Below are 121,896 nucleotides of genomic sequence, written 5' to 3' on the forward strand. Positions count from 1 at the left end.
CTTCTTATCATTAATGTCACAAAGCCCTTATAAACCCTCCTTTTTTTAAACAAAATATCATTCTTGTATGACCAAATAGATCTGAGATAGCTCCCCTAAATGCAACCCACATACTAAGGGATTCATCTTTCATATTATTTAGTCTCCTAAAAAAGCTTTCTTACATCCAATAACATGATGTAAACCCATCCACTTCATAATACCCATAAAAACGCTAGTTGATTCCTATTGCTCATTATTCAACATCAAGGTAGCCATCCTTTTTCTTCAACAAAATCCCTTGAAGCCAATTGCTCTAATTTACATTCATTCCAAACCGATAGACTAGGAAGTCTAGATCCTTACAAGAGCATATGCTAGGATCCCAAACCTAACACCACCTATCCAAGATAGTCATTAACACCTTGAACTTAACAACATTGGACTAATATCTTTTGCAAATGTAGCTACTTGCAACCATATATATTCTTAGAAAGAGGATTATCCCCTCTTCTGTCATCAAATCCCTTCCTCTCAAGCACTACTAATCATGTCCTTCCAAACATAAACTAAATGTTAGGCCATGGTAAATTTCTTGATGGGCAATCTTGATATCTTTGGAGAATAACACATCCTCCCAACCTACACCCAACCAAGAACCACTAAATATTTTGCAATTTGCAACCATTATCTTATCACCCATTGTCTTATCATGCAATGGCTCAAGGCCAAGTCCACCCTAACTCTCAAGAGAAACCACTTGGTCCCATGCAATAGCATGTCACTCTTCTTGTCCACAAATGACCAAATGAAGCTTTGAAAAAATTATTCTATCATAGCCGAATTAAATTTGGAAAAATTAATGTCATAGCAATCAAAATTATCATAAGAATCATTTACAAACTTTACAATCACAACTCTATCTATCAAACCAAGCTAAACAACCTTTACTCTATAGTTTCTCTTGATTATAGATAATAACCATCAATGATCAACTTCATAGTCATACCCGAACCAAGTGAGCAACCTAAATACCTAAATATTGAGCCCTTGCTTATCACTTTATATTTCAAAAATCAATGACAATCAAAAGAATTATCTAAGTCCAACAAAAGGATTTCTATATTCTCCTTAATTACAATTGAGCCATAAACTTCAACATACTTATCGAATACCTTCCAATAAGTTCTACATTAATTCCTCCTCAACCTTAATATATTACAATTACCATCAACAAACATTTGAGTACCAAAGATCTGCTCATCAATGAGAGATAAACTCCTATTAGAGCCTTCCGTCACTCTACAATTAATATGTACACAAGAGGATGGGTGCCAAGAGCAAATAATATAGGTTGTACGCAATTGAGAACAAAGAACCTATCATTTGCAAAATGTATCACCAAAATCACAATATTATGGCACTATAATAATGAAGGCCCAATCAACATTTGATAACAAAGAACCAATCATTTGCAAAATGTATTACTGAGATCACAATATTATAGGACTATAATACTAAATGCCCAATTAGCACAATCTTATCCCTTGACAAGTTCTATGTGTTGGATTAAGGTTGCAAGATTTCATATACATAGCTTGGAGAAGAAGAAGCTTGAGAAGACACAAAACTAAGTGCATTCACAAGTATCAATGTAGAAGATTTATACGACAAAGTATCGATATAGGAGACCTACAAGACTAAGTTTTCCCTAGAATGAATGAGCATGACATACAAATCCAAGAAAAACAGACCTCTTGGTGAGCCCAATGGAGTATAATCAATACACAATAAGGAGTAAACCCAAAGCTTTACAAAAAGCTTCAAGCTTCTCACAAGGCAAAGCCTTTGTGAAAAGATCTACAAGGTTGTTTTGTGTTGGCACATAGGCCATGTTGATCTCTCCTACAAAGAATCTCTTCCTAACATAATGATAATGCACCTCAATTTTCTTAGTGCAAGCATGGAACATTAGGTTCCATACAACTACCAAGTGCTCAGACTGCCAACGGAGACGATCTGTCCAATATCCAAATCAAAAGGAATCTAAGCCAAACACACTTAATCATAGCTATGAAAGCCACCATATCTTTAGCTTCACACCTTTAGGGATCCAAAATAGATTGGTTATTGCTTAACCATGATAAGCATGGGTTTCCAACCATAAGACAAAAAAATTTGTGGATACATAAGTGGCATAAAAACAAGCCCAATCAAGATGGGAAAAAGCACGTAAATCTAGTGGGACCAAGAAAGTGCACAGAAGGGAAAAGCAAGTTACTATAATAACCTACAAATCAGCCCTAAATCCACTACCAAATCAAGCTAAAAATAAGGGGTACTGCCAAAGTAATGAGTTGACAATAAATTGTAGGCAAGAAACTTTCAAATCCAAGTGACCGCACTCAAATAGAATTCGTAGAACTGAAATGACGAGTGCATAATAAATTGCAGCAATATGCAAACAATCAACTATGAGCAACCAAGAAAAGAAAAGCCAAGAACAATCGGCACTGAAGACTATCACAACTGCAGTGGATCAATAGCCATACATGCAATAGGCATAGACATCTTGCACAGGGTGTACCTCAAGGTAAATGAAGAGAACTTCTAAATGCATAACCCACTAAGCAAGACTCAATACATAACCTAGAAGCATATAAATACCATTGACAACACTCTAGCATACATAAGTGCTAGCTCCAAGACAAAAGATCAAATCAACCCTCGATAGGATAAGTGCATCATCCAATGAATATTAAGAGAGCATGTACATGTCACAATGAGTCCTAATGTCTCACTGTAATAAGCTCAAGCTCAACTGCATAAACCAAATGCTTTGTAGTACATCGAAGTTTCAAGTAGTGGCTCCCACACACTGGAACAAAAGTCAAATGCTAGATGAGCAAGGAAAGCTCAAAACCTCATGTGAGTGGCATCCATATATCCAAGACCCAAGTAACAGACATCAGGAGCATCAAACCCAATGTAGTCAGCAAAGCTCTTACTATAGCATCCAATGAGGTAAATGACAAACCAATATTAAAATTTTTCAAGCTCCAAGATAGCTCAAGAGTGCAAGTCAAATGCAAAGCTCAATATCCATCATAACACAACCAAGAATGTAACATCCATAGCAAAATACATCTAACAAATGGCTCATATATCATCCAATGATAAGAGGCATGAAGTGTCTTAAATGAATACTTACTATGAGAAATGACAATCAAAGTCAATGAGATCAAGCTTCAATCTCAGCCCAAGAGCATTTCCCAAGCATATGCAAGTATGTGGCATCAACCATAGACATCAATATAGCATGCCAAGTAGTCGATAAGCATCAGTAAACAATAGGCATGAAGTTTCCCTAACAAAATAGCATTTATCCATGCTTATTACAATACTGAAAATGTCTGTAAAATTGAGCAAATGAGTACTGAAATCGGTTCAATAGCATTCCAAGACATTGACATAGCATCCCTAAGTGATTTGACATTAAATAGACATCCCAGGACGCATAAGTGACCTCTAGACAATGGATAGACAATGACAGAAGTGTTGTCCAAATTTGCATTACATCAAGCTATCATAAACTATGAGCTAATGGTAGCTAAACCCGAAAGCTCTAACTGATGCTCAAAATCATGCCAAAGGTACCAATTACAATGCCAAGCAATTGCCCAAGACCAAGATCAATACCAAAAGCTGGAGATGAGGTGGGATGGATCAAATCTGATCATAAGAAGTGGGACTAACCAGTCAACACAAATTGCACCTATTATCTTAGGATTTTTTCTCTTTGTGCTTATGTCAATGGGGCACAAGGGGAGCTCAGGGGGAGCTCAATGAAGCTCTGGAACATGCCTAGAGAAGCTAGGAAGCAAGAGAACCATAATACATACCACTTCAAGCTAAGTCATGGTTGCCATGAAAACTGTGAACTATAGGTATTCTCCACAAGCTAAAGCAATTTTGGGTCAGGCTCAAGCTCTTGGGGAAGATGGCTTTGATACCAGTTGAAAGGAGTGAGCCTTGAAGTGGAAGCACAAAGCAGAAGCAAGAGCTATGGTGCAAGGAGAAAGAGCAAGAGAGATAGACACACACACGCAAGATGTGGGAACTCCAATGATCATAATGTGTGACTAGCCTTCCCTTATTCAAATGTCACTAAAATAATAAATAATGAAGTGATAGTGATGGGTGCTAGCCACCTACATGATATAGGTGTGCTGGTAACTAGTACACAATGCGGGTACTGTCAGTGTAACTGATACATGGATGGCTAGGCACATGTGCCTTTACCCCTAGCACATCCTAGGATTGACCCTCAAGGTCAACCACCCCGGCACAGTAAATGAAACCACTTCCAAAGAGTCTTGTCCTTCACTCTAGCTCCAATTTCTAACTTTATGTACCTCACAATATCTTGTCTTAGCTAGTGTAAGATCAAGCTTTCTTGTGTTTAGGAGGGCAATGCAATTATAGTAGAAACACAGTATCTAATACAATAAATATTTATCCCTTTCAACTAAGCATAAATAAGCTTTCTTCCTCTCTCATTCTCTCTCTTGATAATTATTTGGGTCTTTCACCTACTATCTTCAAAGTTTTGATGAATAAAGTACTACAATCTTTCTTGTTCGAAACATTCCTAGTCTTCTTTAATGATATACTTATCTATAGTAAGAAAAAGAAAGACCATTTGTAGTATCTTAAATAAGTCTTTGACACATTGCAAAAACACAAGCTCTTTTCCAAAGAAAGTAAGTGCACTTTTGTAGTAAATAAAATGGAGTATTTGGGCCACATACTATTGAAATATCAGAGTGGCAACATGGAAATGTATGCACAAGAGGAGAAGAGAGCTCAAGTACAAGAAAAATATCTTCCTTAGTAAGTTGCTCAAGTACAACTAGAGTACACTCTCTCATCTACATTGAGGTTGACCTTTGGGCTATTTATATAGCCACTGGAAGCTAGGGTTGGGGTTTTCCGTGTCCTCTAGCCCATTCACACCTTACCTTCCCTCATGCACCCTTGCTTACATAGGGTTCCCATGCTATACTTCTAACACCCCCCCCAATGCCAAGGTGGCATTGGATTACATAGCATGTAAATGGTTCCACCCCCCCTCAATGAATCAATGGGATGCCTTTATAAAGTAGGCTACAAGGATGTTTATGGAAAGATTATACAATAGATACTAGAAAAGGTGGTCATCAAATGCTTTGGAGACATAGTTGGCCTCCAATTCTTTTGGTACTTCAGGGGAGTTAGCACATTTACTAGTGATGTGTCATGTTTTTTTACATTTGTTGCACTTCATCTTATTGGGATATTTTTTCCAATAGTTGCTTATAATATGTCCCTTTTTATTGCAAAATGAAAATTTATTAGAAATTGTCTGGACCTAAGAGTTGATCATGAGTTGTTATGGTGGATGCTAAGCCAGTGCTACCTTCCTTTTGATTTCTTTTCTCCTCATCCAGACAAGATTAGGTGATACCTTTAAGTGTAGGATTTGTCACATTTATTAGGGTAGTTACAAGAGTTCAAAAAAAAATTCTTATAGCTTTTAAAAGTACTGCAATGGCATCTTCTTCAGCAACTAGAGCTTGGATTAAAGCTAATTAGGCCATCACTCCTTTCATATGGAAAATGAATTTTCCCAAGTCTTCTCCTTGCTTATATTCCAAGCTAAAGAACTCTATTCTAAGGAATATTTTGGAGTTATTTCCGCTTGCACCATACAATCTCTTGAGCTCATCCCACTTCTCCTTTGTAGTTGTAAGTTGATCAATCTGGTGGATTAAGGATTCATCCAGGTGGAACATTATTATGGCTTGGGATTGTTGGGGGTAAAGGCACCTCCGCCGTGCCGCCCCGTGTATTACTACACTGACAGTACCCGCCACTGCACACTGCAGGTGGCGGGCGCCCGTCACGTCACTTTATTCTTTATTCTTTTAGTGACAGTTTGAATAAAGGAAGGCCCGGTCACACATTGTGACTGTTGGAGTTCCCATTTCTTGTCTCTCTCTTTCTTGCTCTTGCTCTCCCGCCATAGCTCGCGTGCAAGCTTCGATCCTTCTCACCTTTCAACTGGTATCAGAGCTTGGCATTCTCTTGCTCGAGCTCGACTCGGTGCTTCCTGACCTTCGCATCGACTCGCTTCACGCATTGGGTCTCCATCCCAGCAGCCATAGCCGACCTCTTGAGCTCCCGACTCTCCCCGGCTTCCCGAGCTCCATCCTGGCCTTCTTGAGCTTCATCAGGGCCTTGCCCTTGAGGTATTGCTTCAGCATTTGCAGGCATTTGAGTGTATTCTCAGATTGAAACAGGGCAGGAACAAAGGGCAGCCACTCTTCTTGAGCTCCATAGCTCATATCTTCCCTCCCCTTTGCATTGGGCCTTCATGGCTTGGTATGTGCCTACCTTGGGCCATCATTGAGCCCCCCATTACCCCCTTTTCAGCCCATGTGGAGCAGCAGCAAGTTCAGCACCAACAGGGCAGATTGCATCATTTTTTTCAGGTTGTGAGCACTCATCTACTTCAGCTCCACACTTGGCCATTGCTTCTTGCTCTCTACCTTGATCAAGAGGGCTATAGACTTCATGTTTGATGTCATTCAAGCTTTGGGCATTGGTCTTGATCATTCGGGGCTGATCTCTTCAGATTTGGGACTGTCATAAACTGTCATAACAGGCTGAAAACAGGCCAGCACCATTGGCATTAGCATTTGTTTCTTATACTCCATTCCGGTTGTGCTATTTGATGCCCATATGCGGTCTACATGATGCCTAGTGCCTTGGGAATGTATGCACATGATTATGCCATGATTTTGGCTTGAAATATTGGCTGATTTGGGACTGTTATTTACTGTTATACAGTGCTGGAAACAGGGCAGCCACACTTGGCATTGACATTTGATGCTTATACTCTACTTCGGTTACCTTGTTTGATGCACGCATGCGGTCTACTTCCTACCCGGATGTATTGGGGATGTATGCATTTGGTTTGACCATGATTTTGGCTTGAATTCAGGGCTGAAATCTACTGTTTAGAACAGTAAATACATGCTGGAATAATAGTGGGCTGAAGGTACTTTACAGGCTTTGGCACTTACCTACCGATACCGGATGTATGCTTTGAGCTTTGGCATGATGTCTCTGACATTTGGGGACGGCTTGGAGCATATGTATGAGATTATGGGATGCTTTTGAGCTTCGCATTAGCTCCGTCTTCACTGGCATTTGGACCGACTTGGCATGCTCGTGGACCGCCTATGCCTCATGTCTCTGCTTGACAGTTAGGCTTTTGCATTACATGCTTTGGTTCGTGACATATGCTATTTGGTTCGTGTATGCCATACCGACATTTGGAGCTTGGATTTGGATGTATTTGAGCATTCCCGGCTTACTTGATCACTGATCTTGGTTGCTATTTGGATGTCATTGAGTTGACCGAGAGCTTATTTGGGCTTATGTATTGCTTCATGGTTAATACGACCGGTGCTTCATGTATGTCATGCTCTCTTGGATGCGCTTGATGCATTGACATGGTCACTTATCACTGGTGCTTTCTCTTGGGTTGTTTGAGCTTCTGAGCTTGCTTTGTACGCCTTTTGTGCCAGTGGGAGCATTTTACATGCTTGCTTGACCTTTGACAGTTGCATGCTATTGGAGCACTTACATGTATTTGGAGCAGTTTATGTCTTGAGCAGCTACATACGCATTGAGACTTTGGGATCATACTCCGATCTTTATGGATATGCATTGATGTACTCTTGGTTCACAGGATGCTTATGAGCTGAGTCTCATATTTGGATCTTTCTCTTTGAGCAGACACCTATTTGTGTCAGGTTTTGGCAGTTACAGGAACACTTTGCCTAGAGTGTCTGGGGGTGTCCCTTTCATTGGCAGATGTTATTTTGACATGCTTCGGTGTTGAGCTCATGTTCTTTTCACTGTCATTGGCCTTGCTTATGTCCGTTTCATACCGGCTTTGGACCTAGCATTGTTTGCTTGACATTGGATCCTATTTTGGGACAGTTTGCTCTCTAGACTGCATACCTGCAATTTATTACAACAAGCAGTTATTGGTGGACTGAGGTGTACTTTTCATGCTGAAATATCTTGATTTGGTGTACCGCACCTAGTACTAAGTGGGCAGCAACTTTTGGCACACTTTGCTCACCCTTTGGACCCCGTTTTTGGTCATTTTTGGGCAGTTTCTGCAGTAAAACAGCAAGCAGTTTTGGACTGTTTGGGCATTTCCAGCCTGCATAATGGCATCATCTTCGCATGATAGTGCCATCTTTAACATTACAAAGTTGGATGGTACCAACTACTCTTATTGGAAGAGTCAAATTTGGCAGGTCTTGGTGCAGAAATCTCAGATTAAGCCACTTCGGTTGAGTGGGGAGCAGCCTGAAACTATGGACAATGACGACTGGCTTGAACTTGATGAGCTATGCAAGTCCACGATTGTATTGTCTCTCACTGAACAGGTACATTATAATGTATTTGAGGAAGCACAGAGTGCATGGGATCTATGGAATAAGATCAAGAATCTTTATGATAAGAAAAGTCCGGCGAGTCAGATGTACTGGTTGAAGCAGCTTATGGATCTGCGCATGAAGGATAATGCGACTATGTCTGCTCACTTGAGCCAGTTCCATGCTATACTGAAGAACCTGACTTCGCAGGATATCACCTTTGGAGAGGAAGTAACTCCTCTTTTCTTGCTTGGGACTCTGAATGAGTCATGGGATGTTTTCCGTACTGCTCTTTGTGCCTCTAGTGCTACTCTAAAATTGGCAGATGTTGAGAGTGCTCTTCTTCAGGAAGAGGTGAATCGCAAAAACTTGGATGCCTCTCGTGGTAGTCATGCTTTGACAATTAGAGGTAGGAATGATAGGTATGACCGTGGTAATGGCCGAGGCCGTGACTCGCAGAAGGGTCGGTCTAAATCTCGTGGCAAGTCGCGTAGTAAGTCGCGTGGGCGCAATGCAAATGTCACTTGTCATCATTGTGGGAAAAAGGGCCATATTAGACCACAGTGTCATGAGTTGCGCAATGAGAAGCGCAAGGATAAGGGGAAAGATAAAGTGCAGGAGAAGTCCTCTGATCGCAGCATAGTACCTGCGAAGTCCAGCGTCAAGATTGAGGAAATTAATGTCACGCAGACTGAGGAGTCCGATGGTGGTGATGAGTTTATACTTGCAGCTAGTTTTTCTGATGCTTCACACTTGACTGAGACATCTAGTATGTATGCACAGTGCTGGTTATTGGATTCTGGAGCATCCTTCCATGTGACGCCTTACCGTGAGTGGTTCCACTCTTACCGCACTATATCTGGTTCAGTCAGACTTGGAGACGACAGGTCTCTTGACATTGTGGGCATGGGTGATATTCAGTTGCAGTTTTCCACTGGCAGTTCATTTTTGCTTAGGGATGTACGTCATGTACCTACGCTTACGTGCAGTCTTATGTCTGCAGGACAGTTGGATGATGCAGGGTTTCATGTCTGTTTTGGGGATTCTGCCTGGAAGATTACCAAAGGCAGACTTGTGCTTGCTAGAGACGCCAAGGCTGGCAGCCTCTATCCTCTTGTTGTATCTGGGTCTTCTGTAGACCATGTTTTGGCAGTGGGCTCTATCCCACATGTATCACTTTGGCATGCCCGTTTGGGGCATATGTCTTTGAAAGGAATGAAAATGTTATCTGGTTTGCAGTATCTTCCGCCTTTGGACTATGCACGTTTTGACTCGTGTGATCATTGTCTTTATGGTAAGCAGAATAGGTCTACGCATAAGAAATCAGGTAGGCCACGCCTGAGTGAGCCCTTGGCATTGGTGCATTCCGATATTTGTGGGCCTATGCCTTGCATGTCTATGGGTGGCGCGAAGTACTTTGTTACCTTCATTGATGATTTTTCTAGGAAAGTGTGGGCTTATCCCATAAAGCAGAAGTCCGATGTCTTGGCAGTTTTTCAGAGATGGCTTGCTCTTGTTGAGAACCAAACTGGGTATAGGCTGAAATGCCTTAGGACTGACAATGGGGGAGAATATGTCTCACGTGCTTTTGAGCAGTTTTGTGATGATAGGGGTATTAAGCGTCAGTTGACCGCCCCTTACACCCCACCCCAGAATGGTTTGGCTGAGCGCATGAACAGGACTATTCAGGAGCGTGTGTGCTCTATGCTTAGCCATGCAGGCCTACCCCAGAGCTTTTGGGCTGAGGCAGTTAGTACGGCAGTGCATGTCATAAACCGATCGCCTTCTAGTGGATTGGATTTCCAGGTTGCAGAGGAAGTTTGGGCTGGTAAGCTACCCTCTTATGCGCATCTCCGTGTCTTTGGATGTGAGGCATTCTGCCATGTGCCCAAGGACAAGAGGAGTAAATTGGATCCAAAGAGCATTAAATGCATATTCCTTGGCTATGGTGAGTCAGGAGAGATGGGCTATCGCCTATGGGATCCGCAGGCGCGGAAAATAGTACGCAGCCATGATGTCGTCTTCCATGAAGACAAGATGCACAGGCAGCCTGAGAAGGTGGTTGAGATCCGCAGAGTGATCTTTCAGGAGGAGCCTAGAGCTCCAGCACAGCCAGTAGTACAGCCTGCAGCAGTTCCTCCACAGGGCCAGGGTGTTGGACAGGCAGTTAGACAGGCAGCAGAGCCTGCAGTGAGATGGTCTGCTAGAGACAGACGTCCACCTGACAGATTTCAGCCCTCTATGCATTATGTTTTGGTTACAGATGCAGGAGAGCCTTTCACTTATGATGAGGCTATGCGCAGGGGTGACAGTCACTCCTGGGAGAGGGCTATGCAGTCTGAGATAGACTCCCTGCATAAGAATGAGACTTGGGATTTGGTTGCCTTGCCTAAGGGCAAGAAGGCTTTGCCATGCAAGTGGGTGTACAAGCTGAAAAGTACCCCTGGACACCCCAAGCCGGCATACAAGGCTAGATTGGTAGCAAAGGGTTTTAAGCAGGAACATGGTGTGGACTTTGATGAGGTCTTCTCTCCTGTGGTTAAGATGACCACCCTGCGCTTAGTCTTGGCTTTAGTTGCACAGCTTGACTTAGATCTATATCAGATGGATGTCAAGACGGCTTTTCTACGTGGGGACTTGCATGATGAGATCTATATGGATCAGCCTAAGGGCTTTGTAGAACTTGGCAGGGAGCACCTAGTGTGCAAGTTGAAGAAGAGTTTGTATGGCTTGAAGTAGGCACCTAGGGAATGGTATCATAAGTTTGATGCCTTTATGCAGTCACAGGGCTACAGCAGGAGTGCTATGGATCCGTGTCTTTACACGAAGAAAGCCCGTGATGGCAGTTTGCTTATCTTGGTACTCTATGTTGATGATATGATGATAGCAGGGAAAGCTCACGATGAGCTAGATGCTCTTAAATCTCAGCTGAAGAAGAGCTTTGAGATGAAGGATTTGGGACAGGCCTCACATATACTTGGGATGCGCATTAAGCGCGATAGGCATCAGGGGCTTTTGTATCTCTCACAGCGGGAGTACCTTCATAAAGTCCTTGAGCGCTTCCGCATGCAGGACGTAAAGCCTATTGGCTGTCCATTACCTTCTTATGTGAAGGTATCACAGGCCGATTGTCTGCAGACAGATGAGCAGAGGGCCGAGATGGCCAAGATCCCTTATGCTTCAGCCGTGGGCACTTTGATGTATGCCATGATAGCCACTCGTCCAGATATTGCACATGCAGTTGGTGTTGTGGCACGCTATATGGCTACACCTGGCAGCAGACATTGGGATGCCGTGAAGGGTATCATGAGGTACCTGAAGGGCACAGCAGATATGTGTATTTTCTATGGCAGCCAGGATACAGGGGTCGTGGGGTACACTGACTCCGATTATGCAGGACATGCAGATAGTAGGAAGTCCACTTCTGGCTATGTATTCACCTATGCTGGAGGGGCTGTCTCTTGGATGTCCAGGGTTCAGAAGTGTATGGCTTTGTTTACCACTGAGGCCGAGTATGTTGCAACCACTGAGGCTTGCAAGGAGACCATATGGTTAGGCCGTCTAGTTGCTGACCTTGGGATTGATGCTACACCTACACTGCATTCGGATTCTATGAGTGCCATTCAGTTGGCTAAGAATCCGGTCTTCCATGCGAAGACGAAACACATTGAGGTGAGGTATCACTTCATACGTGGTGTCGTGGAGGACAGGTCTGTTGACCTTGTCAAGATCTCCACTGACGAGAATCCTGCAGATCTGCTCACGAAGAGCCTCACTACTGAGCGCTTTGCCTTCCTCAGGAGGTTGATGGGCGTTGGATGAGATGTCGCCTTTCCTCATCCCTTGTACCTATGTACATTTGTACTATCTTTTATTTTTTCTTTTCTCTCTCACTAGGGCAGATTCGCCTTTAAGTGGGAGGTTGTTGGGGGTAAAGGCACCTCCGCCGTGCCGCCCCGTGTATTACTACACTGACAGTACCCGCCACTGCACACTGCAGGTGGCGGGCGCCCGTCACGTCACTTTATTCTTTATTCTTTTAGTGACAGTTTGAATAAAGGAAGGCCCGGTCACACATTGTGACTGTTGGAGTTCCCATTTCTTGTCTCTCTCTTTCTTGCTCTTGCTCTCCCGCCATAGCTCGCGTGTAAGCTTCGATCCTTCTCACCTTTCAGGGATCTTTCATCATCTTCGCGACATCTATAGGGTTGGATGGGTCAACGGCTTTGGTCCCTTTGATGAAGGGCCAATAACCCCTCTCAATCATTTTATATTTCACTAATACCTACCATGGGTGAAAGTCTCTCCCATCAAACTTGTGGATTTGAGGCTTTACATCAACATAAGCCATGATATGAAGGTCTTACCAATTGCACAGGGCAATGGCAGTGTCTAATCCGTTACAAGGCAAGCAATTAAATCAAAATTGATGAAATAATACTTAGATAGTAGGCTAAAATTGATTTAGAATAATTTGATGAATAGATGAAATGGTCTTTGTGTTTATATCTAGCACATAGCCATACAATGATCAAGAGAGAGGTGATGAGACTTAAGCACTTAGTGAATATGCTTAAGGTCTAAACCACCTAATCTCCTCAAAATTGAGATTCAACATAAAATATCTTCCACATGCTAATTGGAAACAAGATCATTACTAATAGATGTAGCATCATTGCTTATTACAAGCACTCATCTCACAGTATATGCCTACAATTCAACTTTTGATTAATTCAAGTGTGTCTAGAACTGAGATGGAACTTCCAAATCTACAATGAGTTCCAAATATAGTTAGTCAATGATTAGAATCATTGTTAATGACTTCTAGTATGATTAAGGTGGAAATGAAGAAAGCTTGAAGCTTCCTAGCTATGGCTGCCAAACAAGTGATAATTAAGTTTTTGCTCGAGATATCAAGCTCAACCCCAATGACACTCACATACTTGAATGACATATTCACATTCACATCACTAGTGTGGTTGGTACTTACATCAACATATGCTTCTAGTGATACTTTATAGCTAGACATTAGTTAGTTTACCTACTCAAGTTATGAGCTATTTATCTAGTCGTCTTTCTAGTTAGCATGTTGATACTATGGACTGTTTGTATATTATGTATGTTGTAGTCTCTCTTTATTCTTGGTAAACTATCATAGTGGAGAAAAAGAAGAACAACAATAATTAGGGTTTTCAACTTCCTATATTGTATACATTCTCTATTTGTTGTGTTTCTTGTAAGAGCTCAATCTCTCTCTCTCTCCCCCTATCTTTTCATATAGTATTAGAGTAACATATAAGCAAGGAGTTGTAAGCTACAAGCACAAGAGTCTACAAGAAAGCCTTGTTGTTGAGCACACTTATGGAAAGCTCTCTCCTGCAATCTTGATTGATGAGCTATTTGAGCTTCTATACTTAGGTTCATGTTTTGAGTGTGTTTTTGGTCTCTATTCAAGAGTTAGAGGCCATTCTTGTGCCAATTTGGTAAGGTTCGTGTGCTAATTTGGTAAGTGTCATTTCACAACCAAGTTATAGGTATTGGGTGTGGTAGATAATATTTATAGATTGTTAGACATTATAGATGTTTCTCAAGGTATTCTTATATACTAAAATAAGTATATATGATAGTTTATTTGAATTATTAGGTTATTGATAATTGTAGATTCTTGGGTTTTACTATAGAAAGTCTAAGGGTTTTAATTAGATTGTCAATTATCATCTTGACAAGCATAACTTCCATGCTTAGAGGTCTAGATTGACTAATTTCCTTATGGATAAAGCTTATTGGGACTACATTGAAGGAGATAATACTAAGGCTCTTGAATTACTAGAGAAAACTGGCACTCATGAGTAGGCCAAGACATTTAAGGGATGGAACCAAGGTGCTCAAAAAGTTATAAATTAGCTTTCCCCATTAGTGTTTCAGACAACATGATTGGGCATATACATGATGTAGATAGTCCTATAGAAGCATGGAATAATCTAGTCAAGTTGTTTGGTAGAAATACCAAAGCTAGAAAGTTACAGTTGAAGTATGAGTTAAATAATGTCAAGCATGGAAATTTTTATTCAATGACTATGCATTGAAGATTACAAGCATTGTTGAAGCTCTTGGATCTATTAAAGTGGAGGTTGATGATGATAATATAGTGACTATATATTTGGATGGTTTGGATGACGAGTACAAGTAGTTCCAAACCACTATCAATACAAGAGACACCATCCTTGATTTTGCAAATCTAATGTATATGTTGATATTAGAAGAGAAAAAATTGGGACTTACCGCATCTTTGTCACAAGGCAAGAATACCTCAAAACAAGTCCTCTACTCTAACGTAAGTAGATGTAAAGGTTGTGGTGGTAGAGGTGATGGTGGTAGCTGTTATGGGAAAAATCAAGGGTAATCTCATTACTCATAGGTGCAATCACATAAAGGTGGTAGAGACTAGTCTCAATGTAAGGGGAACCATAGATGTGGCAAATGATACACAAGTTATGGTTGCACAAAATGATGTAATTATGGTCAAAAAGGTCATATTTCATATGACTATCCAAAAAAGATAAAATGTGAAAATAACAAAAATACGAGAAGACAACATAACAATTATACATCTACTAGTATAATAAATTTGATAATGAGAAGTTGTTTGTTATGTAGCACATGATGAATATAGTGAATACAAATGCATCAACAATGAGTGATCATATATGGTATGTGGATTTAGGCACCTCTAACTAAATGTAATCTCATAGAGAATGGTTTAAAGAAATAAAAAATATTGAAATGTTAGTTCTTGTAAAAATAGGTGACAATACAATGCATCCTATTGCTCATTTTGGGAGTGTCCCATTGTCTAAGTAGAATGAAAAAGTTAAGTATTTGGTTGATGTGCTTCATGTGCCCGATATCGCAAATGGTTAATAATTTAATTTCTATTGGGTAAATGGCTAAGACGGGATTGCAAATAAAGTTTAATCAATATGGTTACTTTGTAGAATATTTCAAGAATGGATGTAAACTGGTTGCAAAAGGCAAGCATTTGGGAAGAATGTTTAGCTTGGATATAAATGTGCCCGAGTTGAAGGCTCATGATGATGTATAATGGTTATGTTTCTTGCCAGTATGCATATATAGAAATTGTTATAGAATGGGTTGAGCCCATTTTTTAGAGGAAGTTATTAGCCATGTGCATTAGGAGAAATCACTGGATGTAGAAATGGTTGCACTGGATGTAAATCAAACTTGAGATCTCACACCATTGCCCAAGGAAAAGAAAGCTATAGGCTGCAAGTGAGTTTACAAAGTAAAATATATAATGCAGATGCAAGTGTGAGCAGGTGTAAAGTAAGTTTGATTGCCAAAGGTTATGTATAGACTTCTCGGATTGATTATGAGGAGACATTTGCTCCATTGACAAAGATGACAATTGTTAGAGCTATCATTATAGTGGCTATCACATGGATCTTACATCAAATGGATGTAAAAATTGCATTCTTGCATGGTGAGTTACAAGAAGAAGTGTATATGGAGCAGCCATATGGTTGTGAGGGCATGATTAACCCTGATTATGTATGTAAGCTATACGAAGACTTGAATGGGATGAAATAGGCACTGAGATCTGGGAGAATTTTGAGTAGGTGTCCTAAAGTTTTACCCCCCTTTTGGAGCCAACAAAACCATCAAATTTGCTATCTGAGCAGCAGAGAAGAAGCTAGTTTTTTGTGTGCATTTTTTTTCTATCAAGGAGCTCCAGGAGATCTAATGCTTGGAGATTGCTTCCAAGTAGTCCTAGACAAGGATTTTGTTTATCTTCTCAGGTTCTATCAGTGCTTGGAGATTGCTTCCAAGTAGTCCTAGACAAGGATTTTGTTTATCTTCTCAGGTTCTATCAATACATAGTGCTTTGATTCATTGTATTTATATTTATCTTGTGCACCTCTTGTCTATTCTTTTTCTTCTCTTCTATCTCCTATTCTCTACTTCCTTCTCTCTCTGATCCCTAGTGGATATGACCTTTCGACTAAAACCCCTCCAACAATGATGTTGGTTTTTGGGTATCCACAAATTCACGAACTTGAGAGTGAGTTATAGAGGATGGTACCTTAGAGTGCTCATGTTGTATAGATGAGTGAAAGAATGTGTGTGTGGAGAGAAAAGAGAGAGCAAGACACAAGTAGATGCAAGGTAGAATGATCTCCATATTGATAGAGTAGAGACTAAGTGCTCTAGTTACAATATGGGATAGAGCCTCTTTTATAAGCATAGACAAATTGCTCTTGTTCACATCATAGGTAACCTCATTGTTACATGGGATTCAAAACAACACCCCATATGGAGGATTCACATGAGCCAATTAGAAGAGGTATATTTTAACACTCCACTAATATATGGAGTGGTAGAGCACCATATTAAAAGTGATAGAGCATTTTAAAGGATTTTCAAATAGTTTTTTACAACTTTTGGGTGGTGGAGCAACATTAGAAAGCTTTCAACTAGTGGAGCACTTGAAAAGTGGTGCTCCACAACTTCACATCAAGTGATGCATGTCGAGAGTAGTTGTTAAGTACTTTAAAGTGTTGTAGCAAAACACTAAATAGTGTTGTTTTCACTCTTCAATCATTAGAATCATTGAAAAGGTGCCTTGAAAAGTGATGCTTCACTGCTTTTAGTGAAAACCTAGAGTGGGTTTTTTTACCACTTTAAGTAATAGAAAAATGTTTAAAAGTGGTGTTTACCATCTAACAGATATTGTATGCACTTTTGAATGATTGTTCTCCACTTTTAGGTAGTGGATCACCACTATAAGGTGAGGTTGTAAAACTAGTAAGTAGTGGACTACCACTCTAAACTGTAGTACACTAATTTTAAGCAGTGGTCCAATGTTAAAGTCCCTCACCACCACTTTAGAGACACTATTCACCATTAAAAGTAAGTTTTTATGTTTTAAGCATGGTTTTACATGTTCTACTAGAAAGTAGTTTAGGATAAGTGGTGGATCACCACTTTCAAGTAATATCACAAAACTTTTGAAAGTATTGGAGCATCGCTTTTAAGTGGTGGGTCAATGTTAAAGTTCCTCATCACTATGTTAGAGTCATTGTTTACCACTTTAGAGTGGTTTTTCATGTTTAGAGTGTGATACCCTCTTTTGCAAAGCATGGATACCAAATGCATAGATGCATGCATGCAACAAACCTACCTTGTGCAACGTTCCTTCTATTTTGAGGCGTACCCTTCATAGAGTTTGACAAAGAACCTTTTTAAGTTGGTTATTCATCCTAAAAATAATTACAAAATACAATATGTACATGATGAATGATGATTCCTATAAGCACCACAAAATAACAATATATGTACAATGAAATAGGGTTGATATAAACAATCACAAAATACAATATCTTGAAAGCATCTATGCATATAGTGACCACATGCACAAGTAAGGCCCAAAACACTCAAGAAATGGAGCAAAAGAGACTACCTTCAGTACAAGTCTTGCACCAATGATAGACATCTCTATTCATGGATGGCCAATACAAACCTACATTTAATAATTTCACATTTGTCTTTTTTGTTTCTGAATGCCCTAAATAAGACTCTTCATGATGAGAAGCCCTTAAATAATTGTATGCTTCTTCTTCATGTATTACTCTTGTCATAATGCCATCAAACCCTTTATGATAGAGATGATTGTCTATTAGCACATACATCATAGCCCTTTTTCTATAGCATACCTATGATTCTTTGCTAGATTTCTTCATTCAAATTGTGTTTGCAAGGGATCCTCTTCTTCTACTAAGATTTATCTTGATGCATACCTTAGTACATAAGATTGACTAGCTCCCACTTATTTTGAAAAACCCAACTCGTGCTAATTTATGAGTCCTCTTATTTCCTTCTTGATATACAAGCCATACCTAATATGATGAAAATCCTTTCAATAAGGACTAACTTGCCCCTTTTTGCATTAGAAAAGTCCCCAAAGCACAATGTCACACACTCAATTTGAAGCAAAAAGGTTCTCCCAACCATGGAATTAAGAGAACTTGCAAAGTATTCAACTTTTCCTTCATAGTCAAAGCAAATAGCAACCTCAACATTCCATTCAAATGGATCTTATAGAATCATATATTATAAAAAAGGCACATATTCAATCAAAATCATAATGGATCTTAATAAATACGTAACCTTTTACAAAAAAACTCATTAGCTCCTTAGTGTTTTAAGGCCTTTCTACTATAAACAATGCTTTGGATCATACCACTTTGGCTTACTTCATGTCCAAGAAAGATGACTTTAGCCCTTTCTAACTTGCCCCACCTTTGAAACACCTCATCTATTTTCTTAACAAGGATCCATCTATCACTATAAACCCTAAAATAATCCATAAAATTTTGAACCAATGAACCAAGAAAAGGTGTCAATACCTTGTCCACCTAGCTTTGAAAACTCACATATGTGTCGAGCAATCCAAATGGTGTAATGATAAGAACAAAAGACACTCCAAGGAGTAATAAAGCTAGTTTTCTTCTAATATTCTAGAGTTATCTTGATTTGGAAGTAGTCGTGAAATCCATCACATACTAAGTATCGGTCATGTCATGCTACTTAGTCCAAGATCCCATCTTGGAATGGCAAGGGATAATGATATTTTTTAGTAACATTTGGAGGGACAAAATCAATACACACTCTCCATTTATTTCCCTTCTTTTGTACCATCACCACTGGTGATAACCATTCAACATTAACTACGAGGTAGATGAAAGCCTAAATCAATTTTTTGACTTTCAACTCCATAAGCTTCTCTTTGAATTCTTCCCAACCCTCTTAAAGTTTGAAATTTTGGGACTTTGTCAATAGGATTAATACCTCTTGTTTGAGTGTATTCTTTTGCAAATAGCTTAGGGACTTTGCAAAATAGGTTAGAGAATTGCTACTTTTCTTCTTCTATTAGGTGTGAGGCTAGCATAATCATAAGCTCCTCTTTTGGTATGTTTGGACAGAGGCTGGCAGTAGAAGACCATAGAAGGAGTAAGAAGGGTAGAGCACTCCTTGAACTCTTTGAACAATCACTTGTAGCACCACCTCTACAGCCTCCTCCAACCCTTCACTTAAGATCATTGCTATGCTAAGAACACATTTTCATATAGATAATGTACCACTCACCAAATGTAAGAACTTTAGGAAAAAGACAAAGGCTACAAATGTAAAAAATAACACCTAACTAGACCAAGTTGATGGAGTATTTCACTATCAAACTCTTATTTTGAATGTCCAATTATGATAATCCATTGATAAATTCCTCCAACCAGAAAGAAAAGGATGAAGAACGTTCAAATTTCTTACAATAGAACATACTACCATAGACACACTTGGATATTCTTAAGAGATTTCACCATCATAACAATCAAACCTTTTTATTAAAAGCACATAGTATGCCTGAAACATGATAGTTCTATGCAAACATGCAAGTGATAATCATTGATACATGCTCCTCTTCTCATACATGAGGATTCAATCTCTGAGAAAAATGAATGGACTAAATTAATTTAAGAAAGTACCAAAAAAGGTAGTAGTAGGCCAATCACTATTTTCTTCAAAATATTACCACTTGTGCTTATCTAAAGTCAACACTAACTTCTTATCGTAAGATAAAAATATCCATATTTAATGGAAAAATCAAGGAAAGAAATTATTAGATAGAGAAAATAACATTAATATGTTTATAATCAACCTACATTATTATATATTGTAGAGCTCTGATGCAATTCCTTTTGATTCAATGAACAAATTATATGATTGACTTATTGTTGTTACTAGAGTGTTACTATGGCTAGTAAAGGCTACTTAGACAAAGATTTTGGATGTGCTTTGAGAATAATTGTGTGTAATCCTTTAATAAGACATGATGCATTGAGGGATACAATAAGGAGAAGAGAGAAAATACTTGAACTATTGCTATATGAAACTTTGCAAGGAACAAGAACTCAATAATTCTCTATTCCAAAGACTCCCCTGATTATAAAGAGGGAACAAAATAGATTGATGAGTAAATGTAAAATTGATCTAATTCAGAAGCAAAAGGATAGAGTAGATACCCAAAACAACTTGGAGTGAGGAGAAGCAAACTCAAGAAACCCTCAACCATGAACAACAACAGTAATATCCCAAGACAAGCAATAGACCTTGATACTCAATATCTCAATTCAATCTTGATGCATCCCAAAGTATAACAAGTGTGTTGTGCCTAAACACAAGAGTGAATGTGTGCAAAAGGGAGCTTGAGAAGATGTAAAGACCTTAATAATTAACCTAAAAAGTTTTAAGAATTCAAATTAGTAATCATTTTGACTATTTGATTCTCTTCTCCTATCCATCATCAAATCATTCCCTTGCATTGAGTGAGCTACCATGAACTAGCAATTGAAACAATAAAATACCATGAGACCATTGCCATCATCAAAGCATAAGTAAGGGCCACCATGCACCATCACAAACATTAGGTGTTTATAACATCGTCTACTATTACCTATCATTGGGATGAACTCATCATCATCTCAAAGAGCCACTCATAGTACTAAGCTTGCTAAAATCAAATCGCTTGCTAAAATCAACTCCAATAGCCATCATGAAGAGCCACCAGTAATATTGAACCTAGTATCATCAACTCTATCAGCCATCTCAAAGAGCCACCAATGATACTGAACTTATTATCATCAACTCTAGCAACCATCATGAAGGAGAGAGAGTACCAAATTAGTTCGACAAAACAAGAGGAAGAAGAGATAATGTTAATCTCAAGAAGGAGATGATTAGGAATCACAACCTTCATAGGTTGTATAATAGCCAACTAGCCAAGCATTGAAGATCAATCATTCATACTTATGCTCCCATAATCTGTGTGTGTGTGTGTGTGTGTGTGTGTGTGTGTGTGTGTGTGTGTGTGTGTGTGTGTGTGTGTGTGTGTGTGTGTGTGTGTGTGTGTGTGTGTGTGTGTGTGTGTGTGTGTGTGTGTGTGTGTGTGTGTGTGTGTGTGTGTGTGTGTGTGTGTGTGTGTGTGTGTGTGTGTGTGTGTGTGTGTGTGTGTGTGTGTGTGTGTGTGTGTGTGTGTGTGTGTGTGTGTGTGTGTGTGTGTGTGTGTGTGTGTGTGTGTGTGTGTGTGTGTGTGTGTGTGTGTGTGTGTGTGTGTGTGTGTGTGTGTGTGTGTGTGTGTGTGTGTGTGTGTGTGTGTGTGTGTGTGTGTGTGTGTGTGTGTGTGTGTGTGTGTGGGTGGGCGTGCGTGTGCGCGTGCGCGTGCGCGTGCGTGCGTGCGTGGGCGTGCGCGTGCACGTGCGCATGTGTGTGTGCATGTAGAGAAGCCAAAGAAGAGAAATTTAAAACAAAGAGTTCATTGTTGTTTGCAATTTCAAGGGGGTTACATCGTATCCTTTCCTACACATCTCCGCCATCCTCATCAAATCTCCTTCCTTTCCACTTACATCTACCATTTCTCTACTCGAATTGATTACCTACTTTGATTGGTTCCTATTTGAGTTCACTATCAACTCCACCCTTGTTAATTTCCTATCCATTTTACCCTCCATCCTCAACCAAGATTCATCAAGCCCTTGTTTATATATCTAGAAATACCCTATTACTTTCTACCAAGCTCTCTCTAGCCATTACTCTCCTTCACCAGCCAAGATATTCTTTTTACTTAGCCAAACTCTATTTTCCCTTGTTCTTTTTGCTTTACCAAACTCTATCTAAAGAACATGAGAGTTTTAGAAGTCACTACAAAGACCCAAGGAAGAACAATGAATGAACAAGGTTCTTGTTGCATCCAAGTACCCATCTTATATTTAGAAATTATATTCTTGATAATAGTAGTCATATTATTAATCATTAATGAGATAGCATGAGGTAATTATTTAAGTCTAGAGGATCCTTGCAATGACCTAAGTAGATGGACAATAAAATAAGTTGCCTAGGAGGGAATTTCCACAAGGGGCATTTCATCTTGTGATGGAACTAAGTAGATGGACAACAAATAAGTTGCCTAGGAGAGAATTTCCACAAGAAGCATCCCCATTTGTGATGGAACTAAGTCCATGTATAGATTGCAATGTGAGAATCAATAAGGTTGTTCTTACTTGCAATGATGGGATGATCCTATACTATTTATAAAAGGAGACTATTGCTAAAGTTGTAATCATAAGAATGTAAGCTTGATACTTGCTCTTTCTCAAAAATGAAGTAAAGAGAATGGATGGGATGTTATGTGCAACCATCTATAGACCCAAGGAAGCCTAGGTCTAAGGAGATGGAATTAACCTTGATGTTGATTACACAATCCATACTTGATGAGATTCTATTCTTTGATATGGTTGATTAGTAAAGTATTGATTTCTCAATTTCTTAACTAGAAAATTATCCTCGCATTGGCTACTAAGATATTGTTCTTGCTACAAATTTTTACCGCATTTAGTTTAAGAGAGGGCTTGGAGCCTATTACTTAAAGAATTTGCTTCTAAGACGCCCTTAAAAAGAAGACTTTTCCATGAACTTAGAAGAAGCCATTGTAATGAGCCCTTCTAAGCCATTGTAATTTAGAAAGAGGTTATGGTTTGAAGGAATTGAGGGAGAAAATGCACATTTGTGGACTCTACACAAATGGGATCAATCTCCTCATTAAGGGGTGTGAAAGGGGCATCAACTAGCCAGATTAGAAGTGGAATAGGGCACTTTTTACACATGAGTAGAGATAATGATGGTGATGATATAGGAAGAGGAAGAGAGGAGAATTTGTAGTGCATTATGAGGTGAATAAAGGAAGATGCTAATATAAAGAGTTACAACAATCAATGCATCCCAACCCCAAAATGGTACGGGGGATATGCACACATAAGTAGAGGGGTAATGGTGGTGACAATGTAAGAATAGAGAGAGGAGAAGGGGGTTGAGAGGATGATGGTTCAAAGAGGTTTGGGGGTAGTGGAATGCAAAGGATGGGGATAATGGAGGGATGAATGATGTGAGAGGATGACGATAAGGATAGAAAAGGGTAATGGTATGATGAAGTGGATGCAAGGAGAGTGATGGAGTTGGGAGATGGATGGAGGAGTGAGAAAGAGGGAGATGGTATGTGTGATGAAGTGGGGAAGGGGAGTGGTGGAGTGGAGAGGGATGGGGGAATAGTGAAGGAGAGGAAGAGAACAAAGGTAGTGAAGATAGTGGTAGAGTGGAGTATGTGTTTCTCCTCCTTGAAAGCCCAAAGGGATCTCCTTTTATAGGCACTCCATTTCTGAATTTTGATGAATCTTGAAAGACTAGTGAATATGTACTAGACCACTAGAGAGCTCATAGCTAGCTATGGCTTAGCTAACTACATCTAAGCCACAACAATCAATGTTCATTTCATGACATGCTCATATCTCATAAAAAAGTACAACCTAGATACCAAGGCCAACAAGTTCTCCTACGCCCTAAACTTTGACCAACAATTTGTAGAGAGGCTAGTCAAGGAGACACTAGGGATAAGCACTAGAACAAAGACATACAATAGAATGCAAAAAACACCTTAGGTCACACAAAGATGGGATGATCTAGTGATAAATAGTGAAGGACTTTATTGAAGGCTATCATTGATGAAGAACTCAAGGTCACACTAGAAAGTGTTCCACACCTACAACGAAGCCACCATCATTCCAAGTAGAGTGTTAAAATGGCTAGTAAAGGATATATATAAGAAGTATACCCAATCGAGACCTCAATTCCTTCCAACTAAAATGTGTGACTAAATCTTGGCAAAGGCACATAAATTTCTCCTAAAGGACCCAACACATAAGCTAAATCACACTGAGGCAAAAAACAGCATCATCAGTATAGCAATGCACTAATCCACGATATAGCTGTTAGTGTGGGAATTCCCCTACAAGAAGTTATGACATCTCAGTACATGACCTGCTTCTACTGCCAAAGCATCAGATTGGAGAAAGAAAAAATTGAGAAAAAAAAGAGGCAAAGAGAAGAGATTGAGAACCCCAATCCCACCGATGAGTCAAATAAATGGAAAAAGAAGCAAATGAAAGAAATAGACGAGCTCATCATCAAAGGATTTTGATGAGGGAGAAACAAAAGAGTGGTGCATGATTATTAGAGCCACTAAAAAGAGATCAAAGAAGAAATGAAAGAAGGTTAAAGCTAGGATGAAGCAAATCCAAGAAGAACAAGTAATAAGTGTCTCCATCAAGAAGTAAATGCATAAAAAATATCAATCCATCATCTCACAAGAAGTGGCTAAGATTCTAGTAAAAAAACTGGAATCTTCTAAGGGGAAGGAAAAAGTAATGGAGAAATCATGATCCTTTGATTTGGCAACACTTTGTGAGTTAATTACAAGGATAGGGAGCATGAAGGCGTAGATTAATGAGCAATGGAGAAATCATGATCCTTTGATTTGGCAACACTTTGTGAGCTAATTACAAAGATAGGGAGCATGAAGGCATAGATTAACGAGCTCAGTAGGGCAAAAGAGACCATGACTATGAACCACAAAAATAGGTTGCACCCTAAGTAATCATCCAGGAGCACACACAAATCTCCCATAAAAGTGAGGACATAACAAGTAGAGTAGAAGGTCTACCATGGGTAAATACCTCAAGTTGAAGGCAAGGAAAGCATTGCTAGGTCTACCAAAATGGTGATACCCCATCTTGGAGAATAACAAGGGCATGGGGCACCTTTTATCATTCACATGAAGAAGAGAGGGCAAATTCACTCTATTGCCCTTATCCAAAGCAGCATGGTAAGGAATATAAAGAAAGTCAACATGATACATACAAAGTTCTTAGGATTCCAAATATAAGAACCAACCATGCTGATAAGACCTACAGGTTCCAACCAATAGACCTAGTACTATCGTTTGATCACTTTGTGAGAGAGTTCACCAACTGCCTTGACCCCTCCTTCATCACAACATGTAACTACCTCAATTTCCTTGTAAAGATGCTCTAGCAACCCATAACACCATATGAGGATGGGCTCCTCTACTCTTTCTAGAGGAAAATGCATGTATTGATTAAGAGGTGATGGTTCCTCTTCACTTAAAAGCTACACAGTTACCCAGATTCTATGTAAAGCTACTAGAAGACATAGTGGATAATAGATTTGTTGTATGTATATATCATTTCTACCTAAATTCCTCATTGTACTTACATGAATCTGTAAGGGAGTATCTTCTCAATAAAGGATGTAGTGAACACTCATGCCACTTTCTAAGTAATATGTCACCTTTTATATGCTCACTTGTATTTTAGTTTCAAAAACAAAAAAAGAAATAGAAAGAGAAAGAGAAAAGCACATCATACTTCACTACATCAAGGGCCCTTCAAGTTAGAAGCATCCCCAATAGCTTTAATTGTACAGCTTTGTCTCTAACGCCCTAGCCCACACCATATCACAATCTTAGGGCACATTAAGGGTAAGACATCCCGAGATCGGATGACTTGTCACCCTAAGATTACCATGGCACAATAACTTCACACCAACTTGGTCCTCGTGTGTAGAACAACATTATAAGTTTACTTGGAATTTGACTTAACTCCCAATTTACACAAGCATGCGCAACACTCACTACAAAAGTAAGGTAAACACCCCTCTTAAGGAGGGCACAAGTAATATATCAGGTACACTGCACCTCCTACTATAAACCCATCAACATCAATGGCCCACATTAACTATGATCCATTATCTACCAAATAACCACCACTCCACCTCTCTTCGATGCAATCGGTCAGAGTATGAGCAACCTTTGACCTTGCTAGCTCAAGTCTCTTTTGCCAAAACTTCAACATCAACCACCATCTCTCCTCTACGAGGACTCTTCACCAAGCATCATAGGATTCCACACCTACAACAGTAAGCTACCTATGGCATAAGTGTCGTGGACTAGCATTGGTCTAGGAGGGGGACATCAAATGTACTACAAAAAGAAAATGCAATGTTTTTGAGAAAAAAATGGTAGGGTGATATTTCATTGAGAGTGGGGATCCCTCTTGAGCAAATTGTACCAACTTAAGGAGTACCATGTGGTCGTAATATACATTAGTTAATTTTTTAGTCACAAAATGGGGCTAGATGCCTAAAGAGGATAGTGAAAACCTAGCCTTAGAACTTATGTATAAAAGAGATTAAAAATAATAGAACAAGCTATTCATATTTGTGTAAACTTTGCCGTCTAGCTTTCTTGCTACTCTATTGTCTTTGAGTGAGAGTGAAGGAGAGAGTGTGTGTGGAGTGAGGAACATGGCAATGAGAAGCTCCTTGCATTCTTTCCCATGTTGGTGATATGTGAATGTAAGCAATAGTGTATGAAGTCGAGAGTGTGAGGGATGTGGTACATGGAGCTCTTTTCTTTTCTTCATCTCCTCAAGCTCATCATTGGAAACTCCTCTTAGTGAAAAAGCTCCTCATTGGAATCTCCCTCTCATTAAACAACAATGAAAGCAAGGTCAAGAGCAAAAAGTGTGCATCTGGACTATGGAATGTGGCTTGTTGATTCAAAGGAATAGATGTGGTAATGAATATATGTCTTTTTTATGAGCTAATAAAATGGCCCATTGTTTCAATCTATCTCTTCTACCTACTTTGACCATACATACTTTCCAAAATAGAAAGTTTTAGCCTACTATAATGTGTGATCTTGCATATTTGTGTACCAATTTCCTTAAATAATTAAATTTCTAATGTACTCCACCTAGGTGGAGATGTCTTATGCCTTATACTCTTAGTATCCCACAATCATTGACATGCCAAAGATTTAACATATGAGGAACTAAAATTCTCAAGGAGGTAGAGCAATCCTACTTCCTTATGAGTGTGACATGCACTATCGTTGTTGTTCTTCAACCAATATATGTCTTTTTCATGATATTGATATTTGTCCAATTAATATTGACAACATTCCTTAGTGTCATTCCACTTCTTATTCCCTTATGTTGTAGCCTCAATGCTATTCATGGGCTAAGCACAGCAAGTGTAGGCATCTTGGCTCAGCCAACTTGACAATTGTAGGCAAAGCATCCACTTGAATATTTGCACTTTTCCATCTACACTTTATCAAAATTTTGCTTCAAGTGTTGACTATCAAGTTGGTAGACTCTAATTGTTGAATTTTGACTTTGTAATGCTTTACCATGATTCTATCTCACCAAGCAATGTCACACCATTTCTAACAAAAGATACAAACAATGTTACTCAAATATTTGAGGAGGACTAGCTTGGGTTAAAAATTTTGTGACTGAATCTTCAGGTCTGAACAAGAGTTTCTTGCACCCTGTCCACCACCTGTAAGTACCATGTTTGACCCTATAAGAATACCGTGAGTGGAAGAAACCCTTGTAAACCACTCTAGCAACTAAAAGAGGGTTATGGGGCACCTGCAGGGTGCAAGAATAACCTATAGATTGGTATATACCTGTTGTTTTATTTGTAAAACTCTGTCCAACACCTATAGGTACCCTGAAAATAGGAAATGCCATGCACCTCTTCCAATGGTCCTTCAACCACTTATGGAACCCTGAATATGGTTGATCAATGCTATACTAGTGCAAAACTATGATATTGGGGAATGTACCTACACCTAAATTTGAAAATTGCATGGGCTTCGAGACAAGAGGGGTGTGCAAAGTTCTACCTCAAGCCGAGTTGTGCACCCCTTTAGGGTCTTCGGGAAGGTTACCTCTCTTTTGTCTTCCCGACTCACTTGGCATCCGCTTTTCCTCAGGGGAACCAACATGGAAAGTACATTCTAATGGCTAATCACACAAGGATGCTATGCATTGACTAAAAAAACCTTTAAATTCTTTAATGAAATGCAAGTGGGTATTGAGAAATGACTGAATTGAAAGGGCTATGGATAGGGCATTACCCTTTTGCAATGACTCACTGCTTTTATAATATTCCCACTTACCATTTTCATCATTATTTCAGTCCTATAGCATCAATGTTCAATCATCCAGCAAAAATCCAAGACAAGTAGGCAGTGAGTAGCATTTATGCAATCAATTGAGCTTCAACATTTGAATGGGCAATAAAGAAACTCATCAAGCAATCATAATCAATCCTGGGTTCAATTCTACATGCCCTTCAATGGGAATTAAGAGATTCTACTACACTCAATCTCTCTTATGAACAATGGGACTGGTTCAACAATTGGATGAAAAGAGAGATTAAGCTGAAAGCAATAGAATTACCTCTTTAATGTTGATGAATAGTAGTAGATGAATCCAACCAATCAACATTCAGCATAAATCACCATCAATAGACCAAGATTTTAGATCATAAGACCAACTTCAAGAAAGCTTTGTCCAATACGATTGCTTCCATATAATCTTCAGCTCTCGATCAATAAGATTGCTCCAATGCAATCAAGAGAAGCCAATGATTTGATAGAAGTCTACAATAGCTTGTTGGAGAAGATCCTTTGAGCTTTGATGAGTGTAAATTCTCATTAGAATCATCGATTCCGTGAATTTTCAGACATTGCCATGTTCAAGAGGCTGAAAACGCTTTCAATCTTGAAGAAATTCTTCAATGTAAGCCCAATCTTTGAGGAATACCTTCAATTGAACCTTCCCAGGGTTCTAGACAACAAAAGCCCCATGAATTGAAGCCTCAATGAAGCAAGATTTGATGAAGATTGATGGCTTCCCTGTTTTCCCCAATCTGAGAAAAAGAAAATGCTTCGATCTTGCTTGGAAGCTCCAATGTTTGCTCAATGTCGGGTCCAATGCTTGATGTAGATGCTTGCGCTTGCTATTAGGAAACTAGAAGAAGCCAAGAAGAGACCAAATCTTCAAGAAATTGGAGGATTCTTCATGCTGTACATTTTCAACCATGGTAGGGTTTGAAGAGAGCTTCAATCTTGAAGGGAAGAGGAGGAAGAATGCCATTGATGCCTTGTACATCACCTTTCTGCTCCAAATAACCCTGTGGAAGAGCTTCTAGCTTCCAACCTTCAAGCGTTTGATGAAATGATAGTTTCAAGCGCTAAAAAATTGGCACAAAATGCTCCCAGCATGCTCCTTCAACCACGTGATGGATACTTCACTAAATCCTAGCAAATAGGTGTTTAATCTCAAGCTAAGGATGCCTACTTTGATTCTATATAGGTTGCATAGATGATAGAAACAATGGGAGAGAGAGATGACTAATTTCCTCCATGGCAACTTGAAGAGAAAGCTTGAGAAAGAGGAAAGAAGCTTGTTCCAAAAAGTAATCTAGGGTTTAACTCCTATAATCCCAGTTTAGACTCCAGTTAAGGTCAAGAACCTTCAAAATGGACCTCCATTTGACCATGTCCTGCTATTTCGGCCAAGAATCTCCATCTTCCTCAAGATCTTCTTCAAGAAACCTCCAAATTTAGACCTGCGACTTGTTGCAGAGAACTTTGACTAGTCACGGTTTGAATTGTACCAAACCCTATGACCAAATCTTGGTACTCCAATTAACTGGTTCCTGTCCCTGTGACTAAATTTTCCAAGAAAATGGCTCTTCCCATGGATCAAAGTCCATGCTCTGATACCAATGTAAAGAAGCTAATTCCCACAGGTAGCCATTAAACTGAAAATACAAGAAATAGACATAAAATGCCAAGAAACCTTTGCCAAGGTGGCTAGGCATGAAATGATATTACCAATGTTGGTTGAGAATCAAATGATGAGTGGCTACACCATGGTATGCACCCCAAGCTATAGTGGCCAAGAGTATTCACCCTCTTAGATGGTGGAAGGTTGAGACCTCAAACATGTAATGTTTGTAAAATGGCAAAAAGATCCTTCACATGTTACATCTCCACCTTTTATACTTAACCCTAGCCTACCCTAAACTAAGGCATTTATGCTTTATTATATACTCACACTTGAGTTGGCTGCTACTTCAACTTCTCCTTGCTCATATTCTTCTTCCCGTTTGGAAGCAAAAGCTAGTCCGATGTAGGTCCGCTAGTAGCTACTGCAGCACCCTTCTCTCTCTCTCTCTCTCTCTCTCTCTCTCTCTCTCTCTCTCTCTCTCTCTCTCTCTCTCTCTCTCTCTCTCTCTCTCTCTCTCTCTCTCTCTCTCTCTCTCTCTCTCTCTCTCTCTCTCTCTCTCTCTCTCTCTCTCTCTCTCTCTCTCTCTCTCTCGCGGTGTTTTTTGAGTGGAAAAGGTGCTGGCATGAGCAGGTCTACAAGCACCCTCAGACCATTTCGGCGCTTGTACTAGCCAAGGTCCTCATCCTTAGAGTCAATAGTCATCAAATCTTGCATTGTCATTAAAAGTGCACATTTTTCTTAGGAAAATAAAGTTCAGAATCAAGCACAATGTAGGTGAAGTAATAAACACAGTGATAGAGGGATATTTGACAAGTTTTTTTGTGAAAGCATTTGAAGCCTATGTGAAAAGGATCATCACCTTGTCCAAGACTCCAGAAACCTACTGTCCTAATACAAGCATCAAAGTGTCACTTATAAATATTCAAACATGGCACTAGTTTGTGGTCGAATTAAGACCTAGATTAAGAGACATTTTCATCTCCATCCCTAAGCACTGCTTGTTGAATATCTTTTGCAAATAAACCACGTTTTCAAACTAGCTTATCATTGGGCTATTTTTCCACTTGCAGTTGATCAGATTCCTCAAAGGTCTCTCTTCTTGATCTAAAAATTTTGCCTTATTTGTCATCGTGCCTATGAAATCTTGGAGGAATCTTGTGGCCTGATCTTTATGTGGAACATTATGTGAAGATGATTGTGAATCTCCAACCCTATCGTGAGATTCTTGATCATGCATGAGGAAACTCTGCTAAGAACTTGAGCTTGAGGCTTGTAATGCAAATTTTGACCTTGGAGATGAAGCTCATCATTGTGGAGAACTCGTAGCTAATGTGGAGCTCTTTGGCCTACAGTTGGGAAAGATGTATTTTGGAGAGAAACTTCAAGCTAAATCAAAGCCTTGTGTATGGTGAGTAGCTACAAGACTAGTTTGTGATGTGGAAGAAGGCTTTGAGCTACCAATTTGTAAGCACCTCTTACTAGTTTCTTTGTCCTTATAATCTCCTTCTTTTGGATCACCAATTGATCTCTAAGCCATATTCTTGTATCAATTAGCATGTCCCATAACTAGTGCATAAATCACAAATTGAACATATGTATTTTATACACGCCACATTATTAAATTCCATAACATATTATTTATCTCAAATTTTCCAAAATGGAAAAATGATCGTATAATGCTTCTCTCTTGTGTCGATGTCTCTCCATTAGCAAGGACAAGACCGATGCAAGTGACAAGTTCCAAAAATCATTACAATAGGGCACACTTACCCAATGATAAAGTTTGGTTTGAGGATATAATATCTCTAAGCATGTCTATATTCCTTGTGATAATATTTGCATCAAGGCACCACCATATCACATGTCATTTGCCTAGAAAAATTTAGAAGCATGAGTCTTCCACAAGAAATTAAAGCTAATGATGCATAGGCAATCTTGCAATTTAGTTTCCAGTCCTCCTTCAACAATTTATAACTAAAAGTTGAATGGTTGACATGCTTGATTATGATCTCATTGTGTAGTACGTGAAGGCTATCCTTACCATAGCTTAAATTTGTATACTTACTAGAGCAACATAGCTTAGGACTATAGGGTCAATTTGCATAGGGTTGTGCAAGCAACAACGATTGACTTGGATAGAAAAAGACTTAGTGATGTAGGGTATTGTATCAAGTGTAACAAGTTCATCTCTAAACATGTACCAATTCAAAGAGGGCAAGAGGGAAAGAAGGCAAGGGTTATTGTGTATGTGTTGAGATGAGAGTCTCATATAAAGAGACACTTGGATGAGAGAAAAGCATAGCCAAGGATGGAGGAGAAGTGTGTATTACGTGAAAGGTGATTGTGGACAATATAACCAACCATTGTGGAGTAGCCTACCATGTGGGTATTTCAATATTTTTTAAAATCTTCCTACAACTTATTCCTATTTTCATTGTTGACATCTTCATGCGAATAATACTATGTGATCTTTTATATTGCGGAATGGATGACTTCCTTTAGGAGATTGAGTGACCTCAATCATGGGGAGGAATCATGTGTGACCCTAGTCAACAAGCTGGTATGGGCTAACTTTCCCATTGGTCATAGTGTGGAGATGATGGAGTCCATGGATTACCTGCTATGGAATCAATTCTTCACTTCTCTCTCAACAAATAAAACAATATCTAGCAATCTATGTATTGTGGAAAAGGGTTGGTTCATGGAGTGGAGATGATGGAGTCCATGGATTACCTACCATGGAATCAATTCTTCACTTCTCTCTCAACAAATAAAACAATATCTGGCAATCTATATATTGTGGAAAAGGGTTGGTTCATCAAATGTAGTCTTGAAAATTATTTACCCATAATGGTAAAGCATGCAAAGAAGAATGGGTTCATTCATTATAGAACATTGACCTTGGTGGTATTGAATTTAGCCTATAGCATGTTGACCTAAAAGCTCGCTTATCTACTTCCATAGATAAAAAGCTCTCTTAAGCAAGCTCGGTAAAAAACACACTCATTTATTCCCAACTATATTTTAAAAGAAATAGCAAAACATGCACACAATTACCTTTCTAAACACGTGCAGTATACCTTCATCATCCATGATGTCTACTATGCCATGATGCATTTTCTAGAGACAAAATCTATCTGCACCTACTCCATACTACTTGTGCTTCCTCTCAATTCCTTAATCTTTTGTAGTAAATTAAGCACGCCCTCATCAACAAGATTAATAAGCAAAGCACTAATGAGACATTGAGCTACACCATTCTCCATATTTGTTATTCTTCAATTATAGTCATGGCCATATTCTTGATACACCTTGATAACACCTTTCAAGTGATGATTAGTTGGGGTGGTCAAACCCCACAAACACAAGCAAAACATACTATTACCCTTTACATATGATAATGATAGTTTCACATTTAATACCACAAAATCTGGTTCCCTCAAGAAGTTTTAGGCTAGATTGGTTGGACACATGGTAGAGCCCTCAAATAAAAAAGCAAAAAGTGAAGTTTGAACCCTCATAATGTGAGGTTTTTTTCTTGAGGCCCTAAACAAGACTATGGATAGGAGACCGACTCATGAATTAGTCACGGTGAGAGGTGATAGATATGTTTTGGTGCCTTTTGATAGATTATAATTGGACAGTTTTAGTAACAACTTTTCTTATGAATTTTTAAGATAGTATTCCAAGGTTTTTTTTCCCATGTTTAACAACATTTTCCTAGAGTTTCAAGTAACTATCTTGGGTCGCTTCCATTTGAGACAATACTATGGTCAATGCATAACTTTGAGCTTCATTATCTTGAGTTCCAGGGCACATGTATCACCATGAAGCTAAATGGGGTAGCATAAGGTCATGATCTAATTGCATATAAAGTCTTTAGGCCATTTGAGGTATGAGACTATGAGTATTCCTCATGATGGATGAGGAAAGCACTAATGCATGTGCTTATGGGATGAGACTAGATGATCATGGGAAGAGTTGCAAGTTTCAAAGCACTAAAAGCTTGAGTGGACAATTATAAACAATGCAAATCGATGTGCACGTGACAAGGGGATAACAGCCTTAGATTCTATTGAGATGGCAAGCTCAACATGTGTGAACATTGATGATAGACCGCCTAGCTAGATGGGTCCGCAAGTCTACACTGAGCACGTCGGTGGTCATTATGATCCTCACACAGCCCTTGACTTATCACTTATTATATTTAGTTTATGGCACCTACCTATAGCCAGCATAGTTATAGCACTAGTCGATTAGTATAGTTTGTTATGCATTGTTTGACTTAGTAGGCCTCCATCTCTCTTCTTGTGTTCTCGAGTGAGATTTGTCTTATGTGTATGGTGTCTGTTTGGCACATCAACTCAAGCAAGTCCCCCCACCATGCGATTCTTGATAGATTTCAAGCTTTTTAATACAATATTTATGGATAAAATATTATGATTTTTGTCATAAAGGTTTTGTAGCTTTCAGACATGATAAGTATAGCCACTTGCAAGGATGGTGATGTTAAAAATTGATGTTGTCGAGTAAGTTTTGGAGGTGTCAAGGTGGCTACTACCAAAAGTTAAGGTGGCTACTACCAAAAGTTAAGGTTTTTAAATGACCTAGGAGCCTATAAAGGTTGACATACTTATTAGAAGCAATGTTGGGAGACAATACAACATAATAATATACCACCATCATTATGGGTGACAAGATCGTGGTACTTGTGGGGAGGTGTCAAGGTGGCTACTACCAAAAGTTAAGGTTTTTAAATGACCTAGGAGCCTATAAGGGTTGAGATACTTATTAGAAGCAATGTTGGGAGACAATGCAACATAATAATATACCACCATCATTACGGGTGACAAGATCGTGGTACTTGTGGGGAGTAGAAGAGGTCTACAATTTCTATTGATTTTGCCACCTTGAAGTTTGAGTTGCTATTCATGATGAAGATCAAGGAGGATAGTGTGTGTTCATGGATGCCATCTTGTTGAAGAAGGTGATGTTGATGATATTGGAGTGTTTATGGAGACATAGGTCTTGATGGCCATGCCTTGCATTGGTAGAAGTTGGAAATTCACTCAACAATGAAAAAGAAGGCACAATTAGTCTAACATTGGCAATGATTTTGTATTTATCATTCCCGATGTGTTGCTTCTACCTAGGAATTATCATCCTAGTGTGATAGTGATTAAGTTCATCAATGAGTAGTTATAAGTGGACATGCCCTTTGTACATTATGTACCACTGAGTATTGGCCATAAATTTTGTGATGTTACACCCTATTTCTTGAGCTATAAGAGATTTTGGGGTTGTATATATCTATTTAGATGTATAAGCACTAACCTTATTCTATATCTCTCTTGATTTGAGGTGATTTGTGTCTTGTAGTGGATTGGAGTTCTTACTGGTGTGTTGATCTAAGCCAATGTTCTATTTTATTTCTTTTTTAAGCCTCGCATATTTCTTGTTCCCCACTGAGGATCTTTCTTACAAGATTTAGGTGTAAGAAGAATGGCCTCAAAGTTCAAGTGATTCTCTAGAAACAAGAACAAGAATATAATCTAGTTTGTTGAAGTTTTTGAAATGGTCGACCAAAGAGTTCAATCGGTTCTCTAGAAACAAGAACAAGGATGTAATCTAATTTGTTGAAGATTTTGAAATGGCATATTTGGTAGGTGATTCAAAGAAGAAAAGTGATTGAAAATCTTAACCAACAACATATGAGGAGTGACTAGAGAATGGCTAGCAAAGTATATAATCCAAGAAGCTGCTAAACAACCACCAACACCTCTGAGCTATGAAAATAGAGAGTTAGTCTTGATTTAGAATTTTATAAAGACAAAGGACACAATCATTGTTTGAAGGGAATTTTTCCATGTAGAGAAGGAGAACCAAAGTGTGGAGCAATTCAATTGAGGGTTTCAAGTCTTATGGAATTGACGGATGAAGGTTGTAGGAGAAGAAATGCCTCTAACTATATTGAAAAGAGATTGATTTATAACAAGTCTACTAACTCCTCTCTATCTTAAGGTGGAATTGAAGAAATGTGAAACTTATGAGGAAGCAATAAAGATCGCTAATGAGAAAGAGCGGAACATGTTTAGATTGGGTTGTTGAATGTGGAACAACCTCCTAAGATCTTATCTATGGTGCAAAATGTGGTTCCTACTAAGGAGTCTAATGTGTAGGTGCCACAAAAGAAGCATCATTCAATGCAGGATAGGATAAAAGCTATCTCTAAGCAATTGCAAGATTCAACTCTTCATATTGTGGGAGAACCTAGAACAAGAGCAAGATGGAGACCTTGGACTTGAAATGATTATGGAGAAAATGGGAGGCAATAGAAGGACGAGAGAAAAGGGCATGCTATAATTGTCAAGATTTGATCATTTGATCCGTAACTATCCTCGTTTACCAAGAAGAGGAGGAGATATGTATCCAATTCCTATGAATGTTTGAAATATGCTATTGACATTAAACAGAAAGTAGGATACTTAGTGGACTAAAAGAAGAAGACAAAGGAAAGAGTGCAGTGAACTTAATAGGCATGGAAGAAGTCATTGTGACTTCAATGAAAAGGCCAAGAATGGAGGAAGAGGGAGCAAAATATTTCATGTATGAAACTAATCTATTACGCAATGAGAATAATGGGTAAAGAAGAGAATAGCTTCTTAGAAGTGTAACAAATCATCCAGCATGGCGTTTGCCTATAGAAGGTTCCAAGCTTATCACTTAACTAAACCCTTTTGTAGTTTTGACAAGCCTCCTTTTCTTAGTTGATAAAGAATACTAACTTGGCAAAAATATTATCAATATGGGTGATAGAACTAGGGGAATTCTTATTCTAATTTCTTGTGGATGAAAATACCAAGTTCACTCTAGTAGACTTGTTTGTATACCAAAAGTAACCCAAGATGATCAAGAGAAGGAGATCTAGAAATCACCACCTGAACTAGCAAACCTAGAAGATGCTTTTGCTCTCTTATTGAAGGGTTGATGATAAAGCTTCGTGAGGGTTGGAATTGTGTGACCCCATAGGGAGGTTAATCAAAAATCCAAATATCCCATGTTGGAGAAAGCTTATTGATTGTGCATGAACTAGGGATTAAGAGATTGAAGGTCAAAGGGGTGCATTGATTGTGCCAAAGCAAGTTTTGGGAGTATGGGAGGCAAAATATATCAAGTTGAAGCAAAGATGTAGCAGGATCAAAAGATTATTGCAAAGACTAGAAGCATAGGGTCTCCAACATAATGAGAGGAAGGAGAATGCAATGGCTCATGAAGCAACTCAAGGATTCATTTTGGTGATGTTTTTGGCTACTACAACTATGACCATGTATCAAGGAAGAGAAGTTTTTGCACTCGAGAAGAATATTTTCTCATTAGATATGCTCAATACCCCACCCTCGAAAGGTGCCATTAATGATCCATGGTGCTTAGAGTTGTAAGGCCCCCATTATGAAGAGAAGCCATGTGTGATCTTGGATATTGATTGGGCCCTAACTTATATGTCAAATGAGATCTATGTGACTAGATAGAAAAAAGGTGACCTTTTTGGATTTAGCCTTTGGGTTAAATTAGTTAAGTTAGTAACAACTCGAGGCATACTACATCGAGTTGTAGGACGTGGGAGTTATTAGGGACCCTTATTTGGGGTCCAAGGGTCTCAAAAGCAACCCCTACCTGACGAGTCTATGGGGGTCTAGGGGAAACACCCCTAGTCTAATGATAAAGAGAATATTTCCTAGAATATATATTGATTGACTAGGGAAGGTTCATAATATGGTAGGTTGGATAAGCCTTCCCAAGGTATAAAAGGAAGACTCCTCCAAATCTATCATCAATCTATCTTTCATCCAATCATAGTTTTCCGGCTAGTCTTAAGCTCTTTACCAATAATCTATCTAGAGTGCCATCTAATCTTCATAATGGAAGAATAGGGATGGACAAAGCCATCTTTATATCAGTTTGTTTAGAATTTAAAAAGTTTTATTATTCTCTTATTTGTTTTATACTCTCTATTCCTTGCTTAAATCTTCTATGATACGATCAATAATTTCTACATGTTATCAGAGCCCAAGGAGTGAAGAGTATGTGAGAGGCAAGGGCTTTAATAGCAAAGAGGAGTGATATCAATATCCGCAAGGTGGCTTTGGCACATCAACTAGCAATTCAAACACTAAGCATTTGTCTACTAACCTTTAGCAAAGACACATTAAATCGTACAAACTACACTTTGTGAAAGTTTTAAATTATAGCTATCCTTGATTCTTTGAGCTTCTGGAGATGATAGTAGGAACTGACCTAGAACCAAAACCCACCCTTGCCCCATCAAATTCAATTATTATGATTCCTCCAAATGTAGACTTTCTACAAGGCTTGAAATATACTAAAAATTTAGTAAGAAACATGAAACCAAATAAGGATTCAAAGCCTTGAGAATCAACTAGCAATAGATAAGTTTGTCAAAGGAGAGATGATTGAAGCATTTATCACTTGGATCAAGAATATGTGCAACTATATGACTGGTGCTGGGATATAAAAGTCTAGTGAGGAGCTAGCCTAGTGGGATATAAAAAAGAGGCATCTTCAGATTTGTCCACCAAAATTTGATGGACTAATAGCTATCCTTAACACTCAAGTGACACCTCAAGCTTTAATATTTGAGGAATTTTGTGCATTATTAATGGAGACGTTACACCTTAAAATCTGAAAGGGAAGTAGCAGTGGAGATGTTGCATTCTCCACCAATGCAAAAGCCAAAGGTGATTCCTCAACCAATGGTAACAAAAAGAAGCAAGGTAGTAAGGAAATATTTCAAGAAGAGCGCTTCTGCTATGAGAAGAAAGAGCATGCAATTGTAGATTGTCATGTTAAGAATGCGAAGAATGGCACCCTAAGAAGTAAAGAAAAGGAGACAAGTAGCACAACTAAAGTAGAGCTGGAGTTATTCATGGTGACCATTGAGGAAGTGTGTTTCTTGATGCAAGACGTATCTACCAACTCAAGGTATTGGATAGTGGTGCCTCCCATCACATGACCACATAAGAAAGGTCTATATTATTCTATGTAGCCTCTATAAGAATCCATCATTGTGATGGTTGGGAATAATATAATATACTCTATTAAGAGTATAGATTCAATTTCCTTTGTTGCTATAAGTAGTGAAGTCAAAAAGTCTCAAATGTATTATATGTTTTGCGGATTAAGATAAAACTTTTATCACTTGCTTCCATAATTGATCTTGGCCATGATGTAAGATTTACCAAGACACGTGCAAAAAATCTTAATGGTGATGGCAAAGTTGTTAGCAAAGGAGAAAGAAGTAACAATTTATATGAGCTAAGTGCTCTTATAGCCACCATTGGAGCATACATAAGTACACTTTGGGCTAAAAGGCTTGGTCACATTGGATTTGTAGTGTTAAAGGAGATACATAAATAAGGTATGGTTGCTAACCTATGTATAGTGATTAAAATAAAGGAACCATGTGAAGCTTGCATGATGGCCAAGAAATAGAGAAAGATATTTTCGTAACAAAGCAAGAACAAATTGAAAGCTCCTCTAGAGTTGGTACATATTGACTTGCATAGTAAGATGCCTACACAAGCCATGGGGAAATCTTCTTATTTTATATTGATAATCAACAACTATAGTAGGAAAATGTGGGTATACTTTCTTTTTGATAAGGCTCAAGCATTTGGTAAGTTTAAAGAATAGCTAAAACTTATTGAGAATGAAACATAAAAAAGTGTGAAGATATTTAGACCAAATGGTAGCAGTGGTGAGTTCAACTCAAACGAGTTTGAAGTCTTTTGCAAGAGCAAAGGGATTAAGCATCAATTGATGACATCTCATAAACCTCAGAAAAATGGCATTATCAAACACCAAAGTTGCATCATTGTGGAAATGGCAAGATGCATACTTAAGAGCAAGGGATTGTCTAACCAATTTTGGCTTGAAGTTGTTAATATTGCAATCTATATTCTCAATTGAAACCACACAATGGCTCTCATTTGTCTTATACTTTAGAACTTTTAGATATGAAGGTTATACACATGTTCCAAAGGTTACAAGGGAGAAGTTAAAACTAAAAAGCACTAAGTGTATCATGTTGGGTTATAGTGATGATTACAAATTGTATGATCAAGAGGCAAAGAGTTATGATGTGGTATTCAAAGAGTAGCAGATATAACATGGGAGGGAAAAGGTAAGTTTTTTCACTTTATCATTAAGCGAAGAAGTAGTCCATTATGAACTCATCGAAAGAGCTATCCCTATCCTTAAGGAGGAGGAAGTATCATATTCAGATGATGAGGGCAAAGCTCATTAGCCTGCCATCGCATCACTAAAAAGCCATTGCCGTGATAGATGAAGCAGCTCTATGCTTGAAATAAACATATGCCTATACCTATGGCTTACATTGAAGCGATCTTAGGCCTTTTCTAAAGCTTGTTGAAACCCCTTAAATATCTTATTAGCTAATACACATTTCATCGTTAACCTTGGGCCAATGGTCTTTAGGTACCAAGGGCAACTTGATCCTACCAAAAAGCCATTCGTTTATTAGTGTCCATATATCCTACTGTACCCGTGCTCTAATCATGTTCCATAATTTTAGAGCTTCTTCGTCCATCTTGCCTTGCTCACCAAAAAGTACTAGCTTACAATCAATTCTATCAAAGAATCCAGTGCTTCACACCCAAGCCTGGACTTGCTTCTAGAGTCCCTAGACCTCTCTAGATTACCAAAGAGATGTCATGTTGTCTCCTTATCATTCTTACAAAAAGCACACCATGGGGGTACTGGTATCAAATTACTTAGCTTGTCCATGGTAGGTAGTTTGTTCATCAATACGCACCACAACATAGAATTCAACTTTCTTGAGGGGGTATCCCTCCACACTTTGCAACATCTCTTGACCTAGGTTTTGTTCCTTGCTTGTGGGTGCTACCTATACCAATAGCCCACAACACAATGAATGTGCAACATGTCTCTCCTTGCATAATTATTTTGCTTCTTACATTTCCAAAGCAGCTTCCCTATTAGGCTAGTCATGAATTTGCTAATGTTTGCATTGCACATCACCTTTGAAGTTTGTTGGGTTGGATTCATCTTCCTTAGGACCTCCTAAATTAGGCTTATTTTAGCCATGGTTAGGTGAGGGTGATCCTTAACTCTTTCTAGTTTCATGAACTCCAAGTAGTGGCTTCCTAGAGGTCTTCCCACATGCATAGACCTTTTTCCATTCACTGCTTTCCCATTAGGTCTTCTCTTGAATGGGTATGTATGAGTATTCATAGGCCTCCTTGAAGGTCCATATGAGCTACTTCCACAATGAGTCTCCCCTCTTGTCTTAGGCCCCCCATCCACTTAGAGCCTTCAAGATTCTTTTTCCATTCTTGTGCCAAGCTTGTGGGCCGCCTGCACGACCAAGTATGGAATTTTGGATGTAGTGCCTACTAGCAATGCATATGTCCAATTCAAATTAGGAAGCCCTAGCTTATTTCTGCCAAGCCAAGCACAAAATCCCTTTCAGTTTTCAAGATGACCAAAATAAGAAAATAATACCTATCAACGAACTTGCATTGTACTAGACACTTATGCCCTATATGTAGCAGCAAACCAACATGCATCTTTCTCTTTTAGGGGAGGCTTCCACATAAAGAAAGATATACAAGCCACACAAAGCATACTCAATGTATTTATGATTGATTGGAGGCAAGGAGAAGGCCACTATAACTTGAAGTACTTGCTTTTTGTCCACTGATGCTTTCTTTCTCTAGTTGAAAGTTTGTTTGTCCTCTTATATCTTTCGCTCCATCTCTACACTATCATCTCTAACAATCACAATCATGGCATAGTCCAGTTCCATGGAGTCATTAGGTTTTTGCATCATAGCTGCACTCACTTGCTTGCCCTTCCCGTTAGAGGGGTGCTTAGTTCCCTGCACAAATGCAAAGGAATTGGCTTACGTGTTAGGGTAGTTAAATGCACCTTTATTAAACCTTACTCCACCTTCAATGATGATTGCCAAATGTCAAGACATCAAGTTCAAGCTCCTCTCTTGCAAGTTTTTTCATTTTTATTTTTGTAATGCATTCTCTGAGTAAAGTAAAAGGGTTACAACATCCATTGGATGCAACAAGGCCTAGGTCTTGATAGATAGTTTTTTATGAAAGAACTCGACCAACCATCCATGTGATTTGAACTTGGACAAAGTAGCCAAGATTTCTTGCCTACGTTGTCATGAGATTTTTTGCCCACGGTCTACACATACAACCTTAATCCTTTACAAATAATACTTAGTTACTTGAAGTCTAGACATACTACATAAAAACTTGCCTAGTGCAATAAATCATGAAAACCTAAGTCCGCCAGCATATGATATAATGTAATAAAGGTGGGGACTCTTTACTTTAAAATGCAATAAATTTATCATGGACCTCGACAAGAAGATTGATCTTGGATACTTACTCTTAACCATCCTTGTATAAAATTGCTACGAGTTTTGCAAAACATGCTGCATATGACATGGTATATGTGAATATGGACAAACATATGGCTTGGATGAGGCCCTGATTACATATGTAAGAGAAGAGGGTATTCTAACAACATGTCTCACAACTTCATTGGAACGAGGAATCACTTAAGTCCGTAGAGTATACTATGTTAATGAGCATATGACATTGTATATGCTTTATATGACTTGTATGAAACAAACGTTGGCAAAAGGGAGTCGTGAACAGGTAAGCCAACGCAATTTTTGGCGCTGAATACGGGTGCAGGCTAGGAGAAGTGAACTACAGGGTTCGAATCATCAATGCTACTCAAAGTGGAGCTTTGCAATGCAACTCAAGCTTGGGGGGTAAAGGAGTGGTGGAACCTTCATCTCTTGACAAATAAGCAATACTTTTAGCAAAGAACAAACAGTTTTGTGGCTGTCTAAACTTTGTATTTAAAGGGCAGCAGCCCATACAAAGGGGAGCTCGATTATGAGTCTTGAGGAAGGTCTAGGCCTGTCCTGTGTATGCTGAATTAGATCTCCCATGTCAAGAGATACATTACATCCACTCTCTTGAGTCTTTTAAGAGCTGAATAGGAACTGTTATTGGCCTTCTAATCCTGAAATTTGTAGGGCTGAAATTCTTCTACTTGCTTTATTGATTTTCATGACCCAAAGGGCTCACCCTTGCTCTTGGTAAGCTTACTGCAAGCTCCTAATGTAGAAGCTTGAAGAGGGGTGAATCAGGAGGGCTTCTTGATTTGTTTTATCAAGCCATTGGGTTGAACTGAAAGGCCCAAAAGTGCTCTCTAATGGGCTGAATTTCTGTTAAACACAGCATCTCATGCATGGTTCAAGAGGTACTTGTTTTTATGAAGTAAATGAGAAGGATACTGACTTATGCACTTATCTCTTAATGTGTTCTCTCCTCTCTACCAAGAGGAGATCTTGGAAAGCATGAAGGCTTTGATTTGGACTGTTATATGCAGCCCATTACTTTCTTTTATGGACTGAATCTCTATTCCATAAGGCACCTCTTGTATGGCTCAAGAGGTACATGTATTTGTGTGGATGACAAGAAGGCCAAATTCTTATGTACCTACTCCTTGATGAAATCTCTCCTCCCTACCAAGAAGAGAGCTTGGTAGACAATAAAACTTTGATTTTAAACTGTCATATTCAGCACACTACAATCTTTGGGCTGATTCTTGTCTCATCAATATTCCAAGTTTTACTCTGATGCTTTATGATGAGATTAATGTCTACTACTCTTGTAAATGCTACATTTAAACACTCTTGCCTTGAAAGGGCATTGAAGACACTCTTTGGTAGATTATGTGTACCATCTTGGTTTATTCTTGGCTGCCCAAAATAGGAAATTAATGGGCCGAAGCTTTACTTATGAATCACTTCCTTAATCTTGGTAGAACGTGGACTGTTCTTGGTTCAATCTAAACCAGGATAATCATGGGCTGAAATCTGTAAACACAAAGTCTACCTCAACTCCAAACATTACAAGTGCAATATTATCTTGCTTCCTTTTCATTCAAGAGAGGGTTTAAAGTGATCTTTCAGAGATTTATTGCCATACTTTGGAATTAATCAACTAAAGCTTTTATGCAGCTACTTAATTCAAGTTACATTGATCTAAGTCATGAAACTCATGAAATTTTTATGAAAATCCGACTACGGTAATTTATTCATAAGCTAAAATAGGCAGATTTCTTCTTGATCCTCTATCTTCATTATCAGTTGAAAAGAGAAAGTGACTTAAAGATCTTCTTTATGCCTAGATTGACATAGGCAGCTATACTCATTGGCAAGGAAGGACAAGACTCAACTTGAATCAATTGACATTGTACTTCTACTTAGCTTCTACGATCAAAAGTTTCAAGCTCTTAACCCATTTATTTGACCATCTTATGTATCAATCTTTCTTTTCCAAGTTAACTCAAAGTAAATGGTGAGCTGAAGGTTGTAAAGCTCCTCTCGAACCTACAAACAATTACTTATAGCCACCGATCTCTTGAAGACACATCTCCAACTATCTTGTCCAATTCTCTTGCCAAACCCATGTGGTGACCTTTAACCTCACGCATTGTGACAACGTTGTCGTAGATTTCGTGTAAGGGCTGCTGAACACGGAGTTCAAGTTGCAACAAGGAAAGAGGCTAACAAGAAGAAATCGAATTTTTGATGCCAAAGTTCACTATATTCCTTGTCAAGTAAATTACATGAGGTCCATGTTCAGAAAAATCTATAGTATCTCATAACCAGTTTTGCATTCACGTGTTTGAAGACAGTTAAGCCATTGGCACATAGGCTTGAAGAGACTTGAAGAGTTCTGCTGGGCAGCAATTCTGAGCCTTTTCTCGATCTAATCATTGAGCAATCAACCCATAAGTCTGCCCAACATTCAGCACCAGTTCAAGGCTGTTCTCAGCATTCAAATTTCAGCAAAGTTTATAATTCCAACTAGATCTTCTAATGGAAGAATCAGCCAACTCTAATATCTTTTGCGTGACCTTGAAATGCTGAAAGTGATACCTATAATCCTTAGCAATGATTCTGTTATTACCATATGCTCATGGGATGACACATGCTTTATGAACTGTAAATGCAAAGTCACTGCCGTGTTTGAGAGCTCCTCAAAACCATCCAAAGTAAGCCAACGTCTAACGCTCTTCCAAGATAGAGCATTCTCTGCAATTTGTAAAGCCTTTACAGCTAGATCAACAGAAATTCAGTGAGGATGATGACGACAACATGGGCACCCCGCAGTAAGGTGCTGATCATATCTGGAATATGCTGAAATGATTACACCTCATGACACTGCATCACAGTTCGGAAGCTGGTCGAAAACGCTGCGTGAATCTTCCAAGCTTCCACACTTAGCATACCTATCAATAAGAACATTACCAACAAGAAGGTCCGATTCAAAGCCACTTATGATAGCATTCCGATGTACTAAGTGACCCTGTCACAGTTCTGGAGTTTGTACAGTTTTTCAAGGTTCCAACAATGTATGCTTTGTTCAGTTTCATGGCAAGTTCCCCCCCTACAATTCTTCAAGCTGCCAGCGATGTCTGTCTCTTCCTTGTCCAGAAGCAATCCATTAAAGGAGATTGAAGCGATTTTCAGCAGTTCTTGTTCAATGATCAAGAGATGAGATTCGTGTGTATCCTCGAGAACAACAATGATGGCCGAGCTCGCAGATCGTTTATGCCAGCAATGCTAAAGCTCGCCGTCTTGCTGTACTCGTCTATTTCCTTTGCACATCCTCCGCAGCTTCCAGTCAAAGCATTTGGCCTTCTTCCTCTCGGCTTCGTCTTCTGCAGCTTTGTCATCACCTTATAGCATCGTCTCCTCGTTTTTCATCGATTATGCCTCCTTGTTTCTCATCTATTCTGCCTCCTATCACGCACAGCAAAGCACCCGAGGGGCGAGTACTCAAAGAAGGTCTTCACAGTCATGGGCTTGGTGGGGATCATCTTCACAAACCCAACATCGCCGTTCTTCAGGAACTTCGACTCCTTCTCGAGCTCCTTGTCAGACCGCCGTCGATCTTGGTCAGGATCTCTGAATTTGACCGCAATGTGCGAGGTATGGCCATCTAGCACAGGAGCGTAGCCATTGCCGATCTTCCCTGGGTGGTTCCATGCGCCCATAGCCCGCCATTCTTAGCCTTTTCAAAAATATCCCCCTTTTCCTAGCTTTTTCCCTCTCCAATCTCAACATAGCATTCGTAAGGCTATTCTGAAAGTACCAAGTTTTTTATCTTTCCCTCCAACTTTCAAAATAGAAAGCCTTCTCTTTTACTACCTCAATGGTTTCTTCCATGAAACCATGGTATCAAATGCACCAATTTATAACCAACCTTTGAAATCAGATATAGCTAAGGATTTTTGTTGTGATCCAATCAAAGCAAGGTCTATAAGTTCAGCCATGGATGACATGAACCACAAGCATCAGAAAAATAGCACGATAGCATGATCTGATTCAATGCTTCAATGACCTTCGATGTCACAAAGCTCTCTGGTTCATCTCCCCCATCCGCCTCATTTGATTCCACAATTTCATGCACTTTTCTTGGAGATCATCATTGAAATTATCAGCTTGATAATGTCCTTTGGCATCAGTTTTTCATATTTTCTGTCACACATACAACATGCATACAAACTGAAACACACACAAACACAAAAGTGGAGTATGTACATTGGGTGTGGATACTGAAAGGACGGATTATCTTAATGCATCAATCACACACAATAAATCACACGCAAAAAGATAACACAAATGCACAACAAAAATGGAGGTGTTTATGGCTCGGATGCGCAGCAGCACGACAACGTACAACTAGATCTAGATTCAAATGTATCCTATTTGGATTCTTAAAGATCACAGTGTTCCTCCTAGACCATATAAAAATGAGGACAACCCCACAAATAAGGCTTATTAACTTCCACGTGAGGTCATCGAGGTGAGCTTGGTCTCCAAAAAATGCATTAGAAATACCAAAGTTGTCATTGAGGTTGGCTTGTCTTAGCCATCTTCTAATTGCTCTCCATAGTGGTACCACTTTCATGCAGTCCCAAAATAGATGTTTTTATGTTTCTTCTACTCTCCCACAAAGTGAGCACATTGGGGAGATTGTATATGTCTTGCTAGTCTATGTCTCAATGGTAATCTCTTGTGCATTAATCTCTAGAGTAGGAAGTTAATCATGTAGGACTAAGTGGCTTTGCAAATTCTTCTAGCCATTGTCTTCCACACTACTATAGCTGTCAAGGGAAACTCTTTCATTCAACGGGTTTGCATACTCATTGCTATTGCAAGAGAGGGGGCTTTGTAGTCCTTCCATGACTGACAGTGGATCAATTGCTTACCAATTGGTGAAGCCAAATCTTTGAGTGGACTATTAGTCATCTTGAATGGTGAAGTAGGCCAGTTCTCCTTCCTAAAACTAAATATTGTCTCTAGCATAGAGCTTCCTTCTCGCTCTCAAACCACATCTAATGGCTGCCATCTATGAGCTAATCATCTGCCTTGGTGGACTTGGGTCCCATCCATCCAAATCTTGATCCCTTTGTTAAAGATTGCTTTTGATACCTTCGGATCCTTGGAGGTCGGAGCAACTTCTAGGTCATAGGAGAAGGGGGAGAGGCATATATTGCAATTAAGTGAGGAATCACCACCCCTGCTTAGCCTAAGTTTCCAAGTGGTGTTGATAAGGACCTTCTGCCAAATGTTGGCTATTACTTGGGCCAACATTTAAATTGTGGAATCTTAATATGACTTTGTGCTCCTGCAATGAGGTCTGCCCTAGTGGGACCCATCCCAAGCAATTCCGTGGACCTTAGCAGTGCCAATCCAATGCTAGAGTATAACTATCCAAGATTGCTCACCATTCATCCTCTTCATGAGTTTTGCCAGCATTGCCTACGACTTGAGGCCAAGGTTGCCCAACCCTGCACCACCCAGGTTCTTGCTCTTAATGAGGACCTCCCAACTTGATTAAGGCATCGATTTCTTACCTTAGTAGGACCAGAGAAAGCCCCAAATTGTCTTCTCCACTTCATTCAAAGCATTCTCACTAAAAGGCAATATTGACCCCACATAGGCCATCATCAAGGTAAGCATGTTCTTGATGATTGCAACTTTCCCTGCTAGAGATGTTGGAGTAGCGATCCATTTCTTCACCTTTCATCAACTCGACAGATACCAATTGAATCGTTGCTTGATGATGATGCTAACCCTGATAAGTGCACCAAAGTATCTAACTATCTCTTCTAGCTTCATCACTTGAAAACCTAGCTCAACAAGCCACTTATCAGGGTCCTTCCATGAGAGAAAAAATAGTTCAAACTTAGCATAATTGAGTTTAGAGGTAGAGAGTTTAGAGAACTCATTATAGATTTCTAGTAAGTTGGCAACATGATCTCTATTAGCCTTGATAATAGAGTCATTATCATCTGAAAAAAATTGAAAGCCATCTGGGTCCCATTAAAGGAGAGGCGGGCCCTTGATCATACTCTATTAGCCTTGATAATAGAGTCTTTATCATTTGAAAAAAATTGAAAGTCATCTGGGTCCCATGAAAGGAGAGGCGGGCCCTTGATCATATTAGCTCAGATAGCTTGGTTTGCTTTCCTCAGGAGTGGGTCAACAATAAGTTGCAAAGTAATGGTGCTAAGGGGCACCCTTGCTTGATTGACCTCCACAGGAGGGTGATGTGTGGAAAAGTAAACATTGATGTTAATGGCCGCTATTGCATTCCTAAATAGAGTTGTTACCATATTGATGAGGGTTGGGCCAAACCTTAGGGAGACAAGAACCAAGGTGATGAAGGACCAGCTTTTGCGATTATACGCTTTGTCCTAGTCCATGTTTACAAAGACAATGTCAGACAGTTTGCTAAGTCCCTAGTCCATGGACATGATTAAATTCAAAATTGCATTATGTATGAGCCTTCCTTTTACAAACCATACTAAATGAATGATTTGTGCAAAAAAATTCATCACCTTGGGAGCAAGTGCCTTAGCCAATACTTTATATGCAAAGTTAAGCAGAGTTAAGGGTCTCTAGTTGGTTGGGCTAGTGCGATCCTATGACTTGGGGATAAGTTTGATTATCCCTAAATTCATTGCTTCAAGTAGAAGGCATGTGACACTTATGTAGTTCAAAAGATCTACTAGATCTAATCCGCACACTTGCCATTTTCTAGAAACAAGAGCCCATCTGCACCAAGTGATTTATTGGGTTTGAAGCCATTAACCACCAACTTCACTTCTTCCAGGGAGAATGGCCTATCCAACATAAGGGCTTGTTCTTGCGGGATGGGGGTTGTCACTCCTGTGAAAACATTTGCAAGGGTTTAGTGCCCACTATTGAAGCTAGATGATATTTGATGATTTGTGTGATCTGTTGCTCCTCATAAACTATATTTCTATCTCTATCATGCAAGCATGTGATTTATTCATTTCTTTGCTTAGCCTTGAGCTTGGAGAAGAATAACTCGTTGGGGGCATTGCCCATTAGATCTCATAGGACCTTCAATTGAATTTTGGTCACCTACACTGTAAAATTCTTCTCCCTTTTGATGAAATCATCAATAGCCTTCAAAGAATTCTGCATGATAGAGTCATTGTAGACTACCTAGAATGTAGCAATTATTGCAACCCTAATCCTCTCTGTTTGCCTAATGATGGTCATCTTGCTACCACCTTCCTTCTAACATGTGTTTTGGCAAACCTAGTGATTGCCACCTTGCATTTTGAGCCACTCGAATTCAAGAGTGCATGAAGGATCTCTTGCCTCCTCCCACGTCATGCACAACTTTTCAATGATCCTCTTCTCTTCCAGGAAGGAGACATTCATCCTACAAGGGGGGGGGGGGGGGTGCTCTAGCATTACCATTAGCCATATTATTCTAAAGCTAAGATAGGCACATGATCTGACATTGTGATATCTTGGAAGGCATAACATTTGATGTAGCTCTCTATCCAGCAAGCTCCTTGAGAGAAATAGATACGGTCTAGCCTCGTACCTCTCCAAGAAGGCTGACATGTCGATTATGCCTTGTGAAACTTATATCCTTGTACCCTCTAACAATTAGGACCGTGTCTTTTAGGTCACAAGCACCACTGAAGGACATCTAGCATTCTTTTTCATCTTTAAGGATAGTGCCAGAGCTATGGGATTGATTCCCTTAGCGATCCATCATCGTCATATTTTAGTCTCCACATATGATAGCATGAACTCCTAGAATTTGTTGTTGTAGGGCTTCCCATTGTTTTACTTTGGTTATAGAGCAGTTAGAGGCATATATTAAGCTGACTAGGAAGGTCTCATTGGTGATAGTCACCCTAGTCGCAATGTGGCTGCCATCTCCTACAACAAAGGCCAAAGCTGAATTCAACTTGTCACACTGATGAGGGGTAGAGGGCACCTCCATAGCAGTGGGTGCCTCTTGTTGGAGGTAAAGGCACCTCCGCCTAGCCGCCCATGTATTACTACATTGACAATACCCGCCATTACACACTGCAGGTGGCGAGTGCCTGTCACTATCACTTTATTCTTTATTCTTTTAGTGATAGTTTGAATAAAGGAAAGCCCGGTCACACATTGTGACTGTTGGAGTTCCCATTTCATGTCTCTCTCTTTCTTGCTCTTGCTCTCCCGCCATAGCTCTTCCAAGCAAGCTTTGATCCTTCTCACCTTTCAACTGGTATTAGAGCATAGATTCATGACTACTCAACCTTGGTTCGTGACTCATTCAGCTTCCTATTGATTACCTACACTCATTGGGTCGTCTCCTTCCCGACAACGATAGCTGACTCTCTCGAGCTCCCGTCACTCCCTGACTTCTCGTGCACCTTCTTGGTCCCTTTGGGCACCCTCAGGGCATTCCAACAAAGGTATTCATTCATCTTCAGGGTTCAAAAGTGTACAACTCTCTCTACCATTGAGGTCGAGTATGTTGTAGCCATTGAGGCTTACAAGGAGGCCATATGGTTGGGCCGTTTGGTTCACGACCTTGGGATTGATGCTATACCTATGCTGCATTCGGATTCTATGAATGCTATTCAGCTAGCCAAGAATCTGGTCTTCCATGCGAAGATGAAACACATTGAGGTGAGGTATCACTTCACACGTGGGGTCGTGGAGGATAGGTCTGTTGACCTTGTCAAGATCGCCACTAATGAAAATCCTATAGATTTGCTCACCAAAAGCCTCACTACTGAGCGCTTTGCCTTCCTCAGGAGATTGATGGGCGTTGGATGTGATGACGTTTTTCCTCATCCTGTTGTACATGTGTACATTGTACTATCTTTTCTTTCTGCTTTTCACTCCTCATTTGGGCAGATTCGCCTTTAAGTGGGAGGTTGTTGGGGGTAAAGGCGCCTCTACCTAGCTGCCCATGTATTACTACACTGACAATACCTGCCACTGCACATTGCAAGTGGCGGGCGCCCATTACCATCACTTTATTATTTATTCTTTTAGTGATATTTTGAATAAAGGAAGGCCCAGTCACACATTGTGACTGTTGGAGTTCCCATTTCGTGTCTCTCTCTTTCTTGCTCTTACTCTCCCGCCATAGCTCTTCCAAGCAAGCTTCAATCCTTCTCACCTTTCACCTCGTTCCTCGTATATGCTCCTTTCTACTGGTTCTGATGGGCTTTCAATCTAGGGCCATCTCTCCTATTTGCTCTACCATTGTTCTTTTGGATTGAGCCCTGTTTGCATGCCTTTATACTTTCATGTTTCCCATCCCCACTGATCAATCCTTATCAACAATTTTCTTTTTCTCTCCAAGGGCCGGGATTTGGGTTGCTTTGGATAGGTAGTTCCTTGTGAAGTGTTTGTTGGCCTTACACAAGAAGCATACATAAGGAAAAGTAGAGAAGCAAACACTAAGAACAAGCTCCATGCCTCCCAGGATTTGCAGTTGAAGAAATTTAAGCGGCTCATTTTGCCTACCCCACAGGATATAAGCTTGACATGTGGGCTTGAAGAGACCCCAAGTAGTTGCAGGAATATGCACATACAATAATTTGCCCAAAGATGATGCGATATATGCAACCACATCAATTAGCCATGGGAAAAAACAATCATAATAAAACAATTTCATTGATTATATTCCATAATGTGTGTTCTCCTGCCCATACATGAGAAAAAGTATAATTTCACATGTTGCCTCATCCGGCGCATCTACACGTCACCAAGATTAAATCCACCTATAGCTAGCATTTATAGGTGTCCCAAGTAGAACTTGAGCCATACAGGGGACCAAGTAGTTCTTAGGTGTGAAAAAGGGATTTACTAGCCAGAGCTCCCTTAGCACCCTATCCACCTCCTACTTAATACGATTCTTACTAGGAGACCTCTCGCCATCGGAGCCGGTCCATGCTTCCGCGGCGATAAAAATATTCCCTCTTGGTATGGGGATTCAACACTTATCCTTGGGGGAGGTATAGGGCTCCTCAATTCTTATCTGTTCCAATTCTTAATTTAATCAGGATCTAATCTAGAAAATCACAAACAAGATTGATGTTTGCAAGTAGTTATGACTTCAATCAATCATGCAACTTTCAAGTGATGCTTAATTCTAGTAGCAATCAACACTTGAGTTTCACGTAATGAAATCTTCCCCTTGGAATTTAACTAGGGGTACCTAGATTTTGGGATCTCTAACTTCCCAGTTCTTGTAACAAAGTTTCTTGGCCTCAAGTCAGTATTTCTCAAGAGACTTATCTTATTTGGATAGAATTTTTTTAGAAAAACCTGTGGTATCGCGATTTGTAAAGGATTGTTATCCGCACTCGTAACTCCATTAGTGACTCCCGTGCTCGCAACTCCAATTGTTGCTTCCATGTTAGTAGGGTCATTTGCGATTTCCGCTTTTGAATTCTTTTTATTTAAGGCCATGACGGAAATATGATTCATAGAAGAAGAAGAAGAACATGTCAGTAATACTGGTTGGCATGGGTGTAAGACTCTCGATGATAATGATGATGGATATTACAGGATTCAATGATGTAGGTCTCGCAAATGATTCTTCTTGCCTCATGGAGAGCAATACTTCACTCTTTGGTAGACGGAATAAAGACGAGAGTAGAGGTATTATAGAATAGGATAGAGTTCTTCAAAGTCTTCTCTTCTTGGATCAGGGTAGAAGAGGATGAGAGACCTTCAGTGTATCCCCTTCCTTGGGTTAAACGGAATGATGTCTCTTCGTCTCGTGGAATAGAGTCTCCTCATTCTTGATCAACGATTCGTCCTCATCTCTTGTCGCTCTCTCTAGTATCCCCAAGCCCTCAATTTATAGTTTTGCAAGGGGGGAATAGAAGAGAGGAGCTTGCTTTTTTAGTGATTTTCGATAACATCATTGATGACAAAGAGAGAACACTTTCTTTTAGCGCTTAGCTTTAAAGCTTATGCTTTATTTCTGTTTTTTTCTGCCCTACAACTTGTTTGGATTGTAACTTCGTCATATGAACCCCAAATATAGTCAATCGGATACTCAAAACGATCGGAACACATTTGGTCGACAGGCCTACATGAGCAAAATTGCAAAAATCCATAAAAGATAGGGGAAAATAATGATTTTTGTAAATCACATTATTTTTATTCATCTTTTGTGTTGGACGACTTATTCCCTTCAAAATAAGTCATAATATATATTTGGATCCATCTAAAGTGAGAATTAAGTCATCTAAGCATGATACTAGAGATTTCAAACTTTTCTAGTAAACCAGTCCTGCTTCCTGTAAATCCTGTAGAGATTCTGCAGTTTTTTTTTCTATATGTGTGGACATGCAACACCATGTATACGCACCTTAAAATAAACTAAGTAATGGGGACATTACAAAATTCAATCCATATCGAACAGTCATGAGAGAGCACACCATCTACAGAAAAGGACGAACACTAGGGTAGGGTGTACATGAGATTACCTCTAAAGCCAACTATTGACATGAGGACCCAATCCCTCTCCGCTTTGGATCCAAGGAACACCATATAAAAACTCTCCCCAATGAATCTAAATTGGATGAGGGTTGCCTTGCCTTGATAGGTGAGGTCAAACCATTTGCTAAAGTCGTCCTGCATGGGAGGATGACCTAGGAAATAAAAGTATACACCAATGACTATAAGCAAAGCATACCTCTGCTGGACACAATCCATTGCTAGGGGGGCCATTGCCTTGTGGATTCTTACCCTTTCTAAGCTTTAGCTTTACATGTTGCATCGTGCCTCTCTTGATCACTGTCCAAGGGTCCTTCTCAGTCATGGCAACTTCATTACATTGGAGCACTTACTCGTAGTTTCTAATCTCTACACTCAGTTCAGTTGGCATATCCTCCATCCTCTGTCTCTTGCTCTGCGAAGCTCGTTCTCAATCATGTCAACTTCATTACATTGGAGTGCTTGCTTGTAGTCCCTGCCCTCTACACTTAGTTCAACTGGCATATCCTCCATCCTTTGTCTCTTGCTTTGCGGGGCTTGCATGCATAGATTGCCACACATCACCGCCTTCACGTTTGAATGTATTAATTGGGCCACACCAAGCCATAATGCTCTGATAGGGGGAACAAAGGTTAGTCTGACACATCACAACTAGTTATGGGCACAATTTATCTATCCTTCACCAATGACCACCTTCCCAAAGGTTGCTCCCGTTTTTGCACCTCTTCTCTTGCAAGTTGCTCCCCCGGAATTTTAAGTTAAAGATTTAAGCGCAACGAATGCCTTGTTGGCGAGATCAAAACTCTAAACCCTAATTTGTGGTTGGGAACTCAAAAGGTGGGGGCGGCCGGGAATGTAAAAGGTCCGGGGGACAGTGCCACGTAAGTTGCCACGTAGGAACAAGGCGACCCCCCTCATTTGGTTGAGTGCATATGATCGAACGGAGAGACGGAAGACCGACGACAGCAGCAGTAGAAGAAGCAGCAGCCAAAAAACAAGATGTTGACGACAAAGGTATCGAGCTTCTGCGTCTGTAAGGGCAGGCTAGGGTTGCAGGCCGCCGCCGCCTCTCGCTCCCTTTCCACACAGGCCGATGAACCTCCTCCTCAAGCTTCCTCGAGCGAGAAGAAGAGCCGGCCTTCCTCTGCTCCTGTTGTTCCCAAAGGCCAGTCCCATAACCAACAACAGAGTCGCAGTTACTCGTCTGGCGCTTCCCCACCGCCCGCCTCTCCCGGAACCGATTATCTCTCGCTCTTTCAGCCCATCTATGGCAACGCCCTCGCTGGCCCAGGAGCTTTCTCTCCCGGTACGAAGATCCGTGCGCCATATCTGTGAGAGAGAGAGAGAGAGAGAGAGAGAGAGAGAGAGAGAGAGAGAGAGAGAGGCTTATTAGGGGGTTACCTTCAAGAGTTCTGGCAGGTATTAACAAATGCGAGGGTCAGATCGCCAAAGTTTTTGACCTTTTATTTGAGGAAGAGTAGTTTGTGTCCATTGCTCATTGGCCATGGCAAAGCAGGAAGAGACGAGAGGAAGGGTGAAAACCCAAATCACAGTTGTACGCCCTTGCTACATAGATGATATACAAGCTCATTGCGATTAAGGGCCACTTACAATTGCTAATACTGACATGCTAAGTTCCCTAGCTACACCGAGGGATTTACCCCTTTTGATCGGAACTTAAAATAGCGCCTATCACGAGCTCATTAGCTCTCTAGCGAAACTCAAAAACGAGATGACTAGCATTCTCATTTTTTAATAGCCCCTCTCAAGTCCATAGTGGCGATGCTAAAAGATAGAACTTGCATGTTCCATACTTTCCACCGCATTGCTTTACTCTCCTAATGAGCTATCTTATTGGACCTTTTGTCTAGGTGTAGAGAAACAAAGAGTGCGTTCTATAGAAGGCTGAACAAGCCATCAACTTGTAGCAACATTGTATAAGCATTGAGGTAAGTCTCTAAGAAAGCTTAAAAGTGCCAAGATATTGGCAAAGCACTCACTGCTTAAGTAGAAAGGAGTTGAGTGGCTAAATAGGAGGGTCATTGAAGAATGGTTCCAATGCTCCAAAAACAAGCTAGGACATGGCTACCTAGACTTTGGGTTGGTTCATGGTAGTGTATTTGGTAATGTGTTATGCACATGTTAGAGATCTCCAAACTAAGTAGGGCCTCAAGCGAGTGCATGTTGCACATTCTTATGCAGGCAATGTAAAGAAGATTGAGAAGTGAAACATTGGCACCTAGAAACACTTGCAATGGACCAAATTGCTTGCACTTTGTGAATCCTTTTTGGTGCAATTGTTTTTAAAATGTAGTGGGGTTGATAAGAAAATAGACCATAGTTAAATGCCATTTTGGTGGAAGAAAAATAAATTCTAAAGCAATAGACAAGCACTCGGAAAATGAGGAAAATGTTACATCAGTTGGCTGCTACTATTCTTCACCTAAGAACTGACTTTGATAATTGCTAGATAGTTGGGAAGGCTTTTATTTGATGGTTCTAGGATTAGAAATAGAAGGTTGAAGTTTGAGGGTTGTTATTCCATTGTGTAAGCAATTGATAATGGAAAGATTTGCAAACTTTCCCATGCTGAAGAATTTGAAAACTTTAGTGCTTCTATAGTGTGCACATGATCAAGAACTCATGAGATCTTGTTAGAAGTTAGGGTAGCAATGGGCTCATTCGAAATTGTTGTAAGAGACTGCACAAATCCATAAATCACTTAGGAAGAGAATGCTTAGGAAATGGAATCCATAAATCACTGCACAAACTCAAAACACAAGGAGAAACATTTCAAAGAATTAAGAACTTAAGAAGAGAATGCTTAGGAAATGGAATCCATAAATCACTGCACAAGACAGGTCTCGGTATAAAAACTTGGAAAAGGTTGGTCAACCCAAAAGGGGCCCAAAATATCAGGTTGTCTAGCACAAATGCTAGCACTAGAAAATGGGCGACCAATCTATAGATTGTGGTAATAAAATAGTAATTGCTCATTGTAATGCACAAACTCACATATGAGATGTCTAATTGACTAATACCCTCTCTTAGATCATGGGTGATTTGGTACAATCTAATACACAACGATGACAACTCATTATAGTACATACAAAATGTCCATTAGATAGGACCATAGATACCCAAGTAGTCTGCGTGCAAGCCACCACTAAGGTGCCTTAGAGAGAACGTGATATTGATGTGGATCATGCTAGCATTGAAAACAAAAAGTAGTCATAGCAGAGCCCTTCATATGTATCAGGAACCATCTTTGCAAAAAGCACATCATGACCATGGAATCCTTGCCTTCGCAAGCACCTAAATGTCAATCCTAGGTGGATGTCAATCCTAGCTCCAAGACTTCAAAACCTACTAGGCTTAGTTGATATGTATGGGGAAACTCCTCTCTAGGTCAATGGCACTTGCATATGGATTAGGCTTGGATACTCCATTGCCACCACCATCTCATACTCCCTCTGTAGCACTAGAGAGTTGTGAGGCATGACAATTGAGCTAAAAAATGCATTACAAACTGATTAGCTCTTTAAAATGGCCCTGAAACATGTAAGTTTTTCGTTAAACACTGTGTGGTCATAGGAAGCGTTTGTGTCTCATAAGCCAAACCCTAATTTGGGAGGATCCATCTATAAATGGATAGGCTGACCACCATTCAGCCCATCCCTTGTCTTGTAGGGTTTAGCCATAACTCTCCCTCTAGTGGCTGTCCAGCCCATCATGATTGCTGCTATGTCATCAACAACTCGTGGTGCCATGTCCACTGCTGCTGCCTACTGATTCTAGTTGTTGGTGACTAGTTTCTATCCCTTTGAACAATTGTGTTTATAGTTAGAGCAGGCTGCCTTGCTGTCCAGCCATTTCTAGTGCATGTTGTAGTTTGCGTTTACTGCAGTGCATGACCAGTTAGCATTGTCTTCACCCTCAGCTATCACTTAGCTTCCTCTAGTAGATGCTTTACCAAACATGCTACTTTGTGTCCTAGGCATCAAACCAATGTTGCCATATCCAAATACATTTCCAGCCATACCCGAATACATTGGTCCTTGCACACCATGCATTGGCTGCTACACACCATAGGGATTTTTGCCATACATTCCGGTATGTGGTCCTTGTCCAACATAGCATGAAAAGTTATGCTTCTATCTAAGTATCTTGGCTGCCCCATCATAGCATGCGTGCTCGGCTGTTCAAAATCCATTGGATTGGCACTTCCATGATGGCCTTGCATTTACATTCCTTGCCCCGTAAGTACCAATTGTTTTGCTTCATTAACATCTTTGGGAGCTTGAAGTGAAGGTTTTGGCATTTCCTTCGATGCACCTTGCTGTCCTGAAGGTGTAGAAGATGACTTCTTCTTCTTGCCCTTGTTGTCCTTCTTCGGAGTATTCAAAAATCTAGTGAATTGAGGATCCTTTGCCAATTTAGCAAAGAGATTTGCTGTTGTCCTCATCCGATTCTTGAACTAGTCATAAAATTCCTCTTCACTTTGCTGGTCTTTAGCCTCATTATGCCTTGAAGGCCCTGCAACTTGCCGAATATCAACACTTTCAGCTTGTTGTCCATGGTCTGAGCCTTGTCCAAGATCAAACATTGCATTTTCCTCATTCCCATGTGAATGTTCATACTGAGAGGCATGTAATTTCTCAGCTGAGAGCAAAATCAGCACTAGCACACAGCTTTGGCTTGCAATTAGGTGTCTTAGGCCCACCAAATCAAGGGATTGAGTAGTGTCCCATCAATGGAACCATGAAACCAGTCTTCCTTCTTGGAAAGGGTGGTAATTCCTTGATTAAGCACTTAATTATAGCAATCAACAAATAAACATAAATTGAAACGCGCAATTTACCTTAATAATCTTGGACAATAGATACTTGGTTGGCCCCAAAACCGGCATCCCTTTTGGTATTTCTTTAACTTTAATTGCTAATGGATTGAGTATAAGTTGAAATTCCACAATCTCCTTTGCTGATTTAAAAGCCCCTTGTTGTACATACAATCAACAAGCAAATTGGGCCAATTGCCTCTCGATTTTCACCCAAGAATTGTAGAAATGGAACCACCAATTGGCCAAATGTAACCCCAATTTACAATGGATGGCTTGGCATTTGAAATCCCTATCAATTCTACGAAGTTTAGGTGCCTTCTCTTGTTGGCACGATTCCCAAGGTGGTTGCTAAAGCCTAATTTTTGCAAAAATTTAGGGTTTACAGCAGAGATCTCTCTGTTTTCCACCAAATTTAGTTGAGATCTGCTCAAAATGCTTGAGAAATCTTGAGATCTCTTGAGAATGGGTTGGAGAAGGTAAGAGAAAGCCAAGATGAGAGAGAAATCTGATTTTCTGAGCGAGAAAACCCTAAATTCTGCTTGCTGTTACCTCCAATTTGCATTTAATGCAGTCACCTACTACCAGGCTCCTCGAACATGCTGTCACCTGATTAGCAATGCTGTTTTCAGCCCTTAGAAGGTGACTCCGTGCTATCCCCTACTTTTTGAGGCCCCTAGATGGCCGCCTTCTACAACACATTGTTCTTTGATTAGAAAAAGAACTAGCAGCTCTCTCTCTCTCTCCCTTTCCTAGGTTGTAAATTGACTGACAGTCAATGGTCGAGACCTAGCCCCCAAAAACGTTTTTTAGTTTGCATGGGCATTTTTGCCAACTGGCAGCCTTCTAAACTCATACTTCAGCATTATCTAGCCATTCAATTAATTTTTAGAATTAAATAATCTTGAAAATTAATTTTAGTCCTTCTGACCATGCCCAAAATTAAATGTGGTAATTCATAATTAAATTGGCTAGGCCATTTGCAACCTGGAGCGGTCCACAACCTTCGTTGACTGTTAGAATGACATTAATTAATTAACTAATGCTAGTCCCTAGTATCACCACCGACACTTATTGACCAAATAACTGTCCCAGGGTCAAGACTGACACTAACTGGCCCCCAAAGCCCAATTGGTATAACTTATCGCAACTTTTGTTTTTGACACCCATTGCGTTCTTCGGGTCCTTGGCATGTTACTATGAAATTGTGAGAGTGCGCAACGGCAAAGAAACACGAACACATAGAGAAGCAGAAAGAGACAGAGAGAGAGGAAGCAGAAGATGAGGGAAGAATGCTACACTGGCTGAGGAAAAAAGCTGATACAATGATGATGGATTGATCAGTCTCTGCACTAGTTTAAAGCGTCAGTGAGGGCACTAGATTAGGTTGATGATGATGGCAACACCAAGCACGGAGAGTTGGAGTGTGCACTTGCAAAGGGAAGATTGAAGATTGAAGTGTGTGTGTATGTGTGTTTGCCAAGTGGTGAGGTTGGCTATAAATAGCCAAGGCATAAAAAAATTGGCCAATCTGATCTAGAGAAGGCCATAAATGTTGGCCAACCAGCAATAAATGCTAGTTATTGAAGAAAAATACCAAAAGAAATAGGGAACATCTCGGAAAAATCCCAAATGGCAATAACAATGTTTGGCAGGTGCAGGTAAACTATGGAAAGCAGTAATTGGCCTAGGAATGCACACAAGAAGCTGACAAATAAAGAAAATGCGCCTAAACTTCTAGAGCTCCTATGTCTTCGTCACTCTGATAGGAGCAAATAGGAGATGACAGATTGACATGACTAATATAGGCAGGCTAACAGAAATAACTGCCACGTGGATCACATGTGCTTAAACAACCTTGCACATTTGATCAATAACTTAAACAAATGCTATCAGTAAGATTAAAGCATCTCAAAATTTCATATCCCCATGACACTTGCACCTCACATGTGCAAGTCACAACAACACATTTGATTGACCTTTAATGAAATGCTAAGCAAAGCAATAAAAATTCATATCCTTGTTATAGACCATCCCTTTGAAATCCTTATAGTCGTCCTTGATTGCACTACAATGTGTAAAGTATCCGTTGCCACTACAAGAAATACATGTTGGCATTGTAGTCAAACAAGATGTGCACCTATTGCTTAACCATGCTTATGTGCTCTATATGTGAAATTCCAATTGCTTCAAAGAGTTACAATTCACATACATGAATCGTAACTACTGTCACAACCATAAGAGATACATCCACATGTGAAAATCGAACCCAACCACTAAGGTATTGAAATGCATAAACTAAGTAGAAACGATGCCTTATAGCAATGATGTATCACATAAAGCATATGTTAGTTGCAAAACACATGTACTTATGTAATTGTAGTTTTTTTGCATCCCTAGCAAATGTACATGGCATACCATCCATGTATTTTGTACATGCTTTGCACATGTACATCACATCAAAATGTATATTCCATGTTTTTCATACATATTGGCAACCTTGCAAATGCATAGTTTTAGAACAAACCATACATATCTGCATACCAACTTACAATGACTAGTACACTAAATAGTGATTCCAATGGCAGAAATACTATTAGCATATAGTACATCGGATACAAATCAAGTACATCCAAGATCCAGAGTACATAATTGAGTTGTCCATCACTAGGAGAGTGTAGATGCAACCTCCCCATTGAGCATTTGACAATACTCTTGACCTTCTATGCTCTATTGAGCTTGAAAGGGTGCAATCCAAAATTGGCTCTATGAAACACATCAAGGTAAAGTGCAACATTGAGGATAATCTGCCAAGTCACCATTGCATTCAGTCACAGGTGAAACAATCCTGAAGCTTCATTAAGAAGCACATGGAAACTTTATCTCTAACTTTACTTGCCTCAAAACCTCTACTATATTCTAGGCCTTTTTCCCTCTTAAGCATTGTGATGCTTTGTACTTTCATATTGTTGTAATTCCAATTTAACTAATATGAAACATTGCATCCAGTTGACTAGCCCCTTGTCCACTTGACATGTTAGGAGCATCAAATGCATTGGGAAACATTCTTGTTTGTATACTTTGAACTATTGCAATGCGACTGTGCATGGGAATTTGCATACTAGTAGTCATACCAAGATACATTTTCCCATACATTGCATGCATTAATAGCTGCATTTTCCTCATGACCAGCACTATACGGTTTTAGCAGATATGTCAGCTCATGTGTGAATCAGTGCATGCTAGATTGGGTTGGGCACATCCCAGCTATCTTAGGCATTTTTATTGTGCATTATTTGTGGCATCGCCTTGCTAACAGTCTAGGTCAGAAAACCAAATGGAGGCTGAATTAAGCAATAAGTGCAATAGCCTGACAAAAAAAGTATAGGATTCTCACGTAGGCTGAAAAGGCATATTGCTGTGGAGAAAACACAGGTTGCATTGGATGATAGACGAGTGGGAATCAACCAACAACAAGTCGCCTGATCAAAAGAGGTAAAACAAACCTGTAATCAGCAGGAGCATAGATCTTGCAATTTGAAACCATGTCAGAAGTGAATGCAGCAATGGAAGTGTATATGTATGCTGAGATAGGCTGCTGAACACAAGATAGATAGAAAAGAACATTGCAAAAGAAAAGAACTCAAAAGAATGCTTGTTGTTGAACACAAGACAAAGAGAAAAGAATAAAACTGCAAAAGAAGAGAACTCAAAAGAATGCTCGAGAAATGGAATCAATATACCAAGACATGAGCCGTCGCGTACAACAATGAGTCACTGGCTACGTGGGCACAAGCACTGGCTCCTCTCTCTCTATATATATATATATATATATATATATATATATATATATATATTGGTTTTCATTCCGTGTGAACTCTCATTTTATGTAGTATTTGCTGTTCGTTTGGTTGTCTTCTCTCTTTGTCCACCTTCTATCATCTATTTTCTCTTCGTATCCTCTCCAGATGGCTTCTCCATGCACTTCTACTGATGATAAGTTACATGCCCTTGACAATCTAACTTGGAGTGCTGTTATGAAAGCCTAGTTTGTGTAGAAGAGGTTATGGCACATTGTTTGTGGAGCTATTTTGCGTCCTCAACATCATTTTCCAATTCTCGACAATTTTGATGAGGACAATCATGAGGAAGTTGTGCTAACATGGGATACGGACGATGCATGTGCTTATTCTACGCTTCTTCAATGTATTTCGAAAGAAGTTGTATTGGCGGTTAGCTCCTGCAGGACATCTCCAAAAGTATGGTTGAAGCTTCAGATGTTGTATGAGACACCTTCCACCATGCATGCAATGACACTTTATGGACAACTTCAACAAATGTAGTTTCAGCCTAAGGACACTATTCAGTCATTTTTGCTCCGTGTTACATGGGTATAGGACTAGCTTCAATACATGTAGTCTCCCCTTCCAGAGGCATATCCCGTGGGAACGGTACTCTACAAGCTCCCCCTGGAGTTTGATGGAGTGGCCAATGCTTTGTGGACACTGACATCATCTACACTTGTGAGCTTCACACATATGTCCTTGATGTTGCTTGAGTACGAGTCATCTTTGCATCTATAGGGTAGGCTTTCATCTCATTATATATGTTATGGTGAGGCATTTGCAACTTTTGAGAGGGGGACAGGGAGAAGTTGAAGGCTTGGTGTTATCACTATGGTATGAAGGGATACGTGCGGAAGGATTGCAAAGAGTTAGCAGCTTCTAGGAAGCAGAAGGAGAAGTAGAAGCAAGATGTGAACTCCTCTGTCGAGTCATCCTCCTCCTTCGACTCCGATTCAGATCCTTTGGCCACAGCGTGGAAGGGATCCTTGTCTTGTTATTGAGGGAAGGGCTTAGTGCCCATCCTTTTTCTGCTTTCTAGGATAGGTGATGTGGGTTATTCCTCACAACTATTTGGTGCCAGTGAGGGAGTGTGAGAGGGTTGTGAGATGGGATAGGTGAACCTCATCTATATAGGTATACAAGTGCAGAGGTTTCACAAAGGGATATTCTTGACGCATTGATTGAAGTTTGGCAAGTTCAAATCTTGGAGTTGGGATTGATATCTAGGTTCATGATGGGCTGGTATTTGATAGAGAGTGGGATTGGCTCCTAGTATGAGCTCATACGAGGAGACACTCCACATATGTCAAGAGTCATTTTGGACGAGATGGCCTTGTATGCTACCAGGAGACATCGTTGATAGACATTGAGAGTTGTTTTGTTGCCTCTCTATTTTCAGGAGCTAGTATAATTGGCATCGACACCACGTTCTCTCCAAGGCACCTTAGTGGTGGCTTGTGAATCCACTACTTGGGTCTCCATGGTTCTACTTTGGTGGACATTGTTATATGTACTATGATGAGACATTATCATTGTATATTGTATTGTATTATCCATGATCTGAGAGAGGATGTTAGCAGATATGCTAGCTGAGTTTGTGCATGTTAGATTGGACTGGGCACATCTTAGCTATTTTAGGCATTGTTATTGTGCATTATTTGTGGCATTTCATGGCATTTTGATGCCAATTAGGGAGCATTAAATGTTGTTTGACCATTCGTTATTTATGGCATATTTATTGCCTATATATTTTGTGCTTCTCCTCTTCAATCATTGTATTCATCACTTGGAGGTCTTATTGAAGAGAAGAGCTAGTGCCAGTGCCCACACAGTTAGTGACTCATTGTTGTATGCGACTATCTCATGTCTTGGTTTATGGATTATATTTCCTGAGCATTCTTCCAAGTTCTCTTCTTTTGCAATGTTCTTCTTTTCTCTCTGTCTTGTGTTCAATAGTTTGTTTCAACATATGTATACACTTCCATTGCTGCATCCACTTCTGACATACGAAGAATTTGCATGACCAGCATTAATACCATGAGTCCCAAACACACTGGGCTACATATATGCATTGCCAAACCACTGTGCCATGCCATCATTGCTATGCATGGGGTTATGCATATTACCATCTATATCCAAATACATTGGGCCTTGCACACCATGCATTGTTGTTGCATACCATAAGGAGTTGTGCCATATATCCTTGTATGCAGTCCTTGACCCACCATAGCATGGAAACTAGTGCCACCACCAAAGTACTGTGGGTACCCCATCAGTGCATGCATGCCTTGTTCAAAAAGCATTGGATTGGCACTTCCAAGTTGACCTTGCATATGCATCAATGGCCCTGCTGGCATCATTTATTTATGCTCACTACCCACATTTGGAACATCATGCTGCTGTATTGACTCCTTCTTTGGTGCATCTTGCTGTCGCAAAGCTCTTTAAGGTGGTTTCTATCTGCGGATAGGCAGCAAAAAGCAAGTGTAGTAGGTTTCCCAGGTAGTGATTGGTGCAGGAGTGCCATGTGGTAGCTGCCACGTGTCAGGTGACAGCAGCCTGCAAGTTGGACAACTGGTCGGCCAGTTCGTTGACCAGTCGTTTATCGACTTGGTATTTTGGGCATTTTCTTGCTGGCCTATTTATTGGCCCTAGTTTTTGCAGCCTTCCTCAGTTGTGCTCCCAGTTTTTGGGCTACAAACCATGGAGACTGCCCTTGGGGCTGACGGAGATTGAGATTTTCGAGGTGGAGACATGTGCAAACATTTTCTTTGCACCCATATATATTTCTGCATCCTTATATAACATTCTTCGTTATAGATTTTCTGCGTTTCACTGTCTCTTTCTCTCTCCCTCTTTTCTCTCAGTTCACTCTTTGTCTTGGTCATTCGCTTCTGCATTGCTTTACTTTGACATGGTATCGGAGCATTGAAGGATTGATATAGGGTGGGCCCGTGTGAAGAGATTTCAGTGCGACAGAAGGCTGCGTTTTCAGCATTCTAGGGCGAGCAGGACGGCTATGCATCAAAACAAGGCTGAGGCAAGCGTGGGTGTGCGAGAAAGGAGAAGATTTGTTGAAGTTGCTTCTGTTTTTGCTGTTAGAGAAAGAAGGCTGCATTTTTGGCCTTCAAGTGCAGATTTTACCTTTTCAGTGCCTCCGGCGAGTGATGAAGGAGTGGGTTGAGCGGTCAAGAGCCCTAACAAGTTGTATTCTCACAGTCAGAGGGGGCTTCTTTTTATGTTTTGTATAGGCATTGTAGGTGAAGATGCCTTCTGAGGCCGAGATAAGAGTTTCAGGCGATCATGGACCGGAAGGTGCCCGTCTTATCAGCTCTTCCATTAGATCAAAAGCTCGATGACGAGAATTACTGCATTTGGCGGTCATGATGCATGTCATTTTGGAGTCTACTTGTCACATCTGTGGCAAAACAGGCCACTAGAAGAAGGATTAGCCGACAAGGAGAAGAAGGAGAAATCTTCAAGGATTCCGAAGCGGTAGCTGCTCCCTTAGGCCTTTGGATGGCTAGATTCTCATTGTTGACAGTTCGTCTATTCTTATACAGGGATGGGGAGACATGCATCTTATTCCAGATTGGTGAGGTGGTGCTCATACATCTAAGGTGCTTTATATGCGGCCTTGGGGTACCATCTACTTTCGGTGCACAAGCTTTGTGTCCTTGGTCTTTTGGTCGAATTTGATATGGATTCTTGATCATGGATTGAGACAGGTTTTTTCTTCAGGTTTTGAGGAGAATGGAGTCTGCTGGTTAAGGTTTTATTTTGCCTTTACTTCTCTTCTTTTTACCTCATAAGCTCAGTCCAAGCTTTGGCATGCTTGGTTTGGCCATCTCAATTATGATTACCTTCGGAAGGCGTCAAAGGGACAGCTTGTTCGAGGTTTGCTAGACATTGTGGTGAGCTAGCAGCCTTGTGTATCGTGCACTCGTGATGTTCCCAGCAAGGCTTCGAGGCTCTCTTCAACACCCTTGGAGCTTGTTTGTACTGATCTTTCTGGACCGATGCGGACGGAGTCCCTTTGAGGGAGCTTGTATTTCATGCTAATTGTGGTTGATTATAGCAAGATGACATGGGCTTATTTTGTGAAGCCGAAGTCAGAGGCTTTCTCTAACTTTAAGGCTTGGTTGCTCTTTGAGGAGAAACCAACGGGCCGGAAGTTGAAGACCTTCGATCGGATAAGGGCAAAATATTTGTTTCTAATGAGCTTGCTCGTTTTTATGCAGATCGTGGTATTCATCAGGAGTTTGCCAATACAAACACCCCTGAGGAGAATGGCATATTGGAGCGAAAGAATCGCAGTATGATTGAGATGGCCCACACCATGATGGAGCATCGTTAGACACCTCAATGTCTATGGGTTGAGGCTGTGGCTATTGCAATCCGCATCCTTAATTGTTTCCTTATTTCCGTTGATGTTGGTATGACTTTGTATGAGGCATACTTTGGGTCTAAGCCAGATGTTTCTTATTTTAAGGTTTTTGGGTGTGATGTCTATGTTCACATCTCGAAGACATGGCGTGACAAATTTGAAGCGGCTTCCAAAAGACAGGTGTTTGTGGGCTATAGCTCGCAGTCTCAAGGCTATCGATTGTATGATCCCGTTAATCCGTTGATGTTGGTATGACTTTGTATGAGGCATACTTTGGGTCTAAGCTAGATGTTTCTTATTTGAAGGTTTTTGGGTGTGATGTCTATGTTCACATCTCGAAGACATGGTGTGACAAATTTGAAGCGGCTTCCAAAAGACAGGTGTTTGTGGGCTATAGCTCGTAGTCTCAAGGCTATTGATTGTATGATCTCGTTAAGCGGGATGTCTACAAGAGCTGTGATGTAAGGTTTGTGGAAGTTCTAGCCTCAGAGGGGGGTAAGGAACACCCTGTTCTTGGAGATCTCGGTGATAATTGGGCGCCAGCGACTGTTCCTTTGGAGCCTATGCCTCTTGAGGACTCTTCTTCGGACAAGGAGCCCAGTTCTCAACCACTAAACTCACCAATTCCTCCCCAGTTGTCTATGGATCTTCTAGAAACTTCAGCAGATGGTGAGTGACGAGGCGAGATCCAGGCTCCTCGTCGTTGGGCTTGTGACACTCTTTGTGATGTAGGGATTGAGGGGGTCCTTGAGGAGTGGCAACCACAAGATGGCATGCGGCATTCTTGGAGGAACCAAGCACACCACATTGAGCTTGTTTACACTAATTACTATTTGATGACTCGTGTCATGCAGGATCGGGAGCCCACCTCTGTGAAGAAGGCTTTATAGCATCATCATTGGCGGAAAGTGATGGAGTAGGAGCTTGGAGTCGATTGAGAGGAATGACACTTGGTCTCTTGTCCGACGCCTCCCCATAAGAAGATCATTGGAGTCAAATGGGTCTTTAAGACCAAGTACTGCACTGATGGCAAGTTGGACAAGCACAAGGCCCGCTTTGTTACTAAAGGTTTTGTGTACCGTCGAGGCATTGATTTTCATGATACTTTTGCCCCTACAACTTGGATGGCTACTATTCGTGTAGTTCTTGTCTTGGCTAGCCATAGGAGATGGCCGGTTGATCAACTAGATGTGAAGTCTGCCTTCTTGAATGGGGAGTTGAAGGAGGAAATCTATGTTGAGCAACCTCCAGGCTTCGATTTCTTCTAATGGTAAGGTGTATAGGTTGAGGGCTCTCTATGGCCTTAAGCAGGCTCCCCGTGCTTGGAATGAGAAGATTGACTCGTTCCTCCAAGAGAAATTGGGGTTTTGACGTCTCAAAGATGACCCAAAGCTTTATTTACACCTCAGGTGGAGGTTGTGTGTTGTTTGTCCTTTATATGGACAACTTGATTGTGATAGGTGACCATACTCATATGGTTGAGCAGATGAAGGTAGCACTTCACGAGAAGTTTGAGATGATGGATATGGGACTTCTCACTTCTTTCTAAGTCATGAGATCTATCAGACTCCGAGGGGAATCTTTTTTTCGGTATGTACAAGAGCTCTTGACTATGTGTGAGATGGAGGGATGCAAGTCTCTTACGACTTTTATGGACCCGAATCGGAAGACTACAATCCATTTTGATTCTCCTTTGGCAGTTGCCACCCCTTATAGGCAGTTGGTTGGCTCCTTGATCTAGTTAGCTTCTTAATAATTGTGTTGACTTATGTTATGTTGTAGGTGCGTTGGCCAGGTTCATGAGTGAATCCAAGATGTTGCATTGGCGAGCTGCTCAAAGGATTTTGCGGTTCCTACAGGGTACTCTTGATCATGGGATCTATTATCGTGCTGGTACCGGTGCTGCAGACTTGGTACTTACAAGATGGAGTGATTCAGATTGGGCTGGTGATGTGGATCATCGGAGGTTCACAATTGGTTATTGTTTTACCGTGGGTCCTTTCATTATGTGCATTTTTAGAATGAGATGCATTATCACTACTTGATCCCATCTCACTATTTGAAGACATCATTGTTGTAATTGCTCAGCTGAATGTAATTTCAGCACTAGAGCAATGCTTCTAACCTTCAATCAAGTGCTTGGGGTCCACCAATTCAAGGGAGTTGATGGTATTCCGGGGATGGAACCTTGAAACTAGTCTTCCTTCTTGGATAGGGTGGTAAATACAAGTATAAAGTTCACATTTATTGAAAATGCACACTTTACTACTCAAATCTTGGATAATGGACAACTTGTTGGCTTCGAAAGTGTTGGGAATAAAGGCCCTTGTGCCTCTAAATGTGCTCGGGTGTGAACACACCCTTAGTACTTGTATTTACACATATATATCTATCTAAAAACCTAAAGTGGTACACTCGTCGTTGCACCTCAAATCGTGCACACTCTTTGCTCTGCTCTCTCTCACTCTCTTTGTCTCTCCGCACCTAAGGAACACCTATTGTCTCGATCTTCGTGCCTAACTAGTCACTACAAACTGGTATTAGAGCTGCGGCTGAGGCGTTCATCCTCCTCGGAGTCCGTGCGAGACATTTCTAGTTTTTCGCTTGTGCGAAATCATCAGGTCGCCACTGATCTTAGGCACGTGTATGTGCTGCACTGTTAGTCGACAGTCCAGAAACCATGACAGGTCTTTTCTTAACCAGGCGACAGCAGGCGTTGAACTGGCAGGCAGTGGGCAGCAGCAGATGTGACGTGCAGCAGCTGGGCAGTCGCGACCAGGCGCCAGACGCGACCAGGAGACAACCAACACTATCGGCAGACGGCAGTCGGTTGCAGCCAGACCGGTGATGAGATGACTGCTACTAGTAGCAGCTCAAGGGCTGAGTACGCTGTGTGCAAGGCGTCGGCGTGCGCCAACAAGACATTGTTGTGCCCGGCCACGTGCATGGAGGCTTTCTACGGCGGAGGATACGGCATCAGCAACAGCCGCGTGACGGGCGTTGGACTAAGGTCAACGGCCTATTCTTTTTTTTTGATTTACTTTTTTTTTCCCCTTTTGCCGGGTGTTCACATCTACAAGCATAGATAAAAATCTGTGTCTTGAAATATGGGGGCTTTCCCAAATTTGTGCCTGACACACATTGCAGTGTTCTATGGACCAGAAATTGCAAACATTGAATGCACAAGCCTCAGAATTTTTTTGGGGATTCTCAAATGCAAGTGAGATTTTTTCTTGGATGAGTCAATTTCACTGAAATCTGTGCAATCTTGGCTCGAAAACTTGGGGCTTTTCTTGGATTTGGGGATTGTGATGCAGGACAAGACTATGTCTCAGAAATTGCAAGAATTTTGTGACATCTTGCCTTTGACATTTGGGGCTTTTCATGTACATGCACAAATTGGGCTGAAATTTACCCAATTTCTCGACATGATGCACATTGGACCCCGTGCAATTTAGCAGTTTGGGCAAAATTTGTGTGCCATTTGGTCATTTTATGTACATGCAAGTTCAATTCCATGTAATGTGGACATCCAACACTTGGAAGATTTGGGGGTTTTGCTGAAATTGATCTACTTTGGCAGAATTGGCCTGGTCTATGCATGACAGAAAATGCAGATGTGTGGTTGATGCTTTGAGCACAAAAATTTTGGGACTTTTGATCATGCGTGTCAAATTTTATGCCCGTGGATACATGTACAACAGAAATTGCAGCTAAAATTTGGGATTTCTCATGTAATGTGATGTATATGCCCTTGGAACAGCTGTAATCAGTTGTGGAATGCTGTAGCACATGGTTAGGTACTTCTAAAAATTTAATTACAGACCCGAAATTTGTGCTTCTACATGGTCATTTATTGTTGGTTGGTACTTGTTTGTACCTTGATCACTTGGGTGATAGTTTGGGCCTGCATTTGCTGATTTTTTGGTCACATTTGGGTTGAAAATCATGGCTGGCAGCAGTGACAGTGGTATGGAGCATTTTTATGCACCAGTCGGCCAGCATTAATGCTGTTCGACCAGCATTATTGCTCCCCACTTTTTCAGCCTATTTATACTCAGTGCTCCTTCTCAGTCAGTATCATCATCTTCACCATCTGCAGACTCTGTGGAGAGAGGAGCCAGAGCCAGTGCCAGTACCAGTGCCCACGCAGCCAGTGACTCACTGTTGTATGCGACTGTCTCGTATTCAGATATATGGATTCCATTTCCCGTGCATACATCTGAGTTCTCATCTGTTTCGTGTTCTTTCTTTCTTTTCTTTTTGTCTCGTGTTTCAGCAGTTTATTTCAGCACATGTTTATGCTTCCACCGCTGCTCCACTTCTGACAGGTACATCAATGTCTAATCACTTAAGTGAGTTTAACTCCATTTTCAGCCAGTTGGTTGCCTTGAAGTTCTTGATTGATGAAGAATTTAAGGCTACGTTCTTGCTTTGCACTCTTCTAGAGAGTTGAGATACATTCAAGATTGCTATGAGCAATTCTAATGCGATTCTTTTGTATGCTGATGTAGAGAGTGCTCTACTCATGGAAGAAATGAATCGGTAGAACAATGCATCCGGTAAGTCTTCCAGTGCTTTGTATACTAGGGGCAAATCACAACAGAAAGGCAAATATGATAGCAAGGGACGCAGTAAATCACGTGGCAAAGATGTTGAATGCCATCATTGTGGCAAGAAGGGTCACTTTAAATGTGACTGCTACAAATGAAAGAGAGAGAAAGGAAAGGGTAGGAAGACAGATGATAGCAAGAAAGAGAAGAAAGACAGTCAGCCTAAGAAGAGCAGTGTCAAAATTGAAGATGCGAATGTAGTCACTCATGACAGTGACAGTGGGAATGACGTACTCTTTGTCTCTTCACACTTCGGTGCACATGCTTTACTTGCAGATACAGATGATGACATGCTTACTTGGATTCTCAATTCAGGTGCTTCCTTTCATGTCACTCCTCATCGTGAGTGTTTCTTTGATTACATAGGGGGTCGACATGGTGTTGTCCATCTTGGGGACAATTATGCATGTGGTATTGCAGGTATTGGCAAAGTGCTGTTGTAGTTCCAGTATGGCTTTGTCTTCACCCTTCAGCATGTATGGCATGTACCTCAGCTCAAGAAGAGCTTGATTAACATAGGGCAGCTAGATGATGATGGTTTTTCTACAACCTTTGGTGATGGAAAATGGAAGATCTGTAAGGTATCTAGGGTTATTGCCAGAGGTTGCAAGAGTGACACTTTGTATCCACTTCATGTATCTAGTGTGTGTGACCATGTTGTTGCTGTGACCAAGCAACCAAGTGTTTCTTTGTGGCATAGACGGTTGGGACACGAGTCAAAGTGGAATGAAAGTGCTTTCTCGTTTGGATTACTTGCCTTGTTTTCGTTATGCTGATTTTGAGCATTGTGATCATTGTATTTATGGTAAACACGCACAGATGTCTCACAAAAAGTCTCTTTCTTTGAAATCTTCTCCTCTAGAGTTAGTACATTCAGATGTATGTCAGATGCCAGGATTATCTTTAGGAGGAAAGAAATATTTTGTCATTTTTGTCGATGATGCTACATGGAAGGTATGGGTTTACCCTATTCGTAGCAAGGATGAAGTGCTTGACAAATTCAAAAAATTCTTGGCATTGATTGAAAATTAAACAGATAAGATACTTAAGTATCTTCGCTCTGACAATTGTGGGGAATATGTGTCCAAGGCCTTTCAGGCATTTTGTGACAGCAAAGGGATCAAGAGGGAGCTCACTGCCCTTGATAGTCCACCCCAAAATGGAGTTGCAGAGCGTATGAATTGGACCATACAGGATAAGGTCTGTATGATGCTGTCTCATGTTGCATTACCCCATGTTTTTTGGGCAGAGGTTGTTATGACAGCGGTACATTTAATTAATCTGTCACCAAACAGGTCTTGGGGGGGGGGGGGGAGTTTCCCAAGAAGTGTGGTCGGGCAAGCCACCTTCATATGCTCACCTGAAAGTGTTTGGTTGCGAGGCTTTTGTGCACATTCATAAAGAAAAACGCAGCAAACTTGAGCCAAAGTCCTGTAAATGCATTTTCCTAGGATATGGTGACGAGGGTGAAATGGGGTATAGATTGTGGGATCCCGAGAAAAGAAGAGTAGTACGCAGCAATGATGTTATCTTCTGGGAAGATCGCATGCATAAACAGTCCGAAAAGACTGAGGAGGTCCGTAGGGTTGTACTTTGGGAAGAAATACCTTTTGGACAGCAAAATGTGTCCGCTGTACAGTAGCAAATACCTGTTGTAAATAAACTTGTAAATGCAAAAAATAATGCTGGAAATGATTAGCAAGCTATTACCCATGATAATGAGCCACTACATGTGCAGGAACAGCCAGGACACAGCAAGCTGTTAATGTTAATTTGCAGGCTGAAATGCCAAGACAGCAAGCTGAAAATGCTCAACTACTAGCAAATAATGATCATTGGGTTAGAAGATCGTCTAGGGCTACTAGACAACTTGATAGATTCATTCGTGGTGCAAATAATATGGCTGATTATGTCATGTTGACAGACTGTGATGAACCGTCTTGCTTCAAGGAAGCAATGGATAGATAGGACAACAAGAAATGGTATAAAGCCATGTTGTCAGAAATGGAATCTCTTGAGAAATGACACTTAGGACTTGGTGCAGTTGCCTAAAGGGAAGAAAACACTTCCATGCAAATGGGTTTACAAGATGAAGGTCACTTCTGGTTTCTCACCAAAGTACAAAGCAAGATTCGTTGCGAAGGGGTACAAGCAGGAGCATGGAATTGACTTTGATGAGATCCTCTCTCATGTAGTCAAGATGACTACATTGAGAACCATTTTGGGCTTGGTTGTAGCTGAAGATATGGAGCTCATACAGGTGGATGCAAAGACTATATTCTTACATGGTGATTTGCATGAAGACATATATATGCAGCAACCACAAGGGTTTGTGGAAAAAGGAAAAGAGAAGATGATATGTAAACTCAAAAGGAGTTTGTATGGGTTGAAACAAGCACCAAGAGAATGGTATGATAAGTTTGATACATTTATGCAATCTCAAGGTTTTCATAGAAGTCAAGTGGATCACTGCTTGTACACCTAGAAGGCAGCAAATATGGCAGGTTGATTATCTTGGTTTTGTATGTTGATGGCATGCTGATTGTTGGCAGGGATACTCATGCCTTGGACTCATTGAAGCAAAGTTTTCATGGCAGCTTTGACATGAAGGATCTTGGTGATGCAAATCACATTCTTGGCATGCGAATACTTAGAGATATGTCAAAATGACTACTTTATTTATCTCAACAGGAGTATATCTCCAAGATTTTGCAGTGTTTCAATATAGGGAGGGAAAACGATTGGGGTTCCATTATTTCCATATGTGAAACTTAGTGCAGAGGACAACCCTACATCTGATGATGAGACGATTGAAATGACCAAGATACCATATGCTTTAGTTGTTGGCAGTTTGATGTATGCTATGGTTGCTACACGTCCTGACATTGCCTTTGAAGTGGGAGTGGTTAGCAGATACATGGCAAACCTTGGTAAAAAGCATTGGGAAGCAGTGAAAGGTATTATGAGATACCTCAAAGGCACAAAGAAGTTGTGCATCTACTTTGGACAGCAGAAGGCATCTGTCGTTGGCTTTACGGATGCAGACTATGTTGGTCATGCGGATTGTAGAAAGTCCACTTCTGGGTATGTGTTTACCTTCACAGGAGGAGCAGTCTCTTGGATCTCCAGGCTACAAAAGTGTGTTGCATTGTCTACTACAAAGGCAGAGTATGTGGCTGCTACTGAGGCATGTAAGGAGGCTTTATGGCTTTCATGTCTGGTGGGAGAGCTTGGCATTACAGAGTATCTGTTTTCCATTGTGCTTTATGGCTTTCACGTCTAGTGGGAGAGCTTGGCATTACACAGTTACCTGTTCTCCATTGTGATAGTCAGAGTGCTATTATGCTAGCACGGAATCCTGTCTTTAATGCAAAGACAAAGCACATACAGGTGAAGTATCACTTCATTAGAGATGTACTTGACAGCAAGAGCATTGAGCTTGTCAAAGTGTATACAGATGATAATCGTGCAGATCTTCTCACGAAGGGTCTTTCAGCAGAGCAGTTTGCTCATTGTCGGCAGATGATGGGAGTTGGATAGATATATGTATTTCAACTTTGTACATACCTAGACTTAGCTGATTCTTTTCTCCTCTTAAGGCACATTGCCTTTAGGTGGGAGGTTGTTGGAAATAAAGGCCCTTGTGTCTTTTAAATGTGCTCGGGTGTGAACACACCCTCAGCACTTGTACTTACACATATATATCTATGTTAAAACCTAAGGTGATACACTTATCATTGTACCTAAATCGTGCACACTCTTTGCTTTGCTCTCTCTCACTCTCTATCTCTCCGCACCTAAGGAACACATATGCCTAACCCGTCACTACAAAACACATATATATCTATGTTAAAACCTAAGGTGATACACTCATCATTGTACCTAAAATCGTGCACACTCTTTGCTCTGCTCTCTCTCACTCTATCTATCTCTCCGCGCCTAAGGAACACCTGTGCCTAACCCGTCACTACAAAAAGTGGCTTCCCTTGTCGTATTTTTTTAGCTTGTATTGTAAATGGATGGAGCACAACTGAGATCCTTTGATCTCCTCCATTGATCCAAGTGGCTCTTCTTGTTAGAATCAACCAACAGGCCTTCAAACCGATTTGCCCCTTGGTTTGCTTGGAGATTTGCCTTCACCGTCTTCCTTGAAAGACAAATTAAGCACCAGATTTGATGTTAGCTGGTTGCCCTTTTTAATCTCCTTGAAATTCTTTAATTTTAGCTGTTGAAATTCAAGTTCCAGGCTCCCAATTCTAGGTATGCGTCCCAAGGCGGCTGTCAAATTCTAATTTTTATTGTAAGTTAGGGTTTACATCAAAGATTTACAAATATCTCTATCTTTGATGACTCAAATGGTTGGATTTTGTGAGATAACTTAAGAGATGGTTGCAAGATGAGAGAGAATGTTGTAGAGATAGAAATTTCAGAGTTTCATCACGAGAAAAGTTGAAAAACTACTGTTGCTTTGCTCAAATAGCCATGGAAGTTGTCACCTACAACTTAGGACCGCCAAAAAGCCTGTGGCCCTCTCTTGTATGCTGTCACTTGCACCAAAAGGACCTTGGGGTGGTGTAACTTACACTTGGAGGGCTCCAAACTGCTGTAGCCTTTTGGCAGATTGGTCCCCGGTGGTTGCAAATCACATCAGCAGCATCTCCTTGCTTCTCTAATAGCCTTCTTCTCTCTCACAATGTTTGGAATAGACTTCCACTAGTCCCCCAAAAACGTTTTTTCCACTTGCACGGGCAAGATTTGCCAAGTGTTAGCCTTTTAATCCAATTTTTCAGCATTATCCAGCTTATTAAATTTTAAAAATAATTTAAAAAATTAAATTAGTTGTTATTCTACTGCTTAGAAAATCAATTTCACGATCCGATAATTGAATTAGCTAGAGCAATTTGTTTCCCAAATGTTGCGAGTGGTTATTGACTGTTAGACCAGCTTTAATTAATTAACTAATTCCCAGACCTTAATGTCACAACTGACATTAGTGGCCAGTAAATTTATTTGGGCCAAAATCCGACACCGGTACCACCTAGTACCTCTCAGGCATAACTTATTACAACTTTTGCCTTTGGCACCATTTGACATCTTGGGTCTTGGTTTCCACATTGTGAAATATTTAACTTGCACCTCACATGTGCAAGTCACATTAGCACATTTGATTAACTTTTAATGAAATGTTAAACAAAGCAATAAAATTTCACATTTTCGTCACATATACCTTCTTCATGCAACATTTATTTAAAGGCTTGTTGACGTATCTCCAACGTAGTCAGAAAGATCTTCTTTTGTGTTAGAACCTTGTAGAGTTGGTAGTGATGCAACTCTTGCTCAATTCTGGACATAGGCTCTTTTGGGGACTTCGGGGATTCAATTCTTGACATAGGCTCCTTTGGGGACTGAGCTGGTGTAGAAGTGCTCAATGTCACTTTTTTTGTTGTAGTTCTTGGCTTTTGAGAAGAGCTTTCAGATCAAGGTCTGGGTTTCTTTAGAGAGTACCTAGCTTTGATGCCTACTTGTATGTTGAACCTCCTAATGGAACCAACTTTTCCCATGCAGAATTCACGTGTGTGTGAGGTAAGCAATCTGATATAAAAGTATCCTCCAAACAACAATGGCCAACATATTTTAGTCTTTGTTTACGTCTTAAGCTCCCAACAGCTCAGACCTCAATGATTGGTAAAGGTAGTTGTGTACTTAAAGAACCATTAGTGCACATAATCAAAATCTGCCTATTGAGCTTTTCCAAAATGGACCATTCTAAGTTAATCAGGATTCTGTTTCTGGTTGCAGGTAGTTGTGTACTTAAAGAACCATTAGTGCACATAATCAAAATCTGCCTATTGAGCTTTTCCAAAATGGACCATTCAAGTTAAATCAGGATTCTGTTTCTACTTGCGGCCTTATTTGTGGACTCTGATTTTGTGGATATATACTCATTTGCATTCAAAATAGGGTGGGAAATGACACTTCTGTTTCTTTAGTGTAATTCTGATTTAACTTGAGTGTTCAGTTTTATTGCTGTCCTGATTAATATCTTTCCTTGGTTTTTTATCAGGAACTATTTTAAAGGTTTATCCTCTTCCTCGTTTTGTACTGAAAGAGGATATCATGCATCATGTGAAGGGAAGCGATGTGCAACAAGACAATGTTAAGTTTGTGTACAATCCAGTTTTCAGGGCAGATTATGTGTGCGTACACCTCAATTCTTCTCAACTTGAATAATAGAATAATCCGCTCACAATCTCACGGGGAGTGAATTACAAGCCTAAGATCACCGGTTTAATCTGATGTCTTGTAAAGTAAGCACTTTTAGGATGGCTTTTCTAGCTGCATTAATCGAAACCTCTAAGTTTTATCAGTTAAAGTGTTGGTGAAGGTTTATATTGACTTGTCCATGGAACACGCAGAGAGTTTGAGGTTGATTCAGCAGCAACTCAGAAACAACTTATGAGACGCTTGCAAGAGAGAGGTCGTTTAGGCTGCAGATTTTTAAGAGCGGAAATGGTACACAAATCTCCTGCTTTATTGTTTGTGGTGGTGTTGTGTATTTTTTACAAATGTTAGATGTATTGCAGTCAAAACCAAGTGGATGGACTGCTGTTGATGCAAGCTTAAAAGATTCACCACGTGGCAGAACTGTAAGCCATTCAAAGCACTACATCCTTTCTGCTCTACCTGAATGACAGGGCATCTTCGTAACAACTATGATCAGTTTGTCATATTTTCATCTTATCAATGAAGTGATAAAGAGATAGGTGTAGAGGTACCCTACTAAAACTTATGATAGCATTGCTATACTAAACATAAATGTTAATATTAGGGCATCTTCGTAAAAACTACGATCAGAAATAGAGCAAGAACAAAAATATCTGTCATTGCTGTTGTATTTTCATCTTATCAATGAAGTGATAAAGAGATAGGTATAGAGGTACTCTACCAAAATTTATGATAGCATTGCTATACTACTTAACGTAAATGTTAATATTGCCTTAAATGTACATCGACAGAATCTCTCATTGAGGCAGTTTCTTTGCAGAAATTGCAATGTCGACCAAAAAGACTTTATGGTCCCCCAAACACACACACCAACCATGAAGGGACAAAAGAGATTTTTTCCGTGCATAGATCTGTCTCCTTCTCTTAAACTTTCATAGCCTGAAGGACTAAAGCTCTACCATACCTGTTCCTCTAAAACAGTGTTAGCTTGGGTTCTATCTTGGAACTATTGACTTATATGAGACGACTAGACCAGCTAGTGATGCGTAGATATAACGTCTCAAAGCCATAGCTGGAGTGATAGGTGAACATCAAGAGGCCATCCGGAAACAGCTAGATGAGATCCAAAAAGATCTAAGACCATAAGGCTCATCATCATGGTATAAAAACCGAATGGAATTCATGTATGTCTCAAATGCAACTAGGCATGAATGTCTCCATGAGGCTAATATAGAGTAGATGAAGATCCAACTAAAATATGTACTCTTCAAAACATCAAAAAACAAAACATCAAAAAGTATATATGGCCAAGAACATCATATGCCATGTAGAAACATATATCCATCTCTTTCATTGATGAGTAGACCCAACAAATCGAGTAGAGCCAACAGATTCAAGTGCTTTGGAAGCACTCTTTGCCATGTATTCTTTGTGCATTATAAATGGTTTAACAACTTCTGTTGCCATTTATGCGTGCTTTGGAAGTACTAATCGTCATGTAAGAGAAGGCCTTCAAACTGATGTCTCTAGATGGTTGAGGGGCTGTTGACAGCAGAAAATGAGTCCAAAAGAGGTTGCCTGGCTGTAGGCTGAAGAAATGCAGCAGATTCGTTGAGAAACACTGCAGTAGAAGACTCTCCAGCACTTTGGTTTTGCAATGATATTATAGTGCAGAACGGAAGCATGAATCATTGAGAGAGGAGAAAGGGCAGATGAAATGCAAAATAGATAGAAGGAAACCATTGATCTAATTAGTGATACGAGTTTGCATATAATCAGCCCCTAGTACTGTGGAGGTGCATCAATGGGGGTGCCAGACTGATGGGCAGAAGATGGGAATCTGACTTTGGAACATGAGAGCATGGCTGGCTGGAATGATGGATGAGATCGATGAATGACAGAGGCATGGCCGTGGGACTGCCTATATATAGGCAATGGAAGCATGAACAATTTGACATAATGCCAAAAGGACGGCTCCAGCTGAAAATGGCCACGTAGCTATCCATGTGGCAAAAACACAAATATACTCCATTGAAAAATCAGTGTGTATTGTGAACATGCTAAATAAACCAATGGATAAAATGGAGAGGTAGCCCTAATCTCCACCTAATGTGCTTGTGTAAGACTCAAATAGTCCTAGTGTACAACTCAATTGAAGAAAAGAGAACCCTTGAAAGGCAGAAGGGATCCTTAAATCTTGATTACAGCAGTAAAGTAGATATTTATACAATGATTGGCTTCACAAGTCCAAACTCTGGCTAGCATTTAGAATCCATGAAGTTGTCTAACTTGTCCTATTTGGGACTGCTCTTCACTTCATCTTGATCCGGCTCGAATAGTCTTCACCTCAATCAAGTTAACAGACACTCTTGCTTGCCTCAATCTCGCATGCACTGCAGCACATGGGTAGACTTGCTCGTTACTCCTTGCAACTTGACATGAACAGAAAAAGATCCTACGATAGCTGAACGCCACCAAGATGATCACTACAATATTCATCATGATTGATTGATTGAGAACCAAGAGTGGCTTAAAATAAAACTCTTCAAATAAGTCACAAAACTTTACAAAGTCGACTAAATGATTAAAAGCCACTTTTTGACCATTAAAGTGACTGTTTAGGGCCATGTTGAATATCCAAAACTCTAGTCAATTATGTAGCCATGGTTTAAGAACATTTCCGACAAGATTTCAACTCTTTCTATTGACAAAAAGTGTTTGTTATATGGAGGAAAATATGAGTGTGTGCAACAGAAAGAGAAGAGTGAATACCGAGAGGAGGAGACAAAGAGAGAACGTAGGAGAGAAGGAACAATGTGACCGCAATGGCTAAAGGTTTAAGGTTGCAATGGTTAGTCCCAGATGAGAAAATGAGGAGGGTTGGTTGATCACGAAGGATCAATGATGGATAATGAAAGTGGGAGGGTAGGTTGCCTATATATAGGTGAAAAAGAGGGAAAACCCTAAATGTGGTCAAACCCTTAAAAAATAGCTGAAAGTGCACAAAAAGAAATGCACTAATGTACCATCCATCTAAAGTGTCTAAAATACATAATATAACAGCAGACAGACAATGTCAGAGCTCCTCATGTCCTTGTTTGACTCAGACTGAGGCTCATAGACAAGAGATGAGCACACAAGACACACGACTGCTAACCCCCTCTCTTAGATCTTGGATGTGGCAGAAGGCCAAAGAAAATGCGGATCCAAGGGTGATAGGAAGAGTATCAATGCTGATGTAGTCCAAGCAAGGAGCAAGATCCCCTCTCCAAATAAAAATCTAATCAAATGGAAAGCCACCTAAGAGCAATGGAAAAGGAGAGGCCTCAAATGGATCACTCATGTAAATTCCAGTCGGGGATGGTGAGCCAAGCTTTGAACCTAACTAGGAGACGATAGTGAGGAACTATCGAAGGCGCCATAAGCTACATAGAAACAATAGGGACCAAGGGCGAAGTCGTAGGGAATAGTGGCTCGATGACAAAGAAGAGGCGTAGCCGCATAAAAGCAAGGCCCAAAGTAGAGTGGAAACTGTCACCAGGTGGTGATACTTTTTGCAGTTGCTTTTTTTATTTACTTATATAAATATTTTATTTTTCTTTTCTTTAGTTGCTGTTGCTTTTTATCCCCAAAGTTCTCTATGATTAAGCCGGGATCTTTGCATGGCCAAAAAAGGTAGCCATTGGGACAATTTGGACTAATGGTTTGTTTGAGCCTTAGGACCGGTTCCATATTGAATGGACACTAAAGAATAGAATGCCATTGGTTTGGGACTGTGTGCTTAGCCATTGGAGATGGTGCAGGACAATGAGCCTGGCCAAGACAGAAGATGCACATACGGGAATGCTCACGGAATAAAAGTCACCGTAACTGAGCCACATTACACTTTTTGATGTGTTCACAATGATAAAAGTTGCTTAGAACAACTCGAGGAATGCAAGGGTCACTATCCCTAAAATTTAGGGAGTTACTATTTTTGGACCCTAAAATCAGTTTGCGTCATTGTCTTCGTTTTTGCACGAGGATTAATTCTCATGTGGCACAAATTCCCAAAAGAGAGAGAGAGAGAGAGAGAGAGAGAGAGAGAGAGCTTTATGAAAAAAAAAGAGAGAGAGAGCATTAAAGAAAACGTAATAGGCAAAAGGGGTAGATCTAAGAGTGAAGTTTTGAGGAGTTGAGGGCAGATTGCTGCTAGTACCTCAGTTATGGAGAGTACTTCTTTGTCTTTGACTCATGTACGGAGGTAGAGCTTGCTCCCTCTAGTCAACTCTCTCTCTATTTTCAGAAGAAATGCTTTGCATGATGGGCGAATTCCATCAGAGGTACAGTTTTGTGTTTTCTTTGCACTTTTGCTAAGGCAAGAGCCTCATTGTCTAGATTTAGGAGCAGCTATTGGCTTTTCCAATGCAAGAACTAAAAAAAAAGAAGACCATGCCACACAGGAATAGGGTTTTTCAGCTCTGATTTAGTGCTGTTTGTGGGACTGTTTTATTATTGGAATGGTGCTAGGGTAAAAGGGATGTTGTTCTAGATATGCTGGACAATAAGAACAGTGAATAGTAAGTTTTGCAGATTGCAATTCTGCATATGAATCATTGAGTTATGGTCATAGAAAATGCTTTCCTAAAAGGGATGTTGTTTTGGATATGCTAGACAGTAAAAACAGTGAATACAGAGTTTTGCAGACTGCAATTCTACACATGAATCATTGAGTTATGATCTGGATATGCTGGATAGTAAGAACAATAAATGCAAAGTTCTGCAGACTTCAATTTTGCACATGAATTATTGAGTTATGGTCACAAAAAATACTTTCCTAAAAGAGATGTTGTTCTGGTCATGCTATATTGTCCCTATGCAGCAGAGATTTACTCAGAAAAGATAAAAACCAACTGTTCACAGATTATGTATTTTGGAACATTTTATTTTTGTAACTTTTCATCTTTTAATTAATAAAGAAATACTGAGAGAGGCGCCGGTCTTCGGGGCCAATTCGGTGTTGAGCAAGGGAGCGAGGTCTTTGTTTGTGTGTGTGTGTGAAAAGACCAAGTGTTAATTGAAGGAACTATCGCTTTATGTGAGTCAGAGACCGGTTTCATGGTTCCATTCTCGGGATTTGAATTCTTTTCTGTAAGAATTTAAGCTCGGACAATTTTGGGTGAAAAGGCCATGCACACAGGTTTTACAGAGATTACAGGACTAGAGAGATGGCAAACATGGATAAAGGCAAAGGAAAACTCCCTCATGAAGAAGAGAGTTCTTCTTGTGTTCATAGACATCGAAGAGAGAGTATTGGTGCACAAGTGTCAACACCTTCTAGAACCGACATTGAACCACAGGATGAGGAGCAAGAATAGGAGCACTTGTTTATGGCACAACTCCTGAGTATGGTTGGCTCTTTCCAACAGCTTGTAAAGAATCCTTGGATACAAAAATTTTTGAAGTCACATAATGAGGATTCTCAGGTTGAGTCATCACATCATACCATGGAGCGCTCAAAAAGGCAAACCTCTAATGTGCGTGAGCATGCGGAAAATACACCAAACATGGAGACAAGTCCAGTGCAACAAGAAACACAAGCACATGATCAGGGAGTGAATGGTCAAGGCAGTTATGCACAAGTGGCATAGCAAACTATTTCTCCTCAGTTGCTACTTATTCTGGTTACTTTGGTGGTGGGCCGTTTTTTCAAGCAATAGCTGGATTACCCATAGGTTATTAGGGATACTTGCCTAGAGGGCCACTAGAAATGATACCTATTGAGGCAGTGAAGCCACTTTATGCTAATATTAGTCTACAGCTCGGTTATCAGACTTTGTAGAGTCCTTATTTGATGCATAGAGTACAAAATGCAGTGGCTGGTTTTTTTCAGCCTAGTGGGCATATGGTAGCTAAGATATATGAAATTAATGCTGATATTGTGCCTAAGGGACTCCCCTTTTTAGAGCCACCTGTCTATGACAACTTGATACCAAAAAGTGCAAAACCTAAAGACTATAAAGAGGGTGGTCATGCATTAAAGTTTGAAACCTTGAGTGGTATGCAAGATAAGCTGAAAGCTTTGACATTTATACATCAGTTTGATGCAGCTTACATTGGAGGGAATTTTACTGAGATTTCTAAGGTGCGGAAGGTTGCAACTTTTTTGAAAGGTAGTGCTTTGCAGTGGAACATATTGTTGATGTAAGGATATGCACGTGCCACTTGGGTCCATTTCAAACAGTTGTTTGTAGCCTCATGGTTAACTAACACATTTGAAGGAGATGTCATGATTGCATGACATAAATTGGATGTAGCAAATTGTGCGGATTTAAAAGAGTACAATAAGAAATTTTGGGAAGCACTTTTGCCCGTGAGTTCTTACAGGACAATGCCCTTGTCAGAACAAATTGAAAAGTACTGTTGCGGTTTGCCTGAAGCCATCAGGGATTATTGTACCAAGACTAGGGTTACGAATATGGTACAGTTAATTGAAAATGCTAGTGTGGCAAATGCATTGTTGAAAGGAAAAGCTTGACAGCTTTAAAGGCATTGAAAAGAAGGATTCTTAGTTTAAGCACGATCCTGGCAAGAAGAAGAAGCAATTTCTAGAAAAGACCAGTTTTACAAAGAAGTCTTTTTGGAAGAAAGATTTCAGCTGCAACCTCAGACTTCTTTTAAACATGGCAAAGGAAAGAAGAGGCCACTTTTTGGAAAAACATTTGAAGAAAGAAAGGCTTTAATGATGGTTGGGAAATGCTTTATATGTGAACAAAAAGGCTATATTGCTTTTAAGTGCCCACAACAATCTTCTAAAGATGTAAAGGATAAAGATGCGGTAAGTAAAAAGAAGCCCAATATTGGCTTAGTGCTTGATATGGTGGGAGATCAATCAGCTGATGATGCTACAGAATTGTGCAGAGCTTGGGGAAGGATCAGAGATTCCACAGTGCTTATTTTCTTTGATCCTGGAGCTCGTGCAAACTTTATCTCACTGGCATTGGCAGCTAAGCTAGGTATACATCCTGAGGAAATGGGACCAGTTGGACGGGCTGATTTGGCATGTCCTGGACATACTGAACCTGCCACCCCCATTCTTGGCAAACTCCATATGCACATTCAGAGCTATGTGGACACAGAGGAGTTCCATATTATGCCTTTGGAGGGTTGTGATGTTCTGTTGGGTATTCCATGGTGCCACAGGAAGCATGCTATCTTGGATACTTACAATAGAATGATTACTCTTGTACATAGGAGCAAGACTCATGTGCTAGATGTGAAGCCTAAAGGAAAGTCTGTCCTAGTTGTTTTTGCTTTTGCAATTACTTATGTAATGAAAAATCATATTTCTGCGTATCTGGTTTTTGCAAAGCAAGTTAATGAAGTTGACAGTAATGTGTTTGTACTAGATGAAAGTAGAAGGGCTTTCTTGGATAAATTCAGTGACTGTTTCTTAGATTTGTTATTAGGAGAGTTACCCCCTGAGAGGCCTGAAGATCATACCATAGATCTTATTCCAGGGACTAGTCTGCCCAATAGGCCGTCGTACAGGGTCAGTGCAACGCATCAAAAAGAGATTATGACGTAGGCTAATGAGCTTTTAGAGAAGGGACTAATTCAGCCCAGTAGTTTTCCGTTTCGTTCACCTGTGTTGCTAGTTTAGAAAAATGACGGCTCTTGGCGAATGTGTATTGACTACAAAGCCTTGAATAAGAACATGATCAAGAATAGGTTTCCGATTCCGAGGATAGATGACATTCTTGATCGATTACAAGGAGCAGGAATGTTTAGCAGGATAGATTTGAAAAGTGGGTACCATCAGATCAGAATCAAGGCAGAGGATATCCATAAGACTACTTTTAGAACTACATTTGGTCTTTATGAATTTTTAGTCATGCCGTTTGGATTAACTAATGCTCTTGCTACGTTTAACAGGATGATGGATAGAATTTTCTGCCCTTATCAAAGTTTTGTTGGCACATTCTTTGATGATATGATTATCTTTTCAAAGAATGAAGAGGAGCATAGAAAACTCTTAGTTACGGTCTTTAATGAGCTTAAGCATAACAAATTACTCGTTAATGGCAAGAAAAGTGAATTCTTTTTGGAAGAGTTTCACTTCCTTGGACACATAGTTTCTAAATATGGTGTCAAGATGGATCTTGCAAAGATAGAAGCAATTGTCTCTTGGCTAGACTTGAAAACTATTCGTGATGTCCGCAGTTTCGTTGGCCTATGCTCTTACTACAGAAGATTTGTAAGAGACTTTGCACAGATTGCTTCTCCTTTACATGCACTTGAAAAGAAGGATGTCAAATGGCAATGGATTGATAAAGAGAAATCAGCATTTAGATGTTTGAAGGGGAAAATGACTACAGATCTAGTACTTATTTTGCCAGATCTGTCTAAGCCATTCGTAGTGCAGTGTGATGCATGTGGAAACAACATTGGTGTTGTATTAATGCAGAATGGCCGAGTTGTGGCATACGAGAGTAGAGTACTTTTTGTCGTTGAAAGGACTTACCAAATTTATGAGAAAGAGTTATTGGTTGTGATCCATGTACTTTCTAGTTGGAAGCACTCTTTGCTTGGTGCTGATTTTGTAGTGCAAATGGATCATCAAACACTTAGATACTTTCTCACATAGGCTAAATCGTTAGATAAACACATGCTTTGTGCAAATTTCCTACTTATGTTTCATTTTCAGATAGTGCATGTGGAAGGCAAGAAGAATGTCGTTGCTGATGCTTTATCTCACAAACCACAGGTGTTAGCTGTTTCAATTTCTTATCACCATGAATTGGATGATATGAAAGAGCAGTATGCTAATGACAAAGATTTCTCTAAAATCTATGAATTGTTGATCAATGGCCAAGATCATAATCATTATGTGTTCAAAGAAGGCTTTATCATGATGTATGGAAGACTATGCGTTACAAAATAGCTAAGGCCAAAAGTTTTATTAGAAAGTCATACTCCACCGTATGGAGGACATCATGGTATTGATGCTACAGTCAAAGCAGTAGAGACTTTCTTCTATTGGCCAGCCTTGAGATCTAATGTTGATGCATATGTTAGATCTTGCCTTGTATGCCAAAAGGTCAAATTCGATAGACAGAAGGCAACCACTGTCTATTCCAAAAAGACCATGGGAAAGTATTGCCATGGATTTCATTTTTGATCTTCCAAGAACTTTTTTAGGGAATGGTGGAATTTGGACTATCATTTGCAGATTCAGCAAACAAGCACATTTCATTCCTGTAAGGAAAAAGGTTAAGTCAGAACACATGGTAAAGATATTTATGCATAATATCTTCAAGTACCTTGGAATGCCATGGTCAATTGTTAGTGATAGAGACCCAAGAGTGACTAGCTTGTTTTGGAAAGCATTGTTTGAAAACATGGGCACTACGCTGAAATTTTCATCTTCTTTCCATCCACAAACTGATGGATAGTCTGAAGAAGCAAATTCGACTGCTTTAGATCTACTAAAGTGTTATGTTTCAGATCATAAGACTTCTTGGGAGTACTACTTGCCATTGGTTGAGTATGCATACAATAATACAGTGCACTTATCTACTGGCAAAGCACCTTTTAAGATTGTGGAAGGTGGAAAGAAAGTGCCTCCCATTTTGTGGACAAAAGATAACATTTTTGAAGTAGATCGTTATGTAAAAGATTGACAAGAAGCATATAAAAAGGTTAAGCATGCCTTAGAAAAGTCACAAGCTAAACAAAAAAGAGCTACTGATAGTCATCATCGGGAACTCTTGTTCAAAAAGGATGATTGGATCTTATTGCATTTTGAAAAGGCTCGTTTGAGAAAACAGAAGGACAAGGAATGTTTGTTTACAAAGCTGAGTATGCGTTACTATGGCCCTTTTCAAGTCTTAGAGAAGATCAATGATGGGGCATATAGGCTGAAATTGCCAGAGAATTGGAAAATTCATAATGCATTCCATGTGAGCCTATTGAGGCCTTTTATTGGTGAAGTGTCAGAAGATGTGATTCAAGAGGAATAGCCTGAAGTAGAGGAATTAGATGAGATTCTAGTTCTTGAGCAGATCCTTGCACATAAGGATAGGAAAGTGAAAGGTAGAGTGATAAGAAGATTTTTGGTGAAGTTCAAGAACTATTCACCAATGGATGCCAAATGGATGGAAGAGGTTGAATTGGCAGATTTGCCTAAGTTATTGCAACTTTACCGAGAAGCTTTCTTGCTGGAATCTACAGCGACTCAGAATGCTTTTTGAAGCAATGTACATTCTCTATTGTACAGTTGAATACTGCAGCTCTTTGAATAATGCACAATGTATGGTTTGCACTTAGCATTAACATGTGTATCATTGAATGAAATCTCAATGCTTTGAAGTTGTATTTGCTACACTTCAGTTGATTGATTATACATGTTGTATCATTGAATGAAATCTCAGTGCTTTGAAGTTGTATTTGTTACACTTTAGTTGAATGATTATACATGTTGTGACACTAATAGTTCGGAGATACGTGCTATCGCCTTGTGTTGCATCCGGAAACATGTATATTAGAAAGGCTCCTAGTAATCATAGTGTGTTGCATCCGAAAACATGTATATTAGAAAGGCTCCTAGTAATCATAGTTGGATATAGGATGTGATCCTTCACCTATGTGAGACTTGAACTTGCAATGACACAAATGGTAGTGGGGAAACTCCTACCATCGCCCCGTGTCATCTGTTAGTAAGTGATACATGCGATGACATTAATAACATGGATGTCATCCGTTAGCATGTGTGGCATGCAATCGAGGTCGCTTGCTTCTTTCAAGAGGGAGATATGTCACTAGGTGGTGATACTTATATAAATATTTTATTTTTCTCTTCTTTAGTTGCTGTGGCTTTTTACCCCTAGAGTTCTCTTGGATTAAGTCGAGATCTTTGCATGGCTAGAAGAGGCAGCCATTGGGACAAATTGGACTAATGGTTTGTCTGAGCCTTAGGACTGGTTCCATATTGAATGGGCATTGAAGAATAGAATGCCAATGGTGTTGGGAATAAAGGCCCTCGTGTGTTTTAAATGTGCTTGGATGTGAACATACCCTTAGCACTTGCACTTTCATATATATATATCTATCTAAAAACCTAAAGTGGTACACTCGTCATTGTACCCAAAAATTGTGTTTACTCTCTTGACTACTCTGCTCTCTCTCACTCTCACTCTCTTTGCTACTAGCAAGGACTAAGTGCCTTGATCCTCGCAAAAATATCACTACAAACTAGTATCAAAGCTTCGGCTAAGGTGTTCGCGCTCCTTGGAGTCCGTGTGAGACATCTCTAGTGTTTCGCTCGTGTGAAATCATCAGGTCGCCATTGATCTCAGGCACATGTGTGTGTGTTGCAGTGTCAGTTGACAGTCTAGAAACCTCAACAGGTCGTTTTTTAACTGGGCGACAGTAGGCGTTGACTTGGCAGGCAGGCGATAGCAGGCATGAACCAGGCGACTTTTGCAAAACAGTGCTACGTGACGGGGTTGGAGGCAACGACTTGCTTGACGGGGCTGCACGAAAGACACTGCGGACGGGAGACGGTAGCCAGACGTTAGACAGGGGTGACCAGCGAGACACTTCACGGGCGTGCAACGGACGGGACTAGCGGGGCTTATGGGCGCACGACTGATGGGTCAACGGAGCCATCATCCAATTTTTTTTTTTTCAAAATTTTTGAAATTCCTCTCCCTCTAACCGGGGTTCGCACGCGCAAGCAAAAAAGGGCAGATCTGTGCAATTTTGGCCCAGAAATTTGGGGCTTCTCTAGATTGAGTACTGTTCATGCAAAATTGAGGCATCTGCATCAGAAATTGCAGACATTGTGCGCATTTGAATTGGGAATTTCGCCAAAATTATTGAACTTTTACTCATTTGACTGAAATTTCTCAATATTGGACCCATACAATTTGGGGCTTTTATCGTATTGGTGATATTCTGTGCAGCTGAGTCAGATTGGCTGATGTTGGTGCACATTTGGACCCGAAAAATTTGGGGCTTTTGCAAAATTTTGTGAAATTTTGCTAATTTTGCTCGGTTTATGCTTTCGAGAACATGTATTAATGCAATCGGGACAGATTGGTTAGTGAAATTTGGGGGTTTTGCTGAAATTGCTCTATTTTGGCAAAATTGGCCTATTCTATGCATGTTAGAGATAATTTAGATGTATGGTTAATGCTTGAGCACAAAAATTCTGGGGCTTTTGATCGTGCGTGTCAAATTTTATGCCCGTGGGTACATGTACAACAGAAATTGCAGCTAAAATTTGGGACTTCTCATGTAATGTGATGTATTTGCCCTTGGAATAGCTGTAATCATTTGTGGAATGCTGTAGCACATGGTTTGGTGCTTCTGAAAATTTACTCACAGATCTGAAATTTCTGCTTCTACGTGGTCATTTATTACTGGTTGGTACTTGTTTGTACCTTGGTCACTTGTGTGATAGTTTGGGCCTGCATTTGCTGAAATTTTTTGGTCACATTTGGGCTAAAAATCATGGCTGGCAACAGTAATCTCATGCACATAAAGAAGCTTGAAGGAGCACATAACTTTGCAGTTTGGCAAAAACAATGCTACAATATCCTATTGCAAAAGAAGTAGGCAAAGCCGATTAAGACCAAAAGGACAAAACCCGCAGACATGGAATAGGAAGATTGGGATGAGTTAAATGAGCTTGCACGCTCAACCATCGAGCTATCGATTTCTGATGCCTTGCTGTTTAACATTGAAGGTTTGGATTTTGCATATGCTATTTGGACTCGACTGGAAGAATTGTATGCACAGAAGAGTGCTACAAGCAAAGTGTATTGGCTGAAAAAGCTTATGGATTTGCGTATGAAAGAGGGTACAGAAATGTCTACTCACTTGAGTGAGTTTAACTCCATTTTTAGCCAGCTGGTTGCCTTGAAGTTCTTGATTGATGAAGAATTTACTGCTACGTTCTTGCTTTGCATTCTTCCAGAGAGTTGGGATACATTCAGGACTGCTATGAGCAATTCTAATGCGATTCTTTTGTATGCTGATGTAGAGAGTGCTCTACTCATGGAAGAAATAAATTGGTAGAACAATGCATCCAGTAAGTCTTCCCCAGTGCTTTGTATACTAGGGGCAAATCACAGCAAAAAGGCAAATTTGATAGCAAGGGACGCAGTAAATCATGTAGTAAAGATGTTGAATGCCAACATTGTGGCAAGAAGGGTCACTTTAAATGTGACTGCTACAAATGGAAGAAAGAGAAAGGAAAGGGCAAGAAAATAAATGATAGCAAGGAAGAGAAAAAAGAGAGTCAGCCTAAGAAGAGCAATGTCAAAATTGAAGAGGCGAATGTAGTCACTCATGACAGTGACAGTGGGAATGAAGTACTCTTTGTCTCTTCACACTTCGGTGCACATGCTTTACTTGCAAATACAGATGATGACATGCATACTTGGATTCTCGATTCTGGTGCTTTCTTCATGTCACCTCTCATCATGAGTGGTTCTCTGCCTATACAGGGGGTCGACATGGTGTTGTTCATCTTGGGGACAATTGTGCACATGACATTGCAAGTATTGACAGTGTGTAGTTGCAGTTTCAGCAGGGTTCTGTCTTTATCCTTTAGCATGTATGGTATGTACCTTAGCTCAAGAAGAGTTTGATTTGCACAGGGCGGCTAGATGAGGATGGATTTCATACCACCTTTGGTGATGGGAAATGGAAAATCTATAAGGAATCTAGAGTGATTGCTAGAGGTTGTAAAAGTGATACCTTGTATCCTCTCCATGTATCTAGTGTGAGTGATCATGTTGTTGCCGTGACCGAGCAACCAAGTGTTTCTTTGTGGCATGTCCGGTTGGGACACATGAGTCAAACTGGAATGAAAGTGTGGTCGCGCAAGCCACCTTCATATACTCACCTGAAAGTGTTTGGCTGCGAGGATTTTGTGCACATTTGTAAAGAAATCGTAGCAAACTTGAGTTAAAGTCTTGTAAATGCATTTTCCTAGGATATGGTGACAAGGGTGAAATGGGGTATAGATATGGGATCCCGAGAAAAGGAAAGTAATACGCAGCAATGATGTTATCTTCCGGGAAGATCGCATGCATAAACAACCCGAACGGACTGAGGAGGTCCATAGGGTTGTATTCTATAAAGAAATACGTTTTGGACAGCAAAATGTGCCCATTGTATAGCGGCAAATACCTGCTGTAAATGAAGCTGTAAATGCAGAAAATAATGCTGAAAATGATTAGCCAGCTATTGCCCATGATAATGAGCCACTACATGTGCAGGAACAGCCAGGACAACAAGTTGTTAATGTTGATTTACAGGCTGAAATGTCAGGATAGCAAGCTGAAAATGCTCAACAGCCAACAAACAATGATCATTGGGTTAGGAGATCATCTAGGGCTACTAGACAACTTGATACATTCATTCTTGGTGCAAATAATGTGGCTGATTATGTCATGTTGACAGACTGTGGTGAACCATCTTGCTTCAAGGAAGCAATGGATAGTCAGGACAGCAAGAAATGGTATTAGAAATGGAATCTCTTGAGAAATGGTACTTGGGACTTGGTGCAGTTGCCTAAAGGGAAGAAAACACTTCAATGCAAATGGGTTTATAAGATGAAGGTCACTTTTGGTTCCTTACCAAAGTACAAAGCAAGATTGGTTGTGAAGGGGTATAGCAGGAACATGAAATTGACTTTGATGAGATCCTCTCTCATGTAGTCAAAATGACTACATTGAGAACCATTTTGGGCTTGGTTGTAGCTGAAGATATGGAGCTCATACAGGTGGATGCAAAGACTATATTCTTACATGGTGATTTACATGAAGACATATATATGCAGTAGCCATAAGGGTTTGTGGAAAAAGGAAAAGAGAAGATGATATGTAAACTCAAAAGGAGTTTGAATGGGTTGAAACAAGCACCAAGAGAATGGTATGATAAGTTTGATACATTTATGCAATCTCAAGGTTTTCATAGAAGTCAAGTGGATCACTGCTTGTACACCTAGAAGGCAGCAAATATGGCAGGTTGATTATCTTGGTTTTGTATGTTGATGACATGCTGATTGTTGGCAGGGATACTCATGCCTTGGACTCATTGAAGCAAAGTTTTCATGGCAGCTTTGACATGAAGGATCTTGGTGATGCAAATCACATTCTTGGCATGCGAATACTCAGAGATAGGTCAAAAGGACTACTCTATCTATCTCAACAGGAGTATATCTCCAAGATTTTGCAGTGTTTCAATATGGGGAGGGAAAACGATTGGGGTTCCATTGTTTCCATATGTGAAACTCGGTGCAGAGGACAACCCTACATCTGATGATGAGACGATTGAAATGATCAAGATACCATATGCTTTAGTTGTTGGCAGTTTGATGTATGCTATGGTTGCTACACATCCTGACATTGCCTTTGAAGTGGGAGTGGTTAGTAGATACATGGCAAACCTTGGTAAAAAGCATTGGGAAGCAGTGAAAGGTATTATGAGATACCTCAAAGGCACAAAGAAGTTGTGCATCTACTTTGGACAGCAGAAGGCATCTGTCGTTGGCTTTACGGATGCAGACTATGCTGGTCATGCAGATTGTAGAAAGTCCACTACTAGGTATGTGTTTACCTTCACAAGAGCAGTCTCTTGGATCTCCAGGCTACAAAAGTGTCTTGCATTGTCTACTCAGAGGCATGCCACAGAGGCATGCAAGGAGGCTTTATGGCTTTCACGTCTGGTGGGAGAGTTTGGCATCACAGAGTTACCTGTTCTCCATTGTGATAGTCAGAGTGCTATCATGCTAGCACGGAATCCCGTCTTTCACGCAAAGACGAAGCACATAAAGGTGAAGTATCACTTCATTAGAGATGTACTTGACAGCAAGAGCATTGAGCTTGTCAAAGTGCATACAGATGATAATCCTGCAAACCTTCTCGAGAAGGGTCTTCCAACGTAGCGGTTTGCTCATTGTCGACAGATATAGTTACCTTCGTACGTGGTACGGACTGGTTTATACCGTACCGTACCGTACGGTACGTATCCGTACGTGTTTTTGCACCTTTTTTATGCCATGTCGCCTGCGCCGCCTGGATCCCGTGTTTTCTGCTCCTCCTAGATCTTTTTTTCTCTCCGTGCCTGCGTTGCACTTTTTGGGGGGTGGGAAGCCTTGGATACCTCACCCCACCTTCTTTTCCAGCCATGCACTCCCCTCCCCAGCCCTCTTTGGATTCCTTCTAGTTGGTAGCTCTCTCTTTGACCGTTGACCCCTCTTTGACTGTTTGAACTTTGACCCTTCTCTTATCTACAAAAGGTGCTCCTCTCCTGCATGCTTCCACACCAATTCAGCAAGCACTTGTGACTTACCATTCCTATCTTCCTCTCTTGGATCTCGTTGCTCGATTCTTGAATGGACGTGTGATTTGTCATTCTTGAATCTCACGAGTCATCTCCCATCTCCTCTTTCTTGCACCCTATCGAAGCATTTGCTATTCTTTAATCTCATCTCCCATCCCCTCTATCGCGCACAGTGCACCCTATCAAAGCATTTGCCATTCTCATTTCCCATCTCCTCTCTCACTCTTGCTCTTTCAACTTTACCCCAATCCTCAGGCCTCTCAAGTCTCCCTCTCAACTTTCAAGAGTCGAGACTCATGCATCTCTCTCTCTCTCTTTCTCTCTCTCTCTCTCTCTCAGGCCTCTTTATTCGTCATCGGCACCATGACTCGTGAGAAGCACGGGGCCTTCAATTTGCATGCGATCCATGTGGAGAGGGACACCAACTCCCACCATTGGACATGCAAGTATTGCGGGAAGCACTATTCAAGTGGTGCAACTTGGCTTCTCCAACATCTTTCCAAGACAGGGGGCAAGTTGCTCCATGCAAGGAGATCCCTCCAAACATTGCGGAGGAGATTCTCGCCAAGATGATAGGGGGATCCACGAGAGGAGGAGGAAGTGGCTTATCGGCACCAACTCCTATGTCTACTAACGAGAAAGCATCCAATGTGGGCGTATCTTTAACTGATGCGGGAGAGGCCTCTAGTATTGGTGGTGGGGGTTCCACATCTGTATCTGGATCCTGTAAAAGACAAAGAGTGGAGGCTTATGCGATGTCGGAGAGACAATCGTCTCTATCTCAAGCTCTCAGTCATGTACGTGGATCGGTTGCCTTTCTTAGAGAAAGACAACGACTTGCGGATATTGAACGCACGGTGATTGTGTACAATCTTGCATTCAATGTCCTAAAGCAAGAGCAATGGAAGAAGATGGTAAAAGCCATTGCCAATGTGGATCCATGTGAAGGATAGACTGGTGTCACATACAATGACATGAGGGTGAGAAAGATTGATGAAGAGGAGGAGAGGATTGATAGAGCCCTTGATTCTATTCGGGCCACATGGATAAAATATGGTTGCTCCATTCTTATTGATAGATGGAGTGATAGTGAGAAATGGGGCATTATCAACATACTCGTCTCATGTCCACTTGGCACTTACTTTTTGCGGGCTGTAGATACCGGCAAGAGGGGGAGGAAAACGACGGCCGCATTCATCTAGCGCCACATTCGACAAGCTATCATTGAGGTATGCATTGCAATTTGCGTTTTAAATTTGTTTCACTTTCTTTCATTATGATAATATCATGATTTATGATTGAAATTCAATTTATACATAACTTGTAATTTGTAAGTTGTGGTTGTAGGTGGGCCCCTCAAATGTGATGCAAGTTGTTACCGACAATGCATCGAATTGTCGACGCATGGGCCGCTTGCTAGAGGTTGAGTTCCCTACGATTGTGTCAACTCCATGTGCAAGTCATTGTTTGGACTTGCTCATGGAGGACATTGGAAAGCTTAAGTGGGTGAACAGGGTGGTCCGTAAAGCTACATCAATTGTCACATTCTTCACAGTAAAGGTAAAGATGCTTGCGATGTATTGTGAGCATAGCACACTAGAGTTGAAGAAGCTTTCTTCTACTCGCTTTGCTTACATGTGGTTGTTGTTGGAGCCCCTTTATGAGGTGCAGTCCGCCTTGTGCCAGACAGTGGTATCTACTCTATGGAATGAGTGGGATGAGCATGAGACAGAGGAGGCCAAAGCCATGCAGCGCTTGTGCCCTAATGAGTAGTTTTGGCAAAAAGTCCATGTTGTTTTCATTGTCGTGACTCCCTTTTATAGAGTGTTATATATGAGTGATGGCGAGGGGTCCACCATGGGTCTTCTCGTTCACTTCTTTAGAGTGGCATTGGCAGAGGCACCTGCTTGTACAATGATCACAGAGACATAGCATGTACATGTTTTAGAGATAGCAGAGAGGAGATGGGCGTGGATGCATAAGCCCATCCATGGTTTTGCCACATTGGTACATCCGGCTTACAAGTCACCGGCGGTCATGGATGATAGAGAGTTGCGTTCAAACTAGCTTGCTTATTTAACTCGTGTGGTCCATGTGGATGACCACAATGCAGTGCTAGAGAAGCTAGGATGCTATGCAGATCAGAGAGGACATGTGGCTTTTGCTTCTTCCACTTGTTGGAGGAGAGAGTCACTTGTGAAGCCTTTATTTTGGTGGCAAAACTTTGGATACGTACTAGAGACCCTTCAGCCCTTAGACATGAGGGTCCTTGCCCAAGATTGCTCTGCGGATGCATGTGAGAGAAACTGGAGTGCTTATTCTCTCATTCACACAAAGATTCATAATCGGCTTAGCACATGACAGTTAGAGCGGCTAGCCTATTGCCGCACTAACTTACGCATGATGAGAGCTATGATGAGCATGGGTAGTCCAAAGCAAGTAAAGTTTAAACACTTAACCATAATATTTAAAATTTGTTGTTTTAACTTTTAAACTTTAAACATTGAAGTTTAAACTTTATTCTTTACAATTTAGACTTTAGCATTTCTAATGATCAATGATCAATCTTACATGCATCACTGCATTGTGTAGGTGAATGTTGATACATTTAGGGCGACACTCTTCCGAGTATACATAAGGAGGTGGAGGAGGAGGAGGAGATGATTTTCGCAAAGCTCTATAGAGAGTTTATAGCAGCAGATATTCGTGACACTCGCAGTCAGCGTGCTCGTGGGCGAGGAGTTCGAGTAGGTGGTAGCAGGGGCATGGTCATTCGATGCCCTTCATCATCAAGGAGGGGTGGTTCGAGTGGCTTGCAGACATATGTAAGGCGGGGCTCTAGTAGCTCACATCTTGTGCCTCATGATGATATCCCCCCCTTGCCTACACAGTCGCCACCTAGGGAGCCATCATTTGATGATGATGGTAACCTCATCAGTGAGGATGAGTATGAGTGTGTCTCATCATTGGATGTCGAGGAGTCATCTTCAGACTTTCTTGACGAGCACTTAGATGGTTTTGATGATGATAATGATGATGATAGTGATGCCTCATCATAGATTCATATGACATAGGTCTCTCTTTTTTTTTGTATCAGATATACTAGATTGTAGACTGTAGTTGTATCGCATGTTTTGCGTGGCCCATGCGACTGTGATGGCCACCCATCATGTATTCATCTTATTTTATAATGAAATGGCTAGTTCCACTTTAAACATGTATTCTATGATCTATCATTTAATGTTTTATGATTTTGTTATTTAAAAAATCATCTTAATTTTTTTTTCGTACTAATATCATATTGTACCTTATAAAATCATAAGGTACCAATTAGTACCGTATTTTATCGTACCGTACGGTATCGTACCTGATAACTATACCGACAGATCATGGGAGTTGGATAGATATATGTATTTCAACTTTGTACATAGCTAGACTTAGTTGATTCTTTTCTCCTCTTAAGGCTCATTGCCTTTAGGTGAGAGGTTGTTGGGAATAAAGGTCCTTGTGCCTTTTAAATGTGCTCGGGTGTAAACACATCCTTTGCACTTGTACTTCATATATATATCTATCTAAAAACCTAAAGTGGCACACTCGTCATTGTACCCAAAAATCATGTTCTCTCTCTTGACTACTCTATACTCTCTCTCACTCTCTTTGTTGCTAGTAAGCACTGCGTGTCTCGACCTTCGCGCCCTTTGGACTCTACAGTATTTGGCCTTTCATATAGCCTTGAACCTCACCATGAGGATTTTCCTAGAGCCACTTACTTTTCTATGTATTCTATGCTGAATTCTTAATACATGTCTTCTATGCTGAATTCTTTTTTGAAGTAGAAAGGTATTGTCCATCAGTACACTATTGCTTATACTCCATAGTAGAATGGGTTTGCAGAGAGCAAGAATCCGTCACTTGTGGAGATGGCCAGATGTATACTGAAAGCAAAGAGCTTGCCACATAGTTTTTGGATGGAAGCAAGTATGTGTGCTTGCCGTGTTTTTAACAGGTACCTTGCAAAGACATTAAAGAATGTCATGCCTTTTGATTGTAGATACACTTGATGATGAGGAGCTTGAATGTTTTGAGATTGCACAACATAGTGTGCATTGGATGGTAGCAATGCAAGTTGAGTTTGATTCTATCATAAAGAATCAAACATGAAATTCGGTGTCTTTGCTTGTTGGGAAGAAAGCCATTGGTACAAAGTGGGTCTATAAGCTGAAAAGGAATGCATATGGATCCATTGGCAAATATAAGGCCTGGCTTGTGGCCAAAGGCTACGCACAGAAGAAAGGCATTGACTATGAGGAGACATTTGCTCCTACATCCTGCATGACTACCATTCAGTCTATGGTTGCTTTGGTTGCCGATTATGGATGGACTGTGTACCAGCTTGATATAAAGACTGCATTTTTACATGGGAAACTTCAAGAAGAGGTGTATGTATAATAGCCCATTGGTTTTGCAGTTGTGGGATCCGAATATTGGGAATAAAGACTCACCGTGCCTTTTACAGTGTTTGGGTATGAATGCACCCTTACACTTCTTGTAGTTTATATATATTATCAAAACCTAAAAAGTGGTACACTAGTCTTTGTACCGAATATCAAGTGTTGTGCTCACTCTCCTCTCTACTGCTCTCTATTCTCTCTGTGTAGTTAGGCGACCTCATTTGAGAGGTGTTGGCAGTAGTTGTCCACATTCAATAGGTGTAGGAGAGGCAGTCAGACCAACAAGTGTAGCGAGCAGGGGACGGGCGGCAGATTTGCCAACGCTTGCTGCAGGCGACATGTGACCAGGCTCAAGCAACACGCGACTAGGCTCAATGACCAGGTGACATGTGACTAGGCTCAAGCAACACGCGACTAGGCTCAATGACATGTGATGGGCTCAGTGTCGACGAGATGGGTAGACAACAAGTACACCGGCAGGCAGCGGGAAATCGACTACAGTTCGCGAGCCAAGCGTTGTTGCACGGAATACGTGCGGGTGTTCACAAAAGTTGCTTGTCGCAAGGACGCTATGCAAGATGGAAGTAAGATCAAGATCGATTCAAGACACTAGATTTGATCGCAAAGGTCTAGTATATTGCAGTCCTATTCCAAGTACAAATCCAAAGCCAGATTACAAAACCAAAGCTCAATCAAGAGAGCTAAACCCATAGCCATAAATGCCAAGTCGAGTATTCAATGAAGTTCAAGAGTTTCTAGTCATGAATAAATCCCAAATTCAAGTGCTTGTCCTTAAGAATCCAAGCCAAGTTCTCCAAGTAAATAGATCTTTAGCAGCTTGCAAACGAACTTGTCAACTTCCAAGCCAAGACCAATATGCTTTAGCAAAATAGACTCTTTGTAATCTCTTTATCAAGAGCATTCAATTTTTTTTTCCCTTTTGCTTCAAATACCATGTTCCAGCAACTTCCTTTTTTTTATAGCATCATGTAGGGCCCGCACAACATCTTTTCCAACCCCATCAGAGATTGTAAAACCTTTAGTCTATTTGATGAGGGATTCGCAATCAATAGATGTTTGTTTTACAGGAAAGGAGAAGGTGAACCCAAGTTCTCGCTGCTGTCCACTTTTAGGATGATAACCTTCACCCTCAGTTGCAACAAATTGTGCTAGTTCAGCAGCAATATAATCAAACAACTCCTCATTTGTCCCGACCATCAAATGTTTTGGAATTGGGACCTCCTCATACTCTTTCCTGAGAACCTGACCCTCTTTGCCACCTAGCTGCACAGGGAGTATCTTGAAATTGGTTCTACCCAAAAAGCATAATATAAGCCTTCTTCATCCCCAGTTGGTAAATTGTCGACATAGCTTAGCAACATTTTGAGCTTGTTGCCACCATAGACTCATCAGACCCCGGTTATGTAGTCCACCAACTTCGAAGATTTGTCGTTTGTTGTTGCAGTTCAGATCACGTTGCCACAACAACACACTAATAGCACTCTTTCTGTTGGAGGTTCTACCAGATGTCGCATGTCCCTCCCTCCTTTGTGAATATCCATAGGCCCTAATGATTATGAGCTTTTCTTTCTCATCTCACACAGCTCCTTGCAATACCACTTTGCAAGTTGGATCAATATCATCCAAGTATATCGACTCTAGCGTGAACCGTGATGGTAAGCCCAAAAGAGGCCATCCTAATCATCCTCCTCCAAAAAGCACTATCCATTAGCGCTTCCTTTTTTCCATCTAATATTAGCCTTCTCTTTCTGTTAAGCTTGGAGGCATGCACTAAAAGCATGCCTGTGTAAAGCTTGAGTTAGGTGTTAAGACCGTGTCTCCTCCATATATTCCACGAGGCAAGACAAGAAGCTTTGCTTTCTCCTCCACTTTCTCGATTGCACACAAGCCTAAGATCAATGGATACCCTTTGCTAAGGGTCCCAAGCATGTTGGTATTCAAGACCATAAAGTAGGAAAGCTCATAAATGAAGACATGGCTTCCCAAATGCTAATATATACTTCTTGATGCTTAGATTTATTAGCTCCTTCTCTGCTAATGATATTGTCACATTGTCCACATCATCTTGAAGTTGTCCCAACATAGGCTACATCGAGAGCTTTCACATGGAGGACTTCCGCACAACATCCATCAATGGAACTAAGCAATCAAGTTTTCAAACTGAACGGCAAACAAAAAGACACACACAATGGACAACAAATTCCTAATGACGTTGACTAATGAGTTCAAATTCTTGGCGAAAAACTCCGCCCTCAGGTTTTCAGTGGTGGATGCGTAGCGTCATGACATCCGCTCCCTCCTAACGTGCATATCCTTTGGATAGGCCACAACTACCCATCCTCATCATCGCCAAGCTTGACGGTCAATGCGATCTCCTCATCTTCTGTAAAATCATCTGCAATATCCACATCCTCGTCTACATCATCTCCTTCCTCAAGTTCATCATAAAACTCATCATTCAACTCCTCAACTGCATAGGTTGCATCATCTCTCCTCTTGAACAGTTTGATTCTCTTTCTTGCAATCGGTATCTACAAGGCCGTACTATCAAGCTCTGCTAAGGAATACGTAGCATTGTCATGGACATGCTGCACCAAATAAGGCCCAAACCATCGTCTTGAAACCTTGCGGATAGCATTGTGCTGGTTATCTAGACTGCTGTCGTAGACCAATACCCAATCTCCCTCCTCAATCTCTCTAGGTCTCAATTTGTGTCTGCTATCAAATTGGTATTTGCTGTGAATTCTGGCCTCTTTGAGCTTCTGGACAGCTCTCTCAATATCCTTAGATCTCCTCTCCAACTGACGAATACGAAGAGCCCAAAGATCCTCTCTAGTCATCTCATCCTATTGCCACGATAAAGCACTCGAAGTGAGAGTGCAAGTCTTTGTAGGCATGACTGGTCTTTGTTCATACATCAATTCAGCTGGCATATAACCTGTGGTCACACTGTGGGTAGTGTGATCGGCCTATAAAGTGTAGGGCAACAATCTAGGCCACTCCTTGACCCGTCCATTGCATGCTTTGGCCAAGGCTTTCACAATCGATGGATGGCCTCTTTGGCTCTTCTCGTTGCCTTTTGGACTATATGCTGAAGTCAGAGCAAGTTTAATGCCAAGGCGAGAGAAAAACTCCCTTGCCTCATCAACGTCCTACTTACCTCTATTTGCTGTAATTTTCCCAATAAAGCCATACCTACAAATAATATCATCCAATAGAAACTTACAGATCACTGAAGTAGTCTTCGTCCTCAATGCTCTTCCTTCCACCCGATTCGTGAGATCCTCTCGTGCCTAAGCAATGTAACGCATCTGCTGTAACTAGCCTTCCTCCTCGGATAGGGTAGTAGATCCCTGATTACAACTTAATTACAACACATGAATGTATTATGCGCCGAATGAGGATAAGGCCAATACTCCCCTCGTCACTTTGTCGTTGTTGAGGAAGGCTATGAAACATCCACTGGTGTTGACTCAATGGGCAAATTTGGTAGTGAAGCAATCTCCTCCTGCAGTGATGCTGGATCCTCAAGATGCATATGGGCAATACCTTTGCCTTTGATAGGGATTGAAGAGCTGTCACCAATGAGGATTTTGTCAGAGTGCAACGATGCGGAAGCGTAGGACAAAGGCGGAGAGAGAGTGAACACAGAGAGGAGAGAGAAAGAAAAGGAGACAGTGTAAACGCAGAAAATCTGTGGTGTAGTATGCTGTATAAGAGTGCAGAAATACACAAGGGGGCAGAGGAAATATCTGCATATGTCTTTGACTTGATGACCTCGATCTCTGTCAGCCCGAGTACAGTTTGTCTCAGCCAATAGATCTCAAGATCATAATATGATCACAATGTGCTGAGGGACTGCTATAAATGCAGCCGACTAACATAAATTTGTCCGATTGCTGCAAACTGTGCCATGTGGCACCCTGTCTGACCTGCTGATGTGGCATCCTCTGCGATTGCACTTTGGCCGTACTGCTCTGCCCATGGCTGTACAGGGAATGACTCACTAACACCCCCTCTCAGATCTTGGACAGGGGAGAAGACTGAGGGATCTAGAATGTTGCTGAAGAAGAGCCTGGGGAAGTGCCTTCGTGAACAAATTTGCAAGATTATCCTCCGTCTTGCAGTACTCCACATCAATGGTCCCATCTAGAAGCTTCTCCCGAATGAAGTGATACTGGGTCTTAATGTGCTTCGTCCGGGCTTGGAATACAGGATCTGCACCAAGGCAATGCAACTCTCGTTGTCACATCACAGAAGAGTAGGACGAGCCTGGGGGCAGCTAAGCTCCTCCAACAATCTCCGAAGCCACACAACCTCACATGTGGTGGAAGACTCAGCCCGATACTCTGCCTCAATAGAAGAAAGGGCTACTGTGGGCTGTTGCTTGCTACTCCAAGAGATAATACCTGTACCCAAGGTAAAACAGTAGCCGGCAGTAGGCCGTCGGTGATCTACATTGCCAGCCCAATGCGAGTCACTCCAACCTGCAAGAACCAGATCAAAAGCATCTGTACTTGCGGAATAAGAAATCCCTAAGTCAGAAGTCCCCCTCAAATATCGAAGAATCCTCAAGGCAGCCTGCCAATGCGCCTGTTTGGGTTCAGTCATGAACCCTGCCAAAAGACCCACAGCAAAACAAAGATCAACACGAGGTTTGAGAAGCCAAATCAAGAATCCAATCAACTGACGGTAGCGTGATGCATCCGTCACGAGAGAATCTGAGTGTGAAGTGGCCTTCCAATTTGGATCCATAAGAGTAGTAATGGGCTGACAAGTCTCCATCTCAAAAGTCACCAAGAGCTCTTGAATGTACCTGTGCCGAGAGATGAAAATTCCCCATCTGAGACTGATAAATCTCGTGACCCAAGAAGAAATGAAGAAGCCCCAAATCCGTCATCTCGAATGCCTGATGTAAAGTTGTCTTGGTCTCTTGGACCTTCTGTGCATGATCTCCTGTCAGAATCAAATCATCAACATATAACACAAACAACACACGACCAACCTTAGAAGTGTGCACATAAAGCTAGGGAGCAGCCTTGGAGCGCCGATATCCTAGCTTCAACTGAAGAAACGAGTCAATCTTCTCATTCCATACACGCGGAGCTTGCTTGAGGCCATACAAGGCTCTCTTCAACCTGTAAACTTTCCCATCCGAGGATCCAAAGCTAGGAGGTTACTCAACATAGATCTCCTCCTGCAAGTCACCATTGAGAAAGGCCGACTTCACATCGAGCTGATAGACAGGCCATCTCCTATGATCAACCAAGGCAAGAACAACTCGAATAGTCGCCATATGAGCAGTAGGTGCAAAAGTATCATGGAAATCAATGCTTGGGCGCTGAGCAAAACCTTTAGCAACAAGGCGAGCCTTGTGCTTGTCCAAAGAACCATTGCTAAGGTACTTGGTCTTGAAGACCCACTTGACACCAATCACCTTCTTGTGAGAGGGATGAGGCACAAGAGACGAAGTGCCATTCCTCTCAATAGCCTCCAACTCAGCTTCCATGGTTTTCTGCCAATGATCAGATTGCAAAGCCTCCTTCACTGAAGTGGGCTCATGATTCTGCATAACACGGGTCAGCAAACAAGCTCTAGAGAATGTGCTTGGGTCCTCTGTGACCTCCACGGTCCATCCTGCGGTTCCCACTCCTTAGGAACCCCCTCGATCCCTGAATCTTGAAGTGTGTCACGGGCCCAATGAGGAGGAGGACGAATCTCTCCTCGTTGCTTTCCATCTGCTGAAGACTCCGGTACATCTACTGGCGGAAGCTCCTCGGGGGTGGCTTGTGGAAGAGAAGACTCTGAATTTGAAGAAGAATCTCCATCAAGAGACTGTGGCTTCAAAGGAACTGTCGCGGGAGCCCAACTCTCCCCTGGATCTCCCAGGACGAGATGTTCCTCACTCCCCTATGTGGTCGGAACTTCCTCACCCCCCTCTGTAGACATCTCGCTTGACGGGATCAAACAAATGATAACCTTGGGATTGGGAGCTATAGCCAAGAAAAACCTGTCGTCAGGAAGCCGCCTCGAACTTATCATGCTGCGTCTTCGGAATGTGCACATAAGCATCACACCCAAAGATCCTGAAATAAGAGACATCAGGCTTAGTCCCGAAGTAAGCCTCAAAAGGTGTCATCTTGTCAACGGCCAAAGTGGGAGATTGATTGAGGATGTGAACTACGGTAGCCACTACCTCGGCCCATAGAAACTGAGGTGTCTGTCGATGCTCCATCATGGTGCACGCCATCTCGATCACACTTCGGTTCTTCCGCTCCAAAATGCCATTCTCTTGGGGAGTGTTGGTGTTAGCAAACTCGTGGTGAATGCCCCTATCTGCACAAAAATGAGCAAACTCATTAGACATAAATTCACTTCCCTTGTCTAAACGCAAGGTCTTCAGTCGCGGCCAGAACGATTCTCTTCAAAGAGAAGCCAATCCTTAAAGTGAGAGAAAGCCTTCGACTTCAAAGTCAATAAATAGGTCCAAGTCATCCTGCTGTAGTCATCTACGATCAACATGAAGTACAAGCTCCCTTTCAAGGACTTGGTCCTCCTCGAGCCACAAAGATCCATAGATACAAGCTTCATGGGTGAATAGTCCGCTTAGAAGCTTTGTTGGGAATCGCATCCTGATCCAGTTTCCCATGAATACAAGAGACACATGGCTGATGGCTCACCACTATGTCCGGCAATCCTCAAACAAACGACCCTCGCGATGCCTTCTGAAGGTACTCATGGTTCAGGTGGCCAAACCGAGCACGCCATAGCTCGGACTGTGTCTGAGAAGTAAGAAGAAAAGAAGTAAGAGCTGAAGAAGACTTCAATTTGTAGCTGTCAAACTCTACCAAGAGGCTAAGAGCTCAAATCTTATGGACCGAAAGAAAATGATACCCCAAACCTGGCACATGCAACACCTCAGAAGTGTGGGTACCACCACGTCCATATGGAATAAGCTACATCTCACCTCGCGTAGCAATAGACACAGAAGAGCTGTCTCCAATGAGAATCTGTCCACGCGAGGGTCACAAATGGGCAACACCAACAGGAGTTATGTGCTGTGAGGCACCACTGTCCGCAATCCACTCTCGAGCCTAGGGAGCTGTCATTGCAGCATCAGAAGTCTTCGGTGTAGAGTCCTCAATGACTTCTAAGTGTAGAAAAGCAGTTGATGAGGGTGCAGCCACCGCTCCAAAATCCTTTGTGTCCTTTTTCTTGGTATTCTTCTTGTCTTTGTTTGGGCAATCCTTCTTCCAGTGACCAGTCTTTCCACAAATATGGCAAGTCGATTCCTTCTCCTTGTCCTTCTGGGATTTGTTGTCCTCCTCCTTCTTTTGGTCTTTCCCCTTCTTCTGAGAGGCTTGACCAACCAATGCCTCTGATTTGGAAGCATTCTGTCCCTTCAATTGTTACTTGGTCCAAGACGATAGGAACCGACTCTTGCCACCGAAGAGTCGATTCCCACCCTGATGCAATAAGAGCAGAATAAAAGGTACCGAATTGTGGCGGCAACTAGGACAATAAAGTGATCGCCATGTCTTCGGAGGAAATAGGCTTCCCCGCATTTTGAATCTACATCTCAAGCTGTCAAAGCTTGTTGATGTGTTCCCAAAGCGAAGAAGACTTATTAATGGACAAGGTTTGTATTTGCACCTCCAAAGAAACCCTCTTCATCAGGGTCATCCGGTTGTACATCTGGTCAGAGCTCCAGCCATATCTCACGAGCCGCTGTCAAGTGCTCGTTGTGAGCTATCACGACTGTGGTGCAAGACAAAAACAGAAAAGATCGAATCTTGGCATTGAGTTTTTCCCAATGAGACTGGGCCTTGGTCAACTCCGCACGAGCATTGGAAGAGAGTTTGGACACATCCCTCACCGAGGGCCTGTTAATCTCCTCCATCACCAGTTCCGCCAAATCATAAGACTCCAAAATGACCAACATCATCACCCACCAGATGCGGTAATTGTCACCATCAAGCGTTTGATCCGATGGAAGAGCTGGTAGGACATCCACCTTCCTGTCCATGATCACCTGGAACTCCAAATCAGTCTCTGTAGACATGTTAACCTACAATACCTGCACAAACACAAAATCAGCCCCCTCTGACTGTGAAAATGCAGCCTTCTAGGGCTGGTTCCTCCGTTGCCCAAACCGTCTTCACCCGCCGGAGGCAATGAAAAGGTAAAATCTGCAATGGAAGGCCTCAAACGCAGCCTTCTTGCCTGTCGAATAGCAATAACCTGCAGCAAATTCACCGATTAGACTCCTTTCCCGCACGCCCATGCTCGCTTCAGCCTTGATCCAATGTGCAGCCCTCCGGCTTGCCCTCGAATCCTAGAAACACAGCTTTGTGTCGCACTGAAATCTCCTCTTCAGATAGGTTCAGTCCTCAGTCAGTCCATCTTCACTGCTCTGATACCATGTTAGAGTGTAGCGATGCGGAAGCGTAGGACAAAGACTGAGAGAGAGTGAATACAGAGAGAAGAGAGAGAAAGACAAGGAGATAGTGTAAACGCAGAAAATCTGCAGTGTATTATGCTGTATAAGAGTGCAGAAATACACAAGGGGGAAGAGGAAATATTTGCGTATTTCTCTGACTTGATGATCTCGATCTTCGTCAGCTCGACCACAGTTTGTCTCAGCCAACAGATCTCAAGATCAGAATATGATCACAATGTGCTGAGGGACTGCTATATAAAGCAGAAAAGAAAAGGTCAAAAAATACTAGGTCGGCTGCATTAAATGCAGCTGATTGACATAAATCTGTCCGATTGCTGCAAATTGTGCCATGTGGCACCCTATCCGACCTGCTGACGTGACATCCTCTGCGACTGCACTCTGGCCGTACTGCTCTGCCCACGGCTGTAGAGGGAATGACTTGCTAATAGATTTACTTATGCATTGATGTATATGGGCAATACTATTTGTAGGAGTCATGTGGTGGGAAGCACCATTGTCCACAATCCACTCATGAGGTTGTGGGGCCATGATTGTTGCATCAGAAGCCGTCGGTGTCAAATCCTCAATCACCTTCAAATGGAGAGGTGGCTGATGAAGGAGCCACCACAACTCTCAAGTCCTTCATAGATTTTACCTTCTTGGTGTCCTCCTTGTCCTTCTCCGGGCAATCCTTCTTCCACTGACCACAATACTTGTGTCTTTGGAGCATTCTAAACCTTTGAATCATTCCTCTTGATCCAACACTGTTAGAACCAACTCGTCCTAGTTAGGGTGTCTGTCCACCTTGAAGCAATCAAGGTGGAGTAAAATGCATTAAATCGGAGCGGTAATTATGAGAGAGGACTTATCACCATGTCCTCTGAGGTTTCCCCTTTCTTGCATTTTGGACTTGTATTTGCAATTGTCGAAGCTTATTTACATACTTCCACGTGGAGGTGGACTCAAAACGGGTTCAATGTGCGCATTTGTATCTCCAGAGACCCTTTGCTTAATTAGGATTATCCGATTGTACAATCGATCCAATTCCAGCCACCTCTCTCTAGCAATGGTCAAATGCTCTATGTGGGATATAAGGATTGGTGTGCACAAGAGAAATAGGAACAATTGGATGCAAGCATTGAGCGTGTCCCAATGTGCATATACCTTCGCCAACTCAACTTTCTCATCACAAGAAAGCTTTGATAAATCATGGGTTGTAGGGTGGTCTATGGTCTTGGTCATGAGCTCTGCCCCCCCATCAAGTTTCTGATCTTGAGGAAGAGCTGGTAACATAGGGACCTTATGGTCCATAATAGCTTGGAACTCCATGTCAAGTTTGGAAGACATTGGTACCTGAATAACATGCACAAAAACAATGGGCAGCCCCCTTTGACTCTGAAAACACAGCATGCCAGGGCTTCATCCGCTGGTCCTGAACCTGCTTCCATCATTGGGAGGCGATGAAATCTCAAAATCTGTACCAAAAGGCTGAAAACCACAGCTTTTTCTCCTTCATGTAAAGCAAGACGTGCAGAAAATCAGCAACTTTGCTCGTTTCCTAGGCTTCTTTGTTGGTATCGACCTTGTATCAATGCACAGCCCTCCTGTTCACCCTCGAATGCTGAAAACACAGTCTTTTGTTGTGCTGAAATCTCCTCTTCAGGTTTGCCCATGGTCAATCAGCCCTTCAACACTGCTCTAATACCATGTCAGGTGCAGTAGGTGTGGAAGCGTATGACTGGATTGAAAAGAGAATGAACACAAAGAGAAGTGAGAGAGAAAGCGATAGTAGAATGCATAAATCTGCAGTGGATGAATGTTGAATAAAGGAAGCAGATCTATACATCCAGCTGTTGAAGGTATCGACCAGAGAGCTCTCACTTGCACTCACCTAGAATGAATGATGTGTGAGCCCGAGTAAGCAAGCCTATAAATAGGTCGAATAAAAACAATCAAATAATGCAGGTTGGCCACTAAAAAACTGGCAGACTGCAGTAAAACCAGTCCACTTGCAATAAACAACAAAATAATATATTCAGCTGCAGTGAAAATGCTGCCCTGCCATGTGGCATTCTGCCCAACCTGCCTGCACTGCTTGGCACGACCAAAACTGCTGTGATCAGCTGGCGACTGTATAAATCTGCCTGACCTGATCTGGAAATGCATAAATCTGTTATCTACCCCAGAATGACTCTGCCCGCAGGGGATGACCAAATCTCTGACATCCATAGCATTGGATGCCCATCATAGGTGGCCATTCACTAGATGGATGTGATGTCAACTTTCTTGAATCTTGTTTTTCGGCAGGAGATCTATGTGGAGCTTGTCGTAGAATAGAGGATCAGGTCTACTGCTGGCCAGATTTTGCTTTATGGCTCAGGGCAACAAACATCCTGAGCTTGCTACCAGCAAATTGACCTCTTCATTTGTATCTGGGTTTTCCTAGAGGGATTATGACCACAACCTCTACTTCAGATTGGTAGATGGTCTGGTTATGTATATTCTCCTATGCTGGACAATCTGATATACATCTTCACAAAGGCTCTTCTGTTGCTTTTGCAACTTCCTGATTTTTACTTCTCCTAAATGCTCAAAGGGGTGCAATTAGTCATAATCATCTTCTAATTGCAAGCCCTACACTGAGTCAGTGCGGAACATTTTCTTCTATGAAGTTAGGTCCATTTTTGTTATTTTTCTAGTGTGTTCTTTTTGGGCTTGGCCAACTTATGTGGTCCCCCTGCACATTTTGTGCCAGTCAACCAAATTGTGCATGCTATATAGGACAGTTTGTCAGTTGGGTAACCAATAATTTAGTCATTCTGCCTCCCATCCTTGTCTTCACACTTGCAACGTCCTCATCTCAGCTATACACTGGCAGATGGAGAGGCTAGCTGCCTTGTATCAGCCATCTTCATTGCTAGTACTGGTTTTTTTTGTTGCCTTCATGTTGCTCTTTAGAGTTCTGTTTTCTGTTCGTATGTTCTGGCTTCTGTTCACATTCTAACACTCCATTGCACTCTTTTTTAGTAACATGATCTTTGTAAATTGGAACAACTATGCAGGCAAGCTATGCAGGTGCATTGACAGATTGTGGCCATACATTCTGATTGGTCGATTAACTTGTATGCTGTTTGTCTATCTTAAATCATGGTTCTGCCAGTATATCCATCAGGATGATTATGGGTTTGTAACATCAGAAGTTCCATAGTTTATTGGAGATGAGCTTATTCAAGTTGCTTCACCTTTCGGTGGTTACTTTTTATGTTGTGTATATTTCCTGTTTTTGCCTTTTGGATTTAAGAATGAAAGATAAGTATTGATGTGTTGGTTTTTGACAGCTGGTAATGTACAATGTGCATCCTAGCACAGACACTGAAGATGTCGAGCGTTTTTTCGAAGGGTATAACTATGATGCAAGGCACATTCGTTTTGTCAAAGTGTAAGTTTTTTCTTGTCTTGAAGTTACTGGAGTTCATGAATGCTCAGCTCGATTCCAGGTCTGCTTTGTTGATGAGGTTACACTTTCTTTTATCTACCTTCATTCAAAGAAGGGCTCTTTGCACAAGGTTTTTAATGTTACTTGTTCCTGTTTTTTGCAGTTCCAATGATCAGGTTCAGAATAGAGGTCTCAATAGACGATCTGTCACAACTCATGTGGCTGTGGGTTTTACCTCAAAATTGGAAGCATTACGGGCAATGCGAGAAAAGGCAGGAGATTTTTGTGCAAATGTCCCTGTCAGTTTAAGGTTTATACAGTAGATGCTAAACCCTAGAGAGAGTTTTAAGTGGCATGGTCCATGTTTTAGTTAGTGTATAGGACAACTTAGGGGATTATCTTAGCACAACTTGACTAGCATTTGGTCCTTCTATTAGATTTCAAACTGACTATCAGCTATGCATGCTTGTATTCCCCTTCCTTCTCCAGGCAGCATAGGGCAGGTTAACCATGATATTCTGGAAATGATTAATAAAGACCCAGACATAAAATGCTGTTTAAGGAAAAGAACATCAATCACGAGAGAATCTTGATGCTGAGCAGGGGCATTTTTTCGAATTTTCTATCTGTTCTCTTGTAGGGCCGCTTGTAAAGGACTCCCTAAATAGACACGTGACTTTATGGCAATAGAAGTCTGTGTATGTTTTGGCAAATATATAACAGAAACTTGTGAATGAATCGAGAATCTATCAGTCCTTGCCTTGGATGTCAAAAAAGAGAATGATTATGGCATATGAAGACATCCAGCAGGGTTGGAAGAGGCGATATTAGAGTTTCAACCAGTTGACGGCGTGGTGGTTGCACATGCTGGTACATGAGAAAGTGGTAAGAGTAGGAATGCTGCTGAAAGCAAGCAAAAGGCCTCTTATTATACATAGTTATGGCATCAGAAGTTTGTGTGTGTTTGCACATGTATAATGAGAACTTGTAAACGTGTGTCATTATGGTATCTGAAGATTAATTCACACAGACCAAATCAAGTGCTAAAATGATAAAACTTAATATATAATGACCCAAAAGCAATCTAAAGCTCAAGCTTTTTGAACTCCTTTTATGATTATTGTGCCTCCTCAATGAATTGCTTATTTGACCTTTCTAGCTACCTTCATCTTGGTGATTTCACTTGAGCCTTATTTCAGTTTTGGTGCAAGTCCACCTTTGATTTCACTTGAGCCTTATTTCTGTTCCCTTGACAGGTTTTGATCGATTTTATAATTTGGCTTCCTCTTACATGCCTTGAGCTGCTTGATTATTTCCTTGCTTGATAATTATCCATGGTATCATCCACTTGAACCGTTCTCTTCCAAAATTGGCTTAAATGTGCATGGAATGCTATATTTTTTCTGTAATACAACTCATTAACAATTGAAAAGGTTTTTGTTATACATTGCTTGTTTGTCTCCTCGTTTCGATTTCCTCTTGTGCTTTGGCCATTATTTTTGTGACTTTATCTTTAATCTTTTTATTTTCGTTAGCCTCCTTTGTCGTTTGTTTTTCCCAACTCTATCCAACATGCAAGCGCTTATGCAAGTGAGTTTCAAAAGCGCATTCTCTATTTATAGTTACAAACTTGTTGATACAAGTATTCCTCCCATGGGCTTTGCCAATTTGGTTTGGGTGGTGATGCCAAGATAACTAAGAAAGTGTTTAGGAACATCTTGGTAGGGCAAGAGCTTATCCCTAGGAGCTACTTTTGCATGATAGGGAGAGAGAATTTAGGGAAAAGGGAGAACAATGTGGGACGGATACTAACGAGGCATACATATGTTAACAAGGAAATATGCAAAATGCAAAATATGCGAAAGAGTGAAAGAGCAGTAATTGCTTAGGCAAGCTATGCCAGCTTGTTTGGAGTGCACTTGATCTTTTAAAGTTTTGGGAGAGAGCAGAATTTGTGGTTGCAATTATAGTTATCTTGATTTATGTGTGTGTGTGTGTAATCCTTTCATAAGATTTCAAAGTGTTGTCATTTTGAACGTTGTGATCTATCTTGGGATCTTAAATTGTTTGGGTTGTTTAACATTGCTGGAACAATTAGATGTCGATTCATGTTGTGCAACCTATTTTTGAACAATTTGCTACTTACCATCATAGGACAAAAGTGTATATTGAAATGGGCAGTGTTGATAAGACCCATGAATTTGACATGAATACAACTCATTTGTTACACATGATATGATACATCTTAATAACAATATTTATGATATCATGTTTCTTGATTTCAAGCAATCAAAGCCATGCAATTACAGAATACTACTTTATCACATAGTTGGATCTAAAAGCATTATTATTATGTTGCCTTCACAAAGAATGTGAGGACTTTATACCAAAACCAAAAATCACAGTAAGAAGTGTGCTCTTAAGAGTTTTGAAATGACAAAAATGTATGGAACTACCTTGACAAGATCTAACAAAAATATTTTGAAAGCATAAAAGAAGAAAGGACAGAATGAAAATGATATTTACGATTAAGATGGCTAGTATGCTATAGCTAACATGCTTGGTAAAACATACAATGTTACCTCGGAAAGTAAGGGACACTATGAAAATTAAATAATTTCTACACGATATTTGCATGATAATGCCACATTGACAATCACACAAAGCTATTAAAAATGAAAAATGAGTTATGAAGGAAATAATTCAACCATTTGAAACTACCCCCCTTATTTCTAATGGGTGGTGATGGAAGGAGATAAACGTTCCATATTGTTAAAATTGGTGCAAGGGTATTGCCAATTTATACATGATATATTGAAATGTATATTGAATTACCAATGATAGTCTATACAAACTAGCCAACCATAAACATAAAGATACATAAATCTCCTTTGCCTTACATTTTCCATCAATCTCAAGTACAAGAAAATATCATGTTTTGTAGAGTTGTAACATTGTTACAAAAATATGAGACTTAAGAGCTTGTATAATTGACAAAGTTTTTGTTCTAGAGAAAATGTTTACATTATTGACACATGTTTAAGATAGAACACAAAAATATATATGTTTTACAAGTTGTCATGTTGTCACAATCACATAAGACTTGACAACTTAGTATAATTGATAAGGTCTCTTATATAGAGAAAATCTTTACATTATTGATGCATGTTTAATAAAAACCAAAGTGCAACCATGCCCAACAATTGGATGGTAGTCAATCTCAAATATGGGAAAGTATGGTGTCACAATTGTAATGCCGCAATAATATGAGACTTCTTGATATGGTTTCTCTTGTAGAGAAAATCCATATATGATTGATGCATGTTTAAGACATCACAATCATACCCAATAATAAGATATCCAACAATCTCAAATATAGGAAAATACTATGTTCCACACAATCGTAACGTCATCACAATAATATCAAACTTGACAACTTAGTGCAATTGATAAGGTTTCTCTTTTATAGGGAATCTATACATTAAACCATGTTTAAGAGAAAGCAAAGTACAACCATTCCCAATAGCTAGATGTCATTTTTAAATATCATGTTTGCCAAGAATTAAAAGACAAACAAGTAAGCTAAGAAATGTTGCTTCAACATTGAAATATAAAATAGGATAAATGTAGGATATGAAATTGATGAGTTTATCAATTATCTCAATGGAATGCTCCATAAAATGCTAGCAATTGAGGAAATCATAGTTATTTATATAAGTAAGGAATATATGCCAAAACTTGGTCTTTGAAGTTGCACTTGATACATCTCATATAACACCATCGACAAATCACAAACAACCCATCCACTAAGAATGTTAATATACCAAATAACCTTGAACATTCCCATGAACTTACACAAAGAACTTGTCCCAAATCGAAATAAACACTTAAAAGTGTATGACAAGAATAGTATGAATAATTAGTATGTATGAAATGAAAATTTTAAGGACAAGCAACACATATAAAGAATTTGAGCACGTACTCAAGAAATCACAAAAGAATTTCAAATTTCAAGAAATGAGGAGCTTTTGTTTGTGGGACACAATAACCCATACAATGAGTTACAATAAGAACAATGCATAAGTTGTGAGTGCTAACTATGCCAAGTTAATCATTTCATCTTACATGTATTAGATTTCAATTCTTTTTCAAAGTACATACCCATCTCATTGTTTGCTTTGCATTTTGAGCATCAAAAGAAATGATTAAAATTATAGATTCATTATCAAAGAAACGAGGAGGATACAAACACAAGCTAGATTCCAAATATACATGAGCATTATGAACGACAATTGGAACTCCTTTTATACATTTACATTTATAACAATTTTTATGTTTTGAGAGAAATAAAAAAATTAAAAAACCCAAAGACTCACAAATAACACCATTTCTAAGTTATAAAAATGAAAACAACAAAAACTTCTAACATTTCATAAGCAACCTAGAAGAACAAGCTATGTATTACAATGTTATACAAACCACCCACTACAAGCAACAAAAAATACTAGAAATACATATACAAATTCTTAAAATTAACATTAGGTAGTCTCTTAATGGTCACCACCATCAAAACCTTAAAAACACATAGATATTATAAGAGAGACCATTGAATTTCCATCCAACATGTGATTTTGATAGGGTGCCCATTGTTTCATGTGATATATATGTTTTCAGGGATACCTTGCATTTATGTGGTTTGAATCTTAAGCTACATAACACTCTAGATATGTCATGCATAATGTTTATGGAAAATAATATAGAATATCTTTAAAAAGACATGCCACTTGACAACTACACATTTTTAGACTTGCTTTGATAGGCAAGATAACAAAACACATGCATGATAGCCTTCAAATTTAGGCCATGTTTCTAGTCTTTACAAAAATTATGCTCCTTTCTTGTAGTGGTCGTGCCATGCCATCTCTGGATAGACTTTATGGGTGTCTTACAATGGTAGTTCCATGCCCATCTCTCAATAGATTGTGTGAGTCTTTTAAGGGGGAAGAGGGATGAATCATGAGATAGTAGGAGAGAATAAAGAAGTAATAAGAGGAGAAGGCATGCTAGTTTTTGGGGAGAGGGAGATAGAGGTGGAAGGATGAATATTAAGAGAGAGAAAGAGGTGATCATTTATAAGGGGGATTTCTTTAAGGAATACAAAATAGGTATTCTTGAAAAAGGAAGGAATTTTCACTCAATAAGAAAAATAGATTAGACTAAGGAAGAGAAGAAGAGGAGACACTACCCTATTTACTTGTTTGTGTACACAATATTTTCAGCATTGAAGCATTATGTTAGTTGTTTGAAGGATGCTACTATTTATTCTATGTGTCTTTGAAGATTCTAGGTTTTAAGGGTCGATTACTTCTGACACAAGGATAGTGTGTTTTCTATATTTAGTCTCACATAACTTGTGGCACCCCATGTACTTCACTCTATGCCCATGAAGTGAAGTCTTACCTTCCTTCTAGATAAGAAATAAGTTGTATTATGGACTCTTCCTTATACCATGAGTTCATCCATTAGAGTTTTATCAAATGTTTAGATGCTCTACTCTTTTCTTTGAGCTTAGAGGAGCAAGTATTAGTTCAATGCCATCATGATAATCTCTTTCACTATTCATATAGTAAAAAGGTTTATACCACAAAGGTTTGTGGATTAATGAAAAAGGCTACTAAGATAAGGAAAGGTAATATGATGTGTTCTGGATGCAATATGGCTATGGAGAAAATTTCACACCTTTTCATAGACTAACTAGTCAATATTAGGATCCACCAAGAGCTATACCAAATCATGATGCTTATCCATCGTCAACAATTTTCTCAAAAAGATGCGAAACTAATAGGATTGCCCTTGTATAATTGTGGAATAACATTAGAAGTGCATTCCTATGGATAGTACGGTTTCTAAGAACAATGCGGTCTTTCAACATAAGAAGTTTGATAAAGCTATTGATACATGGATTTGTTATGTAGATATTCGAGTAGGAACAAAAGATCGTAAAGGAGGAAGCAAAGAAACATGTCAAGCCCCTAAAATCCTTCCCCTCTAATAAAGGAAAGCAAGCCCTTGTAAGTCCAAAGGAGCAAGAAGTGGTGTCGATCCTTTTTTCTCAAATGTGAAAGTCTAGAGAAAATCACTTTTATATATAAGCTAGTCAATGGGCTCGGCTATGACTTGAGGCTTTGATCTCTAAAAACAAAGCATAGACACTTACACTATTCTATAATTTTTGTCTATTTTAGGTAAAATCTATTTGTACTTGTTTTATAAAGCAAAGACACTTGTAGCTATTCTACATTTTTTTTCTATTTTTGCTTGCAACAAAGCACATACTTTCTATAACTGAGGCCAATAGGCTCAATTTAATGCAAGTTGTAACTCTTTCTCATTAAAGTTTCTTATTCAAGATGAACGAATCACCCCTAAGTCTTGAAGTGCATGTAATGTAAGGCCGTGGACAAGAGGTCATTAACGTGGGCTAGATGCCCAAAAAGGGTGGAAACCCTAGACCCATTGTATAAAAAGGATGAGAGATAATGGAAAAATTTATTTATATTTGTGCAAACTTGTGGTGTCCTCTTTCTTTCTTATCTTTTCATGATATTGTGAGAGTGGGAGAGAAGGAGGGAGTCTAATAATGAGAGACTTATTAAAGAGAAGCTTGTGTTTCCTCTTATCATTCCTTCCTTTCATGGTGAGAGGTAGGGTTTATAGAGTGTGTGCAAGTTAGAGTTGAGAGAGAGTGAGGCATGTGTGTGAATCTTGCTTGCTCTATTTCCACACCTTCTTCTTCATCCCTTCCTCTTTACATAACATGCAAAGGTGGATGTGAGAACATGAAGCAACCAAGAGGCCACATTTGGATCATAAAGCATGATTACTAAGATGACTTGACTACATGAGGTAAGTTGGTAAGTATGTTCACTACAACTATGCTTCGAGTTGTTCAATTATGTGCTCTATAGATAGATTTGTTGTAAGGTCTTATGCATGTGAGTAGGCTAAGTGAGAGATAGCCATGTGTTTCATGCATTGAACCTCTTGAATTAATAAGGGTGTGTCTATGGTCTCAATGGGCTTGAGTGCAACATTTTTAATTCTATTCTTGGGATAAAAGACATGTCAACCACAAACTCATTTATGTGCTTCATGTTGTGGATTAGGAAGAATATGCAAGTAAAACTCTGATACATGCACCAATGGATAGATTTTGTTATTGAGGTTGAAATAAATTTTGCATTGTGTGATTCATAGTATGGTTTTCAAAACATTGTTAAGAGCAATTAATCACCTTTTATGAACATTAGGAGAACACTTTTATTTGTAACAAAAAACGAATAAAAGAGAAAAAGGTTGGACACGATTGTGAGGAAAAAGAAGAAAGAAGAAAGGTATTAACTAGTTTTCGTTTTTACAACATGGTGCACTTTTACATTAGTTGAGAACACTTCCTAGGCCAAAGAAGAGAGGGTAAGAATAAAAGAGGAATATAATCATTGAGCATGAAAGGGGGCTTAGTCCACGAACTTGGAATAGGTATAATGTCTTAGAAGCTTATGCACATGAAAGGGGGGCTTACCCCATGAAAGGATAAGGGTGAGTGTGGTGAGAATAGTAGTTGTTGCGTGTAAGAGAGGGAGGCCACCCCAAGGGTTGGATGACTGAGAGGGCTACTTCATTCAACTGAGCTATATTTCTAAGGGAAAGATGTTCTTGCACAAGAGCAACCACGAGTTAGCTTGTGTAATTTTATCTTTAGTAGAATCATTAATTATTGTTATTTACTTTTTATTTAAAAAATGAAATAAAAATAAAAAAGTGAAAGAAAGGCATGTGGTTAAGGTGTAAACCCTTAACTTCTTCCTTTTCAACCGTCATCTTATTAGACCTCAGCTCCATCATTGTGCATGCTAGCATCCTCATGACCGCCAATGTTGCAACTTTGTCAATCATTCTCCACCTCGAATGCCGACACCACCACTCCAGTCCTCCACAACTTTGCTTCTTCAGCTTGATTCTATAGTTTCACCACCAGATCGTTGCATGAAGTATGACTTCTATGCCTCACCCACCCATAAGCCACAAACGCTACACCTTTGCCTTCTTATGGTGGTTGAAATATCCACTACTTGTGGTCTAAATCCATTGCCAGATCCAAAAACACCACCTACTAGGATTATCATAAGGATTTCACTTTTGTCACCATCAAGCTGTTGAGGTAATTGACTTGTTGTGATAAGTACTTGGAAGGGAATGCCTATTGATCTATGGAAGTCTTAACCTTGTGGTGCACAAACAGAAGGCTCCCACCACAACCTCTTCTACTCTCCATAGAACCATGTCTCCCTCTCCTCCCCAAATAGCCATTGTCTCCACCCATCCCTACCAATCTAACATCTTGCATGTTTACCTTTTTTACCACTTACCCAATCCTCCTTCTTTCATCACCAATAGTACCCCCATCTTTGTTGCCTATGCCACGTAACTAATCGTGGTCAACAACACCATGCTACTTTCTATAGTCACTTGGCTATTGAATTTTGTTGCTTTTGTCTTTCTTCCTTTATTGCTCAAGCAAATTCCAAAGGCCTGAGTCTTTTTTTCATTGGTAATGAGGTGCACCTCACACACTTGTTCAAATTTTTCCACAAAAATTTACTAGTCATCCCTTGGTCTACACCTTTCTATTTGCTTAGCAACTCATGGAATTTTTGTTGGTCCCTAGAACCTAACATGATGCCAAGTCCTACCAACAATGAGTTGGCCATATGTGTCTTAATGTGGATGGTGTACAAATTATCTAACACTCTTTGATGCACCAAGTTAGTTTTATTGAGTCAATAGAGGATCTAAAAAGGTTCATGTTTTGTAGCAATCTTCTTACATCATCCATCTCTTGCTCCATGGTCTCTCTCTCTCTCTCTCTCTCTCTCTCTCTCTCTCTCTCTCTCTCTCTCTCTCTCTCTCTCTCTCTCTCTCTCTCTCTCTCTCTCTCTCTCTCTCTCTCTCTCTCTCTCTCTCTCTCTCTCTCTCTCTCTTCAAGTGGCTAAGGTAAAGTCCAACAATTTATCCAACATCTCCTTGCTTTGTCTAACCAAAGTACTATATTGGTCCTCCAACCCAGCTGGTAATACATCACTAATGTCTTTATTGGTAGAAGCTTGAAAGCTTTTTAGCACCACCCTCAATTCTTTAGGCACATCTCTTGACAACATCTCCTTCTCCATTATGTTATCCCCTAGTTAGGTTGCCTGAATGTTATTTAAGCACTTTGACAAGGCATGAAGAGTGGTTAGAGCAAGAGTTGAAGAGAATCCGAAGAAAAGCATATGGATATTTCTTGAGGAATACATTTTTCTGAAAACATTTGAAGCAAAGAAATGGGACTTCATTTTCGAATAGTGTGACAAAGACACTCAACAACATATTATGAAAGAGGTTCATGAGATATTTCTTGAGGAATACATTTTTCTGAAAACATCCAAAAAGTAAAGAAATGGGATTCCATTTGTGAATAGTGTGGCAAAGACACTCAACAATATATTATGAAAGAGGTTCATGAGAGTTTATGGGGTGGTCATTGAGGTGTTTGGACCACATTCATAAAAATAAAATAAAGATACTGGTGGAGAGGCATGTACAAATATGTCTTGTAGTTTTTTGAGACTACTTGTCTTATGTACTCTCCTCTATAGCATTGTGATGGTCTATATCCAATGTACCCATTGGCTATACAATATAAGTTGGTGGTTGACTTAGTAACCATGCTTGTGGGCCTATGGAAGATGAGACACATTGCACTTGCAGTAGAAACTCTCATAAATTAGGTGGAAGATTGAGCTTTAAAGAGCGAAAACTACTAATGTTATCTGCAAATTTCTTTTAGAATATAGGTGAAAGCATAATTTGGTGATACAAAAATTATAACCATTTCTGGTTTGCACGCTTTGGTTCTTTTTGGCAAACTTGGGGAGAGTTTGGATTTTGTTGTTATGCCTATCATTTGGTATGTAGATAGGTTATTGATCGCTGAGTTATCAATCAAGAAGTTTATTGATCGATGAATTGGTGAATTGACACTTGATGCATTGATGATTAATGAGTTGAAAATCAATTATTGACGAGTTGATAAATTGCATTTGACAAGTTCTGATTCAATAATATAACACCTCACAAATTGGGGTTGGTATCTATAGATTGATAGTTTGGCAAGTTGAGGGGTTTTAGTTGAAAAGTTGCCAATTGATGAGTTGGCCAATTGGTGATCGAGAGGCTAGCAACTAATTAGTTGATAAGTTGTGCTTTGATGGGTTGGTATTTGGCAAGCTAAAGAGGCAACGATTGATGAGTTTTCAATGACTAAGTTGTCGATTGACAAGTTGATGAGTTGAGAGGTTAAGGTTCAATGAAGCATTGGTGGTTGAAAGTTGACAATTGACGAGTTGATGATTGATGAGTTGATAGTTGACAAGTAGTAGTTTGATGGGTTGAAATTAATGAGTGGACAAGTTGCCAATCGACAAGTTGTCGATTGACAAGTTAATGGATGGAGAATTGACAAGTTGACTAGTTTTTTGGCAAGAAAAATTGACAAGTTATTTATAAGTTGAGGCAAGACAAATTGATAGGTTGGTGGTTTAAGACATTGACGATTGCAGAGCTAGGATCTTGAGAGTAGACAAGTTCAAACTTTGGGCTATGAAGACTTGAAAAGTTATTAATTTATAGATTGACAAGTTGACGATTGACGATCAATGAGTTGTGATTGATAAGTTTGGCAATTGATGATTTACGAGTTGAGGATTGACAAGTTGCAGCTTGATGAGTTGAGGATTGACAAGCTGCAGCAACTTGATGAGTTGAAAATTAATGAATTGATAAGTTGTCAATTGTCAATTGACTATTGGTGGATTGACAGATTGAAATCGACAATTGACGATCGATAGCTTGACAATTAACAATCAACAACTAGTGAGTTGGTGATTGACAATCGATGAGTGGAGAGTTGGTGATTGAAAATTGATGATTGATAAGTTGGTGATAGGGTTTTTAGTTACGTAGAATCTCTTAATATTTTGATGTGGCCAAAGGTAAACCCAAAAAGGACAGCCTCATGTAGTTAACTTCTATCATAACCAACTCATTAAGTGCTCCACCTCCTTCCCCACTTACTGAACATGCATTGCATGTTGTGCACTTTTCCCAATAATTCACTAAAAAATTCACAAGCATTTACCACTCTAAGAGAATTAGAAGGGATAATTAAATATGTAGTTAGTGAATGTTGTG

At 40.4% G+C, this 121,896-nt stretch overlaps 1 protein-coding gene across 1 annotated transcript; it reads left to right on the forward strand.

Moving 5' to 3' along the window:
* The first annotated feature begins 54,928 nt into the window (after nt 1-54,928).
* LOC148042101 (Ribosomal protein S24e family protein) lies at nt 54,929-111,203 on the forward strand. The gene is made up of 6 exons (XM_087685542.1): nt 54,929-55,317; nt 77,758-77,890; nt 78,110-78,206; nt 78,278-78,340; nt 110,507-110,607; nt 110,768-111,203. Exons 1-6 carry the CDS (start codon nt 55,011-55,013, stop codon nt 110,925-110,927), a joined length of 861 nt encoding a protein of 286 aa, XP_087541668.1. The 5' UTR covers nt 54,929-55,010; the 3' UTR covers nt 110,928-111,203.
* The last annotated feature ends 10,693 nt before the right edge of the window (nt 111,204-121,896 follow it).

Source organism: Lygodium microphyllum, chromosome 1, assembly GCF_053477565.2.
Source record: "Lygodium microphyllum isolate KBCC chromosome 1, Lygodium_microphyllum_v1.1.10, whole genome shotgun sequence".
Classification (NCBI taxonomy): Eukaryota; Viridiplantae; Streptophyta; class Polypodiopsida; order Schizaeales; family Lygodiaceae; genus Lygodium; species Lygodium microphyllum.

Coding starts and splice junctions, on each gene's coding strand:
- LOC148042101 (XM_087685542.1), top strand. CDS start 55,011: ATGTTGACGACAAAGGTATCGAGCTTCTGCGTCTGTAAGGGCAGGCTA. Junction 55,318..77,757: donor CCCAGGAGCTTTCTCTCCCG/GTACGAAGATCC, acceptor GTTTTTTATCAG/GAACTATTTTAAAGGTTTAT. Junction 77,891..78,109: donor GTTTTCAGGGCAGATTATGT/GTGCGTACACCT, acceptor TGGAACACGCAG/AGAGTTTGAGGTTGATTCAG.